The 142973-nt window shown below is 42.1% G+C and overlaps 5 protein-coding genes and 1 long non-coding RNA gene across 8 annotated transcripts in view; 2 read left to right on the forward strand and 4 right to left on the reverse strand.

The window, feature by feature from the left end:
• The first annotated feature begins 6220 nt into the window (after window positions 1–6220).
• Window positions 6221–48805, forward strand: Cep41 (centrosomal protein 41). 3 transcript variants are annotated; one of them, XM_058582836.1, is made up of 12 exons: window positions 6224–6362; window positions 19197–19305; window positions 20269–20332; window positions 30204–30251; window positions 34303–34364; window positions 35551–35620; window positions 41109–41253; window positions 43240–43391; window positions 43785–43852; window positions 44912–45026; window positions 45468–45683; window positions 46371–48805. In XM_058582836.1, the coding sequence occupies exons 4-12, from the start codon at window positions 30212–30214 to the stop codon at window positions 46517–46519; spliced, it is 1017 nt and encodes a 338-aa protein (XP_058438819.1). In that variant the 5' UTR covers window positions 6224–6362; window positions 19197–19305; window positions 20269–20332; window positions 30204–30211; the 3' UTR covers window positions 46520–48805. The 3 variants fall into 3 exon arrangements, with proteins under 3 accessions (XP_046311074.1, XP_058438819.1, XP_046311076.1); XM_046455118.2 differs by lacking the exon at window positions 19197–19305 and having other exon boundaries at window positions 6221–6362; XM_046455120.2 differs by lacking the exons at window positions 19197–19305; window positions 20269–20332 and having other exon boundaries at window positions 6241–6362.
• Window positions 48806–56045: 7240 nt separating this feature from the next.
• On the reverse strand, window positions 56046–62297 carry LOC124099874 (carboxypeptidase A1-like). Its single transcript, XM_046455126.2, has 10 exons — window positions 62165–62297; window positions 61625–61706; window positions 61039–61272; window positions 60711–60812; window positions 60112–60213; window positions 59822–59932; window positions 59327–59417; window positions 58678–58877; window positions 58148–58232; window positions 56046–56298 (listed from the first exon to the last, which is right to left on the reverse strand). The coding sequence occupies exons 1-10, from the start codon at window positions 62227–62229 to the stop codon at window positions 56111–56113; spliced, it is 1260 nt and encodes a 419-aa protein (XP_046311082.1). The 5' UTR covers window positions 62230–62297; the 3' UTR covers window positions 56046–56110.
• LOC124099876 (uncharacterized) lies at window positions 61558–73804 on the forward strand. The gene is made up of 2 exons (XR_006854117.2): window positions 61558–62107; window positions 73595–73804. It is a non-coding gene; the product is annotated as an uncharacterized LOC124099876 (long non-coding RNA).
• Window positions 70852–87954, reverse strand: LOC124099875 (carboxypeptidase A5-like). The gene is made up of 10 exons (XM_046455127.1): window positions 87917–87954; window positions 87598–87679; window positions 86451–86585; window positions 78841–78939; window positions 78088–78189; window positions 76299–76400; window positions 75821–75931; window positions 75368–75458; window positions 71971–72170; window positions 70852–71113 (listed from the first exon to the last, which is right to left on the reverse strand). Exons 1-10 carry the CDS (start codon window positions 87952–87954, stop codon window positions 70961–70963), a joined length of 1113 nt encoding a protein of 370 aa, XP_046311083.1. The 3' UTR covers window positions 70852–70960.
• Window positions 87955–109400: 21446 nt separating this feature from the next.
• Window positions 109401–130983, reverse strand: Cpa4 (carboxypeptidase A4). Its single transcript, XM_046455088.2, has 11 exons — window positions 130913–130983; window positions 126073–126154; window positions 125501–125635; window positions 123995–124093; window positions 121284–121385; window positions 119978–120079; window positions 119122–119232; window positions 117961–118051; window positions 116040–116239; window positions 114930–115014; window positions 109401–110812 (listed from the first exon to the last, which is right to left on the reverse strand). The coding sequence occupies exons 1-11, from the start codon at window positions 130978–130980 to the stop codon at window positions 110625–110627; spliced, it is 1263 nt and encodes a 420-aa protein (XP_046311044.1). The 5' UTR covers window positions 130981–130983; the 3' UTR covers window positions 109401–110624.
• Window positions 130984–134123: 3140 nt separating this feature from the next.
• Window positions 134124–142973, reverse strand: part of Cpa2 (carboxypeptidase A2) — a 19583-nt gene continuing 10733 nt past the window's right edge. Inside the window, exons 9-11 of the mRNA XM_046455128.2 lie at window positions 141489–141688; window positions 139147–139231; window positions 134124–134363 (exon numbers count right to left, since the gene is read on the reverse strand). Of these exons, the coding sequence (XP_046311084.1) occupies window positions 134176–134363; window positions 139147–139231; window positions 141489–141688 (473 nt within the window). The 3' untranslated portion in view covers window positions 134124–134175. The remainder of the gene's footprint in view (window positions 134364–139146; window positions 139232–141488; window positions 141689–142973) is intronic.

Raw genomic sequence — 142973 nt, forward strand, 5'->3', positions numbered from 1 at the left:
TTCCCGGATATGCCTGCTTGACTTCTGGCTTTCAAGCTCTGGAGGCTGAGGCAGGAGGATTGCAAGATCAAAGCCAGCCTCAGCAAAGGCGAAGCACTAAGCAACTCAGTGAGACCCTGTCTCTAAATAATGTACAAAATAGGGCTGGGTATGTGACTCAGTGGTTGAGTGCCCTTGAGTTCAACCCCTAGTACCCACGCCCCCAAAAGAGGTTTCCTTGACCACCAACCCCCAGCCCCATATGAAAACAGCTTTTGCTTCTATCTTCGTGCTGCTTTTCTTCCTTTCCTCAGATGTAGATGGATTTTGTTTCTATCCCTCCCCAGGGTCACCTCCCCTAATGGCCTAAGGTTTTATCAATTTAATAATAGGAGTGTCATAGGATATGGCACTATGGATTGAGCTTGCCCGAGCAGCAATCACTTCTTGCAAATCTATACCACTAAGGGAGCTTCTGACCTCCTGCCCTGCCCCCAATCTTTCTTTGAGGATTCAGGGACACTAATGGAGAAAATATTACAAGTGAACATAAACTCTTGTGTCTGGGGCTCTATATTGGTGGAAGTTCTAAGCCGTGTGTGTGTGTGTGTGTGTGTATGTGTGTGTAAATATCTATCGAGACTATGGAGGCTGGCAATTCCAAAGGCTAGGTGGGCAGGCTAGAGACCCAGGGAAGAGTGCTGGTAGAATTCTCTTTGCCCTGGGGGTGGTCAGTCTTTTTTTCCCTAAAGTCTTCAAATAATTGTATGAAGCCCACTCATGTTATAAAGGGTAATCTGCTTTGCTCAAAGTCAACTGATTTAAATGTTAATCTCATTTTAAATAGCCCCTTCATAGAAACATCTTCAAAAGTTTTGACCAAATATCTGGGTATTACGGCCTGGTCAAATTGATACATAAAATTAACCAGTATAGCCCCCCCTCCTTACTCCAAACTGATCTTCTAACCCAAACTCAGCCTCCAGGTGATGGTGAACATTTTAGCTGATTTCTCCTCTCCATTTCTTTTTCTCCAGTGTTCTACCAAATGTCAAAGTTGGGTGTGTCTCTTCTCTCCTCAGTGGGGCTTGTCACTTTTTTGAGTCAGGTTATGTGACTGAGTACCTTGTGACCTTAGCTCTCCGAAGGATTCAAGAAAATTTAGCATATGAATTTGGGGATTAAGTCGCCAACACATAAAACTTGGGGGATGGATTTTGCAAATTATTCATTTTTCCTATAATTAAGACGAGAGTGATGTTCCCTTGCAGCTTTTCATATTCCAAATGAAAGCAGAAATACCATTAATATGGCTTTTGCTTTGTTTTTAACCTGGGTGTGATCTTGATTATTTAAAAATCATGAAAAACAGGAATTATATTTGCAGAGTTTAGCACAAGTGGTTGTACATTAGTGGCCTGTAGATTTCACATAAAAACCTAAGTTTCTAAATTATTTTGAAAAATTGATGATCTGACATCTGACACGCTTCGTCCACGCTCGCTGGCCTTTTCCTAGGGCACCGGCTCTCCACTGTGTCCCCTCTGTCCACTGTGTCCAGAGTGTGACAGGTACCTCCCAACCTCATTCCTCCTCATGTCCTCAAGGAAGATCATCCTGAGACCCAGGTCGGTTCTTCAGAGACAAAATGGATCTAAGGCAGAATATTATTCTTGCAAAGCCCAGGCCAAAAGCTGGAATATGACATAGGACAACCAAATGCTCTGGGCTCCATCTCAGGTGGTCAGGGAGATCTTGGATCTCCAGAGAGAGGACACCAGGTATCCCTTCTACCATAGCCAGGCATTCCCTGTAGCCCACTGCTATGTTTGAATGCATCCCCCAAATTTTATGGGTTGGCGACTTAATCCCCAAATTCATATGCTAAAATTAGTTGGAGGAGGAACCTGTGTGAGGTAATTAGGCGATAAAGACTCTGTCCTTAAGAGTGGATCAATCCATTCAGAGATTAATGGGTTGATAGATTGATGGGTTATTAAGGAAATGACTTTGTTTTAAAAGTGACTTCTCTTGGCAAGATTGCTCTATCTTGCCATGTGATGCCCTCTGCCATGTTATGATCCAGCAAGAAGGTCCTCACCAGGAGCGAAGCAGATGATGACACTATGCTCCAGGACTTTCCAGCCTCCAGAACTCTGACCTAAATCTGCCTCAATTCTTTATAAATTACCTGATCTCAGGTATTTTGTTATAGCAACAGAAACAAATTAAGATGCCCGTAGAAGTAGCTGTAGAACTGCATGAGTAGGAATGCTGACCCCATAAAAAAAGCACCCATAATGTCAATTATTTCAATTTATTTGTTTCATTAGAAAATAATACCATTTGAGAGGTGGGTAATACTCCCCTGTGAGGAGATGAAGGGATGATTGAGGCCTTTGGGTCCAGACTCAGCACTTAAGCGTAAGCCGGAGGGAGGAAAGGCCCAGTCACCTACTCAGAGGTGGGTATGCTCATCCTTTGAACGCATCTCACCACCAGGAGAATGACACCAACTTGTTATCGCCGTCAGAGGGACTTCAAGACAGGATGAGCCTGCAGATCTTTGGGTTCACTTTCAGGCCTGCCTCAGCTGCAGTTTCATTTTGGGGGCCAAGGGAATGACCCTAGGGTTGGACTGGATGGAGCAGAATTGTCTCCTTAATCATCTGGAAGTACATGTCACTTAGGAAATAAGGGTAAATGAAGCCAAGAAAAGGAGCCAAGGCTCATATCCAACAAGTAACATCATGAGACAGGCCTGAGGGGAGGGTGCTGGGCTTTAGTCAGGAAACCACGCTTGACACCCAAGGGTGGAGGGATGGAGAGCTAACTGGGTGGAGATGATGAGACTGGACAAGCATAGGGATCCAAGACGGATGGTCCAGAGGATTTGAGGCATGGGAAACGTCCAGCCTGCTTGACACCAAAGTGCTCATTTAGTTCTAGGTAGGGGAGGCTAGGAATTGACCAGATCAGAAGCACCTAAAACACAAACTAGCCTTATACTGACCACTAAGACCTACCTGGGGCTCCTCCCAAGTTCTACAGAGACCAAAAGCTTTCAGGAATCCATACAGGGTTAAAAAGAAGACATCAAACAAATGGAAGTTCACAAGAGCACTTCTAACTTCAGGAAAAATAAGATTAATCAGTGGAAGTAGGAACTTTTAAAGAAAAGAATCAGAACTTCTTCTCTTACAAACAAAGCTTGAACCTCTTAGCAATCACGACTCTGATTGCAAGGATCTCGTTCAAGTGCCTGGAGAGTCTTTTACTGCCAAGAACTGCGGCACTTCACATAGAGGAATTACTCGGAATTCAGCTCTGGTCTAAATCAGCCCAGACAAAAGCCTTAGACAGTTTCCAGACTGAACTCTGCATCAGGTTTTTTTGTTTCTTAGAGGGAAAATGTGATTTTTAAAGTATAGACTGAATTCACAGTCACTGAAGAAAATCTGTGAAATACATAAAAGTATTAAAAATAAAATAAATACCCATATCCAAAACCTAGAGATGGTTTACATTTAAAAAATTTTTTTTCAATTTTTCCATGTGCATACCTATGCTTTTTCTGCTTGAAAATCCGGCATCATATTACATTTTTAAAAAGTTGCCCCATCCTCTTTCAGTTACTATACCAGGAACATATACTATACCATTCCTTAATTATGCCTTGAGACAAAAAACGTTTTCATGGGTCCGTAAGATCGTTTTTTATTTATATGCCATTTTAACCATTTTTACTAGATGATCAATTAGGTTGATTCAATTTTTTATCATTTCAAATCAGATTCCAATGAACATCTATGGGTATGATCCCTGAACATCAGTCTGATAATTTCCTTTGGAGAAATTCTTGGAATATTAAGAATTGAGAACTTTTTTTTTAAGACAAGAAATTGGTTTATTTGTTATGTTTGTGTTCCAGGTGCTCTATTAGGACTTGACAAGAATTGAGGACTTTTTAATACCCACTCTCAGATTGCTTTTCAAGATGGTCATATTCTTTATATTCACACTAATAGTGAACAAGTGTGTTTGTTTCATAAATCATTAGTGAACACTGAGCCTCACCATCAAAAAGAAGAGAGAAAAAAAAATATCCTTTGTTCATTTGTTAGTTGGAAAATAGATCTAGCATTTTTCTTTATATTTCTGTAATTATTAGACACTTTTTCATATGTTTATTTAATGTTTTTATTCTATGGATTATAATCTTCATCATGTACCTATTTTTTTTCCCTATTGAGGGTAATCACTTTAATATTGATCCAGTTTTGGCATGGAAGGATCCAAAAGGAATCATGATGTTAAAAGCCTTTAAACTTTCCAAAGATTTCTCTGAAATATAATGTGAAGGAAATAGGTGGCTCTTCTGGAGCAGAGTATTTCAATGCATGGCTGTTGAACCCTTTTGCAAAAGATTCAAAGGGTGGGAGCAGGGAACACGAATGTGAATTGCTATACCTTCACACACAGCACAGACTCAGGAACTCACATCCCCATTCTCTCTCCGTATGCTTCGTATGCAGCCCCAGTTTGACAACCATTATGACTGTTAAGGTCAATGAACCTGATATTCCCATACCCTCGGAACCAAAGAGGAACCCAAACACTTGTACAAAGGAGTGAGCCTAACAGTGAACAGAAGCTAAATGGGCTTTTTAGCCTCTTGACCATTGTCCTTTTACTTGATTATTGCATTACCATCCATTTACTCAGTCATCCTCGATACCTTCTTATTCCTTGTCCCCTTTGTTTTCTCATGTTTATTTGCCTACAAATATATTTTAAGTCTCTCCTTTTCTCTTTCTCATCACCCCTTAGTCACTTATTATCTTCTTTCTGCTTTTTCCTGTTTATTCTACTCATAATCTCCAAGCACCCCCAAAACATTCTAGGTAAGCAGTGTATTCTAAATAGTAATTTGTCTGGAAGCTTCTGTTTGCTATGATTCTAAATGAGTATCCTCCTCACCTCCCACCTTTCCAGTTTTTTTGCAACCCCAAATCCCTCCTTATTGTAGTGGAAGAATGAGAGACTGGAACTTTTAGAGATGCTAAAGGATCCAAAAGGAATTAGGGAAGTTAGATTAGAGAACATTAGGGAAGTTTGATTAAGTATGAAAGAGTGAACGCAGTTCAAGAAGCAGCTGTGACCATAGTTCAAGACCCTGGATATCAAACAGCTCTGAATGGCTATTCCATCGAAGGTATGGCCCTAAGAATGGGTTGCTGAAGGACCTGAGAGGACAGGGACATGCGAGACCACATTGTTGAATGGGTCATCTGCACAGACCCTGAAGTGGCTCATATGTATGCTATTATTCAGAGAACCAGTGAATATGAACAGCTCAGGGTAATCTTTCTCCATTCCTGGAAGAAACAACTTAGAGCAAAGGACAAAGGGTTACTGTGTTGTTCCTTCCACGTAAAAGGAAATAATAATTTTGATGGATTTGGTGGGACATTTAAGAGCCAAGTCAAACTGTGTGCGTAATTGTTTTGTAAAGGTGCTAGGACTTAATTTTCAGATCTGGAATGAGAACAGGTGGTGGCTGATGGCAGGAGTCACAATGGTTTCCATGACGACGGGATTGGGTTTTAGTCATCTTCCCATCCTCCACAAAACCTACTGCAGCTTTTCTCATAAGGTGCTTATTAAATACTTGTTAAATGAATGATGAGCCACTGAATGGTGTGTGTGCTTTGCAATTAAAGCTGCCGTTCTTTCGCTAGCGTAAAAGCTTTTAAAGCAACAATAATTATTGTATTTACTCATGATATTTTGCATAATTTGCATAATAACTTAACTGAAAACAATAAACTATATACTCTCATTCCTGCTTCATATCGTATTCTCTATTAGGGAGGGGTAGCCCAGATGTTTGATTAGAATGGCCTTAAGAGCGGGGAGTAGGCTCCAAGGAGGTGCGTCCCGTGCTGCATTCCTGCTCCCCCATCAGCTAAAACGCCCCTTCGGTCCCCACTATCGAAACCCTCCCCTCGCCTGGGCACTGCGCAGGCGCCAATCTGCTCCCTCCGGCCCCCGCCCGGAACCCCACTTCCCGCGCTAAGGCTGGAGCTCGCGGTCCAGCGCCCAAGCACAAAAGGCCGGGCTAGCTGGCGTCCCGCGTAGTCCTTAGCAACCATTGATCGGAGTCTCGTTCTCACACGACCCTGAACTGAGACAGTAAGCGGAGCAGCCATTGGCTGGCCTGGGAAGACAGGCCAATCGGAGAAGAGATTATAGGGAGGCGGCTGAGCGAGGTCGGGGTAGGGGTTGAAAGCTAGGGTTAGAGGCAACCCGTGAGGCTAGAACCCCGAGCGAGGTCGGTTGGAGCAAATATGTCTTTCCGGAGGCACATTGGGAATCCTGAGGTGAGGGCCAGGTCCGGACCTCAGAGCCGGACGGGGCGGGCGCACCGGAAAGGGCGCCACGTGGACAGGGACGACCAGACAGCTACTTCCGCCGCCCGGAAGGCGGGAAGCGGCCGGCGTGAGGAGGGGTCGGAGCTCAGGGCCGGGGGCGGGGGAAGGCCTGGGGATCCAGGCCACGTTTAGCGTCTGGTGGTGACAGTCCCCAAGTATGGACTGGACGTCCAAATATGGTTTGTCGCCGCGAGGCGCGAAGTACATAAAGTCACAGCCCCTACCTTCAAAGGGCTTACAGTCTAGGAGTGACAGTTGCAAAACTAGTGAAATACAAAGGAAGCTCTGAGCACTAGAGAAACCAGAGGAAAGGGAGCCATCATTTAATGGTGTTGGTACAGGAAGAGCAGAAACAAGCAGACCAACCCATTGGAAAAGGGGACAAAACAGGGAATTACTTTTACCCCCCACCCCCTTCCCTAGGACTTCTAACTTCTTCATCTATCTCACCCTAAGTGCTTTGCTGCATTCGTGTCCATCTAAGGTCAACAAATATTAGATGCCTACCATGCAGTAGGTGCTAGACTTAGAGAACAAGACGAGGCCTCCGCCCTTTAGGAAGTCAGTCTCAAGGAGACCTTTAAACAAGATTTTAATACACAAAGACCAAGGGAGGAAATGAGAGAAGGGTCCTGGGCATTTCAAGGCCATTCATTAGGCCGGTGAAAAAGCATCCCTGGTAGAAAAGCATGAGCAAACAGTTGAGTGTTGAGCTCTTATCAGTCCCTTGCAGGAGTCTATAGAGACTAAAGTTGGGAGGGGTCTTCTATATCTTGCTAAAGTTCTTAGCCTTTATCCCAAGGCGAGTTGCAATTCTTTCATCTCGGTGAATCCTTGGTACAGTGTTGAGAAAGGCTGAGTTCAGGCTGTGCAGAACACCATGATCAATTAGTAAAGCTAACTTAATCAATCTAAATACTGTATAATCTCACATGTGAAATCTAAAAAAATCCAACTCAAAAGCTGGGGTTGGGAGGTGGGGTGGGGAGATGTTGGTCAAAGGATACAAAGTTTCAGTTAGGAGGACTAAATTTTTGAGATGTATTGCACAACAGAATGTTGAATAGGTTAATTAGGTTGATTTAATGATTCCACTGTGTGTGTGTGTGTGTGTGTGTTGCCCATGCATCAAATTGTGCCCTATAAATACATACAATTATGGTTTGTCAAAAAAAAAAAATGTTAGTAAGAAATATCTCTGGGGAGTAAGGGGGTAGATTACCAGACTACTAGAGAGTAGAAGTTTGCCACATAATTAATTCTCTTACCTGCTGGTCAGAATTTGAAAAGTTTTAGTAAGGAGTGACATGGGTATTTACATGGTCAGATGACTGTAACCGCATGAAGGAGAATGGACTTGTGGAGGCCAGGACTAGAGATAGGGAGATTGGTGAGGTAGGTTATTTGTTACAGATCTAAACTGAGGCCACTGAAACTGGAGACAGAATTGGGGAGCAATATTTAAGGGGCATACTATGGTTTGTATCTGGAATGCCCCCAAAGTCTTATGTATTGAAGTCTTTGTCCCCAGTGAAGCCATGTTCGGAGGTCAGGTGTTTTGGGAATTGATTGAATTATGAAGGCTCTGATTTATTGGTGGATTAATCCATTGATAACTGAGTGGACTACTGGAAGGTGGTAGAAACTGTAGACAGGTGGGGCTTGGTTGGGAGCTTGTCCATGGAGACTGTATCTTGTCCCAAGCCCCTCCTCCCTGCTTTTGGCTGCAAGGAGCTTAGCAACTTTCTTCCACCACATCCTTCCACCATGTTTCAGCCTTGGAGCCATCTAAGGACTGAAACCTCTGCAACAGTGAGCCCAAAGAAAACTATTGACTATAGCAATGAAAAGCCTACTAACGGGGCGAAATCATGGAGACTCCTTGATTAGCTTTGGGAGAGTGATGGATGACCATCTAAATGAGGAACTCCCGTTTTCTCCATCCTTTGTCTTAAATTCATTATTCTGATATTGCACATATATTGCTGGTTCTTTAATTTTTATTCTTCACTTTTATTTCCTATTCTCCTTATATTTGTCTTTTTTGCTTTTTTTCAAGAGGTTGACTTTATCTACTAATCCTTTTATTGTTTTTAATTTCTGCCAATATGTTTTTAATTTTTAGGGATTCTGTTTTAGAAAATTTTGGTTGTTTTCAGTTTGGGGCTTTTAAAATAACTATACCAACATTGGGTGTAGTTCTTTTTCTGGGATAGACACCCAGGAGTACGATTGCTAGGTTGTAAGGTAAGCATATATTTAGTTTTATTAGAAATTGCCAAACTATTTTCCAGAGAGACTATATACTGTTTCTACCAACAGTGTATGAGATATCCACGTTTTGTAAAATCTTGGTTTTATAACGTTTGATGTTGTCAGTGTTGCTGGTGGTGGTGACTGTGTAAATATTATTTCAGAAATAATCATTGAGATTACTTGTCCTTTCTTATGTTTGTTTTTCCTAGAGTTTTTGCCTTTACTTTATTCTGTTTTTTATGACTAATATAAGAAATTTTTTTACATCACTATTTACAATGTTTCCATTTGCCCAGAGAAAGTTGGTGTGTATGTGTGTGTGTGTGTGTGTGTGTGTGTGTGTGTGTATAGAAAGAGTTTTATATTGTAATTTTGTTTTACATAAATGTTATAATATTATACATATGGTTATTTGACTTGGTTTTTTTTTCACTTAATATATCTTGGATATCTTTCCATGTTAGAAAACTATAGCTCAACTTAATTATTTTCTTTTAACTCTTACCTAAGTACTTGATATGGTCATATCATAGTATTAATCATTTGTTTGTTTGTTTGTTTTTGGTTATATTAAACCTAATTTGTGCAAATGGATTGATATTTAATTCTTCATAGTCTCCAGTTATAGCTAATTTTAGTTCTTATTATTTTTACCTTTCATTCTTCTCCGTTCACCATAGACATCTGCTCCCATACATTTAATGTGTATCTTTCCAATTTACAGGCTTTATTTTTCTTATATGGCATACATTATTTTCTGTGCTTAAACATAGTAAAAGTATTATGCTATTTATCTTTACAACTTTTATCATGCAAATTATGCTTGAGTTCCATCCATATAGATGGATATGTCTACTTTAAAACTTTTAACTGCCGTACAGTAATGTAGCATTTTATTTGTTCATTCCTCCATGGTGGTCTTTTAGGTTGTTTCTGACTTTTTGCTGTTATAAACACTGATGCAATGAACATTTTAAAAATATTTATATGTACATGACAGTAGAATGCATTTTAACACGTCATACTTAAATATTGAGTACAACTTCTCTTTCATCTGGTCATACAATGTAGAGTTACATAGGTCATTTAATCATATATGCACATAGGGTAAAATGTCCGATTCATTCTGCTATAATTTCTAACCCCATACCCCCTCCCCTCTCCTCACTCCCCTCGGTCTAGTCCAAGTTACCTCTGTTCTTCCCCCCACCAGTGAACATTTTTACTGTTGAGTTTTGAGAGCTCTTTTTATATTTGAGATACTAGTTCTATACTGGATATGTGCTTTGCAAATAATTCTTCCTGGTCTGTAGCTTAATGTTGTTTCTTTCCTTTTTTTTTTTTTTTTTGTGTGTGTGTGTTGTGTGTGTATGTTGGGGATTGAACCCAGGAGTGCTCTACCATCAAGCTATATCCTAAGTACTTTTTAATTTTTTATTCAAGATGGGATCTCACTAGTTGCCCAGGGTGGTCTCTATCTTCCAATTCTTCTGCCTCAACCTTGTGAGTCACTGAGATTACAAGCGTGTATCAGTGTACCTGGCTGTAGTTTTTTTTTTTTTTTTTTTAAGAGAGAGAGAGAGGAGAGAGAGAGAGAATTTTAATATTTGGGTTTTTTTTAGTTTTCGGTGGACACAACATCTTTGTTTGTATGTGGTGCTGAGGATCAAACCCGGGCCGCATGCATGCCTGGTGAGCGCGCTACCGCTTGAGCCACATCCCCAGCCCCTGTAGTTTTAAAAATCCTGTAGCAAGGCTGTTTTTGAAAGAAAAAGGGGTTAATATTTTTCTCTTTTTATTATTTAAATTTTATTTTTTTTGGGGGGGGGGTGGGTACCAAGGCACTTGACCCCACAGGAGCACTTGGCCACTGAGCCACATCCCCAGCCCTATTTTGTATTTTAGAGACAAGGTCTCACTGAGTTGCTTAGAGCCTCGCTAAAATTGCTGAGGCTGGCTTTGAACTCGTGATCCTCCTATCTCAGCACCCAGATTACAGTTTAATTTTTTATAGTAGTAGCTTTATAGAGATGTTAATTCACATAATTTAAATTTACTCCTTTTAATGATCTATAGAGATGTGCAGTCATCACTAGAGTTAATTTTAGAACATTGTTATCACCCCCAAAAGAAATACTGTAACCTCTAGCTGGCGTCAATCCTCCCATCACTCCTTCCCACCCAGTTGTGGAAATCACTAATCTATTTTCTAGTCTAGATATTTCATATAAAAGAAATCTGAAAAATGGTCCTTTGTAACTGCCTTCTTCCACTTAGCATGATATTTAAGATTTGTTCTTGTTATTTCATTCATCAGTACTTCATTCCATTTATTGCTGAGTAATATTGTATCACATAGATATACCTCATTTTGTTTATCTGTTCTTCTATTGATGGACATTTGGATTGTTTCCATTTGGGGGCTATGAATAATGCTACAGTGAATATTCATATATACATTTTTGTCTGGATATGCTGTTTTCATTTCTCTAATGATACATTATATGAATACACACACACACACACACACACACACACACATATATGCATTTCCCCTTTTGGGTGCTGAGATCCAGGAATAGGTCAACAAAGGATAGTATTAGATAGTATTGGTTAGGGTGTTTTTTGTTTTGTTTTGTTTTAGTTATAGTTGGACACAGTACCTTTATGTTATTTATTTATTTTTATGTGGTGCTGAGGATCGAACCCAGGGCCTCGCATGTGCTAGGCTAACGCTCTACCGCTGAGCCACAACCCCAGCCCTGGTTGGTTTGTTTTTGCAGTACTGGGATTGAGCCCAGAGGATCTCTACACTGGGCCACACCCCCAACCCTTTTATTTTCTTTTGAGTAGGGTCTCACTGAGTTGCCCAGGTTGACCTTGAACTTGCTGTTCACCAGCCTCAGCCTCCCAAGTTACTAGGATTTCAGGTGTGGGCCACTGTACCTTGCTCCAACTAATAATTCTTTTAAAAATGTTTTTCCCCTGTATAGTCTCTGTTTCCTCCAAATATCTGTTTTTCTTTTTGTTTTTGTATCAATCAGCTTAGACTGCCATAACAAAATACCATAGACTGGGTGGCTTAAGCAGCAGAAATTTATTTTTCATAGTTCTGGAGTCTAAAAGATCAAGATCAAGGTGCCCACTGAGTCCAGTTTCTGGTGAGGACTCTCTTCCTGGCTTGTAAATGTGCTCACAGTGAAGGTGAGGGGAGAGGGAGTTCATTGTTGTCTCTTCTTATAAGGACCCTAGTCCTATTAATTCTATTGGATAAGAGATAATGATCTCAGGCTTCTTTTAGTTCTCAGTTATTAATTTGTGTTTTTGAGTAGGAGATTTATTTTTTATTTTATTGGTGCATTATTCTTATACATAATAGTGAAATTTGTGGGCTGGGGATGTGGCTCAAGCGGTAGCGCGCTCGCCTGGCATGCGTGCCGCCTGGGTTCGATCCTCAGCACCACATACAAAGATGTTGTGTCCGCTGAAAACTAAAAAAAATAAATAAATATTAAAATTCTCAAAAAAAAAAAGAGGGAAAAAAAAGAAATTTGTTCTGTTCTCTTTATATATGGACAGAACATAATTTAATCAATCTTATTTCCTAATATCTTGCTATTCCCTCTGCTCCTTGCTCCCCCGATCTGTTTGCTCTTTGAGTAAAAGATTTTAAAAGGTGGTTGAGATCTTTGTATATTGGGGAGAGGCTTGCAAATGTTAAGCTTTATTATAGAACAATATCACTAAGCTGTGATTTAGGAACTCCCCCTTTCAACTCTGCACTCTCAGCCTTTCCTCTGTGCCTGGTCAAATTCTCCAGAAAATTCCTCTGGTCTCCTGAGAGTAAAAGCGTAGATGGATGCCTGGTGGGATTATACCTAGAGATTAAATCTCAACACTAATGTGCACCATTCACTTATTCCTCTCATTTTCAATAAAGATATCTCTGCCTTCTACTGTGTGGAAACCTCCCACTCCAGAAATCCTTTCCAGGAAATAAATCAATAGACGTCTGCTAGGATGGGCACGGGGCAGTCACTCAGTAGCACAGAGGAGAGAGGGATTTGGAGATCCAGCTGCTTCTCAAATAGGCTCCCACCAGTCCTTTCAGCCACTTCTTTTACTCCCCACTTCTGGAGGTGCCTGAGTCTGTCAACTCCTCAGCCTTTTAAGACTTGTTCTTGGCTTCTTTCCCTGTTCCTTCTTAGTCTTCGGTTATCTTGAGTACATCAAGCATTTTCACTTGTTGATCTGCTTTCTAGAGTTCAAGAATCTAGTGTTCTACTGCTGTCACTTCTCCCACTCTGTTTGATTTTGGGTGGGTGGGTATAATACTGAAAGGTAATAATACCCTTTCAGTGAAGGTTTTGGGTGGGAGTGAAATAAAATGCTTTAATTTAGTCTGCTCTCTTTGCCCAGTATAGGTCATCTGTAATTATTGTATTTACTAGTTTGCTTTCTGGCATACTTACAAGAACATAGGATAGGGACCTCATCTGCTGCATTGTCTCATTACCTGCACACAATAGTATTTCATAAATATTTGTCAAATAAGTGAATATGTATGATTGAGATAGATCTATCTATCTATCTATCTATCTCTGAAACTGAGAGAAGTCAAGGCTGAAAGTTCACAAATCAGAAATTAGATGCCTATAAATGGAAATAAGCCTAAGTGTTTGGCTCACAGAGAACCTATTGATTGAGAAGGTGGAATCCTGGGGAGCACAGTAATTAAGTGGCTGACAGAGAAATGATCTGTGTGTCATTAGAGAATCAGAGAATACCGCCAAAGCCAAGGGAGTGGAAACTGAAGAAAGTGGGGATATATGTCAGTGTCATGTGGTATAGAAAAATAAGTTACACTCTGAAGAGTATCCATTATATTCATCAAATAGGGGATCAGATGTTGGGTAGCTGTGGTAGAATCCTCAGTGAGCAGCACTATAATGGACTGAAGAGAAGGGCAGATATGCAATGTACATCATTATTCCTAAGAAGCTTAGCTAGAGAATAATCAGGGTGGAGTGATGTTCTAATTATATATTGATTTCTTTTGAACCATTTCCCTATTTTTAAAAAAAACCCATCATTTTACTATTATCCCTCATGGTTCTGAAAATTCACTGGGCTCAGCTAGGTGGTTCTCACTTGGAATCTCTCATGTGGTTTTGCAGACAGATGGGAACTGGAGCTAACTTACTTTGAAAACGTCTTCATTCACAAGTGTAGTGTTATTGTTGTCTATTGGCCACGCAATGGGCTTTTCTGTGTGGTGTGGCCTTTCCTATCACATGATCACTGAATTCCAAGAGCAAGTTTCCTGAGAGAACCAGGTAGAAGCGGTACTTCTTTTATGATCTAGCCTCAGAAGTCACATGATATCACTTCCATCACAGTCCCAGACCCACCCAAATTCTGCAGAGGAAACATAGATTTCACTACTCAATAGGAGGAAGGTAACATCACACTAGGATGGGAAATTTTCTTGTGGCCATCTTGAAAAATGCACTTGGAGTGCTTTTTCCATCCTTCTTCCCCATCTTTTTATCCACAGAAGTTCAACCCTGAAACACAGCTTCAGTGCCCACTCTTCTGTGAACTCTCTTCTCACTCTACAATGTATGAGCCATCTCCTTTCAGATTTCCAGAGCCCCTGATGACTGTGTACCTACATAGGCACCAGCATGCACACTGATGTTGTTCATGTCTTCATTTGGCAGGTACTTACTGCTCTTTCACTAGTACAAGGCTTTGTAGCAAGTACAGAGATGTACAAGATTGAGCCCCTGTTGGAAATGCAGGGAGTGAGATGTGTGAATGGCACAAAGAGAAGTAAAATCTAGGCAGGGAAGATATTTCCCTCTGACTGGGGCCTTTTAAAGGAGAATTCCTAGGAGACATGTTTGTGCTTGGTTTCAAGAGTCAGAAGAAGTGGAGAAGCTGGGTAAGGAAGGTACACAGGGAAGATATTACATATCATTTGACCCTCCCTAGAGATGTAGCCCTTACAGGGTCTTTGACATTTTCGGTTGTTCTCAAAGAACCTGCAATAATACCACAAACATCAACTTAACTTCCTGATTCTTCTTAATGAACTTCATTATGACTACCTATCTTAAATTTTTATTTTATTTTAAATATATCCAAAGCTTCCTCTTCTACCTGAACCTCTGCTCATTAACCTATAAACATTCTCAAATTAATTTCTCTCTCTTTCTGTCTTAAAGAAAACAACAACAAAGATTATCCCTTAGCTCTTGGACTGGGGAAAAAAACAAAAAGACCATCTGTCTACTTATCATCCTTTTCTTTCCTTCCTCCCCTCTCATACAGGGGACCTGCTGTTTTTGCATCTGCCCTTGTCAATTTACCATAACTGCTTTCACCAAGGCCATCTACAATGTCCTGTTTTGCTAAATCCAAATTCACCTTTCTGTTGTTCTTTACTTGACCCTCATTCTTGTTCACCTGTTCATGCTTGACCTCTTGTTCTCTGACGTGACAGCTTTGTTCCCTGTTGACCCCTCCCTTCTTTCTGCAGCTCTTCTTAAGTTTTCATGACCCACTTTCTTATGGCCTCTTCTGAGTCTCAGAAGTTGCCTCTTATCCACCTAACCTTCAATGTTGGGGTTTTTCTTCTCAGTTTATACTTTTTCTAGAGTGGGTTTTGGCCATTATCATGATTTCTTCAGTTGCCTATAGCTGATAACTCCCATATCTTTTTTTTCATAGACTACATCTATCTCCTGATTTCCAAATCCATATAGCCAACTAGACACTTCCATTTTAGATAACCTACAGATATCTTATACTGATCATGCCCTAAACTGCACATACCATGTTTTTCCATATATGCTTCCTCTTCAACTCCCTTGTTGGGGGCATGGTACCACTGTCCTTTTGTTACAACAGGCCATTGACCATTGTTTTGATTCAACATTTTAAATGTTTCTTGAAATGGTTTCTGTTCATCTCTACTGCCACTTTCTCAGGACCAGAGTTCCTTTTAGCACAATACCCTCCCACCTGATTTTCTTGACTGCTCCCTTCTTGACTACAAGCAAATTTTCCAAATTGCCGCCAGAGTGAGCTTGTTAAAAAAAAAATGGAAATATAATCTCATCACTGCTCCCTAAACTTTCAGTGATTCCCCATCATCTTCTCTTGGGTTTCTTAATTTTGGCATTATTGACATTTAGGCTATTTCTTTGTTATGAGGGCTGTTCTGTCCATTATTGAATATTCAGCAGTATCCTTGACCTTTACCCACAAGATAATAACAGCAACCCCCAACACCCAGTTGTGACAACCCAATGTGTCTCTAGACAAATGTTCCTGGGCAAAAGTGCACCTGTTTAAGACCCACTGATCCACAGGATAAAAATCCAAATTTGTTAGCCTGTATACAAGGCCCTTTGTGATCTGCTCCTGCCTGCCTCTCTAGCGTCATTCATCCTCACACTACCCCCAGTGTTCCAGGTCTACCAGTTGCCATTAGCTTTCTTAAAGCTGTCCATACCTTCTCTATCTCTTTACTTGCCCAGGCTTTTCTCTCTGCCAGGCCCTGTCTCCCACCCACTGCTCTGTGTACTTGAAAAACCTTGGGTCCTCAGAATTTAGCACAGAAGGCACCCTTTCAGGAAATGGTTCTTGACACTTAATCTGGATTAGGTACCATTTTTGTGCTCCCATCACACCCCTGCTTCCCTCTCCTTGTTCACCCCACTGTCTGACATAAGTGTATCCAGAAGTCAGTGACAGCTGAATGTGTCCTCAGCATAGGGGTCTGCTCCTGGTGGGCATTCAGTAAGTGAATGGCTGGTGCTCAATAAGTCTTTGTTGAAGGAATGAATAGTCTTCCTTGAAACAGCTGCTTTTCACAGCTCTTTCACTTTCCACCATTCCAGCCTGTTTATGTCATCGAAATAAAGCCAGTTGGTCAGTAGGTCAAGAAGCAGTCTCCCCGAAAGCAAGAATTTTAAAGAAGAAAGTATGGCCGTACCGTAAACACGCACTGTGCTGGCAGTGGAGCACAAATAGCTTTACGTTTTGTGGTTGGTACTAGAAAATCAGCAATAAAAAAAAGTTGGACTGAAATGGGAACATGGAAAAGAAACACTACATTTTTCTCCTGCAGCATATGGATTTCTCATTAGTCCATGTAAGGGAAAACTGGGGGCGGGAAGGGCTCAGTGGCTGCAGCTGTCCACACTCTCCCCTCATCATTCTGCCGCCACCACACCTGGTCCCCAGAGATACCCTCACTTCTTAGCTATTTTGGCTTAGGTATGGACAAATCCCCCTGGTTCGGCAGAGACTGGCCTGGAATTTTTCAAAAGAAGCTTTGCTAGGAAACTGGTGGGAAAAACAAAACAAAAGTAAAAACAGGAAATAAAGTATAGAAATGATAAAAATATAGCGTACCCCCCCAAAAAAAAGTCTCTTAACTTCAGATAACTGAAATCTAGGATTTGCTTTCTTTGACTCTGTACTGTTTGTTTCATTTTGCCATGAAATTGTCTCTCTTTGGGGAACTTGTCATAAATCTTCCTTTTCAGTCTTATGTTTATTTTCCTTCTATTACTTAAGAATCATCTCCATTTTCATTTAGGGAAAATGGAAAGGAATTGGAATTGACATTATAGTCACTTTATCCTATAGACAGCAGATCATAATGAGAAGTGATCAGTAACCTTTTTCTAAGGATGAAACAGATCAATGCTTGCAAAAAGAATCTGAGGACCAGTGCTAACTGTTCATAATAAAGATTTTACTTGCCAGGTGTGAAACAAAAAATGAAGACCATGTCATATGAGTTTTTTAATATTACTTAAGAACTGAACTTTAAAAAAAATTTTTGTAGTTATAGATGGACAGAATACCTTTATTTTATTTATTTTTTGTGATGCTAAGGATCGAACCCAGTGTCTCACACATGCTAGGCAAGTGCTCTACCACTGAGCTACAGCCCCAGCCCAGAACTTAACTTTTTACTCTAGGATTTTTTTTTCTTTTCAACCTTTTAGGCATTAAAATAGCAGATGGCAGGTCTGGATGTAGCTCTGTGGTACAGTCCTTGCCTAGCATGTGCAAGGCCCTGGGTTCGATCCCCAGCACTAGGGAAAAAAAATAGCAGATGGCTTATGTTTTTATGTATCAGCTAAAAATTAAATTAAAAATTTAAAAATAAACAATTCTAAAAAAATAAAATAAAATAACAGATGGTAGTTGTAAGGTTTTGCTTTGGTTTTGTTTTTTGTGTTCTTACTTGGCAAAATTAAAAGTTGATAACTCTCTGTAGGTACCCCCCACAAGTTTTTAAAAATTCTTTTGGTCTCTGAAATCCACAACTTTGACCAACAGATATTTTGTTCAGACATAGAAGTATCCTACCTTTTTTTTTTTTTTTTAATGCTTGTAGGTCATTTGAAAAGGTATCTCAGTATGCAATTTATTTTGCAATCCTCCCAATAGGATATGCTATAAATTGTTTTCAAAAGCAAGTGGTGTAATTTTTTTTTTAAGTTTTGATGTTCTCTCCTAAGGAACCAGATAGTTGGCTGTAATTCAGTCTTTATTCAGACACTCATTTATTGACTGAATATCAGTAAGTACACTTAGTATGTACTGGGTCCTGGGCAAATATAAACCTTTAAGGAAATCCTAGAGTAGGGAAGAAGTTCTAGTTGTAGCCAATAGGCAGGTATTGATACTCTGGGGGATAGGAGAAGAAAGTACCTAATTCCACTTTGGACAGCTTTACAGAGGAAATAAATTTTGTCCAAGGACAAGTTGAGGAAAGGCATTCTAGGCAGACATCTCCAAGACTGGAGATATTACGGGGACATTCCTGTCCATAGGCACATGTGCAGAAGATGAAGTTGGAAAGATATTACCCAGTTTTAATTTCATATTCCACAGCTACCTATGCTGAACATATGGATTTCATACTTATAGGCTAGAAAAAGACCTATAAAAAAGCCATATTTTGTAGTGTCCTTTTTCTTTATCCTTCCCTTCCTTAATGGCTTTTGCACTCACCACAGGAATTTAATATGGGTTAATGTCTTGTGCTTGGATTCAAAGTGTTAACTATCAAAACACAGCACAAGGGAGACCTGGCAGGCATTTTTGCTAACCATAAACTTATCCTGAGCCTGAGATGAGCCTCAGCTGCCACAAGAGCCAGTCTGTTGGCAGTGACACATGTGGAGCCCCAGACTTGGAGGAGCAGTGTCAGAGTTTGCCAGCACAAGCCCTGGCCAGACAGCATCTGGTCAGGTCTGAATCCCACCTGCTATATTTTAGATGATCTGTGGATAAAATCTACAGGGTGTCCCAAAGCCTTCATAAAAAGAGTAACATTAAAAAAGAGGGGCAGGATAGCTGCCTTTCATTATCTTAACAGGTTTTTTGAGGCAGGGGCAGATGATTCACTCTGTTACAACAGTGGATTAAAAAGAAATTGAAGGGAGATCAATTTTGGCTCAATATAAGTTTTTCTTTTCTTTTCTTTTCTTGTAGTATCAGGGATGAAACCCAGGGTTTCCCACATGCTGGGCAAGCACTGTGCCACTGAGCTACATCCCCAGCCCAAGATTATTTTTCTTTCTTTTTCCATATATTTTTATTGGTAAGTTATAGTTGTACATAATGGTGGGATTTGTTGTTGTTTACTCATATGGGCACACAATATAATTTGACCAATATCATTCCCCGGTATTTCTCCTTTTATTTTCCCCTCTTTCCTCCCTCTGGTCCTTCTTCTTTACTGATCTCCCTTTGATTTTCATGAGATCCCTCCCACCTTTTTCTTTTTCCTCTCTAGCTTCCACATATGAGAGAAAACATCCAATTCTTGACCTTCTAAATTTGGGTAATTTCACTTAACATAATGTTCTCAAGTTCCATCATTTTCCTGCAAATGACATAATTTCATTCTTTCTGGCTTAATAATATATACTCCTTAATAATATATACTCCTCTGTGTATATATATATATATATATATATATATATATATATATATATATACCACATTTTCTTCATTCGTTCACCCATTGAGGGACACCTAGGCTGGTTCCATAGTTTGGCTATTGGGAATTGTGTAGCTATAAACATCACTATAATGTGATGACTTTAATTCCAAGGTAATTTCTTTTTCCTTTTTTTTTAATATTTATTTATTTTTTAGTTGTAGTTGGACACAATACCTTTATTTATTTATTTTTATGTGGTGCTGAGGATTGAACCCAGGGCCTCACATATGCTAGGCGAGTGCTCTACTGCTGAGCCACAACCCTAGTCCCCCAGATAATTTCTAAGAGCTTTTTTTTAAATTCTTATCACATAGTGCTCTGAGATTATTTTGACAAAATGTGTTTTGACAGAAACAAGGTAACTGTCTTCACCTGAAGAAATGCCATAGCAAAGAGTTCTATATGGTAGGGATGGTTAGATCTCTAAAGTAGCTTTCATCCTTAAAGTCGATGAAATTTTATTATTTTTCCCCATTTTTAAGTATCTGATTCTTTCCTGAGTTTGCCACCTTTATCTTTACATTAACCCAATTAATTGTGGATTTTCTTATTTTGTAGTATTTGACTAAAAGGATACCACAGAACCCAAAATATCAGCATGTCAAGTCAAGACTGGACACTGGTGAGTAAAGATTAGAAAGTTAGAATTTTTTTTTAATACAATAGCTAATTTTTGACAGAAAGCAGCCCATCAAAACTGGTATAAATCACAGCTAAAAGTTTCTCACTATCTTGCCTGATGTCTTTTTGGGCTCAGGACTTATCTTTGAAAACTGTTTTTCAAATTATCAGTAAAAATTTGCAGTTACATAATTTAGCTCATTTTTCATTACCACATTAGAAATAATAGAAATTGAGAAAATGAAATCCCAGAAATGGAAACCATTGTTCAGTAAGTTATGGCGCTGATGCTAAGTAAATATCAGGAGGTCATCTTCTGTTTTGAAGTACCTTAAATATATTGCTTCAAGCTGGTGGTGATATCCACGTGCATGTTTGTTCTGTTTGGTGTTCACACAGAAGGTACAAGTGAAACTGTGGACTTTGGGTGATAGAAAGATGAGTGTGGATTGTGGTTTTTGCAATGAAAGAGCTTAGATTCAAGTGATGGCAGACAGCTTGAATGAGTAACTAAAATATCAGACAAAATTTAATTAGTCCTGCAGTTTAGGTGAAATATGGTTTACAAGTACCTTCCTATTTATTTCCTTGCTATTCACATCCATCAGTGTCGTGATGAGGACTGCTGTCCAGATCCTGGCGGATTTGCAGTCTTGTGAGGTTTGGGTTGTTTGTTTGTTTTTTTTCTACCCTTTAAATCCTGTTGTGGAAAATCTACCTGATTAAGATGGCTTTGCTAGGGGATTGAGGGACTCTCTACCTTTAGCAGTACTGAATTTTCCACCAGTACCTCAAGACAACTGAGGAAAGCAAAGGGGGGTGTTGTCCTTGTTTAAATGATCTCATTTATTTTGTCTTTCTCTTTCTGCAGTCTCCTTAAAAATCAATATCTTCCATTGCGTATGTTTCCTCAAATAACCTGGACTTCAATTAAATGTTTCAAATGCAGATACTATTTCTTTTTACCTTTCTTTCAAAAATCTCCTTGTCATACAGATATTTATCCTTGCAAATATCCTGTTTGATGGGCAGGTGAAAATATTATCACTGTTTTTAGAGGAGATGGAAATTGTGGCCTGGAGATTTTGTGGTTTACTCAGAGTTCAATATAGAAGCTAAAGCCAGGATTGTTGGCAGAGTGAGAAAGTCAATACTAGAGAGTAGGTGCCAAATCTAGTGTAGTGTCTCACCACCCTGTGTTTCCCCCAGCCTTGTTTCTTCTATCATTTGTACTCTGAGCTCCTTCACTTGTACCCACCTCCCCCTTAATTGCAATAGTGGCCCACCCTTCTGAAATAAGTGATATGGAGGTAAGCACCAGATATGGGAGAGTCCAGAAGTGATGTTAAAAGACTACTGTCCTTGAAATCTTTATAGCTTTGAAATTAAAATTTGTAAAAACTGAGATTTATCTAAGATACTTAGGTTCGTCTATGCCTTTGTAATTTTTTTTCTCTTGAAAATCAAACTGGGGTTGATGCTACCCCATTCTTTCTTTTCAGTTTCTTAATTTATAACTAAAATTTGATTCACTAATAGTGCCTGAAATTAATTTCAGTTTTTGTAATATTGAGATACTTATGTTGGTTTTTATAATATATATTAAATACCTATATCTAGTATATCTTGAGAGTTTTAAAGTACTTTTTAAAATTAGCTTTTTATTCTGAGATAATTGTAGAATCACATGCATTTTGTAAGAAATGATACAGAGAGATTTCATGTACCCTTTTCGCAGTTTCCTATATGGAAACATCTTTAAAAACTATATTGTCACATCCGTGATATTGACATTGACATGTCAGTCAAGGTACGCAACATTTCTATCACCCCAAGATTCCTTATGTTGTCCTTTCTACTCCCACTCAAATATTTAACCCCTGACAGGCACCAATATTTCTCTGTTTCAATCATTTTGTTTCACAAATAGTATATAAATGGGATCCTATAGTATGTAACCTTTGGATTGTCATTTTTTTCCTCAGCATAATTCTTAAGATTTGTCCAGGTTATTACATGTGTTGATAGTTTATTCCTTTGTATTACTGGCTGGTATTTACCTGTTGAAGACCATCTGCATTGTTACCACTTTAGGGCTGTTACAGATGAAAGTACTATAAACATTCATACAGATTTATTTATTTATTTACTGCAGTCGTGGGGATTGAATCCAGGGGTGCTGCACCACTGAGCTACATCCCCAGCTCTTTTTATTTTTTATTTCCACACAGAGTCTTGCTAAGTTGGTGAGGCTGGCCTCAAACTTATCATCCTCCTGCCTCAGCCTCCTTAGTAACTGGGATTACAGGTGTGCACCTCCTTGCCTGGCGTATGTACATATTTTGAGTGATCATAAGTCTTCATAATTGCCCAGGAGTACAATTGCTGAGTCACATGGTAGTTTATTTGTGTGGTATAAGAAATTGCTGAACTGTTTTCCAAAGTCACTGTACTATTTGATGTTCCCACCACATTGGTTAAGTGGTTCATTATCTCTGATAGCCATTCTGATAAATGTGTAGTAATGTATTGCAATTTTACTTTCCCTAATTGCTGATGATGAACATTGCATTTGCTTATTTGCCTTTTGTATATCTGGTAAGATGTCTGTTCATGTCTTTTGCCTGTACTAATTGAATTGTTGGGCTTTTTGCTGTTGAATTTTGAGAGTTTCTTATATATCTCAGTTACTTAGGAGGCTGGGATAGGAGCAGTATAAGTAACCCTTTTTATTTTTTCAGACAAGGTCTTTAGGTTGACAAGGCTGGCCTCAAACTTACATTGCTCCTATCCCAGCCTCCTAAGTAACTGGAATTGCAGGCATGAGCCACTGCATCCAGCAAAAGTTTTAAATTTTGATGAGGACCAATTTTTCAGTTTTTCCTTTTATGGATCATGATTCTGTTATCAACTGTAAGAACTCTTTGCCTATCCCAATGATTTTTTTCTAAAAACTCTCTAGTTTTAAATTTTACATTTAAGTCCATGATACATTTGAGGTGATTTTTATAGAAGGTGTGTGACTTAATCAAGATTAACTTTTTTTGCTTATGGGTATACAGTTGGTTCAGCATTGTTTGTTTAAACGGTTACTTATCCTCCATTGAATTACACGTTCATTTTTGTCAAAAGTCAGTTGGGCATAAATGTGTGGTTCTGTTGCTGGGTCTCTGTTCTGTTCCTTTGATCAGTGTGTTTGTCCCTCTACCATTATTGCCCAGTCTTGATTACTGTAACTACATGGTAAACTGGATTAATTAAAATTGGTTATGCTGATTATTTTTCTTTACAAAATTAGCTATTCTAATTTCTTTTCAGACAAATTTTGTGATAACCTTATTTAAAATTTGCTGTGATTTTGATAGGAGTTGTTCTTCAATTTGGAAAGAATTAACATCTTTACTTTGTTGAGTAACTGTTAACATGTTTTCTATATCCATGGACTTGTCTACTCTGAAAATTTCATAAAAATGAAATCATATAATAAATATATAGCCTTTGTGTCTGTCTTCTCTCACTTAGTATAGTGTTGTCAAGATTCATCTGTGCTATAGCAGGTGTCAATACTTCATTCCTTTTTATTGCCAAATAATATTCTGTTGTACATCTATTCTGTGTTTGTTTATCTACTCATTAGTTGATGGACATTTGGATTATTTACATTTTCTGGCCAAAGTGCTGCTTTGAACATCAATGTATACAAGTTTTTGTGTGAACATGTGTTTTCAATTCTCTTGGGTATATGCCTAGGTGCTGAATTGCTGGTCATATGGTACTCTATGTTTAATTTTTAGAGAAACTGCCAAACTATTTTTTCAAAGCAGCCACAGTTTACATTCCCATCAGCAATGCAGGAAGGCTCTGTTTTCTCCACATTCTCACTAATGCTTGTTATTGTCCATCATGTTGATTATAGCCATCGTTGTGGGTGTGAAGTAGTATCTCATTATGGTTTTAATTTGTATGTTCCTAATGACTAATGATGTTGAGCACCTTTTTTATGTGCTTGTTGGAATTTTTATATCTCCTGTGGAGAAATGTCTATTCAAATCATTTGCCTGTTTTAAAATTGGGTATTTTTCTTTGTATTACAAGAGTTCTTTTATTTATTCTGGATATTCGACTCTTACTCTGTTCTATTCCCTTGATCAGTATGTCTGTCCCTCTACCATTACCACCCAGTCTTGATCACTGTGGTTACATGGTAAATTAAATATTTAAATTGGAAAAGTAAACTGATTATTTTCAGTTTATTTTTATTTATAAAATATAATCATTGTATTTTCTCCTATTATTACTATTGATTATTATTATTTTCATTTTATTTTTCTTTATAGAAATATAATCATTGTGGATATTTTCTCCTATTCTGTGAGTTTTCTAGCATTTTTTGTTGTACTCAGCTGAAGGAGTAAAGTATATCTACCCATCTTCCTGGAAACAAGAGTCTCCCAAACTAGTTTCATAATAGTTTTTTGGAAGGGCCAAAGCATGCCTCAGTGCTTTAAAGCTCAAAATATTTTAAAGTTAGTGTGGGAGAGAAATCTTATTCTAGGACTTGATTGTGTGTATGTGTGTGTGTGTGTGTGTGTTTCAAATTTAGAATCTATTTTAAAGTCAACTTAGGGGAGAGATTTTATTGTAATGTTGGTATTCTGTTCTGTACATTTTTGTGACTGACTTCTCTGTTCAGAGGAGGTCTTCTACCTGGTGTGCAGCACCTGTGGTTATGTACCAAGACCCAGAACCCATCATCCTTTGAAGCCAGCAGGACCTGGGGCAGCCCAAACCCCAGCGTTTTGTCCAAATATTATCATTGCTATTTGTGGCGTGAGGTGGAAAAGATGAGGAGTCCTGGGTAAGAAAATACAGGAGAGACTTTAGAGCCCAAGTAAGAGTTAGGAGTTCTCATATACAGAATGTTTTTAAGCTCTGCAGTCAGAGGAAGTAGGCACAGGAATGAATGAGCATTTCCTATTTCAAGGCTAAATGGATGGGTCTTTAATCTTTTCTTACCAGTGAGCAATTCAGAGTTAATCACAAATCAAGAATTCTATCAAGAACCAAGTATCTCTGATCTTCACCCAAATCATCTGCTGAATTCTTCAGAAACTGATATTTTCCTTGTACATAAAGATTATTTTTTGTTCCTTTACTTCTGTCTCCTCATAGAAACCTGAACACTGATGTACAACCATGGCTAGAAAACTCAGAATTATTTTGAACTTCCAACATTTCTTTTATTCTGTAGGTGCCTGAGTGTATCTTCCCAGCTCCCCAGCACTGCCAAACCGTGCCATGAGTGGATTATGCTCCTGACGAAACCCCTGCCGGCATTTTGTTCAGCCAGCTCGGCAGGGCTCTTGTATGTTCTCAAGCACCCTCACAGGGTTTCTGTTCTGCAGTGCTGCAGACTGATTAAGAGACACTTCCCAAGCCACAGGGCTCTCCCTTTATTAGTCTCTTCTAACTCTTCTGCCAGATGCATTACCTCTTACTGCAGTCTATATTCAATCTCATTTCACATTTCTTTGCACTTTCCAAATTTTGCAAACTTTCTCCATTCAGTCTTTGCTTATTTTTATTTTTATAAAATTTTCCTTCCTTTATTTCTGCATAAACTAGAATATTTCATTTCCTTTATTCTTCTTTAGTTTTTACTTTTCCTGAATACTTGCTAATAGCCTTGATCTTAAGCATTCAAACTCACTATACACTGGGTGCTCTTCATTTTTATTTGGGATTTAATTCTGTCTCTTACGTCAAAGGAAGAGATGTATGTGAAAGGCTTTTACAAACCAGGGTGCACTATACACACGTAGAACTTATTGAGGTTAACAAAGGACCACTGTGCCTCTTTTCACGCTTTCTGCTAATTCTGAACCAAAAGAACTTCTCCTCAGAGGAGGGAAATATTGAAGAAAAATAAAGCCTTAGAGTTGTCTCTTAGCAACTGAGTTCATGCCTTATAAATCTTACCCACCTTAGACTACTGCTGCTCAGAATCACTGGCTTTTCTTACAGGCTTAGTACAAATAATGTTATTAAATTATAGAGCCGCAATGGAAAAAATGTCTAATGAATGAGTCACTCGGTTAATCAATTGTACTCTACCTTTGCACAGGACTATTGATAGAGTTGAATTGTTCCTTTCTCTTGATTCTAATTGTAAAACTTTTGTTACGTATCTTTCATTGCAACTTAAAGTTGTAAGAAGGCAGAAGCCAAATACCACTTTATGTACTTCTCAGTTGCCTGAGTCAATATCGGTCATATGAGTAGTCCAAACAAAACATAATTGTTTATATATCAAATTGTGCATAGTTTAAATAAAATCAGCTGTGCAAAAACTCAAGCCAGATTAGAACGTGATTATTTACATTATTAAACAACTTACTATTAGGATTTTTCAAAGGGTAGATCCTTATAGTATATTCCATTCAGCAAATATTTTTGAGCATCTCCTCCACTAGACAATGTGAGGTATAAAGGTTGTGAGTGTATGTGTTCATGTGCACAGATAAATAATCTTGGACTCTGCATTGAATAAAGTACATAAAACTAATCCAGTCCAGTGACAGATGCTTTGTGAGTGGTAAGCCAGTGCTTTAGGAGTTCAGAGGAGGGAGCGGGTTGCTTCCTGCTGGGTGAGCTAACAAGGTATTATGTTAGAGAACCTAAGGCTGACAGGAAGTTTGTCAAGTTTAATAATTAAGGCAACACTGAAGGAGGTGGGTAAGTTGGCATCTTCAGTAGTAGAGCAAGAAGTTTTAGACAGTGAGTAATGGAGAGCCTCTGTCTTTTTTCTTTTAAATTAGTCTTATCTAGCAAAATTTGGCAGTAATGTATAATTTCAAATATTTTTAAAAAATTAGCTCTCTGGTAGTTTTTAAGACTCCTTTTACATATTAAAATGTGTTTATAAATAAGTGAATTATGAAGTTGATTCTCTTCCAGTCTTTTTAAAAGGTAGTCAAAAACTATTTTCTGAGCTGGGGTTGTGGCTCAGGGGTAGAGTGTTTGCCTGGCACATCTGGGGCCCTGGGTTCAATCCTCAGCACCACATAAAAATAAATAAAGATTGTGTCAATCTACAACCAAAAATAAATATTTTTTAAAAAACTATTTTCTGATGCAATTAGATATAGTTGGATAAGGCACTTAGTTAACATATAAGTGTGTACAGTAGGATACAACGCCTCTGTTTATACTTTCTAAAATCACATTTAGGGATTTTGTGTTGATTTGGGGTCAGTCATCCTAATAGAAGCAATATGGAAACTCTCCCTTTCCTTTTCTCCTCCAAACTTTTCTCTTCCACACTTAGATGGAATGAATGTCTGTAATAAAAAGAGCTTCTTATTAATGGCCCTCTTGAATTTTTCATAAATTTGCCAAATATCTGCATAACTGCAAAAGATCTTGTCTGTCATCTCCTTTGGTAGGAAAACGAAAGGTAGGCGGCACAGCTTACCTCAGAGCCTCGCGGGAGGGTCTGCTGATGCAAGATGGAGTGCTGTATAAATATACTGAAAATGTTGATAATTAATAAGGAAATTAATTTTAGACACTTCGTTAGTAGAAACCACTGTCATTTGGAAATGAACTCTTTTAATAATAAAGACAGTATAAATGAGGTTGGCTGCTATTTTCCATCCCTCAGGGAATTAACATCAGATGGTCCTCACCTCTTTTGGTCTAGGAAGTGGCACTTCCTACAAGTTTACCTCACAATGAATTGTGTTTTTAAAACACAAGAGCTGGGGACGTGGCTCAATGGTAGGGTTCAATTTCTTTTTTGGGGGGGTGGAGACAGGGAGGGGGTTCAATTTGTAATACTGCAAAAATGAGTAAATACTAATAAAACAACAGAGCTAGAAAAGCCAGGTGTTTTGTGAGCCGTATTAGAAACCGGGAGATTGGGAATGGACCTGGCTTAGTTACTGTCTTGCTGTGTCACTGGAGAAATTTATTTCCAAATTTCTGACTGGACTGCCTGAAGCTTCCCTAGCCAAAGGCACCAACCACCACATCAACACTGTGCAGCTGTTGGGGAGTCAGGGACATACAACCAAAAGCTCCTCTGAAATAGTTTAAGAATAAGGTGGTGGGAAGCTGAACAGCATACTGATTTGCTGGAGTCTTCTCTCATTCCATTGATCAGGTAACTCCATGCCCAAGTTTAGAAGTTTAGAGTTGCAGTGGGGAGGAGGGATGTGTAAGTCCAGGAAAAATTTATGTTTTTTTTTTCCTCTGGAGTTCTGATCACTTCTTAGGTCAATTGTAGGCTGAAGAACCTAGAAAAGATCATATTTGGTTTTAATCAGTTCTTTGGTGGTTATTGTGCCTCTTCTGACCATACATCTCTTTTGAGAAGCCTCAGGCCTTCTGAGTAGTCCTAACTGACTTCATCTCTCTCTCAGCTTCTGGAAGAACACAGTGTGGGTCTAGGACTACACTGAATCTTTGTTTCTAGTCCTGATAAAGAGTGTATGTCTTGCCAGGAGCAGTGGCACATGCCTGTAATCCCAGCAGCTGAGGCAGGAGGATTGCAAGTTCAAAGCCAGCCTCGGCAACGGTGAGGTGCTAAGCAAGTCAATGAGACCCTAAGCAACTCAGTGAGACCCTGTCTCTAAATAAAATACATAAAAGGGCTGGGGATATGGCTCAGTGGTTGAGTGCCCCTGAATTCAATCTCCAGTACCAAAAAAAAAAAAAAAAAGAGTGTATGTCTTAAAATGAAAAATAAAACAGTAGATTTTTATTCCATAATGAATTTGTGATAGAAAATTTATAACAACAAATGAAGTAAGTTGTGTTTTGACAATGTATTTGGGTTTTCAGAGCAAGGTTTTTCTCTCATTGCTCTGACCCAAACATGAAGAAAAGTTTAAAATAGTCCTTGAAAACATCAATCCATGTCATTAATTGGAAGCATTTCTTTGATCAGAACTTGGGATCTAGTTAGATTTAGCCTAGTAAGATTTAGCCCTCTCAAGACTTAATGTTAAGAGCACAATTTTAGAAATTGAAATTATTTTGAATGTTTTTCTTTTGCCATACTTTTAGGTGCCAGATAGAGCTTGCTGTGCTGAATTGAATCAAATTGTAGCATGCCCAGTAAAAAATAATAGTCCCTGGCTTGAGAGCTAGAATTTAATTCATTTGAAAACCAGAATGATTCTGGCCCAGTTTTAAAGTATGAAAACTCTCCAAACCACCTTGGCTAGAACCTAGTATTATAGAACCAGACCATAAAACATGAGGGCTGGGGACTCTCCATAGTGGTGGGAACCTGCTGTTATTTCTCAGCAAATCAAGCCTATGGTGAATACTAGCATCCAAACTGTGTGGTCTAGTTCAGGCTGCAACATCAGCATGAATAGTGAAGACCAAGTTCAGGAAAGAGGAGGAGACCACAAAGACAAAGCAGAGAGGAAAGGGTTGCTTGGGTAGCCACAAGGGCACACTTCAGACATTCAAAGAAAATTGCTTCTTTTTTTGGTGGTCCTCTATGTATCTTCCCCACAAACAGACAAGGGGGTATAGGGAGGTAGAGAGCTTTCACTCAAAAAGGGGAAAAAATGGATATAAATAATCATTAGTATTTTCTGAGACTGCTAAATGTTTTTCCGGGGATAAACCCTAGCTTAAATGCATTTAACCAAAACATTTTCCTCAGTTCCAGAACTTTTAATGATGCTGTGTAATCCAAAAGGCTGTTTACTGTGTATGGCCCATTGGCCCACTGTCCAAAATCCCATAGGAACAGGCCACGGATGCTCAGGAAGTACTTGTTTTCCATTCTGTTTTCACAGTGTTACTCATTTTCTTCCATTTATAGCATATCTAAAATTCTTCCTTCTTTTTAGGTAACAGTATGACGAAATACATTGAGAAGCTAGAAGAGATCAAAAAAAGTGAGTAACACTATTGATGACTTGGAAAAATGGAGCTCCATAATGTTCTGTAAGCTGGTTATCAGCTAACCACCATACTCTACAGCTGACATGTGTGGAGAGCTGTGAGAGTCAGGTGAGCCTGGCAGCTGCCTAGAAGTATGTGGGAATCACTGGGTACCCTCCTGGCCAGCTGCTAAGATGGTGGCCTATGAATCTCAGTTCTGCCCAACTTGCATCCTTTAGGGGATATCATCATTGGAATGCAGAGTGGGGTCTGGTGGAGTGAGCTCTGCTTAAGTGGTTCATACCCGAGTTTCTAGGTACATTGTGCTGCAGCCTTCGTGGCTTTTTACAAAGTACTTAATCTTTTTGCTCCTCTTATTTGGTCTGTACCTGAGACAGGATAATAATCTCTCTCTTCATAACATTCTTATGAGTATAAATTAAAGAGTATTCATGGAAGACTTAAAGGTGTGAGAAAGAGTGAGCTTATTCACAGTGTTCAGCATTATCCATTCACTGCAGTCTGTTTTCTCTTAATTAAAAATCATATTTCATGCACATCCTTTTTTAAAAACTAATCTACTACAAAGATATCTTACTAAGTCACAGAGTATATTGCCCTTGCAAAAAATCATGATTTTTCAATCTGTGTTCAAAACTGATGTAAAATATACATGCCTTGGCCAGAATTAAAGAACTAGAAACATCTGTTTCCTAAGATGGATCTGCTTGTATCTTAAGTAGGAGAACCCAGTGCTAGGAGTATTTAGCTAATGGTAGTGACGTGTCCTATGGTCACAGTCCAGCATTTGACTCTGGTAAAATATATCTTCTTGGAAGAGAAAATTACAAATCTAGAATGCATGAGAATTTTTTTTTTTTTATACAACAGACCTTTTAATTTAAAATGATAATGTTCCTTTTGAATTGCTGCAGTGCAGGGAAATCCTGTACTATAGATGTGGACTTGGGAGCAGCTTTGTACTGACTGCCTTTATGTACCATGTTCAGTTAGAAGAGATTGTGCTATAAACACTTTTTAAAAATGTGTAATATTACAGGATCCTCCCCTTTTCCTTTTATACATTTTGTGTTATTATTTAAGTATATACATATGTGTCCATAGAAAACATATATGAAATATATTGAATTTCCAAACCATGAAAAAAATCTTGTTTACTCACCTACATTTCATTGTTGTCATCCTCAATTCAGCCAGAGCAGGCGACATCCAGCCAGCCTGCTTCTATTTGAGTTTGTGGTCTCTTTTGACTCTCTTTCCATTTGTAGCTGAGTGTAAGCTCACATGTTCTCACCAGAAATTGTCCCATAAAAATGTCCCATTCTACTCAAATTGGTAGAACCTTGCTTAAAACATTTCTTTAGAGTACAGTGTGATATCTTGAATATCTAAACCCTTAGTGTAGGTTCTCTAAAAAGAAATACTCTTGCAATAGCATCCTTGAAAATGTTCACTCACCTTCCGCCCTTAGAAGTTGGGGGCTTCCTTTTAATAAGGCCAGAGTTTCCACTTAACTTGATCACTTGCTTTGTGCTCATTTCGACAGAATTGCCTTAGTTCTGGTTTGGTAGAATCTATTTCCTTCCCTCCTCCCTTGTTCTGTTCTTTGGTGGAGAGGGAGGTAGTTGCAAGATACTCTAGCTAGACCCATCACTGCCCACATTACCTCAGATGCCACGTCTGTCTGTGAAATCAGACCTTGTCCTGGTACTTCCTTTGATTTGTCTTCCACTGTGAGCCCAACTTCCCTTTTATTTGCTAATAACACATTTTAACAGATGCCTGCAAACGCAGAAATCCTTTGTAATCTGAACATTCTTTCAACTCTACCTGGGGAAAACAGACACTGTGACTATTGACTGTTTACAAAGCCTATTCTTGGTGCCTGGTAGTTAAATGACACTAGTTGGATCCAATGTGAAACATCCTAGATAGTCAGGTCTCTGTCCTTCCAGTAACTCGAGAGAGGCAGACTCAGATCCTAGGCTCACTGGAGAAGCAAACCTTGATAGCACATCTGAGCTGGAATTTTCTAGTCCCCTACCAGCATCTGAGAGAAGCCTCAGTAGCAGAAGCTCCATTCTTAAAGCTGTTTGCTTTTGCAAGGAAGGCTGACAGAGCCTTCCAAGCCTTCCTTTTGATAGAGTTTAAAACTTACTATAAGACGTCTAATTTGATCTTTTATCTCAAAGTAATAATGTCAGAAAGTTCTACTGATGGCTCTTCTTCTAAACCAGAACCAGGTACGTGGCATTCAGGCTCCAGGGTGCAGTGCAGGGGGCTTTGTACAGAGGACGATAGGAATGCCAGTCCTTAGAATGCAGCAAAGCCTGGTGTTTGTCTAATGTAATCTCTGTTTAGTTAAATGGGATTTTAATGTTTAATGCTTTATGCTTAAAAGTCTTTGAAACTATGTAACCATACTAAAAGAATTTCAGTGGATAAATGTACAAATGACTTGAAAGTTATCGACTTTTTCCATGACTGATTTATTGCTGTTTTGATTTACGGAGGTGACTTTTGGTGTGAAGTTGGTGGCAATGGAGGGGAATGCTGTAGTTACTCACTTCACTTTTTGAAGCTTCTGCTCAGCCTGTTCAGATGTTCATCCTGGCAGATTTTGGAAGCTCTGTTGAGCCTTATTACCTTACTATATGCTGAAGAAGCTGCTCTAAGAATTTTCTATAAGTGATAGTTTATTTGCCAAATTTTTCTCCTCAAGACATTTTAGATCAGAAGTTTTAATTCCCTGCAAGAAAGAGTCTTGAAATATTTACAGAAGACTAGTTTTTAAAGTAGTGTCATCTCCTGACTCTGAATATCAAGGTATTTGTTCAACCAAGCTTACATTATCCTCCAAAGTAACCATCCGGTCTATGCTGGGTTTTTTGAGAATTCGTGGAACTGATTAGCAACACCAAGTAAATAATCTTAAATACCTTTAATCCTTTCCCTTGTTGCTAGGAGTCTTGGTTTATGAGACATTTATGCTGTGAAGGCCATAGCAATTATCCAGCTAACCTTCAGTAATTCTGAAATAATGAGGCAGTATTTAAGGAGTCTTGGACACAAACACAAAAATCTAGAAGAGGAGGGAAGGATAAGGGTGGGCAGAGTTCAACACTGAAAATGCTTCAGAATTGACAGTCATCTTCAGAAGTTTAAGGAAACTAACTTCTAACAGATATCTACAGGTTAGATACTTGATAAAGTGACATTGGCTCAGTTTTTAGTAACTGTTTAATGTGATATGAAAACTATTAACACAAATATAAAGTACCCCCCATTTGAGTTATAATAAAAACTATAAAGATAGCACTGAATAAATGTCAGTGTTTTAGGTTGGCTTTTACTTTTTTGTTTAATTGTGATAAAAACACAAAATATAAAATTTGCCATCTGAACCATTTTAAGTGTACAGTTTAATAGTGTTAAGTATATTCTCATTGTTATGGAACAGATCTTCAGAACTTTTTTGTCTTACAAAACTCATTTTTTAAGAGAAACTGATATTATCAGAACCAGTCACAACTTCATGCCCAGCATGCATTCGTGCATGCACACACGTTGTCCCAATGTCTCTAGCATAGTTTCAACCACAGGAAAAGGATTGCTCTCTTTTGAAGCCAAAGTCAGAATAGTAGGGTGTAAACATTGTACTAGCCATTTGGCCTGGGGTAACTCAGCTTCTCTGGATCTCTGTCCTCCTTTGTAAAATGTAGACATTTATTCCATGTTTGTCCTGAAAAGGATTTGAGGCAGCTTACAAAAGTGCATGCCATACAACATGACCACAGTAGAGACAGCTTAGTAAAAGGAAAATGGCAGACTGTGCTCTTGATGACCAAAACCAAGGGGGAAATGAAGAGATGGTAGCACTAAATGCCTGCCTGGTTCTGAGCATATCATGAAGATCAAATGAAATAATACATGTAAAAGCATAAATGACTAGAAAGATATAACATATGACTTGATGACTAGAAAGTCTTAATCTCTAAGAAAGCAAAATAGACCCAAATAAACATGTCTTATTCTGCTTTTCAGATTATAGATACAAAAAAGATGAGCTTTTCAAGAGACTAAAAGTTACCACTTTTGCCCAGCTGGTAAGTTTAATGATCTTTCTATTGGAGTTAAAACCAACTTGTGCTGCTTTATGTGAACATTTCTAAATTCAGCTCTAGGGATTGTGCAGAAGAATTGTTTCTGATTCTTCAAATTTCACCTGTGGGAGGATTAATTGGTATGCGGTCTGAATGTTTACATAAAGATGGTGTGAAATTTTTCTCTTTTCTTCAGTAAGAATTCTGTAAAGTAAGTAAATGTGCATTCTTTTTTTTTAATTTTTTTTTAAAGAGAGAGGTTTTTTTAAATATTTATTTTTTGGCGGACACAACATCTTTATTTTGTATGTGGTGCTGAGGATCGAACCCGGGCTGCACGCATGCCAGGCGAGCGCGCTACCGCTTGAGCCACATCCCCAGCCCCAGTAAATGTGCATTCTGCTTTAAATTCTTAAAATTTATGGCTTAGGTTTTATTTTACCTTCTACGTTTAACTCGATATTTAGAATCTAGAATTCTAGATTCAGAATTTTTTTGAATATTGTCCCCTGTGGAACCCAAGTGATTTTCCTTCTTCTATGACTGAGGTCTTTTCAGTTCCATTGTAATTTATTTTGTTATTTTGGGCAAGTCATTTTCTTCTTTCATTTTTAAATGTATGGATAAGCTACCTCTCTAGCCCCCAAACAAGAGTTACATTGGCATAACTCAAGTTGGATTTTGGGCCTTATAAGCTAAGTTATGAGAAAAGCTTGAAAAATGAATACTGTATTTAGGTATAAAGTACTGTAACTTATTATATAATAAGTATATTCATAATTACATTTATTTCCTCATTACATGAGCATTGTCAATACTGTATACGTTTTTGTAGGTTAGTATTGCAGTTTTAAGAAATACTGTGTCATGTTGAGACCACAATATGTTGAGAACAGATGTAGTTTTAAGCTCTTATTCATGTTTCTTGTCCTAAGTTATCCTTTTGGTCTTTTAAGTTTGTCATGTAATATTTTACATGAATCTCTTCTTCTGGAATGATCATCTGCAATATAATTACCACCCTGAAAGTAGAAAAGCCTGAGACTTAGTCTATAGTTCAAGACACTGACAGCTGCTTAAAACAAGAGATCTTTGATCTTTGATGTTTCCTGGTCTTTTGTAAAAGACAGAATTGTCTCTGCTTAAACAAATATACACACATTTACACATTTTGTTCTTTTTCTCTCAGGTCATCCAAGTTGCTTCTCTATCTGATCAAACACTGGAAGTGACAACTGAGGAGATCCAAAGGCTAGAAGGTAATGAGAATCCAGGACGTGGGGAAAATAGAAGATTGACCACTTTATTGTACTCATTCTACATTTGCTGGTGTGTTTATAAGGACTCAGGACTTTGATATAACTATTTTAATCCTATTGTTACTCCTAGAAATGCTGCCTGGTGCTTAAATTGTTAATTCTTATTTCTTTAAAAAAAGCCATCTGGTTTTCTGGGTCTAACACATGTAGAGCATGTCTAACACATCTAACATTGTAGATTTGTTTCATATACTATTTACTTTTTTTCAAAATATTTTTAGTGCTTTCTCTATATATACAGGTCACAGAATTCAGGGCTATGTAGTCGAACCAAACAATTCTGCTTATGTGGAATTTGTAGTCACCATGTGCACACATGCATACCAGTACATGTGATGGGTGAAGAGAATAAACAGTACAATAGAATTACTAATGCAGCAGGATCTAATAATGGAAAAATGAAAGGCAACCATCATTTGTTGAGTATATGTTGCTAAGTACTTCATTTTACTTTTCTTAATCTTCTCAAGAACTCTGGAAGGAGCATACACTTTATAGATAAGAAGACTAAGTCTTAGAAGTTAAATCTCTTGCTCAGGGTGATACAGCTAGCAAGGAATGGACCTGGGACACTAATCCAAGTGTCTCCTATGTAACCAGTGTCTTCTCATACCTCATGAAAGGATTCTGGAAAATTTCTTGAGAAAGATGCAGGTTACTAGGGGAGATACAAGGAAGGAAAAGTTCTTTCCACTTGGAAGACTGAAGCAGGATTCTTCAAGGCATTCCATAGGGGCCTTGTGGGAGTGCAAGGTTAAGATAAGAATTTTACAAGTTGAGGAATAGCCTGAGAAAGGCATAGAGAGGAAAGGACACCAGGCATGTTTAGGGAATCAATTCATCCAGTCTGACTGTGGACTAAAGGAGGAGTAGGCACTGGATAGGAGATAAGTCTAGAAAGATAAGCAGGCTCCAGATTTCCTTTCTTAAATACAGAGTGGAAAATAAAACCTCTGTAGTTGTACGCTCATGAAAAGAATACATAGACTTCAGGTCTTGATTTTATCCTGAAGTACCCCGCAATCAATGTGTGGCTGTTTACTGAAAGAGAATGTGTTTGTTAAGGTTGATGTAGGTCAGGAATTTGACTTCTGAATTCAAGACAAGTTTCTCAGGAAGTCTGAACACTGGTTTTGTGCAACTCAACTGTCATTTCCCTGGGCTGGTTTTTGTTAGAGAGAATAAAGAGAATCTGAAAACGACAGGAATTTATCTTTGACAGATGCCTCTCACACGGCAGAGAAATAAGGGCTCTTTGTAACAGAGATAATTGAGTCTCCTCATACAAGTACTCCCAATTTTAACTGGGTTATATAAGAACCTAGATTTGGTCCTTTAATTCATTGTTGAGATTGCAGCACCAGAACATATGGGCACATGCAATTTTCTCTTCTGAGATAAATTTGCGCAGCAAAATAGGCTCTTGTAAAGTAGGACACCATAATGTGTGAGTAATATTAGTGTTTTTCTAGTGCTCTACACAGATAATAACTCACTCAGGAGTGCCTGTAGAACAGATCCTATCTGAATGTGTACTGGTCATCTTTGAAGAATTCTGAAATCTCCTTTTACAATGTTTATTACTTTTTTTCTAACTTAAAAGTATTTTCCTAGTAAATTATAAAACTAAAAACTATAAAGAAGAAAAAATAAACAATAATCATTGTTAACATTTTGGTCCATTTCCTCCTGCATCTTATACCTCACCCCAATCAAATCCATATTCTTTGTGTATAGTTTTGTATTATACTGCTTTTAATTAACATTTTTCATGCATACTTTCCTATGTTGTTAAATAGACTTCAAAAGAATGATTGGAAAGGTTGTGTAGTCGTAGGTTTATCCTAGGGATATACCATAATTTAATTATCCTCCTATTGTTGGGCATTGCATTCTTTTCTGATTTTTCACTTTAATAAAATGCTGCTGCAGTATATATATATATATATATATATATATATATATATATGCATGCTATGACTCTCCTCATTCTCTGAAGATAAATTGCTGCAGATGGTCAAAGGGTAGAACCATTATGACTCCATGCTGACTGCCACTTTCCAGCATGGCTGTACCTAGATGCACCCCATTGGGAGTGATGGGAAGACTTGATTCTCCCATCCTATCCAGTGCTGAATAATTATCATTTTTAAATATATTTGCCAATTCAATGGATGAAAAATGGTATCTAGTAGTTTTATTTTTTACTTCTTTGATAATGACTTTGAGGGGTGTATGTGTATATGCATGCACACATTTATTTATTGGTTAGTTATACATACTTCTTTTTTTAAGCTCTGAGCCATTTTCTTTTCTTTTTTAATAGGAATAAAAAAAATTCTTTTTTTTCTTATTGATTTGTAAGAGCTCTGAATAATTGATATCTTTATATAATGGAAATAAATACAACCTTGAAAATAAATGAGAAAAATCTTTACTTGATTATTTGGAACAATTTCCAAGGTATATTATTAAGTGAAAATAAAACAACACCAAAATAAAAACCCAAAGTATAGAACAGTATGAATGAAATTATCCTGGCTATGTATAAGGGAGAAGAAGTAAAATACATACACAGGTTTGTAGTTGTTTTATTTCTGGAAGGAGGGTCTGGGAGGGCTTTCTATCCATAGCAACAGTTTCATCTGGCTTGCAGTTTCACCCTGTGCACATGATCTTTATTCAATTAAAGAGCTAATTTTTAAAAGCTATAAATTAAGCATATACATCTTTGTTACAAATACTTTTCCTAATTTGTTATTCATCTTTTAATTTTCTTTGTGTTAGTTTTTGAAATATATGAAATTTGCATTTTTATATAATCAAACCTATTAGCCTTTATTTTTGTGTTTTCTTTTATTGCTTTAGACTAATAATCTCCAAAATAAGATAAAGTGTTTGCCTGTATCTTCTTCTATTGGGTGTTTGTGTGTGTGTGTGTGTTTTCTATATTTAAACTATCTGTTATATATTTTGGTATATGATGTAAGGTGATTATCTAAATTAGACTCTTTTCAGATAGTTGAGAAATACTTCCAGCACCCATTTAGTAGTTTTCACTTTACCCACTGATTTGAGCTGTGCATCTTTAACTTTTTATGTATGTTCTAGGATTTGTTTCCAAGTTCTGTGTTATATTCCATTGTTATAGTTCTGTACTATTTTGATCATTTATGTTACTATTTATTTGATAAGGCAGTTTGTTGAAATTATCCTTAATTTTATTTATATATGTGTGTGTGTGTGTGTGTGTGTGTGTTCATCTTTAATTTTTTTTTTTTTTTTTTAGGGCTGGGATATGGCTTAGTGGTAGAGCACTTGTCTAGATTGAATTCAATCCCCAGCACCACTTACAAAATCTATTGTGATTAGTATTACAAGATGAAAATTAAGTTTGAAAAGGATTAACACCATTTCACCTTTAGACAACCACTCAGAAATATGCAAGGTGTGGCACTTTCTTTATTGAGGTTTCCTTTAAGACCCCTAAGTAAAATTTGTCTTAAGTCCTATAAGTTTTATAAATCCTTTACAGTTGTTTTGGTTTATTTCTGAGAGTATTTCACAGCTGCAGGTACTGTGTGATTTTTTTCATGTTCAAATAAATACCTAGGAAAAATATTTATTAGCATTTAAAAAATCTTAACCACATGTTTAGTGTCTGTATTCTCTTGAAGTTTCTAGGTATATGATCATATAATAGGCATATTAAATTTTCATATCCTTTTTTAAGTGAGGCCTCTTATTTCTGTTTCCTTTCTTCTTGTATTGGTTAAACTGCAAATTCCCAAACATTTCTATCTCAGTGTCCTTCTTCATTCTTAAAAATTATCGAGGACCTCAAAGAACCTTGGTTTATATAGATTATTTCTATTAATATTTAGTGTGCTAACTTTTTAAACTGACAACTTAAACAATATTTATTATTTCAGTTAAAAATAACAATATTAAACCCATTACAAACACAAAAACTTAGTGTGTATGTTACTGTGGTTTGAACCTAGGGCCTCATGTGTGCCAAGCACGTGTTCTTCCACTGAGCCACATCCCGAGCCCATAAAAATGCATTTTAATGAAAAATAACTATATTTCTAAAACAAAATTTTACAGAGAGGGTGGCATTGTTTTACATATTTTGTAAATCTCTTTCATGTCTGGTTTAATAGAAGGCAGCTGATTCTGACATCTGCTTCTACACTCAATCTGTTGAAATGTACTATTTGGGTTGAAGTATACGAAGAAATCTTGCCTCACATGGACCTGTAGTTGGAAGAGGAAGAGTATTTTAATAGCCTTTTCAGATAACTCTAGATATTTTTCATTGATACTACACTAAAACTTGACAACTTGTCATTTCTTAAAGGCTAGCTGTAAAGTAGAATCTAAATCAATGAACCATTCACACTTGGTTACATTGAAATCCATTGGTCTGTTTTGCACGTTCAATGAATCTTTTACCCATGCATGATTTTATATCTTGCAGTGGTCATTTGGAAAATATCATTTCACTGAGTTATGGTGATCTTATATTGACATATTTCTTTACACACTATCAAAAAAAATCACATTTTTAATCTCACCATTTATTTTCCCAGAAACATCTATAAGTATGGGGAAGCAGTTCCTCATACTTTAGTGCCCGATGGCAAATACAGTTTCTAAAATCCTGGGTTTTGCTCAAAATTTAATCATTGACAACAAATACCATCCGTTGTTTTCCTTGAATTGACAGGCTCACTTAATACATTTTTGAGGCAATGTCTACAAAATACACAAGTGTAAATAACAAGAGCTTTCCTGTCAGTTTTCCTTCTAAGCAAAAAAGGTGTCCACTGCAAAAACAGCTGGCTCAGCTGCCGCTCAGCAGTCACTCTGATACTTTTTCTTGAGATAACCACGGCAGTGACATATGTAGCATACTTGACTTATGTGGACTCCCCATTTCATCACACAGAACATTAAAAAGATGTGTACTCACTTTAAAGTGAGATTTAATAAAATTATTAATTATTATTGTTTATCAGGGACATTTTTTATGTGACTGCTGTACTTATTTTCTGTAAGTGCACACATGAGAGTGAAAATGGGATTGCTAGTAAAGTTTGGTACCATTGCCTTTATTCTCGCTAGAGCTAGTGTTTTATCCACTAATTCTTTTGCACCATTAGTACAAATATCAACCCAGTAAAAAAGATAAAATAGCATCTTATAAAAATAGTTTTCACTTTGCAGACCTGCCCCGCCACTGAAAGGGTTTTGGGGACTCCTGGGGTCTTCTGCATTTTGAGAACCTGTGCATTACAACTTCTAGAAAAATTTAATAATGGTGATAAGATTTTCTTTTCTTGACTTCATTTCTGTGGAGCTACTTAATATAAGTAAGTACAAATTCTGAGGTTAAATTTAATTGTCTCATTTGCAATTTTAGACAATGATTCTGCAACTTCAGACCCCGATGCTGAAATTGCTGCCAGGACCAATGGAAAAGGGAACCCGGGTGAGCAGTCACCCAGCCCAGTTGAGTTCATCAACAGTGCAGGAGCAGGGGACTCTAGTCGCTCCACTCTTCAGAGGTACTCTCATCCAAGTCACATTTTACCTTCAGATTAATCTAAACACCAATTTCGGTGATTTAATTACCTTAGAAACAGAGCTGGCAGTAGTGAGGTCCTATATTTTAATTCTGGCCCTTCTACTTTTTCTTTATTTAAATGCCATCTCCTGAATCTTTTTCACCACAGTCTTACTGAATTAATATAAGAATATATTAGCCAGGCACAATGGCATGCACCTATAATCCCAGCTACTCAGGAGGCTGAGGCAGGAGGATCACAAATTGGAGGCAAATTTTTGATCCTGTCTCAAAATAAAAGATAAAAAAGAATGGGAAATATAGTTCACTGGTAGAACACTCCTGGGTTCTCAGTCCCCAGTAATGACTATATTAATACAAGAGTACTCATTTTCCCTCCTAAGTTCCATTCTCAGCCCTTTTGTAGTAAGTTTATTATTAATACTTAGCTTTATAAGTACTGTTTTTTCATTCAGAGTAGGATTTTTACCCCCTTTTCTGCCTACTGCTGCTTATAATTGCTTTGTCTAAAATCAGAAAAATAAAGCCCAGAGTACAGCAAAGGAGAGTGAAAGCAGCAATTTGTGTTGATTCTTAAATTGCACGTGACTGGTTTTTCTTATTCCTTGGGCTCTATTTCATGTAGCACTTTCTCACAAATATTAACCACTGATTATAGAACTGGAGATGATTTTTAGCATATATTCATCCCTCCTACTGGTAAAACGATTCTACTAGAGAAACTAGGTTCTACTAGAAAAAGATGGCCATCATTAGTATCTCTACTGCGAAAGACTCTAAAAATGCACTCAAGAAAAGATAGCCTAAAGGACTTCTACTGAGGATGCAGTTCTGTATGAAAGAGAGTTTCTTCATCTTTGGTTCAACAAAATATACACTATATAGGATACAGTCATAGTGTTTATTAGATTTAAATGCAGAATTTGATGTGCTGTGATGGAAGAGGAAATACACCACATACTAAACTGTGGCTTAGCATATGTGTCTTAATATTCCTAGGAAAGTAACCATCTTCTCAGTCCACTGCAGATATGCTCACCACTTGCCATTTTGTTCATAACACCTCATCATCTTAGTCCTTTGATTCATGTTTTCACCACATTTCCTCTCTAATATTAAGATGGCAACTAATTTTAGTAGTTAGATGACCTTAGAAATAGAACTGTCAGTAATGAATCTCTCAGTTTAATCCCAGCTCTTCCTGTCTCATTTATATGAATGCCACTAAATATAAAAACCTCTTCAGCTTCAACATTGTAATGTGTCAAATGGACATAAGTGCAGATAACTAACTGTTCAAAGTTTTAAGGTTCAGTATCTTGTGTAAGTACATTCACATGTCACTTAATGATGGAACATTATGACAAACATGTAGTTAGGTGATTTTGTCATGGTGGGAACATCATAGAGTGTACTTACACAGTGACCAAACTAAAATGGCAACAATATGACTAGGCAATATAATCTTATGGGATTACCGTTGCATATGCCGTCCTTTATTGATCAGAATGTCATTATGTGGTGTTTGGCTATATAGGAAATATATAAAATATTATTGCCACTTTATATTTATATGTAATACGCACAGAAACACCTTTAGTTTTTTCCTGTCCTTATCAGTCTTTGTTCTGCTTTCTTATACTCCTCAAAATCCTTTGGAATTAACTATTCCCCTCTTTCTTTCTCTGTATGCTGCCCTACACTTTATACCCCCTTGGCCATGTCATCACCAGGCATTGTCTGGCGGTAATTATGGATACATGGATCCCCTCTTGGGGTCCAGGATGATAGAATAGGAATCCAGAGGATCCTGCATTCAGAAGCCGAATACTGTACTCATTTACCTTCTCCTTTGAAGTGCCTTTTGAAAAGACATTGAGCACTCATCTCACTGTTCTAAATGCATTTGACCTTTAAGCCACCAAACCCTGACTGTTTTCTCCTGACCTATTTTTCCCCCTTACAGCGTCATCAGTGGTGTCGGGGAACTGGATCTAGACAAAGGGCTAGTGAAGAAAGCAGAGCCTAACACCAAAGACAAACCTTATTCTGACTGCCCCTTCCTGCTGCTGGATGTTCGTGATAGAGATTCTTACCAGCAGTGCCACATCATCGGAGGTAAGAGAGAAAGGGTTTTATAGTACCTCACTCCCAGGAACAGAGCCTGTTCTTGAGTCCAGGCAGGCTGAACCAAAACCAGCATTGACAGGGAGTCTGTGTGTGTACTAGATCCATTATGGAAACCTCTCAGGTTGGCTCCACCATGAGCTCTAAGAGAGGCTGCTGATGGTTCTCAAATGGCTCAGGGCTCAACAGTACTAAATGTGAACAGTGAAGTGAAGCTTCATTCTTTGTTCATAATGTCCTGTTTCTTTTTATTCCCCAGTGTATTTAGGTTTATGGCTCATGATTTTGAAAATGTATTTACCTCTTAAATTTTAAACCAGCTGGGAACTGGGGCCAAGTTGTACTGAGAGCTACAGACTTCTAAACATTTTCTTCTCTTCACAGCTTACAGTTACCCAATTGCAACTCTGTCTAGAACGATGAACCCCTATTCAAATGATATTCTTGAATATGTATCCTTTGTTGTATTTTAAGAAGTTGGATAGGATGAGGATTACAAGAATCAAACGTACCATGAAGGAATGTTCCCGGTGAGAAGGCTGTCAGGTTAGCATATTTGAGAATTTGGATTCCTAACTGTTGCTTAGAATCTTGATGATGAAGGCAGATGCTTTCAAACCATGTTGCGCTGGGTCAAAAAAACATTAGGTGAAAGGTTATGATCTGTTGAAAGGTAGTCCTAAAATATTTTCCCACCAGAAAGCTTACCCAAGTAGAACTTAAGACATAAATATTTTTCTATTTTAATTTTTTCTCCTTTAAAATTTTTGATTTTAAAAAAATTTTCCATTCACAAAAATTGTATAAGTAGAAAATAATTAAAATACTGAAAAATATAAAAAAGAAAATGGAAATCTCCCATAATCACACAGTTGGAGCATTTGCTCCTGTTATATTATTGGTATATTTTATTCTGGACTGTCTTGTGTGTGTGTGTGTGTGTGTGTGTGTGTGTGTGTGTGTGTTACAAAGTTGAAACCATACTTGTATGTATAGTGTCTTGCTTTTTTTCCGCTTCTTATTATAGCATGTCTCCCCATCCTAACATAAGCTCTTTGTAAACTCCATTTTTGATACTGTATATTATCTCATCTTCAGATTTACTATAATTTATTAAATCATTCCTTTATTTTGGACTTTTGGGTGGTTCCACCTTTTTACTATTATAAGGAAGACTTTAGTGAATACATTGGATATAGAAGTTTTCTCGATTCTTTGTTTGTAAAATGGATACTAGAGTGTATAGTATTTACTTCCTGGGATGAAAAAAACCAAAGGGTGTAAATAAAGTATGTAACTAGTACTGTCTCAGACTATGGTAATACTAGTTCACAAAAGAAAAGAAAACTAGCTCATGTGGTTTCCATGACAGGAAATATCCAGTAACTGCTGGTGTGATGTGTAAGAACGGACTCCTCTGACATTTCCTGAACTCAGAAGGAAGAACCCTGGGGGTTTCTTAGAATCTAGGAGCATTAGCTCAGTGCCTGGATCCTTAACTTATCTTTTAGAAAAATGCTCACGGCAAGATCATCATTCTGTATGACGACGACGAAAGACTGGCCAGCCAGGCGGCCACCACCATGTGTGAGCGGGGGTTTGAAAACCTCTTCATGCTTTCTGGAGGTGAGCAAGGCCACCTTCTCCTTGGGACTTAAAAGATAGATCTGTGGACTCACAGTCCTTCAACCCACCCCATCACCTTTTCTTCTCAGTATATGTTCTCAAAGGAACTAGGAGTTATGTGAATTGTCCTTTAGCTCTATTGCACATGTTTTTAATTCCTAAAATAACAGTGTTGCTTCAGGGCTCTGGAAGAATGCTGAAGATTTGAGCAAAAGGATTTCTTTTGGAATTCTCAGAACATTCCCGTGTAACATTTTCTGGTGTCATTTGCTTAATGGTGAAACCGTTAGGAAAGATTTCATGTCCTTGTGTTGGCTTCAACTTGGTGACCAGAGATTAGGAGACATGCAGCTTTTTTCCCCAGGGTTTGATGTGGCCTTACCATGTTAATCCTGTTTTTGTTTTGATTGTTTATTTATTTTGATGCTCTTCTATGTCTAGGTCTAAAAGTCTTAGCTCAGAAATTCCCAGAAGGACTGATTACTGGTTCCCTGCCAGCATCTTGCCAGCAGGCCCCACCTCCTGGTTCTGCCCGGAAACGATCCAGCCCCAAAGTGCCACCCCCGCCAGCTGAGAACAAATGGAGATTTACCCCAGAAGACTTAAAAAAGATAGGATATTATCTGGAAGAGGATCAGGGTCCCACAGACAATCCTAGTAAGATATTTTGACCTTTGTTTTCTGTGAAACTTGAGATTTGTAGCTTGAAATATTCCCTCATCATATGAAAAACTTCACTTTCCTATTCAGATTCTTAAACTATCTGAAAATATGGCTGATCCAGGTATGAGGTAGGGGTGACCCCTGATAGTGGTAAGAATTAGACATAGAGAAGAGTTTATCAGTCAAAGGGTGCATCTCAGGCAGGGTTGAGCGCAGCATAAGGCATTCAGATTTCTTCTCAGGAAGTTTTCTTTTCCTTCCATTGCTTCTGGGCACATTTAAGCCACCACCCAGCACTTTCTGGTTTGTCCTCTTGTCTTACCTTTGCCCCTCTTTCCTTCTTCTAATCACCCCTCATCCTGCACCCCTTTCTACCAAAGGAAAAATGAGAGACTAGGTTTGTTGGGGATAACAGTGAGGAAGCAAAAAAGCTATCTGAGCTTCACTCCATCCCTTCCCCCTTCCCCAACTGCAAGTGGATCTCAAGGATGAGGAATAGGTCATCATTGGCCCAAAGTACATGCTGCACCAGGCTTCATTAGCTTAAAAGTGGTGGTAGACTAGGACTTCATTAGCTTAAAAGTGGTGGTAGACTAGGACTTCATTAGCTTAAAAGTATACTTGGCGGATTGTTCCTGGAATCATTCTTGTTGCTCAGCTCCTCTTTCTTGCTCCCTCCAGGCCGGCTGAACCAAACTAACTCCTCTGGAAGAGACTCCAAGGTGCCTAGTGCCCGCAGTAGTCAGAACCTGCCCACTGGGATCCCTGCTGGCCACTCAAACCCCCGAGCACTTGGCAGTGGCCACCTGCAAGGCAAACCCTGGAAGTAAAGACTTTATCTCACTTAGTCAAATAAATGTTTCCCCTCCTTTCAGAATCCCTGTGCAGTTCCCAAGTTGGTCATTTTCAGAACCGCTGTAGAGAAAAGCCCATGCCATGTCGGGTAGGCCATCTTCCCTCTCCCTGTCTCTCCCTCCTCTCCTTGCAGCCAGCTGGGGAAGGATTTTGACAGATAACCACAAAAACCAGAGGCATGACAGGCTCTAGTGTCCTCCCTATTGTTTACAGAATATTTAAGTCTTTTGAAACTGAATAGGAAAAAAAGGACCTCTCTCTCTTTTAAATAAGGTCCAGCTTGTTTGGTCTATATCCAGTGTTGTTTTGTAAATACTTCAGTCACATCTGCTGGTATGTTATTCCCAACCAGTTTTTTTGTTGTTCATTATTGATTTCATGAAGGCTTCTCCAGGTGGGCTTGGCGTGGGCAGCAGTCCCCAGGATGTGTATGAGCCTTGGTTCTAGCCACCCACAGGCCCACACCAGGTGTGAGTGGCTTTCTAAAGAGCTCTGCCCAACATGCTGTGGCTCTGTTGGGAGTTCAGAATCTGGTACCTGTGAGCATGGCTTAATTTAAGATTTTGTAGAGAAGCACTACTTTTCTTTAGCACTCCCCCTCGCTAAATGGTTTCCTGGGGCCAGAAAGGTGTGTACTCTCCTATCTTCACATTGGGAAGAGGGATCACCTTGGCCATTGTACAGGCCTATGTTGGGAACCCCTAGAAGCCACCAGAATGGTCCCTCACTTGTAGTCTGTATATCAGTTGTAAATTTCCATTGCCTGATGGAGTTCATCTGTGTTAGATGAGTAGAAATTATGACCACTTGAAAACACGAGTTTCACTCAGGCAACAGGAACACACAAGGTGAGGAGGACTCTGAAGTCCTTTGTCAGGCTGACAACCCTTAAGCCCTTGCTTTAAAAGACAGTATTAGTCTAATTGAGTAATTAGTGCAATTTCCTGCTTACTTTTCATTCTCACGACTGAGCTGTGATTAGGAGGTTGTGATTATAGATTCTGGTTTTGGCCGGAATTTTGAATCAGCATTAATTGAATTGCTAGATGACTGACATTCATTCTATTTAATTGGGTGAACAAAAGACCTCAGGTAAGGATGAGGAGCTCTGAAATCATACAGAAAAGGAAAAGAGCCTTGTTAATTTTTATGGTCTGTGATCGTAGCTGTGATAAGGGACTAAGGAATAAATTGTGTTCTTTGTCATGGCAACCAGCTTCTGAAAGCCAACTGAAAATTGCCTATCCTTAGGTGGTTACTGCTGCTGGGTAAGATTTGCCTTAAAAGTACTATTTCTCACCACCAAAAAAAAAAAAACCAAAAAAATCTCCGCAGTATTTCTAACGTGGGGGCTATGTTTGTAAGAGAAATAAACGTAATAAATATTTCATGCAGACATATGGAAAAATAAGTCAGATGCAGCCCAGTTCTGTTTTAGAGTGTGTTTATTCTTCTCTACTTGATTTCCAAAGTGCAACATTTTCCGATGCTTTAGAAATCAAACAAACCAGGGACATTGTTCAGATGTCAAGCCGTGCCCAATTTTCCACAAGATTCAAGAATCTTGTATAAAATTCAGCCAATGTACACATAGCTTTAATGAGAAGCCCGTCATGTTTCCCCATAAATTTATTGCCTGAGAACTTAGTTCAGCCTTTTGCTAATGCCAGAATGCTCTGGCTTTTTATTTTCTTTAAGGCATAGATAGAAAAATGCAGATTTTTCCACACTCAACTTTCCCCTAGCGTGGACAAGATTTTCAGCCATCTTTAACACATATACATTTTTAAGGAAAAATATTTTTCTCTGTAACAAAGTTCTGGTTATGCCATTTTAAAGTTGGCTAGTCAGGAGACTAGACTACCCCACCCGATTCTATTTTGAAAGTAAAGGATAGTTTCCCCTGTTGCTGTTCTGCAGTTGCAGCTTCATATGTTAGAAACACTACGTATATATTGGAAGTCAGAATTGCTGTGTGTTCAGCAGAGAGACGGAGCAGGTTGAATATATTTGTGTGTGTTTATCTATAGTGTTTTGCCCTATTGGTAAGGACTTAAAATTTTCAGAAGACCTGTCAAGATTTTGCACTTTGAGTGTTAAATGTTATTATCAGACATTTTTTTATAAGCTCAAGCAATTGCTTTTAACATTGTACGTTACTCCTTTCTTCATTAGATTGTTTGACATGTATTATTTAAATGATCAGTGATACTTTGTGCAATTATGAATGTTGAAGATTAAAGAACATAGTTACATAGTTACTAATTTGTCGTTTGCTATTAATGTGCTGAAATCTGCCAACTTCTCTCTTCCTCCCTGTCAGGATGATTGGGGGAGCCCCAGGAGACTGGAGTGATTGGAAAGAGTACCTTTTTTTTTTTCCTGCATCTCTTAGAAAAGCATATATTCTTTGTATAAATGAATCAGGAAATCATTCCAATTAGAGTCAGAGACATGCTCTCTGGTCAGAAGGCCTGGGTTTCCTGTCATGCTCAGGCAGGGACTGATGGCCAGATCATGTCACAGCTTCCTTGTCAGTGTTCTGGGCATTCATTCCCTGCCCTTGCCTGAGACCCCTGAGAAGGAGGACGCTTTACCAACGTGCAGTAACTGCTCTACTGTGCGTCAGTGATGGTCAAATTTTAATAATATGTTAGATGCCTCAAAGAGATGAGTATGTCAGAATGAGAAGAGTGGAGGAAGGAAGGAAGCAAGAAACAAAGAGGGAAGGGGGAGAAGAGAGGCAGAAAAGGAGGGGGAAGAAAGCTGCAGGACTCATTCAAAAACTGAGAACTTCCTGGGCTGTAATAATGTCAGGTTCAGTCTGTTGAAAACTATAGAATGATTCAAATGACCTAAAAGTAATTTTCATTTTTTACCTACAGTAGGAAGCCAGAACCAACACAATCATATTGGACCTGGTATAAATCAGGATTAAAAGAGAACACATAATGTTCATTAGTCACTCAGGGACTTTTCCTGGGGTGCTGTTTAGATTCTACAAAAATTCTTAAGACTTTAAGCTACTAACCAGGAAAACAGAACAAAACAAAAACCTTTTCTTCTGTAATTCCCTCGTGGAATATAAGTGAAGCCAGAGTCCTAGGCTGGAAGAAATATGTAGGTGATTTTTCTTGTGTTGGTTTTAGTTTCTGTCATGTTGTTTATTGGTTGTAGAGTCTGTCTTTTATTTTATTTGACTTTTTTAGGGGGATAACTAATTTCTGTCTACCTGGATTCAAATCCATGATTACCTTCTGGCTCTACTCTGAAGATAATCATTAAGATCCTTTCTTTCTCCAGTTCCAAAACTGAATGTTCTCAGTGTCTTTGATGTGAGTTTATTTTCTTCACATTTCTTTCAAAGATGTCTCATAATACTTTCCTTTTCCAAAACCTAAGAAACATGTGGATTATAATTTATAAGTTTAATTACCTTGGGCATGTTAAATGCATGCAGTCCAATTTTTTGATTAGCAAATATATTTTTCATATAAAAGCAAAAATAAGACACACTGTGCTTTAAAAAGTGTTCAGAATACATTTGGCTAGTAATACTTCCCTAGATTTGTAGTGATTATTGGAATTAATGTGATGGCATTCTTAAATTGGTATCCAGGTCAGTTATCACATAAAGAAATGTAATGGTAGAAATTTGTCCATCTCAAAATTCTGACAGAACAGGGTACATGATATTGTTGTGTTGACAAAACTGTATTTGTCACAGTATGATCTCCTCATGGTGTCACTTTCTGGTACTGATCATTGTTGTTCTGAATGCAAAAGCAAATTCTCTTTGTGTAACATCCTGAGGCACCTAGTGAAATGTGTGGCCCACAAGATATCGATTATTAAATGCTATTGACTCATGAACTACATTCTGTTAAAGGAGATCACTGTGTCTTCCCTTTGAAGTCACTTAGACCTTAATAATCTCCTAGAGGGTGCAGATCACCAACTCTGTGACAGTGGCCCTTAAGTAAGTGTTCTTTAATACATAAATCAAGACTGAAGTCCATTATGGTGGCCATTCGATGCCACTGTATGTTCTGGAGGCTTAGGAAGCTTGTTTTGTCCCCTTATGCATCTAGTTTTTGGATCTTCCTCTGTAGAAGGTGCTCAGAGGGGCTAATTGGGTAGTTAGTTGTTCCCTGGCTGACTGCCACCTGCCAGGTCTGTTTTCACTGTCTTCTCAGTAGCCTTCTAAGTTGCTGCCATCCCCATCAGAGAGATTTTTTCCAAATCTTGAAGCTTTCCAGATACTATCAGACACTTATAGAGCACCTACTATGTGTTAGGTAGCACTTTCAGATACTCCATTTTGTGTGTGTGTGTGTGTGTGTGTGTGTACATATTTAGTTGTAGATTGACACAATACCTTTATTTTATTTATTTATATGTGTATGGAGGAGCAAACGCAGTGCCTCACACGTTCCCATAGTCCTTCCAATGTGTTTTGACTGGTTTAATTCTCAAGCAGTCCTGTGAGGCTGGCGTCTACCTTTTCAGCTGAGGAGGCTAAAGTTTGGGTGGAATGAAGCAGCTCACCCTGAATCATTGAGTAGTTGCTGGGAAGCTAGGACCCAGCCTGAGGACGACGGAGCATGTTCTCATAGGCACTCTACCCTGAGCTTCCCACTCTGGGTAGGCACAGCCAGGTTTGGTCCCCCTTGGCAGTACCTCTATTTCCCAGTGAAAATGTAGCCTGCCCTTGGCTTCCCTTCCCTCCTCATCACTGAGATTCCTCAGGAAGGCTTCCTCCTGCCACCTGCACAAAAGGCAGTGGAAAATTACGAACTAAAAACACCTGTGCCCTGGAATATAGTTTTTTTCCACTGAATATGTCAGTGTACAGGGTCCTATCTTAAAAGAAAATTGATCCAGGGTTTCTGAGGTTTATTTTGTCAGTGGACACCCATGTCTTCTACTTAAAGAATGAGAGTTACAAACTTTTAACTAGATTGGGGGGTGGGGGATTAGGCTGTTTTCCAGATAGATTGAACTATTCATTTAATAAACCATCTTGATGTGCTTTGTGTCTATCTCTTCTTTCCTTTGTCATGATGTTTCTAATTCAGGCTGAAACATAAATTGTGAAAATCGACCCATGACCACAGGCCTGAGTTTCTTGGGGAAACAGAGGCAAACCTGCAGCCCATGTCAGCAAAGCCCTTATTTCCACTGCACTGTTCTAAAAATGTAGCTGACACCACAGCTGTGGTTAAGCAGAGACTTTTAATTTTCTCCTTTTACTTTGGCAATAAACACTTGGCAGTCTTGGTCTCTGGGGTTGTTAGATGTTGCTCGCAGTTTGAGTTGCCAAATTAATGCGGATCCTGAAAGCTTTGGGGAAGAATTCATTACCCTTTGACAGTTTTTCAGATATAATGTGTGCTCTGTACTTTTCTCAGAGACCTTCCTTGGCCTGACCACTCTGAATGTATGGGTTGGTCATACCAGTTTCCTCTAAAAGTAGCATCTGGATCTTAGTGTGTTCAGGGAATGATGTTCCCATAGTCCTTCCAACCAGAGCCCCTGTGCATCCTCAGATCCACCTAGTCCCACTTGCCCTTGCAGAACAATCGCCAGGATGATGAATAGCTCTGCACTGGATGAGGGATCAGTGAGGTCATATCTGGATCTTATTCAATGATTTTTCAATTTTAACTTCAGGCCAAAGCCAGAGAACTAGAGGTGCATATCTGAGTGTTAATTCGGAGACTACCTGGAAGATTCTTGTGGACCACCAACCACCCCCAGGCGACATTTGAGAACCATCTGTAGTGGTGTAAGGAAGAAATAAAATGACTTCACTTAAAGATCTTTGAGGAGCCCTGGAGAATAGGCGTTGGCATAATCAATTCCCAAGATTGTGATGGGAGCTGAATGTGAGCAGAAAGGGCTCTTGGGAATTTCCACTGGGACTACAGCAGAGTGCTTAGGGAAGGGCTTAGGGGACCTCAGTAATCCCTGTTCCGATATTAACACTGCTGCTTCCAGCTATATCTGGAGTGTAAATTTTTCTGAAGATAAGATAAACTGCAGTGTTCTGGGAAAGATGGTGAAATAAGAGGCCAGAACAGAAGAAGTGAGATTAGACAAATTCTAAAAAAGAATCTGAGCAAAGACTAAGATGCCCATTCAGATGTTTGATATTGAAAAGAAGTGGATGTTAGGGTAGCTTTGTGCACAGATTCATTATCTGGTGTGTTTTGGGGATAAACATCCCCAAATAAACATTAATTATTAAAGCTCATTGTAAGAAATTCTGAAAATCATAAAGAGCAAATCTACTAGCACTACCCAAGTTAGACATAGTTATTATTGGGGGATATGTCCTGAGTATCACCTGTTTGTGTGTTTTAAACAAAAATGGGATTCATATTCAACAGTCAAATTATTTTTTTCCATATTTTTGTTAGTACATTATAGTTGTACATAGTGGTGGCATCTGTTGCATATGCATATATAAACACAATGTAATTGGCCCGATATTCCCCAGTATTTCCCTTTTGCTTCCCATCCTGTCTCCCCCTGGTCCCTTGCCTTTATGGATCTCCCTTTAATTTTCATGTGGTTTCCTGCTCCCTGCAACTTTCTTTTCCTTTTTCCTTTCTAGCTTCTGCACATGAGAGAAAACATATGACCTAGACCTCTTGAGTTTGGCTCATTTCACTTAACATAATGCTCTCAAGTTCCATCCATTTTCCTGCAAATGACATATTTTCTTTATGGCTGAATAAAACTCCATTGTGTGTATATATACCACATTTTTTTTTTTAGTCAGTTCATCCCTTGAGAGACACTGAGGTTGGTTCCATAGTTTGGCTATTGTGAATTGTTCATCTATAAATATGTAGTATGATGACTTTATTTTCTTAGGATAAATACCTAGGAGTGGTTTAGCTGGGTCATATGGTGTTCCATGCCTCGTCTTTTGAGGATCCTCCATATTGATTTCCATAGTGCTTATACTAATTTACAATCCCATCAAGAGTATAAAGGTGTTCCTTTTTTTCCACATCCTCTCCAACATTTATTATTGTTTGTATTCCTAATTTGACCAAATTATTTTTTTTAAAAAACTCACTCTAATTATTAAAGTCCAAATCACATGCTGTCAAATTCACCCATTTTAAGTATGCAAGGATTTTTTAATACATTTACAGAATTGCACAGCCATCACAATCCAGTTTTGGAATACTTCCACCTGTAGCCAGCTTCTTTCTCTTAAAGTGCTGTGAACATTTTGTCCATGTCAACACAGATCTTATTGCTTCGAGATGTTATTCCGTCATGGGCGTGTGTCATATTACTATCAATACTGATTGTTCTTTACATTCTTTTCCCTTTTTGTTTGACTTTTTACTATTCCAATCTTGTGCCTACATATTTTTTAACTTGTCCACATGTTTTTATAAAATAAATTCTTCCATGTGGATTTTCTGGGTCAAAGAAGCAATATATTTAAATGTCTTATATTGCCAAATTTGCCCTCCAGAAAGGTGGCACAAATTTATCTTCCCACCGACAGTATGTGACTGTCCTTACTCCTTCCTGCCGTTGATAACACTGAGTCATCAGTCTTTTATTCTAAGCCAAGCCAATGAGAGAAAAATGACAACTTTGTTTTTCTTTGATGTGCAAGGAATCACTGAGGATCAGTATCTTTCTTACAATTACTTTTTCTGTTTCTGCTTTTGGGAATTGCTTATTTATCTTTCGAACTGTTAGTCTTTTCCTTAAACCTCCCTTTACTTACTTGTACTTTCAACCCCCTCAAGATCATTAATATTTTCATATAAGTTATGATATTTTCTAAATGCATTATTTTATGTTTTTATTCATAATTTTTACATTTGATAAAAATGTTTGCAAACAAAATGTAAAGCTCTTCCCACAGTTGAAAAAATTTTTAAGTATTCATAACTTCCATGTCTCCATTTAATAAGCATTTATTATGATTGATATTAATTGTATTATTACTAAAGTCATCTTACTAAATTTTCTTTTCTTACCAGGCTTTATTAAATAAAAGGTGATTGTCTTTCTACTTGGCCAAACTAAGCAGTAAAAATAGGTTGAGCTGATCTATGATCTTTTTTTGTTTTGTTTAATTTTTTCTTTTTTAGTTGTAGATGGACCCAATACTTTTATTTTATTTATATTTATTTATTTTAATTTTTATGTGGTGCTGAGAATGGAACCCAGAGCCTCCCATGTGCTAGAAAGTGCTCTACTACTAAGCCACAAACCCAGCCCTGATCTACAATATTATTGTATGGGTGGAGGAGGATGTTTCTCAAAACATAACACAAAGGGAATATTTTCAAATCTTTAGGTTATCCTTCTATAGATACCCAAACACCTCACCTTGTCTCATAAACTTATGTATGCAGTTTATATATACTGTATGTATAGTCAGCTTTGTTCTTGTTTTTCAGAATGTTTGGTAGCAAAAGCACTATTAAAATAGAACTCCAAGATGAAAACTCCCTCATATCCCTTATAAAATGACAAAAAAAAAAAAAAAGTTGACTTTCAGACCACCTTTTGTGAAAAAGACAAGATTCAAGTCAGTAGAGCTGGAGGCAGCTTGAGATCTGAGCTGGCCAATTCAGGGAGATGTCCCCATCCTCACCCAGACCCTAGTCCAGGCCCCAGTGACTTCTGTGTAGTGACCCCAGCTCCACATTTACATCTTAAGAAATATGGAGAAAGAAGCAAAAAAGTAGAGTCTTATTTTTTAAAAAGCTGGGATACTCTGTGTGCCATGGTACTAGTCACTAGTATACTGCCACAGTCCTCAGGATTCCCAAGCCCAGGGAGGGATGCCAACTTCAAGCCATGTAGGGAATATGGGCAGGAGAACAGAAAGGCAGGGGGTGGGAACTGGAGGGAGCACAGGTGATGTGCAGGGGATGCTGAAAAAGATGTTGCAAATGAAAAATTAACCACACCTCTACCCTTAAAGGCAGAACCTTTGGGCTATATTACAATTAATGAAAATGTCCCTGGATTGCCAATTCATTCTTTATCTTCAGCGAATGATTTCATTTCACCCAATTATTTTCTTCCAATGTAATTAAGGAGTGGGAGGCCATATCTTGCTTTATAGTAATCTGTTTGACTTGACTGCAACATCTGCAGTCACCAGTATTATTCTCTCTCACATTCCAGGTTATTGCTTTTGTAGACGATGGCTACAACCAGCTGAATTCCTTGTCACCATGGGGTTCTGGGCATTTGCTTTGCAGCTGTGGCAGCTGCCTGCTTCCAAGATATGCACAAATCGCCCCTGACGAGATGAGCTCAGGGTGATCTAATTAAAATAGATACCACTTGGATACAGGATCCTGGAATACAGGGGAGTTAGGGGTCCTTTAGCCTAACCACCCACATGTTTCCAATGAGGTCTGCAGGAACTAAATCACTTCTGCCCCAACTTTCAGAGGTGGATGTGCCCCATGCACTCCACATACAAGCCCCAAGATTCTGCACTTTGTATTCTCAAACTTTATTTGGATGGGGCCAGAGAGGAGGGAGAAGGGTGCCAAAGGGCCAGTTCAGTAGGGGTGATTCAGGGTGTGCTCCATGATGGTCATAAGCGCCAGCCATGTCTCCTGAGCCGTAGGGACGATCTGAGAGGCTGGCAGCAAGAAGCCATAGCGCCCACTGTCCCGGAGCTCGAAAGTAAAGGAGTACTTGATGCCCTGGTTGTAGGTCCAGTCAACAGTGCTTCCACTGGCTTGATCTGGGGCCAGAGTGAAAAAAGAGGAAGGGTCAGTCATCTTGGAAACATTTACATAGGCCAGGTTAGCAACCCAAAGCACCAAGCCTTGTGCAATGCCAAGCAGAGTCTGTGTCTAGCAAGGTCTGCTGTTGACTAAGCAGCCTGGCTTCTAAGAAATTCCTGCTGGGCCTAAGCCCAAAAAGCCCAAAGAGGAGGCCAGCATTGGTTGCCCCATTCATTGGGGAACACAGTTGCAAAAGCCTGTCTGAAAAGTGTCTCCATCCAATAGTCACCTCAAGGACACCTCGAAATATACCAGAATTAAAAAAAAAAAATATATATATATATATATATATATATATATATATATATATATATATATATATATATACCAGAATTCTCCATTTAGAAGAGGAGGTTTAATTCTCTGGGGGCTCTGGTCTGCAGGTAAAAGTGCAAAGATTCAGAGTCAAAGTGAAAGCCCTGGGTCTGTCTTTTAGGGAGAAAGTTTTCCAGGTTTGCAGTGAACTGTGGGTAATGAAGTCACTTTCAAATTGAGCTGGGGGAGAGAGAGGCAGGCTGCATATCAGAATTTAACTTGACTGCTGAGCATCATGGCGCATGCCTGTAATCCCAGTGGCTTGGGAGCCTAAGGCAGGAAAATCATGAGTTCAAATCCAGCCTCAGCAACTTAGCAAGACCCTGTCTCTAAATAAAATATTTTAAAAAAAATGGCTGGGGATGTCACTCAGTGGTTAAGTGCCCCTGGGTTTAATCCTCAGTTTAAAAAAAATAAGAAAGAATTTAACTTGATGATGTCAAATGCAAAAAACTCCTTTAGAATCGGAACAGTTTCTAAAGAAGGTCTGGGATCAAAAATGAAGTTATCCCTGGGTAAGACTGTGATCCACTCACCCCCTAAAACCTGGGCACATGGGCCAGGAAGTACATGAGGTGGGTGAGCAGTCCACCCCTCTGTTCCCTGTACCCCACTTCTGACTTCCAGTACTCCAATTCAGTTTCCTGGCTATTCCCAAAACACACCAGGCCAGAACACATAGTAAAGCCTTTACCCAGAAAGTTCTTCTGCCTGGAAGGCCCTTTCCTAAATAGATATCCTCTTGGTTTCCTGCTCATTTCCTTCAACACTGGCCCAAATTCCACCTGCCTCCAGCCACTTGCCTCTAACCCTCAGTTTTTAACCTCCACACTGTGCTGCCCGATTCTCCTCACCCAGCTCTGGTGCCAGTTTTTCTCCCCAGCATTTTTTTGCCTAACCTGAATTGTTTACTTAAGATGGTTATCAGTCTCCTCTCCTAGAGCATACGTTTTCTGATCTTTGCTTATTTTATTCATAGTTATATCCCAAGCACACAAAACAGGGCCTGGTGCAGAATGGGTGCTCACTAAGCATTTGCTGACTGAATTCCATTTCCGTATAGTAATGCTTCTCCCACGGGCATCGCATGTACAGTATAAGCAAGTGGGGAAAAGATCAAGTATATTCCTTAATTAAAGGGTGGTGGAGAAGTGTTTTCTTTAATTGAATTTCCTGGGGCTCTGTGAGTTCCAGCAGAGCTCTCCACCCCATCCATGCATGAGTCCTGACAAGCTAAAGTGACAAGCGTGCTCAAAGGAACCCACAATTGAAAGCGTCAAAGAAGACAAGTTCATGCCAGAAAAAGGTTCTGTGCACTTCTCCAAATGACCAAACCAGAAGTTGTCAGGCATAAGGGACCTGGGTGCACACCCATGCTCCCAGGTCCAGGTGCCTTTGGCTGCTTCCTTCCATGAGGGATGCTCCCTTGGGCAGGAAGAGCCAGCTGATGTTGGTCTGGGGACTACCTAGAGAGATTGTACAGCCACTTACAGATTGTTGTGATGATGCTGCCATACTTGTATTTGGTCCCGTACAGAGAGGACAGAGCTGTCACAGCAGACTTGGCCAGTTTATCCTGTAAAACACACAAGCAAGGCCACTATCATGGACAGAGTAGTCCAGCTGGCAGGGTGGTCCCAGAGCAGCACCTGCAGAAGGGGGCCTGAGGGAGAGAACACAGAGCCTGTTCTGCCCTGCAGGTGATCAACAACGCCATGGTCCTTTGTTCCTGCAATATGGATGGCTGTCCCTTCCCCTCCCTTTAGTTACAGTGCAGCTCTGAGTGTAGTGCTGTAAGTTGAAAGTCCAGCCCTGCCCCTTGCTCAACCACTCTGTGCCTCAGTTTCCTGGAAAGAAAGAAAGGCTAGTCCAGTAGCTGGTCTTTCCAAATCATCGGGGGTACAAGGGAAGAAGGGGGTGCTGAGCACACTGGCTCTCAGCCATCAGGCAGCTCTGTTGGGTGAAAGCCCAGGCCTGCCCAAAGCTGCCCTTGGGATGAAGGGCAAACAGGCAGCACCTACCAGCTCTTCCTTGTCAGGGGCTGGTTCTGATGTGTAGCCATAGGGGTAAAGGAGGAGCTGGGAGTAGCTGTGGATGGAGATGAAGGCCTTGATGTTCCCGTGGTGGTTCACAAAGTTCACAATGGACTGGACCTCCACTTCTGAGTTGGGGAACTTGCCTCGGTACTGTTCGGAGCAGGGATTGCTGCTGGAGCCAGCATCTGTGGGAGGGCAGAGGGCAGAGCTGGCATTTCCTAACCCAAGTGGTATGGCTTATAGGGCTTCCACAGTTCCCAGTTCTTTATATGGAGTTGGGAGAGGTGGGATCCAGGCCCTCGTTTAGGAAAGACCAAAGCCTTCTTATAATCTGGGGACCTGCCTCCCTTACCAGCCAGATTTGGCCTAAGCTGAGGCCAGTTCTTCCAGTGATGTGGCAGAGACAGGAAAGAGTTGAGGTTAGGATAGAAAAGCCTGAGATGAACTTTCAGAACTTAGTTCCATCTAGAAGGAACTTCCTTTTACAGACAAGGACCTCCAACTCTGAAAGCCCAGGTACAGGGCTAACACCCCACTCGCTACCTTTTCCTCACTGCTTGTGCAACTAGCCAGGAGGGTAAGAAGCTATTCTGGGTGGTCCCATGCCTGCCCCCTAAATCACACTGGGCCTTACTCCCAAAGCCAGCGTCCCAGTTCCTGTTGGGGTCCACACCAACACAGAGGGAGTTTGATGTGAGGGATCGAGTTTTGCGCCACATGCGATTCTGAGGAAAGAAAAGGGATCAGCCAGCCCACTGCACTCTGCATCAGAAACTGTATTTGTGTTAAAAATAAAAGTAGGACCGGGAAGCAAGGTCTGGGGTGGTGTGCCTCAACTGGGGACAATTTTGTCCATCATTTTGCAGTGTCTGAAGATACTCTGGGTTTTTCCAACTGGAGGGAAGTGGGAGGTGCTACTGCATCTAGTGGGTAGGAGGAGATGCACAGGTTGGCCCCCCACAACAAAGAACCACCTGACCAAAATGTCCATAGTGTCAGGCTGAGAATCCTGTCCAGGAGGGCAGTTCTGCTCCCCCTCCCACAACTTAGGGGGCTTGGAGAGGGTGAGTCACTTGTGGGGCTAAGGCCAGAGTACATCCCACTTTCCTTGAGAACAGAAAGATTGTACCTTGCTGTGGGTGAAAGCAAAACCGTCAGGGTTGGTAACAATCTCCAGGAAGATGTCCATATTATTAAGAATGTTAGTTAAAGCGGGGTCCTGGCCATAGTCTTGAGTGATCTGGTGGGAGGAGGCAAGAGAGGGAGAGGGCAGAGTGCTCCAATCAGGCATCTGCCATGCTGAGCAATGAACACCTCTGGGGCCACTGCTTCTGGAAGGGAAAGGGGATGCCAGGGTTTCTGTGGGCCTTGGTACCAGTCCCCACCAGGCGAGAGCTCTCCTCACCTCCCCAGCCTTACCTTCTTTGCAAACCAGACTCCGCTGGCCTGAGTGACCCACTCCCGGGAATGGATGCCTGTGTCAATCCAGATGGCAGGACGGTTGTTCCCTCCAGTGCTGAACTAGGGAAGAGGCAGGGAAATGGGCAAGGGGAAGGTGGATTCCCCAAAGGGAAATCCACCCAGGCCAGAGGCCACCTGTTCTCTGGTATCTCAGGTTGAAGCTTTGTTTGTGGGACCACCACTCAGGTGGGTTGAACAGAGATCCCACAGAGCTTGACCTCCTGCCCCCAGCCCCAGCTTGGAGCCAATATGGCTCAACCTGACTTCCAGGCCCCTGCTCTGTACAGTTCTCTGTGGGAGGTCACCAACAAAACTCTTGCCTGTGCTACCCAGAATACTTTCCATACTGTGACATTTGGTTGAAAACACTTGGGTCACCGAAAAGTTTAAATTGTGTGTGTACTTGTATATACACACCTAACATACCCAGGCCAGCCAGGAAGCTCAGACCTTCCCAAATGTCTACACAGGGAATCTGTACAACAGTGTGAGACCTATGCCCATATACAGATGCCCATGGTGGGGGCCATGAACATCTACATGTGGGCACCCTTTACCTTCAGCACATAAATGGGTCGATCTTCATAGGTTTTGCCAATCTGGATCTTGCTGACAAGCTGTGGGTGCTCAGCCACCAGCAGGTCCAAGAAGTTATAGATCTGAGATGGGAAAGAAGGGAGGAAGGACCTTGGTGGCTTCTGGGTGCCCAGACACCTCCCTCAACAGTCCTGCAATGTGATGGAGCCATGACCTGGATCACACCAGCCACATATACACAGAGCAGGTGCCTCCCACCCCCAGGTTGACCCTGACTCAGGCCCACGCTCTGCCCGCTGTGAGGAAGAGAGTGGTGCCTGAGGGGAGTGGCCAAAGGGCTGCCCTCACCTCCTCCAGGGTGTGGTAGGTGGCGTAGTTAAAGGTGTTGGTAGATTGGACCTGGGCCCGGAAGGCGAACATCTGCTCCTGTTCCTCATCCAGTAGTGACTGCAGGTCCTTGATCATGATCTCGTACCTGATGTCTTGGGCCTCCAGGAAGATTTTGACAGCCTGGAGACTGTGAAAGGGCACTCGGATGTCGATGGGCGAGCCAGGCCAGGTAGGGCCTTTCCAGAAGTCCAGCTGGGGAGGACAGAAGCCGGCACTGTTTGAGTGGGCTAGAGACATCAGCCAGGAGAGCAGCCTGGGACAGGACAAGCTTGGGAGAGGGTGTTGGTGCCAGAAGCCTCAGTATAGAGGGGGATGGAGCATGGGAGTTAGGGGCAGAGATAAGGAAATGGAAAGAGGGTTCTGGCACTTTGTTAGATGCTCCAGGGCAGCAAGATCTGAAACTGCGGGGTTGAAGTCACTTCCTAACCGGGCCCATTCAGTCCAGTGACTCTTTCTGGGAGGTACCAGTGACTAAAGTCGGGGAGTAGGGAGCCCAGCTGGCCTGGGAGGTACCGTGGGGTCTCTGGGTCTCCCTGCCTCTGACCTGCAGGTGCTGCAGGTCCTCCAGCTCCTTCACCTTCTGCACCTGGGCTTCGTCAGCTGCAAAGATTCGGAGCACCTGGTGCCTGGGCAAAGTGGGATGAAAACTGAGCACCCCAGCCAGTTCCTACCCTGGCTGCCAACACTCCCCAGAGCAGGAAAGAGGCAGCCTGGGATCCCCAGTGTGGGCCTGGGTCCTCTGGCCTGGAGTAGGAAGAGGCACCAAAGTCTCTGCCATGGGAAGCCAGGCTCTCCCCATCTTGGAAAATTCTAGACTTATTGCTGTCCCCATCTATTTAGATTATTTTTCTCTCTCCCAAACTGGCCAGGCCTCCTCTCTCTTCCTCTACTGCAAATTCCTCCTCATCTCCAAGGCTCAGACTGTCCTGAGAGACCTGGACCTCCGCCAGCCTGCCGCCCCAGGGTGGTGCTGGCCGTGCTCTCTGGCTGGTTCCTGCATGTCTGTCTCCTCCAGACACTGGCTAGGGTGAGTCCTCCCCGTCTCCCCTCTGGGCTCTCGTCCTCCTCCTCTCCACACTCCTACCCCACAAAGTCCTCATGGCCAAAGACAGTTCCCAGCAGCACACTCAAAACCAGCAGCCCCCTCATGCTGCAGCCGTAAAGGTCAGACTGAGGTTGACACTGAGATCTGGGCCTTTTAAACCCAGGGCAGCGTTCTCCTGGCTGTGCCCAAGGGCTGTGCTCCTCTTGCACCTGGACCAGGTCTCACAGGAAGGGGGGGTGGGGGTTCCAAGCTCTGGCACCTTCTCACCCTCCCTGATATGATAAAGTGGTAGGGAATGGGGCAGCTGGAAAGATAAGCCAGGCCCCCCCTTGGCCATGAGGATCAGCTGGGCCTGAGGTCTCCCAGCTGGGACTCACCTGTGGCCCACAGCCCCAGGCACCTGCAGCTGGGCTGTGGTCCGGTTTGCTTAGGGTCCAGTGGAAAAGGAGCCAGGACTTCCAGAGGCAACAAAAACTGGGGCCTTGTGTGAGGTATCTCCTTCTCCCATACCCCTGAGTACCAGCTCTGTTCTTAGAATAGAGTTGGGGTCCCCTGCCTCATCCAGCTCCTGCATCTGCTCGGCTCCATGCCTTCCTGGTTTTGTGCAGCCCTGTGCAGGGAACATCCCCTCTGGGGTCTAGGCCATTGAAAGGGACTTCCCAGCCCCACTCCTGGCCAAGGTGCTCTTGTAGGAGTCAGCCTGTAGCAGCAGCAACTGAATCAGAAACCCAGTTCTAGCCAGCATTGCCCCCCACCCCACCACCATGGGTCCCCAGGGTCTGTGGTGCCCTTGGTTGAAACTAGAACCAGAGATCATCTGAATAGAAAGGGCTGTGGGAGCAGGGCCAGACCCAGGCTGGGATCGCACAGTGGACAGGAGAGCTGGGAACTCACCAAGGGAATTTGCTTGGCTCTGGTTGCTGATCTCATTGCAGAGATGTGTAACCCAAATCCACCCTAATCCACAGGGCCTCCAGGGGTTCACCAGCACCACCTGGGGCCCTGCTCTGTATCAGGGGCTTGGCCGGTAATGACGGCACAGGAGGTCCTTTTCTGGTTTCAATCTGTTCCCTCGGCCTCCTCACCACACCCGCTTCTCAGTCAGCCCTGCTAGGCCAAGGCACGGTGGCCCATTGTATATGCACACAACTCTGTCTGGAGCCTAGGAAGACCATAAACTTGGATATCCCCTCAGCAGACTTGAATTCCCCCCCCCCCCCGCCCCGCTGCACTTGCCCTGCCTGAGCTCCAGCCCCAGGCAGGGCTCACTGCAGACCCAGGGCAAGAGGATACTCACAGCGAGCCAAATCTGCTCCTTCTTGGAAGGACCACTCCTTTGTTCGTTCACCTTCTGGCCCAGCCACTGAGCTCCACCCTGCCGCAATGCCCAGTCAGACCGCCTTGACCTTGGGGAGCTCAGGGTCTAGCAGAGCAGAAGGAACCGGCTAACTGGGGCCTTGTGTGAGGTGTCTCCTTCTCCCATACCCCTGAGGACCAGCTCTGTTCTTATTCTTAGAATAGAGTTGGGGTCCCCTGCCTTATCCAGCTCCTGCATCTGCTTGGCTCCATGCCTTCCTGGTTTTGTGCAGCCCTGTGCAGGGAACATCCCCTCTGGGGTCTAGGCCATTGAAAGGGACTTCCCAGCCCCACTCCTGGCCAAGGTGCTCTTGTAGGAGTCAGACTCTGAGAAGCTGGTCTCTGAGAAGCTGGCGACGACACAGACTTAGACCTCCAGGGACTCACTGGGGCTGCTGTCCTCACTACAAGAGACCCTAACTGCACATTTTCTGTGATGCTATATGAAAAGTTTCATGAGGGCTCAGAGATACATTGTGGGCACTCAAGGAGAGAGTTCATCAAGGGGTAGCCTTTGACCTGGATCCCAATGGGAGGGAGGGAAAGGGGAACTGATACTTGAACGCAGAATTCACATTTATTTCTCCTTCATTGTTCCTGGGGTGTTATTCTTGTCTCCTTAAGGATACTGTAAACTTCCTCAGGCCAGGAACCTAGTCCTACCCATTGCTCAGGGGTGTCCCTCATCCTGCAGTACTGTGACCTCAAGCGTTTCTTCTGTTTCACACTAGGAAAGGATCTCAAGTTTGAGGTTAGCCTGGGAAATTAGTGAGACCCTGTCTCAAAATAAAAAGGGTTGGGGGATGTGGCTCAGTGGGGTCCATACCTAGTACCACACACAAAAATAGAGTGCCTCATTCTGCCTCCAACCAGCCATCAAAGATGCCCCAAAATCATACAATGTATATGAAGCGGGAAAAGATGAGTTCAATGCTATAAACTGAAATTACTGGATAGGAGGCTGGCAGCATACTAGTAGAGGACAGACTCAGGGAGAAGCTAAGCCTGGGTCCCTCCAGAGCACCTCAGGAAACTACAAGTTATCTCTTGCTAAATAATAAATTCTAGAATGTAGCTGAGGGGTGAGGCCACAGCTCTGCCTGCCCATGCCATGGATTGTTTCATGTTGGTCCAAAGCAAGGGCAAAGTTGGGGACCTTAGGCCCAAAGCTGGGGGACAGGCAGAGCATCAAGGCTCATGACCCAGAAAGAAACCACCAGGCTGGGATCTATACTCAAGAGGAAGTCACTGGCAAGGGCTGGATAAAATTTGATTTGTTTTGCAGAAAAAAAAAAAAAATCAAATGTCCTAGAATCATGCAGTGTCACAGCTGGACAGTTTTTCAGTAAATGTCAAGAGAAAGCCCAGATCTCAGAATGGAGGCCTGCAGCAGAGAGGAGCTAAGCCAGGACAAGCCACCATGTACAAGGACAAATAGGGAGGGTGCTTCTGCTGAGCCTGAGAGGAGAGTTGGGAGCATCCTGTGGGGAGGAGCACTAGGCAATGTCGGAGCCAACAGAAGGTCAAGGAAGGCAAAGACCTATTGGGATTAACCCGTGAAAGGACAGGAAACACCAATTCTAACACCAGAGATATCCAGTGTCCAACTTAAGTGGTTCTTTTTTTTTTTTTTCTTTTTCTTGTAATGTATTTTCTTTCTTCATCCCAAGGACAAGTTTATAAAATGCTCCCCCATGGTGTCTTAGCTATGGTTTGGGGAATTGGGGGAGGAGCGCTGAGCAGGTAGGGAAGTGGAAGGAGAGCCACAGAGCTTGGCGAAGGTGGTTAGGAGAGAGCAAGAGGCCGTTGCAGACCCCAGAGCAAGAGGATACCCACGGGGCAAGCCAAATGGAATGGCTTTGCAAGCATGTTATTATTTCCAGGGAATGTTCCAAATACTCAGGGAAGAAACTTGGAAGACCAAACAGGCTAGAGTTGTTCTTCAAAACACCAAGAAGAACATTTTTTGCCCCCAAGCTTGAGATGGAAGGCATCATGTCCCACTCAGGCAGGCCACTCTTGGGGACAAGGCGGAGGAGCCTGGCAGCCTAGCTGCCACATCAGCAGCCCACATCAAGTGGAGACAGTCAGTAGAACCCACAGCTGCAGGCAAAGAAATGGACTTGTTGCCGGGGAACAGTTGGCAGAGCCCACCCCAGCCTCCGTCCCAACATACTCATGACTGTGTCTGGAAAGGGCAGCAGCTAGGCCTGGCTCTCAGACATCAACAAAGTGACAAGCAGTGTTCCTCTGAGGAGGTTGGAAGGACAAATCCAGGCAGCCAGATCAGCCTTCGAGGTTCTCAGATGAGAAAATCCTTGGGAATGGTAACAAGTTCCACAGATCCATCCTATTGGGCCTGCCCTTGGCTGACCTCCTGCCCTGGTCTGCAGCAGGCCTTCTCACTCCCTCCTACGCATCATGTCGGTCTACTGACCAGCTCTGAAGCACTTACACACCCACGTTCCCTGGATTCTCTCACAGCCTGTACCAGCTGACTGCCTGGGCTTTCTTGTTTTTCTAAAGAAGAATTTTATATTTTAATTTTTTTTTTGTAAAGTCATTTTCTTTCTGGCCCATCGTCTTTCTGAAGTGATCAGAGGGGAGATGGAGGAGGATGGGGGAAGTGGATGGCACCTTACTGGCCTCTTGGATAGCGGCCATTGGCCCATCACCCTCAGCCTCTGCCGCTGGCTGGCCTCACACAGGACTCTCACATTCCAAACTGCCTGGTTGGTTTGTTTTCTTAAGAAAGCAATAACCGCAGCACATTTGCTGTGGTTCTTTATGGGTTTCCATATGTATAATCGCTCTTTCTCTCTTTAGATTTTCCAGTGTTTTTTTTCTTTTAAATAAATGCTCATAAATTTTACCAGTGAAAAGGATGAAAAAACATACCTAAAAAGAGTGGTTGTTGGGAGGAAAAAAAAAACACCATACTGAATGTAGAAAAACTGAGCTCCTATTTAGCATTATATACTTAAGAAAATAAAAAAAAAAAACACCAAAATTTCAGGTTTTATAAAACATAGAAAAATTCTTCTATAATTTTTCTAACTCTTAACATGCCTAAGTCTTGAGGTTTAGTTTCATACACTTAAACTCCCAGGCATTATTATCTCCTTTGGTTTGCAGAGGAGATAACATATAGGCTACTGTGTGGCCCCTCAGTCCTGGGGGAAGCAGCAATGAGCCAGAACTGGGCATGAACCTGGCTCTACTCCTCTCTCAGCCATTACAGTCACACGGGCCTTGTGCAAATTTCATTAACCAGAAGCTCCAATCTTTATAACTGCAAAATTAGAAGATTGGTCTACAACATCTGCAAAGTTCTATGGCTTCATGATTACCTACAGCAAGAGGCCCTTCAGATTCTCCCTGCCCCTCAGAAAAGATGTCTCAGGCTCTGTTGACTGCCTTCCCAACATCTGTTCTCCCCTTCCTCCTTAACAATGGGACTCCACTTTTATTTGGGGGCAGCAATTTGCCCAGCTGTACAGCAATTTCTCAGCCTCCCTTGGAGCTGGGTGTGGCCACATGACACAGTTCAACCAAAAACATATACATTGAAGTCTTTGGACCAGCCTAGTCAGCTGGCTCGTGTTCTCCCCCTTGCTCTTCCTGCTTGGAATTCAGTCTTACGATGACGGTACAGCAGCCATCTTGCAACCTGTCAAAATACAAGAAATGTGCTGCACAGTGACGTTGAGGCCAACCACCAATGACAGGGGTCCCATAAGATTATAATGAGCTGAAAATTTTTCTTTTGCTTAGTGACATGTAGCCATTGTAATGTGGCTGTGGTATACCGCATTGCTCCTGGGTTTGCACTGATGTAACAAACCTACCAGCTGCCAGACCTGTACAAGTAGAGCACAGACAATTATGTGGAGTAATAATACTGATCAAGACAGTCAATGACTATGCTAATGGTTTCTGTATTTACTACACTCTACTTCTGATTATTATTTTAGAACATACTCCTACTTTAAAAAAAAAAGTTTACTGTAAAACAGTGTGACTTTTATACCAGGAGCAGCTGTTCCTGAATCTCTGGATTGCATCATTTTCTTTTGTGCCTGACTTAATCTCTTGTTGTGTTCATTACTGCCCTAGGAGTTGATAGGCTACTGCGCATGCATACACACACACACACACACACACACACACGCAGTAGCGTATGTGTGTAAAAGTCACCTAGGTTTGTTTAAATACACTCTAGGATGTTTGCACATGATAACATCACTTAATGACACCTTTCTCAGGACTTGACCCCATTGTTAAGGTTTATGTGACATTGCTAGACACATGTATAGGAGAAGGCAAAGCAGAATAATTTAGAAAGGTTTGGGTCCCCGTGCATGAAGGAATCACCAAGCCAGTCCACTGCGGAGGACTTCTTGCTACATGACAAAAATAAAACCCCTAATGGGTTAAGCCATAGTGAGGCGGATTTCTGTCACATAGAGAAAAACTTATATGAGACTGAGGAGGAGAAACGGTCCTTCAACAAACATTGAGTCTCTTCTGTGTGCCTGGGGCTACTAGGATGTCTGCTCCCAGTGGGTGGTCCTAGGACTTGAAGGGGAAGAATGGGAGAAAGAAGGTTCCAGATGAGGAGCAGCAGCACAGGCCCAGGCCTGGGGCTGGGAAGCAGCTTTGGCGCTGAAGGAAGCAGGGAGGATGCTACTGGGGTTGGAGCTGGTGAGCAAGTTATTGAGACAAGGGGGGAGAGGAAGACGGGGGGTCCTGCAGCTCCTTGGAGGGGTTTCATTTCAAGCCATGGGGGGATTTCAAAGATGCTGTTGCCTTATAAAAAGACCTCTGTCTGAAAAGCAGCGTCAGCTCCAACTTTTGTGTGCTCATCGTCTGCCTAGAGATCTAGCCAACCGGGCTGCAAAATCCAGTTCCCAGTAGTCCTGAGGGGCCTTGGGGAGAGTCAGCTTCAGGGTCTGGAGGCAGGTGGGGAACCATGTGCCCTTCATCTGCCAAGCTCTTGGGGGCCTGTGCTTCTGCTTAGAAAATAGAGACATTCATAGTCCCCTCTTACAGCTAAGAGAAGGCCCTGTACAGAATCGCATAATGTCGTGAGAACCATGTTGGGACACAGTAGGTGTTGGAAAAGAAATTACCATGTCCATGGCTCTAAGGAAGACCATCAGAGCCCAAATACTCCTGCCTCTAAGCTAGGGCTTCCCCAACTCGGCAAGAGAGTCACCGGGCCCCACCTCAGACAACCTGTGTCATCTGGGGGATAGAACCCAAATACCACCACGTTAAACAGCTTTCCATGCTCTCTGCTGCAGGCAGACCACAGGCCACATGTGGACAAACAGTGACATTGTGGTTTTGGAGTTAGAAAAATCCAAGTTCAAATTGTCCTCAACTTTCTATCTGTATGACCTTTAAAACTTCTTCACATCTTGCTTTTCTTATCTCAAAAAATGAGCTTATTAATACCTGTAATACCCCACCTCCATGAGGATACAATACAAATATTTGTGTAAGCTGGCTGTGGTGGCTAATGCCTATAATCCCAGCAGCTCAGGAGGCTGTGGCTGGAGGATCATGAGTTCAAAGCCAGCCTTAGCAACTTAGTGAGGCCTTAAGCAACTCAGAGAGATCCTGTCTCTAAATAAAAATATAAAAAAGGGATCGGGGTGTGGCTTAATGGTAAAACACCCTCCCCCCGCCCCCCGGGGTTCAATCAATCCTTTAGATATATAGATATATATATAGATATATATAGATAGATAGATATCTATGTATGTGTGTGTGTGTGTGTATATATATATGTATATATATATATATATATATATATATATATAAAATTTGTATAGAGGTCATAAAAGAAGTTATAATCTCACACTCCAGTGTGTAAAGATAGAATTCAACTTTATCTATATTTTGTATTAATTTTTCTCAAGACGGCAGAAAACTTCAGGTTGGAAAATCCATCTTACTTCCAGCTTTAAAAACAAAACCAAAACAAAACCCTTGGTCTCCCTCAGCCTTGTGGAAGATTTTAACCAGAATCAGGATTTTCCCCTCCTCTGTGGCTGGCTTTTCCCCTGCAGATTGTCCAGGTTCTTCAGGGACTAAGTCCCCTGCCTTCTTTGGGGCTTCCCCACAGCAGAGCCCGTCCTGGGCATTCAGATGCCTAGCCAGTGCCCATTGTGTCATCGTGGCAGCTGGCTGCGTGGCCCTTGGACTTGGCCTTCTTGCCTCTTACCATAGGCCTCCCCACCTGAGACCCGAGTTCTTTGCTCAGAGCTCCTAACAGCCGCACCACTGTGGTGCACTCAGCCCATATGCCTCTAACGTTTGTGCAGCCCCTCCCTCAGTCGCTTATTGATCTGCTGCTCAGACGCCATCATGGATATGGGCCTTGCCTGAGGTTTGATCATCTCAGACTGCCTCCTCCTGCCAACCAGCCCAACTGCTTCTCCTTTTACAGGCTAGGGAAAGGGCGGGGGCACTTCTTAATTCTTTCTGCTTTTGTCCCTGTTCTCCAAGGACTGGTTCATGACCATCCACAGTTCTTTTCTCTCACCTGTGTGCATACACACATACACAGAGAGCCTGGTTCTTGCAAATGGAGGTCTTACTCTCAAGACTAGAGTTTCTATCTCAAGATACTCTCAACCCCATTCAGCTCTTCATTTTCTTGCTTCTGGGGAGTCTCTGCCTCCCCTAGTAGCAGAGCAGGGAGACCCACTATCCCAGTTCCCCCATGGTAAGGGAAGGTCAAGGTAGAAGGAAAGCTGGGGATGGGTGAAGGCACCCCATCAGGTTCTCATGAACCTTTAATTTTCTTGTAGAAATGTGCCTTCACACATGACTTGGCCTGGAGTAATTGTTCCATGGTCACAAACCAGCGACTTGTTCATATTGGGCTATGTGGTTAGTGGGATCCTCTGAGTGGGCACCTCTGAAATACGCACCTGCCTTCTCTTCTTTATGGGGAATGAAGCAGGCGGAGGATGCCTGTCTGGACCCACTTCTTCCTCAAGGGCCCAGAAATGCCATCTTTATAGATCCTCTCCTTTAGATCAAACATTTTCCCTCCACATCATGTTAAAATGTTAATACTGCTGAGACAATGTGTATTTTAGCAGCTTCCCAGGGGTGAGGTCACAATTTTGGGCTCTGAGAACACTCCAAAATAAGAAATGATGCAACCTGCAAGTCCCTCGTGTTCCTGAAGGTAGCAGTGGCGTGAAGAAGTGTCCCTAGGCATAAGCAACTCTCTGTCCCCTATTTAATGCTGAACCCAAAAGGGTAGCAACCAATACTAGAGACAGGGAAGCCTGTTTAAACTTGCATTTATTTCCTAGGGATCTGGGAGAGGGTGCAGGGAGGGGATATATATAACTTGGGTTTCAGGAGTCCCAGGCCTTGGGGAGGAGGGCGAACCCCACCTGCTCTGGCTCCAGTAGTGCTGCTAGTAGGGGTGATGCAGGGCATGCTTCATGATGGTCAGTATTGCCATCCACGTCTCCTGGGCTGTGGGGACGATCTGTGTGGCTGGCAGCAGAAAACCATAGCGCCCTGTGTCCCGGAGCTCGAAACTGAAGGCATACTTAATGCCATTGTCGTAGGCCCAGTCCACAGTGATCCCACTGGCCACGTCTGCAAACCAAAGGGCCAACAAGTGCCCCCAAAAGGAAGGAGAGAGTATGGTCACAGGGGACAAAAGAGTCCTGAGTTGAAAGTGGGCCCTGGGAACCAATTCCCCAGCCAGCCCAGACCACACTAAGCTTCTAGGCCCAGGCCTCCTCCTGGGCCACACCCTGCCTACCCAGCCCATCTCTCCCCCTGCAAAAGGAAAGCCCCCAGAGGCCAGCAGACCATCTTTCCCCTGAGGGAACTTTGCTGTAAGCCAGGCACTGAGAGCTGTGCATTGCTGCTGCAGCTGCCTGGGCACCATGGTCCACCCTTCTCTCCCGATGTGGAAGGCAGCTCTGAGCGGCCCAGCTAGCTCTAACAGTACTACCCTGTGGCTGACCAGATCTGCCAGGCAGCCCAGAGCCTGCACCTGCCTGATCCCCAGGTGGATGTGGCATCTAGGGCAGTAGCCAGGGAGGCTCACTCACAGAGGGTGGCGCTGATGCTGCCAAAAATGTACTGGATCCCGTGCACCTGGTACAGGGCCTTCACTGCATCCTGTGCAAGACTGTGCTGCAAGATGGCGGCCAGAGGGTGAGAGGCTAGGGCTCAGAGTGGCTCCCCACACACCCCAGCACCCTCAGCAGTGGTGAGAAGCATGGATTGAGGAGTCCCAGAAGTCGATCATGCAGATAGCTCTTGTGAGAAGGTAGCACAGCACCTCCAGCTTTGAACTTGAATGAGAACAAGCTCCCCCTCCTCCCTACCACAGGGTACATTGATCCAGACTGTTGTTTCAGGAGAGCCAGTACCCCTGGGAATATGCCAGATATGGATTTTCCTGGAGGAGGGACCTCTTCCTCCCCCAAGCTCAATCTTACCAGCTCCTTCTCATTTGAAACAGACTCCATAGAGTGGCCATAAGGGTACATGAGCATCTGAGAGTAACTGTGGATGGAGATCAGAACTTTGAAGTTCCCATGTTTTGTGATAAAGTTCACAATGGCGGCCACCTCTGGCTCTGACTGTGGTGAGGGCCCATGATAAGTCTCTGAGCAGGGGTTGCTGTTAGAACCATTTCCTGGAAGTAAAATAAAATCATCCAAAGGGTTGGTATTCCCGGTTGTGGCAGAGACAGTTCTCACAAAACACCCACATGCTCCCTCATATCTCCCAGTTTCCTCTGCAGTTTGGTTGAGGTCATGTGACTACTTCTGAACAACGAAAACTTGAGCAAAAATGATGTGTCACTTCTGGTTAGGAGCAAAACATTCTAGAAAGAAGCAGCATCCTGTGTCCCTCTGTTACCACTGAATGAAAACTGCTAATGGAAATCATCTGCCTACATTAGACTTTGTGCTCATGCAAAACAAACTCTTACTTCAGAGTAAGCTACTAAGATTTGAAGGGGTGTTTGTTATTGCTGCATACTCTGGTCTCATACATCAGAGCATGTAGCCACATCGTGACCCAGCAACTCTATAAACTGAAGGAGCCCCCTTGGCTTGTCCTTTAGGTAAGACCTGACTGTGGTTCCATTGGAAAGGCAGGCCTGCCTCAGAAGATGCATCTAGGAGAAACTCTGGGTTTCTGCCCCAATCTCAGCTTCACCTTCAGCTGCTCTTTCTTGGCTTCACTGGTGTTGAGGGCTCAGACCTAGTGTCTGCTCAAGCTTTGCCCCAGACATGGCCCCAGGAGCTCCATGGACTTGGGGGGCCAGGAAAAGAAAGCAGATTCCCATATTTGCCTGAATCTGAACTGGGAAGCACAGATGCAAGAAGTCTTTGGGAATTCTTCTTGGGGACCTACTTAGGGGAGATGACAAAGAGGAGCTGTACCCTCCCCTCCCCCCCCCATATATTTTTTGACAGTTTTAATTTGTTCCCATCTCCTCCTAGATTCTTTGCTCCCTCATCCTTCCTTCCTCTTCCACTCCTCTGTGCTCCTCACCAAAAGCCACATTGTGGAGGGCTGAACCAGGCTGGTCAAGATTTGTGGGTTACAGTCTCATGGACAAGGAGCCATCCCAGGTCCCCTATCCTTTTTCTTCCCGAAAATAGCTGCCTTCAAGCCTGGTTCAGAGGCTAGGGATCCCCCCAACTTCTGAAGCCTCATGAAGATGCCAGAGCGCCCCTCTTGCCCCCAGGGCCAGCGCGGTGGCCCAAGGACCAGTTCAAATGAGGATCTAGGAATGCAACAAATTGATCCTCTCCAAAAGTGCACAGTCTCCAGACAACCCATGATGCAGCAATTAAATTAAGGCAATAATAAAGCCATAAACAAAATCTTCCCACCTGAGTCACCAACTCAGAAACTTGCTAATTCTGGTCACAGGCAGCCCAGAGACCGTTCTGTCACTGGGGAGCCCATCACCTCTTGGTTGGCTGGTCCTGGCCTGGGATAGGGGACCTCAGGTAGAAAGGGACATATCTGCAGAGAGCAAGGGGGTGTGAGGCAGCCCCCAGGCTGGCTAACAGTGGCCCTGTTTGTTGTGTCTGCCTGCAGCTTCTGCACCTGCTCCACTTGACGAATGACAAATACCAACAGATGAGCCGAGCGGGACGGGCTGAGAGCTTTGTCTGTGTTTGCAGCCCACGCAGGGAAAGCAGTTCCCCTGCCAACGACCAGGTGGCTTTGCCCAAATATGGAGAAACACTTCAGGCCATTAGTTCTGGTTCGAGCTAAGCAGAATAAACTAATCTTCCCCTGACCAAATGGGAATTAGCTGCCTGCCTCTCTGACGTTCACAGTCAAGGTCCTCTGAGCCTTCCTGTTTCACAAGTACCTGCTAATGGATTCATTAGCTATTTATTTTTCCTTCTCTAAAATGTAATTTGTAGCAAGGGGAAATCTCTGGAAGGACATGGTAAATTATTAAAAGCAGTAATCTTTGGGTAGTGGGATTATGGGAGCTTTTTGGCCCCTCTGGGTTTCTTTCTCCCTAATTGTTTTTTTTACATTGTATATATACAGATTTTTTTTCCTATAAGAGAAACCCACAAAAGTTATTTTCTTTAAGAGGTAATTTGTCTTTCTACTAGCTGGGCTACCCCAGGATCTGCGGGCATTGATCCTGGGGTAGCCCAACTAGTAGTTCAGAGGGGCTCCCATGGATGTCCATCCAGGGCAAGCATCTGGTCATTTGGAGAAGGAAACATCTAATTTTACATGGTTGTGTTCCTTTACAGCAGTGGTTACATGCAGAGCTCAGACCCCCCAGGCAACATCTACCAGGAGAGTTAGAGGCCTCACTCCCAGTGCTTCAGAACTACCTTAATTTTCAATGAGAACAGACCCCTAAGAAGCTAGATTTTCAGGACAATGGACATCCAGATCTAAAATGGTCTACATCATTGGTTTGGCCACCAGCCTAGAGATCTGCTTATCAATAGTAATAGAACTGTCCCCTGTGGAGCCAAACCCACCCTGCACAATAGTGGAATGTGGACACCGTATCTGGGGACTAAGGACTGTGTATGTGCTGGAGGCTGTCCCGGCTGTCCCCAGCATCCCACCCATCATTCTGCTGCATTTCCGGGGTCCATGTACTGTCTCTTGGCTTTCTGGAGAACCCAGTTTCCTCATCTAGTCCATGCGCTCATGGCATGGTGAGAGAGAGACAGTCAAGGAAGAAAACCATGAAACTTGGGAGAAAGTTGCCCACCCAGCAGTGGGTCCACACAGCCTGCAGGTAGGCACCAGCCCACCAGCCTGCCAGCAGAGTCACAAAATAATGGCTCAAGAATAAAAACTAGGCTTAAAAAAGAAAAGAAAACTAGGCTTGAGTAGGCAAGGATGATAAGGACTTGGTTCATTCTATATTGAACTACTTCTCTGATCTCCCCAAGGGGTGAGTCTCAGCTCTTGGACAATGGGTTCAGAAGCATGACTTTGTGCTGTGTTCCCTCTAGAGAGAAGCCAGGGACACTTGGGGAACACTGTAAACTCTGGATTTTGAACAACGGATGAAACCTCCTTAGGTTATTTTCTGCCATGTTAGGACTTGACCTTGCAGTTCATCCTCCTTTAGGAGATAGAGGCTCCTTTCAATGTCCCCATGAAAGCTTGGCCTAGGTATTCATTTGACACACATGTACAACTTCTTCCCCATTCCATGGTCAATCTTAGGTATGTCCTTGCCTGTCCCTGACCGTGACTGATGCACATTAGCAAATTCCAATAGCCCTGCCCCTCAAGTTATGAGTCAACACAATCTGACTGTGTGGGAGACCAACAACTCCTTCCTCCAGCCCTGCCCAGGACCACAGATCTCCATACCTCCAAAACCTGACTTCCAGTTCCTGTTGAGATCCACGCCGTTGCAGAAGATGCCAGGTCTGCTGGACTTGTTCTTCCGCCACAAGCGGTTCTGAGAAAGCCCAGATCAGGTGACCCCATTCACTGGGCCCACTCCCAGGGATGGGTGTGCTGACATTCTGGCCCATGAAGGGCAGTCTGGTGGGGCAGGAAGGAGCAAAGGGAAGAACTCCAGAACAAGGTGGGGCTGGCCTGGGGCTGGGCCAAGACTGCAGACGAGGATGCGTGCTTGAAATCAGGTTTGGGGAAAGGACTGATCACAGGTCACCAGTGGTGACCTTTCTTGGTCAGGAGGTTGAAGGGCAAGAAGTCAGAGCTATGGTACCCTGAAGAGGCCGCCTCCAGAGGCCGCAGTGACTTTTCCCTGCTTCCTCCAGGGCTGACCCCTCCTCCACACTCCCCAGGTGCCCTCACCATGCTATGAGTAAAAGCAAACCCATCAGGGTTGGTGACAAGCTCTATGAAGATGTCCATGGCTTTCAGTATGTTTGTCAGGAGGCCATTTTTGCCAAATTCAATGACAATCTGCAAGAAAGGGTGAGGGATGGGAGGCCCTGCTGGGCTCTCCTCAGAGGCAGAACAGGACATCTGTCCAGCCAGCAGCTGCAAGTGGAGATGGCATCAGGTCATCAAGCACATCCTCACACAGAACCAGTCTTAAATTTGAAACAACTGGAAGACAGAGTAGAGATGGGCTCTGTGTTCCAAGAGGCCAGAGCACATACTAGGTATTTCAAAGGGGATGGGGATAGAGCACTGGAATTCAAAGTGACTGAGTCTACTTTTTCAACTAGAGGGACCGTCAAAGCTCCCCCAGCCCCAACCCCCATCTCCACCTTGCTCCAGCTCCACCCCAGCTCCAGCTCCACTTTGGCTGCAGGTCCCTGCTGACCTTCTTGGCAGTCCAGATGCCAGTGGCATGGGTGATCCACTCCCTGGAGTGAATCCCAGTGTCAATCCAGATGGCAGGGCGCCGAGAACTTCCAGTGCTGAACTGGGATAAAGAACCAGGCCCCAAACGAGGTTTAAGGAGGTTTGACCAAAGACAAGTACGGTGTCATCTTGGGGCTTCCTGGAAGGAGGCCCCTGATATAACTTCACTGCCGGGGATGGTGCCATATGCCAGCCTGGGCAGGAGTTGGGGTGCACCCACCTGAGCGTGTGCCCATGGAGCCCATGGCCTATGAAGTGCGCATGTATGGGGGTCTTTGGCTACACAGTGGGCCTCTTGGAGGGCAAAGTGATCCAGAAGCATAGAATTTCCCTGAATTGAGGGAAGAAGACTAATGCTTAAGACTAATGCTTCTCAAACTTTAATGGGCACATGTATCCCCCAGGGTGGTATCAGAAACTGAGAGCAGTGGGCTGTAGCTCAGTTGGTAGGGTGCTTGCCTTGTATGTACAAGGCCCTAGGTTCAATCCCCAGGACCACCAAAAAAAAAAAAAAAAAGAGAGAGAGAGGAAAAAAAATGATAGTGGCAATTTCAGTGGAAGCCACTGTCTGTGTGTTTGTGGAGGGGTGGGGGCAGAGAGGGGTGGTGAAGGGATGGCAGATAAAATGGGTAAGGGAAAGAAGGGGACATGATATGCTTAGATTTTAGATACATATGTGCATCTGTGGTGCCTGTGGGATGCCTGAGGGGCGTGTTCAGTGACCCAGTCTCTAGGAGTCTGTAGGATTGGGAGAGGGGCCAGAGTTGGAGACATGGGCAATAAACTCATTGTGGTTGGCCTATGGGCCCGGGTGGGCTCGCCTAAGTGGCTCACCAGGGGAGAAGAGCAGGAAGTGAAGGTTAGAGACAGGGAAAACTCAAATGAGGATTCTGATTCCATAGGTCTGGGGAGGGTCTGAGGGTCAGCATTTACAAAATGCAGTCTTCCAGGTGATGTGGACGCTGCTGTGCAAGGACCACACTTTGAAAAGCAAGGTCTCAGACCACATTACAGAGTCTGGGGCAGCGCCAGGTCAGGGGTGGAAGCAGAAACAGGTGAAGTCTAGGGCCAGGTGAGACGAGGCCACATTGCTGTTCAGAAATGTCCAGCAGAACATTGTTGAGAGCAGTAGCTCTTGTCCTTCCTGACCACTGACATCAAGTGCCCTGCATGGCCCGTGCATCTGGTGCCCTTGGGGATATGCCCTAAGAACTATTTTCCACTGGACTCTGCACTCACCTATGCTGCTTCCTTCATGATCAAAGGGACTGCAGTTGCCAAATTTGCTCAAGCACTGTTCCAGTGGCCCCTGTGAAGGGCTGGGAGGCTTCCCCAGAGACTCAGACCTGTTCATGGAGCTATCTGAGCCAGATGACTTTGATCATTGTCAGATGAGCCCTTACTGTATCTCTTTTCCCTCTTAACAGATAAAGCAACTGAAGCAACAGGAAGAACACTGACTCGCCCACACTCCCACCCCAAGTCCAGGTGACAATGGCCACTCTGCAGCTCCATCTCCTTAGCAACCCTCCCACTACTTCCTGATAAGGTCACTGCACTGTCACCTGCCCATACCTACAAGGGTGGATCCCTGAATACCACATCTCAAAGCTTATGAGTCACCCAAAGACAGGAACATGCACATCTTTCCTGTCCCCAAAACTCCCATCCAGTCACTACCTACACAGGCTCGATCTTATGCTAGAGGCTGTCACTGAAGAGTCCACTAGTTGACACAGAACTTTTACCTTCAGAACAAGAATGGACCGATTTTCAAAACTGTTGCCAATGTGAATTTTGGAGACGATATTTGAATTCTCGGCTACGAAGTTATCAATCCAGCTATAGATCTGAAAGGAACGAAGTCTCAGACTGTCAGTTAACTTAAGAGAAGGGCGAACCCCAAGATGTCTCTGAATAGTCTCCTCCCCCCATCCCACCACCCTTTTCCATTGTCCACCTCTTTTGAGAGTCTAAAAGGATCCAGATTAAAAACTGGAATTGAAGATGCTCTAAGAATTAAGGACAGTCACACTTGCTGTAGCTGGCTGTCACTGTAATTATGAATTTTCTCCAAGGTGACTCTGTTTGATTCTACAAGTATGACTGGCTTCTTGCTCCTTATACCCTCAATTACCCATACCCACAGTGCCCCTGAACACCAGGACTGCTCATGGAAAGGTAGAGATCCCTGATCCCTAGCCAGAGAAAAGGGTCTGGAGGCACCCTCCACCGACCTTAGTGTTCTGCCCAGTATAGACCCTTTTACTCTGCTCTGTGCCTGCTTCGGATCATCCTATTGAACTGTAGTCCCCTCTAACTGGCTTCTGGATCCCATTTAAGCTGACTGCCCAACAGATGTTCACCTAATATCTACTCTTCACTCCCCAAGTTCACAGTTTTTCATAGACTCCAGCACCTTCATTGGTCTCTGCCTGAGTCTGGAGAATCCAAGGAGCCCAGAGGCAAGAGAGAGCCCAGAGCTGGACCCGCAGGCCTACCTCCTCCAGCGTGTGATAAGAGGAGTAGCTGAAGCTACTGGTGCTGCGCTGCAGCCGGCGCGATCTCGCCATGGCTTCTCTCTCCTCGTTCAGCAGCACCTGAGAGATGAGAGATACACTGGAGGGCAGAGAAGGTCCTTGTGCCTCTCCTGAGTCCAGCCTGGACCGGCCATACAGAAAGACAGCATCAACACAGGGAAATGAGCCACTGTGAGCGGGCACCTTGCAGCAGGTGGTGAGGAGGAGGCTGGGGACTCGGGTACCGCCATCCACCCTGCTACTTCCCAATGAGCACGGGGCAAGGTGTCTGGGGAGCTGGGTTTTAAGCCTGCCTCTGCCACCAGCTCACTGTGGAACTTGCTGGCTTTAGTTTTTCTAACCTTGAAAATTAGGACAGCAATGTATGCCTTGTTACCTTGCAGAATAAAATGTAATAATGGATAGGAAGGAGTTTTAGAAAAGATGCTCATCATCTACTCTTTCCCTTTATAAATATTTTGTTGAATCAGAACCCAAGCTGAACCCTGAGGAACCCTAGGGGGAGCAGACCCCCAACATTGACTCTACCCCCAGGAAGTAGCGTGGATGACTGGTATCCAAATCATTTGGAAAGTCGGGTATGACAAGGCCAGTCCAAATCACCACTAAAGTGTCAACGGTCTTTCATTCACCATGTTGACCGTCTCTTAAATAAACACAAGCATAGGTGAGAAAAAAATCAACATCCTGCATACCAGTTTAGAGGTGGCACTCAACCTTCATGTGGCACTTCCCACTGACCACTGGGAGGACATTCAGGTGAGTTGACTATTCACTGCTCAGATCACCTATATCATCCCGGGACACTTTTCCACCTTGGGTCACAGTGAGATGGGCAGGTGCCCTTCATCCAAACTCATACCCTTATCTTGGTACCCAGGGACTAAGTCACCCCAGGATTCAGAACTGACTGACGTGCCTATGGGAAGTGCCTGCCACAGACGGTGTTGATCACATCCTCATCAACCCAGAGGTGCCCCTGGTTTGCAGCTCTGGATCACAAATGAGTCTTGACAATGCCTAGATTTGGACCAGAGCCTTTTGGTTTACCAAGCATCTTTATTCCCATGATCTCACTTGACCAGATGCCAGGGCAGGTATTAACTCTGTATGTTTCAGAGATAAAGCAGACTGAAGAGGTGTCAAGACTTAATGGCAAAGCTAACAAGTGGCAGAGGTGAGTAAAGAATGAGCTATTCTATTTCCTAGCCTCAGGTTCCTTAGGCTAGCTAGCCAAACTAAAGGGCAACAATAACTTATATACATATGTGTGCACCTGTGTGTGTGTGTGTGTGTGTGTATGAATACAGAAAGAGAGGAGAGAGAACACAAATGGGCAAAATGTTAATAACAGCTGAAAACTGCATCACACTATTCTTACAATTAAAAAGTGTTTTGTTTTGTTTTGTTTTAATGATGAAAAATGAAGTAACCCCAAGTACAGGAAAATAAGACACTTAAAAAAAAAATCCACCAGAATATTAACAATGCCTGTTAGAAGAAGAAATTAGGATTTCAAGCAATTTGTTTTCTCTTCTCTATTTTTTTACATTTTGGCCATGTGCTTATATTAGATTAATAAGTAAGAATTATTAAATGAATAAATAATATCCAAATCCAAAGCTCTAATGGTTAATATGAGGTAACAGCAGCAAAGTCTTCACTGGGCTGAGAGACAGGGTCCCCTCCTCCCCTGCTACAGATGAGCTGCTATCCAATGACGCACTCAGCTCTGAGGGTCCTGTCCACTTGCTCATGGCTCTCTCAAGTTCAGAGATTTCAAAAGGACCTGGGAATTGGTGCCTGGAGATCATGTTACTTTATGTTTGAGCACTGACCACATGCTAGGCAACGTAATTGCTGTTTTCTATAGCTGAGCTGGCTTGTCTGGGGTTCCCAGTTGGGCAAAACTGGGATTACTGGTTAAATTAGACATGGCTGGAGGAGCTCTCAATGGCTACTCAGGAGCACCACCCTGGGAAGCTCTAACAAAGAGACTGTGTCTTCTTCCCAGAAAATCCACCCATCTCTGGGCAGGCCCACCGTGACGGATGTGTGCCCACCATTATGGACTGGTGCTACCAGCTGGGTGAGCAGCTGCAAGGGGGACAGCAGCTGGGCCAGGGCAGCCTGGTCCCCACTCTGGCCTCATGGGAATGAAGTTGTGGGGCCTGGAGGTCTAATCTCCAAGGGCCTGGTGGAGTGCATGAAGGGGTGGGTGAGGGATATGGAAGGCAGGAGAAGAAACTAGGAGGAAAGGAGCAGAGGGCCCAGTTTGCAGCCAGGAACATACACAGCTCCCAGGAGGTCATCCTTTGTTCCACAAAACAGCTTGGAGGCAAATGGAAATCGGCACCAAACTGCAAATAGCTTTCTAAACACCCTCCCAGGCTTGTGAATGGATGTGACACCCTCTTAGGAGTTGGGAATGTTCAGGTCCTGGCAGCTGGGCCCCAATTCCAGGGACATTAATCTACCCTGGCCTGAAAACTGCACAGATGTTTGCTCCCTTCCTAGGGCCCAGGGAAGGGGATGAGACAGAGGAGAGCTAAGAATGTGGCCTTACCACAGGCTCAGGATGCCTGTTAAAACCCTGTCAGACTCCTTAGGAAAAAAAGAAGAAGAAACTCAGCAGATTAGCAGTTTGCCTCCCTGGAAGCCATAACCAGACAGGGGCAGTAATACCTTGGTGTTAGCTAACTTATGACAAGGAAAGGGAGGATGGGGGCACTAGGCAAAGAACAGCACCCCCCAAGATGGGGGAGAGGAAGAGACTGAGGCAGACCGCGGTCACAGAGCTCCGACCCCAGACGTAAATGGCTGCAGCTCATGGGACCTGGTGGGGAGCTCCACACTGACTGTTCCTGACTTTCTCAATTAGGCCTGTATTTGTTACATGGCCAACATCCTGAACAGTCCACAGGCAACATACATGGGGAGGGGCTCCTGATCTGATGTTTTTAAAAGGGACCCCACAACTTCATTGATCACAAAGTTTAAACACCTCATTACTGCCGAGGAAGCCAACTGCAGGGGCAGAGTACAGGTCCCAGATCCAGGCTGCCTCAGATTAGACCCTGACACTATTGCTAACTTTGGCAAATTATTAACTTTTTGTGCCTCAGTTTCCCCTCATGAAACAAGAATCATGTTATTGCATATGTTAGCACATGCTTTAAAGTTGTTCTCATGAGGATTAGAAGGATTACTATATGTTGCTAGGCATGTAGCCAATGCCAGCAAATGCTGGCTATGATGAAGATGCCGAGGACGATAACAAAGACAATAATTATTCCTGGGGTCATGGATCGTTATAAGGCATGGCTAAGTGGGTGCATGCCTGTAATCCCAGCTACTCGGAAGACTAAAGCAGGAGGATCACAAATTTGAGGCTAGCCTCAAAAACTTAGCAAGACCCTGTCTCAAAATAAAAATAAAAATGCTGGGGTATAGCTCAGTGGTAGAGCACCCCTACATCAATCTTTAGTGCCAAAAAAAAAAAGGACTAGAAAATCTGGATTCCAGAGGAAATATGGCATCTGTCAGGTTTGGATGGCATATAGTCCCACTATTGGTCATTTGGGTGAGTTAGCACCAACAGCACAGCCTGGGTCCTCTTGTGAACCTGCCCCCTTGACATAGTCAGACTCTGATTCTCCCTCTGAGTCTTGCCCATGATTGTCCCTTCTTCCCTGCCTTCTGTAATCCTCCCTACTGTCACCCTCTCCTTTTTTAGAGTGCCACCCACCCCCACACCAACCAACAGCATTTTCCCATTTGAAACCCTTCCTTCCAGCAAACATGTTTTTGTTGATCATATCCTATGTGCTAGGCACTAAAGACATGGCAGCCAACAAAGAAAACCATCTGCCTCATAAAGCTTCCAGTCTAGCAAGGAATGCAGGACACCAATGAGATAAAGACGTCAATTATAGACAACGAGATGCAGTGTTCAATGCCAAGGAAAGGAGTGGAGCAGGGGGAGGAGATAGGGAGTTGGGAAAGGGGGTGAGAAGAAGGGGAACTTTTGAAGTAAGACTTGGTTCTTTTCTCACACCCCACATCCAATCCACCACAATTAACAGTGACTAAGTTTCTTGCCTGAGTGACTGGAAGAATGATAACATTGTTTCCTGAGCTGAGGACAGCTGTGGAGGAGCAGGTGGGGCTGGGGGTGCTTGGTTTGGACCTGAGATGCTCATGGGGCACCAAATGGACATGGTGAGCAGGGGAGTTCAGGAAGAGGCACTGGCTGAAACGTAATAAGGGAGGAGGTTGAAGGGATGTGATGCCATGATCCTGGATGAGGGAATGGAGGGGAAGTCCAAGGACAGAGCTGGAAACAGGACAACTGTGGACAAAGGAACAACCAGGGAGCCAGGACAGAGCAGTGTTCTGGAAGCCCAGAGAAGAGGCCTGATGCAGGGAACAGCTGGACCAGATATGCCTGTCGTGATGAATCCTGAGAGCTGACAACTGAGCTGAACCTAGTGTTCTGGGCGCCATTATGGGAGGCATCTTTGGTGTATAAGGGGGAACAATCCGGGTGGGGATGAGGAGGCCGGACAAGTATAAAAAGTCAACATTTCTGGAAGTTTTACCCTACGGAGAAGCAGAGAATTGGGGTGATGGCTGGAGGGGCAAGGGATGGGATCAAGAGAGGATTTTTAAAGATGGGATAAATAACTCTCCATTTGTATGCTAATGGAAATGATCCAGGAGAGAGGAGGAAATTGGTGAGGCAATATTTACACTAAATTGTATTCCCATCTAGATGGTCAGAGCATGGGTGATTTTTGTTTTCTTCTTATGCTTTTCCCCTATTTTTCAAATTATCTAACATGAATATTTATTAATTTTGTAATCAGAAAAAAGCCATTAAAATCCACAGAGCTGATTGCTCAAGTGAAGCTTTTCCATGGTGACTCATCCTAAGGAAAAAAAAAAACACCAAGGGCTGAAAGGAACGAGGAGGTGAAGAAAAATTAAATGCAAATAGAGCTCACTCGGAATCAGATAATTTCTTGCCTGGCCCACTGCAATTTCCTCACCACCCTCCTGCCTGTCAGTCTCTCCCTGGCCCTGTCCCCGACTCAACACTGTCACTGTCAGAGTGGTTTTTCTGAAATGCAAATCTGATGGTGTCAAAGCCCCTCTGAAGTCTCCCCCACCATTTTTCCGGGGGGGAAAAAATCCTGACCTCTGCACAGGGCGGAGGATGGGGTCCGGCCTCAGCCGCAATCAGGGTGGGGGCTCCCTTCTCCCCAGCCCCCCTTCCCTTCTCTTGAGCCACACAGTAATTACCGCCTTCTCAGCACCGCGACGTGCAGTGCCTCTTGTATTTGCTCCCATGGCAACCTGCTCTCACTCCAGCGCTCCCAACCACTCCATTGTAATCACCGCTTACTCCCTCCCTCCCATCCCCCACGCTCTCCAGCTCCCCTGGAAACAGTGCTGGATTTTTAAATCTCCGTATTTCCAGCACCTTGCCCAATACTCAGCACACAGTAGGCATCTCTTTGTCTCTGGGTGGAGTGAACAGGCCCACCTCATCCTTCCCAAGCAGAGCCAGGGGAAGGGGAGAATTTTCCTTCCTCAAAAATCTCCTGAGCCTCTAGCCTAAGCCTGCAGCAAGGACTTTGACGCTCCCTCTCAGCCTGGCCCTGGCCACCCAACACACCTTCTCCTTTTTCCTTTCCTCCTCACATCCATTAATTCAACTAACATTGATTGAAGCCCCAACTAAGTGGTGGTGGGGGGGAGGGGGGAAAGATGCATGCGACTGAACCCAGAGGAGTACGAGGGGAGGGGGCCAGGGAGACAAAAGACAATGTGTCAATAAGGACCCTCTGCCCAAGCCGGTCCTGAACCTGCCAACAGAGTAATTCATTCTGCAGACAATTACCGAGGGCTCACTATGTAGGGGACCCTATGCCAAGTGCTGGGGCTGAGATGATCCACAGAACAGACAGAAAAATCAGGCTTTTGTGTCATTATCTGAAATAAATCTGGTGGCCAACAACCTGAATGGTGCAAAGCCCTTGCGGTCCTGTCAGCACCTCTGAGCCGTCCTCTCCTGGATCCCTCCCCACAAATCACCATCATCACCACAAATCAACCAGCCTCTCCCCACCCCCAGCACCCTCTAAGCCACAGAGTGACCTCAAGGATGGCATTGGGAGAGTGATGCTTTGCAGAGAGTGAGTTGGTGAATGAAAATCCTGCCAGGCTGGGTAGGGTGGAGAGAGATGGGGTGAGGGGACATTTTCCTGGGAATGTAAAGCCCCAGGGGGATAGGGCTTGGGGCAGAGAAGAATACAGAGGACCAGCTCCAGAGGGGGGCAATGGGGAGACTCGGAGGTGACTCTGGGACTGTCCCTGATGTACAAAAATCAACAGAAAAATTTTCAAGCCTCTGCGTATCTGTTTGCCAAATGCCGCGGGGTTCCCAGGGCGAGGCAGAAGCAGGGAAACACGAACTTCAAAATAGAGGCATGAGCTAAAAATGGGAATTAAGTTCTATTTCTTTTGATGTGGTAGCCTCTTTTGTCTGTGCAAGTTTCCCCTATTTTGTTTGTGGGGGATTTAATTAGAGAAACATCCCACCCCCACATGTTGAGCGGGAAACAGATGTGCCTGAGGAGGGATAAAGGACTTTGAATGGACCCAAGTGCCCCAGCCCTGTGCTCGCATGGGAAAGGAATGCCGCTTAATGCGTTTATCCCTTGGCATGCGGTGTCAAGTGTGTGCGCTCTGGGAGGCTCCGTGTTCCCACACTCAGGGTCCTCGAGAAGATCCGTGCAGAACAACATGGCTGGGAATGAATGTGTGGATACAATTCCGCAGGTACGCAGTCAGTAAAACACGGGCAGAAGGGTGCAGCTCAGAGGCTTAGCGAAATCCTTGAAGACAGAACAGTTGAAATAGAATTTCCTGCAAGTTCAGAAGAGTGGCTAAAAGGTTCGGCACCAAGTGGGGTCGGGGAGTTTGAGGGCTGCCCGGGATGAGGGCTCCTTTTGCCCTATCCTAGGTCTGGCCTGCATCCATTCACCCAGAGCTGTTCCTTTGGGAGAATCCTGCCTGGGAGAGAAGCCCACACAGACAGCCCTGCACAGAGATGCAGCCGGCGGGGATGAATGGCAGGGCTCACAGTGCTCCTCTGGAGTAAAGGAATCCCCCCTGGTATTGCATGGCTAAGACACAATGAGGACAGTGGGGGACAGTCAGAAAAACAAACGAAGCCATCAGAGGCGCTTAGGAAAAGACCTAAGCTGTTTCCTGTGGTCTCCATTTTTTGCTGTTAGCTGCCAATTCTTCCCTAAGAGGACTCATCCACAGCATCCTTACCCACTATGGGAACTCCCCACCCAGGGAACTCTGTCCAAGGTTTACATTTTCCCTGAGAAATGTGCAATTTAATTCCTTCCATGGCATGTTCACAAACACGCAGATGGAGATCCGGAAGCAAAATGTCAGCTTTCAGCCTGAACGTTTTTCCTCTGTGATGGGCCCCAACCAGAAACCCATGGGGAAGGTAAGACCTTGGCCTCAGTGCCAGGGTGGGACCTCACCTGGATGTCCTTTATCATGACGCTGTAAGCAAGGCCATGAGACTCCAGATAAGCTTTGATGTCATTCAGTTCAGAGAAAGGAATTCTCATATCCACGGGGAGGCTGGGTCTGGCTGGGCCACGCCAGAAGTCCACCTTGTTCACAATGGAAATGAAAACAGGTGTGTTTGTTGCCTGTCTTTACACAATCCTGTAGGTGCCCTGAAAGCCAAATGGTTTTCTCTAATATTTCAAAGGACTCCAGTTCCATAAGGAAAACCCAGGTGACCAGAAAGACCAGAACCAATAAACAAAATCCCCACATTGCTAAGTTTCTTTCCCTACCTCCAAGCACCTCTGTATCCCAGCCTCTCTCACCCATTGCAACTTTGCTTGGATTCACAGAGCCCCACCGAATTCCTAAGCATGAGACAGTAACATGGACAAGAACCCAGGTCAGAAGAGGGAGGCCTCGTGCTCCCTACTCCTGATCCCTGGAGAAGCAGGAGAGGTTTAATCTGGAGCCCCATGTCCTACATCTGGTTTTCAATTTGTAAAATGTAGGGACTTATATAAAGTGTTATAAGTCCTCATTGAGGGGGACACTCATACAAATATAAGAGCAAGGGCTTTGGGCCACTTCCAGAACTATGATTGCTTCAACAGCCCTCAACAAAAACCCTTCTATTATAATTGACAAAGAAAATGTTTCCCATCTTGAAAACTTGTAGAGGGCAAATGTTCTCAGAAACAAATGCTCGGCCTGACGAGGATGAACCCAAATAAAATCAGGTTTGTTAAGCTAAGCCATTTCAGTCGAGAAGCAGATGTGTCCACACTTGATGCTGAATGGCATCCCACCGGGGACATCTGTGCCTCCCATGTGCCTTTAGGACATTCCGGCTGTCTTTGGGAATCTGCTCAGCAGTCGTCGTCCCCCCTCCCCCCCATCCAGGACAGAGGAAAAGAAAGCTACAGTCTTTAGGCCACCCAACCTCGTGGGCAAGTGTCCCCAACCTTTCCTGAAGAGGAGCCACATTTGATTTTTCCAGTTTTGTGATCACTGGTGGAGACCTCAGGAGGGCAGGTATGGAAGGGGGAGGAGGACAGGTAGCCTAGCTGCAAGCTGCTCAGGTGGGGGTGTTCCTGAGTCCAGGGCAGTCCTCACCTTCTGGGGCTTCAGGCCCTCCAGATCCCTGAGGAGTGAAAGCTGCTCCTCATCTTTGGCCAGAACTCGAAGAACCTGGTCTCTGGAAAACACAGAGGGGTAGAGAAGGCTACAGAGTGGCCTGCCCCCCTGGAACAGGAGAGGGGGAGGTGGAAGCCCGATATAGGTTCTGGATGGAAACCAAAGTCCTGATGTTTCTGCCTTGATCCCGTCCCAACAGGACAGCCCCTCCACCAGCACACAAACACACATTGGGACTGACACCTGGGTGCCCTGGCTCACAGTCAGCCCTTCCTCCTGCCAAGGAGCAGCCACTTACCCTGTGAAATTCATTTGGCCCCAAGCTGCTGCCAGCATAAAGCTGAAGACCAGGAGTATCTGCCTGCCAGTCCCTCCTCTGGGGACACCCAGCATGCTTCTTCCTCCAGGGAGCTTCAGGGACTTTCTTCACACCCAGGCACTGCCCAGGCCTCAGGAGAGCACAGCACCTAATGCCAGCGGCTGCGGCCCAAGAATGAGCATTAGACCCTGGGGAACCCAGCATGTGGCTCCCACATGGGGAGAGCCAGGCCGATTCCCCAGCCTCCTCTCCCTAGGCAAATCATCTCCTGGGAAGGGCAGAGAGAGAAGGAAGAAGACAAGGCCCTCAGCTTTTCCTTCCTCTCAGGGAGAAGGGAGTTTGGGGCCAGCCTCTTAGAGACCATCGAATCCGTCATGTCCAGGGAAAGAGGACAGAGAACCCGGTGCTCAGGTCCCTTCTAAAAGATATAGGGCTACTAAGCTAGTCTCTCCAATCTCAATTAACTACCTCCTCAGTCAGATGGGGTTAATAATAGGTCCCCTACCTACTCACGGGGCTTTGGGGGATATTAGATGAGACAGCCCCGGTGAAGTGGCCTGGCGAAGCCTGCGCAAGGTGATGAATTATTTCGAGGGCATTAACTCTTAGTCGCAGCCGTGTTTTGGATCCGTACTCTGGTTGCAACGGGGAGAGGGAAAGAGAAGAGAATGGAGAGGGGAGCAAAGGAAATATATATACTGCGTGAGAAGAAATTCAGTCAAGGTCCCTCGTCTCTATCTTCAGGTAGTCACCATTCTGCTAGGACAAGTAGAGCTTTTTGTGCTGAACGTGAGATCCACTGCAGTCATTATTACAGTTCTCCACGTATGGTAGAGTCTGTTTCTCAGTCCTGCCGAAGCTCCACACGATCCCCTTTATGGTCTGGGAGTCGAAGGAATAAAGCAGAGGCCGGCACACAAGGCAATCATATTGGAAGGACAAAGCAGAGATTCTGCCTGAATGGCAAATGATGAATCGAACAGAAAATCCACAGGAAAGACAGAGACAGAGAGTTGTTCCACAGAGGGCAGACAAAAGGCCACTTAACTGTCACTGGAGATTCTCAGAAGCACCCCCCTCCCCATCCATACTTTCCCAGAATGGCCAATTAACTGGCCATGTGTGCAGAGAGGGGAGGTTGTCTATTGATAGAAGGCCCTGCTCCCCACCCCTCTTGCCCTACTCCATTATTTCATGGGTCAGCTCTTCAGACGGGCCAAACTCTCCTAGAACCCTGGCTTTGGGAACTCTCCAGACAGTAACATTAGCAAAGGGTTTAAGGACCTAGAAAAGAAAGCAATTATTCTTCCCACCCAAGTAACATGCAGCTTTAGTGGCAATGGGAATAAAAGAACGTACTGGTAAAGAATAGCTCAGGGATTTGAAAGAAGAGTGGGTATGGTACTAGTCACCGAAAGCACCCAGCATCTTCTTGTTCAAAAGCATCATTTTAAGTCACTAACAATGAAACAACTATCCCTGTACTTGGTTTAGGGATGGGGGAGAGAGAGAGAAAGAGAGAGAAGCAGTTAAGAATTCTTGAGAATTCTATGGCACATGTAATGGAACTTTCTATGACAATGGAAATGTTCTACACCAACAGTATCTAAGAGCATAGCCACTAGCCACTTGACACGTGGCTAGTGTGACTGAGGAAATGAATTTTTACTTTTAATTAATTCTGGTACATTTTAAATAGCCACAGTTGGTGAATGGCTACCAGATTGGACAACAGAGTTCAATGGAAATTCACCAACCCTAAAAGCACCACGTTCAGTGGCTAAATTTGAAGCAGAGACCCACTGCTGTGCTTGACCTAGTACCTTATATTGGCTTCTAGCTCATAATTACTCACTAATCATTTATGCAATAAATGTCTACTGAACACCTACTATGTGCCAGACACTTGCTGAGGTCTGGGAGTAAAACAGAGAGTAACACAGCTCTGGCCCTTATATTTCTAATGGGGTAAGTAGACAATTAATTTAAACAGCTTACAGGCAAAGGTAAACATAGAGCTGGTATATGTGCTTATGAGAGGAAGGCATGTTATACTCTGAGGATGGGAAAGATGGACACCAGGTCAACTGGTTTATTCGAAAGGAACTTTTTTTTTTTTCTTTCAGTACTGGGGATTGGACCTAGGGCACATAACCACTGAGCTACATCCCCAGCCTTTTTTATTTTTTTATTTTCAGACAGGGTCTCACTAAGTTGCCCTGCTACTCTAAAGAAATCTTGTCAGAAGACTTACTTGTATTTCCTGCAGGTGGGCAGATGAAATACCTAAACAATCCTGTCCAAATGAAACAACTCAAATGCAGGATAAAATATAAAATAACAACTTATTAAGTTCATCACTGCTTTGGCGCAAAAATTAAGTATTTAAAGATCCCAGAAAGTTGTCAAAGCCAGGCAGACACCTGAGAGGTAAGCAAACCTTCCCCGGAGGATTCCTCAGAACACTGGCATTCTCCATCTTCCCCCTGTGAGGTGTACCACATCGAGGATTGTGTTCCCATCTGCTTCAAGTCTATTTTATAAAATTTTCCTTGAGCAAAATTCTCTGTTTTTATTTATTTGGAAATTCTTTATTTTGCTCTCATTCTTGGAAGAGTTTCAGTGGGTATAATTTCTTGGTTGATTATTGTTTTTCTCAAAACACGTTGAAAATATTATTCCACAGTCTTCTGGCTTCCATTTTTTCTATTTAATCAGTTAGTCCACTTTGGGTTTTTTAGGAGATCTTTTTCCATTTCCAGTTGCTTTGAAGATCTCTTTGCCTTTGATGTTCTAAAGTTTTATTATCATGTATTCTTCAGATACATAATATATCTAGGTACAGATTTCTTTTGTTCTCTCCAGCTTCAGGATCATTTAGTTTCATTTGGGTATTGCTCTCTTTCTCCTATTTCCAAAATTTCTCAACCATTATATTGTCTCTCTCCATTACCTTCCTCTGAAACTTTTGATTAGATAGATATCTGGCCTTCTCATGTTGTCCTCCATGACTTTGAACCATCCAGTTGTATTTCTATTTCACTGTCTCTCTGGGCTGCATTCTGGAAAATTTATTTGTATCAAATATTTGTTTCTTTTTTTTTTATTGGTTGTTTAAAACATTACAAAGCTCTTGACATATCATATTTCATACATTAGATTCAAGTGGGTTATGGTCATCAGCTGGATTTACTCTGCAATTTAATCGATCTGCTAATTTTTAAATTTCAATGGCTACAGTTCATTGATCCTGAAACTTTTTTTTTTCACTTTAACATCTCTGAAATCAGGATGTATCATACAAGCAGTGACATCTTCTAATGCTAAGTGGCAGTATTTTTGATGACACATAAAAATGATGGTCCTTCTTATAATCAATTCTGTTTTGTACTCAATACAACATGGTATTTATTTTTCATTTTTAGAAGTTCTCTTTGATTCTTGTTCAAGTCCAAAACACCCAAATCTCTTTTCTATTTTAGAATTCTTTTTTGTTTCTTTCAATTTTTAAAACAGTTATTTTATATTCCATGTCAAGCAATTTCAATACCTGAAGACCTTGTGAGTCTTTTTTTTTTTTCTGTGTATTGTTTCTGCTTGTTCTCTCTCGTGGTACATTTTTCCTTCTTCGTGCTATTTATCTGTGAGCATGTCATTTCCTTTGAATATTTATGTGTGGAAATCCTTTGAGACCTGGGTTGAGTTGAGTTCCTCCAGAGATGACTTGTATTTATTTCTCTGAGTTGCCTAAGGGTCACTGCCAACCTGGGACCACTCCAAATTAAATTATTTGTTTAATTTTCTTGGAATGCATAGTTTAGTTAACATAAATTTAGTTCTTAAACTCACATGGGTCTTACTTGTGATTATGAATTCTCAGGGAATATTATCCCCAGAATTATGTAACAACAATATTTTAAGTCCTGGACAACAATAGCATATCATTTGCAAGTAGGTAATAAGAGTTAAAGTGTTTTAAGATCCTGGAGACTCTGGGAGAAAGAATAGGTATTGGTAATTTTTTTAGACTTTGGTAAGCATACATAGAGTAACAAAAAAATTTTAAAAGTTTTTTTAGAAAAATTATAAAATTTTATTAATTTTATGTTAATAAATTTATTAATAAATAATAAATGTTAATAAAATTCATGTTCCAAAAAACATAAATACACAAAGACATATATGTATACTACATTTATCAATATAAGATTTAGTCTAGGTTATTTTTTAAAGTATTTTGAAGGCTAAAACACCATGAATATCTGAAGAAGAACCTAGATTGGGTCTGGTCTATTAATTATTAAGCTATAATTATTATAAAGTTGTTCTGATTAAAATGGTATGATGCTGGTGCAGAAGTAGAAATTACATCAAGTATAAAATTACTTTGATGTAACAGCAACCTCCTACCACAGTATGGCTTAGACATTTCATTTTGCATGAAACCACAGAGGTTTACAAAATAAGTTAGCATGCTTAAATCACAGAGTTTTTGAAAAACTTAAAAACGTTCTTTTTTTTTTTTCTTTTTGGTGCTAAAGATTAATCCCACGACATGGTTCATACTAAGCACACACTCTACCACACTCCCTCCCAGCAAAAAAAAAAAAAAAAAGGAATTTCAAAAAGTGGAACAAATTGAAAGGACATAAAAAGAAGAAAGTTATGTAGATACATATTTGCAATAGTACTAAATTTGAGTGAATCTAACTCTCCAGGAAAAGATAAAAATAATCAGAATTTTTTGTTGATGTTAAACCTAATTAAGTGTATTCACAAGACACACTCTTGAAATAGACAAAGAAGAAACTGAAAAGATAGGAAAAATATGCTCCAGGTAAATTCTAATAAAAGAAAACTTTTACATGTAATGTTATTAATATAGATGAACTTTAAGGCATTATTGGAAACAAGAGAATCAATTTCCTAAGAATATTTAACATATAAAAATACCCATGGAAAAAAAAATACCCAGGAATAATCCTAACAAATAATGTGCAATCCTTCCTGAAGACAATTATAAAATGTTATTGAGAAACTAAAGTTCTAAACAAATCTAAAGATGTTCTGCATTTGTAGATAAGAAAAGCCAATGTCATAAAATTATTTATTCCCTAAAGTAAAGAATTCCAACCAAAAACCTAACAGTTCCACAAAACTTCACAAGAGTCAAGTCAATTCTGAAAAGAAGGTGAGAGAACTTTCTATACAAACATTAAAAGGTATTATTAAAGCTAAAATTATGTAGTAGTGTAGAGAGACAAGTAGATCGAAGCACAGAAACAATCCCAAGAATATTTCATCTTTTCAGACTTGGCACAGCAGATCAACAGAACCAATAGGGTTAGGCTATATAATGCATGTTGCTGTGACAAGTATAGATCTGTATAGGAAAATTAAATTATTTTCACACCACAAAAAAAGTTCATTCCAAGTAAATTAAAATTCTTTTCTTTTCTTTAATTTGGTAGCAGGGATTGAACTCAGGGGTGCTTAACACTGAGCCACATCCCCAACTCTTTTTTATATTTTATTTAGAGACAGGATCTTGCTGAGTTACTTAGGGCCTCGCTAAGTTGCTGAGGCTGGGTTTGAACTAGCAATCCTCCTGCCTCGGCCTCCTGAGCCACTAAGATTGCAGGTATGCGCCACCGCAACCAGCAAAATTCTTGAATGTAAAAGGCAAAGAAGACAACCTAGAGGATGTTTTATGATCGTGAGAATAGTTTTATAAACAAGACTCAAAAGGAAAAAAATTAAAATTAAAATGATTCTCACAAAGAAAAAGATGGATAAAAATCAAGCCTATTAAAATTAAGAATTTTTATCTGGCCATGTCTGTAATCCCAGTACTTGGGATTTGAGGAAAGAAATCGAGCCTAGGAATTTGAGGTCAGGCTAGTGAGACCCTGTTTGTTGAAAAAATAATAATAATTAATTAAATTTAATGAAGAATTCCTTGATTGGGAGTAGAAAGCAGACCTCAAATTGAGAGGTCTTATTATGAGAGTTTTCATATTCCATTTACCTGGAATATATTTGCAACATATAAAACTGTAAAGAATTAATGTCCAAGATATATAAAGAACATCCGTAAATCAATTTTTTAATGCACAAAAAATTGAAAATCTATTTCAAAGAAGAGGCCTCACAAATGATCAATCATGTACCAAAATTCATACTCTGGGAAAAGCAAATTAAAACCACAATGAAATGAACAAATCACATCACCAAATTGGCAGAAATTTAAAAATCAGTCAATACTAAGCAAGAATGTGGGGCAATGGGATCTCTCAGCTACGGCTGGTAGATCAATTGGTGGAACTGTTTCAGAAAATTGAGTTGAAGATGTACTGCACATCCTGCTCCCTAACAATTCTACCCCATGCACATGCTTAAAGAAACTCTTACACACATGCACCAAATCTGCACATAAGCAAATCTGCAATATGTGAAAGATTCCATAAATAAGTGAAGATGAATACCACAGGATACAGCAAAGTTGAGGAAATAAATCAACTACAGGCCCATGCACCCATGTGGACGCATCTCAGAAGTGTAACGAACGTTCAATGAAAGAAGCCAAGTCAGAGGGCACATTGTAGGTGTCTATTTACATACGCCCACAAAACAATATATTGTTTAGGAATATGTACATATGTGATAATTATGAGGAAATTAACAGCTTAGATTAGTAGTTCTGCCCAGGGAAGGAAATGGAGCACATTGGCATTTAACGGTTATTCAGGGAATATATTTTCATTCTGAAGCTGGGTGGTGGATAAGAGCATTCATTTCATTTTTGACATACCATAAAAGTTTGATGCAGGCTTTTGTGTATGTGATATTCTTCAAAATAAGACATTTTAAAGAAACTACAGGAAAATTAAATTCTTATTTGTCTGTAGTGAAAAATCAATAGAAAATGCCTAAAGCTGAAAAATCAAGAAAGGAGCAGTGCAAGCACTTGATCTAGGTTTATGAATGTGAACACCAGGGCTGAGAGGAGTCGGCATGGTTGCTGCTAGAGAGCAAGACCTGGGGAGTGGGACTCTGCAGTCTTTCAGGACAAGTCTTGTAAAACAATTTGACGCTTCAAACAGCATGCTATGTAACTGATCGAAATAAAAGCAAAGTTTAAAAAGTGGCATTGGATACCTTAAGTGGGCATGTTCATAGAGACAGAAAACAGAATAGCAGGCCAGGGAGGCAGCAGGGCCTGGGGAGTTGTTGTTTAGTGGATAGAGTTTCACTTTGGGGAAATGAAAAAGTCCTGGAGATGGCTGGCGGTGACAGTTGCAGGATACTGTGAATATACTTCAAACCGCCAAGCTGTACACTTACAATTAAAATGGCAAACTCCATGTTGTGCGTATTTTACCACACAAAAAAAAATACAGACAAAGAACCCCCACAAATAAACAGCGACATTTGAGCTATTAAGTAATATGGAAGGAGTTAACTAACCAAGGCAGGGTGGGAAACTTGATTCTGCCCTGAATCCCTTTCTCATTAGAGGTATTAATTCCCACTTCTGGCACAGACCACCCTGAGGGTCTCCAGAGATCCATGAGGTGCTCCAACATTCACAAATAAAACTCCCAAACTAAATTATGTCTAATCTCTGAAAGTCCCCTTTGGGTGCTTTATGGAAATAAATATATCAAATGTAATCTTTAAAACAACAGAAAAACAGGAGCATCGTCGTTCATATTGGATTCTTTGATTAACAAGAGGATTTACCACTGGTTTAGAAAATAGCAGTTCCCCCAGGACACTTGAAATGTGATTTAATTAACTAAAAAACAGGCTTAGCCCACCTTTCAGAAATATGCCAAAGAAGTGCTTTTAGAGGAAATTGAGTATTGAAAACCCAAGAAAACAATGATCCATCAAAAGGTGGTTAATGTTACTCCAGATTAGGGATTCCTCATCAAAAGCCCCACACCGTTTCCCACCCTCTGGGGGAAACCAAAGTCACTGACTGTAGCTCTCCAATTTAGCTCTTCATGACTCGGGGCCTAATATCATCATGTACCACAGACTCATTCTTTCCAGGTATCTGATAATGTGACACAAAACAAATTTCTCATGGACCCCAGGAAACTTGTATGTGGCCCAGGGTTAGTTGATTTGTCAATTCACTCTTTCAAATGATCCCCAAAGCTCAGAGGAAAACTGAGGCCTTTGCCCTGGCCTGTTCCACTCAGCTCTGCATCCATTAGCTCAGAGTTCCCAAATCTTTGCTGTCTTGCTCCCCATTTTCAGTCACCGGACCCCACTCCCACCTTCTATAGCCCAGAGCCCTCACCTGTGATCATCCTTAAGAGCAGTCCTCCGGGGCTGGGGCTGGGGCTCGGTGGCAAATGCTTGCCTCACAAGTATGAGGCCCTGGATTCGTTCCTCAGCACCACATAAAAATAAATAAAAGAGATTGTATTGTGTCCATCTACAACTAAATATATATAAATAAATATAGATAGATAGATCGATTTATATATATTTAGTTGTAGATGGCCACCAGCTGGCTTCTCTCAACTATAACTACATCCACCCCACTTCCTGCTGGTCCAGTCACCGACGAAGTGATTCCCCAATTCAAGCCTGCCTTCACCCAGTCTTTGGGCAGAGGAATTGCCCAGTGACACGCTCCCAGCCCAACAGCTCTCCCGCTCTGTGGCTGGGAATCTGTCTACCCAGGATTCAGCGAAGGACCACCATGAGGTACCTAAGACCACAGGCCAAGAGCACACTCCCGGTAAGACAGCCCTCCCGGAGAAACCACTTTCTGTTCTGAGGAGGAAGGGTGCCTGAAAGCCAAGGGGTGCAGCTGCAGCCAGGGCCAGCCCCTGCAACTCCCAGAGCCACCTGCATACCCTGTGAGGGCCTTGCAAAGTTCCTGCGGTGTGAAGGCTAGGCAAAGGGGACCCATACACTTTCCCTGTCCAGGGGCCAGCAAACTTTTTATGGAAAGGACCAAAAAGTTAACATTTTAGGCCTTGTGGAGGCTATGAGATAAGAGTGAGTAACCATTCTCACCAAAGAACCTTTTTCTCAGGAGACTGAAGCAGGAGGATCGCAAGTTTGAGGTCAGCCTAAGCAACTTACTGAGACTATGTCTCAAAGTAAAACTTAACGTAGGGAGAATAGCTCAGTGGTAGAGTTCTTGCCCACCATATGTGAGGTCCTGGGTTCAATTCCTAGTACTACAAAAGGAAAATAAAAATAAGAACCATTCTTAGTTTTCAGGCTATACAAAAACAAGTAAAGGGTACATGTAGTGTACCTAACCCTTATGTAGACAAAGAACAGGCATTCAATTACCAGATTATTTGAAACCATCACAGAGCTCAAAATGAATCAGAGACAAGAGTTAGAAGCACCCTTCAACTCAGTGATCTCCAAAGTGAGGCATTCAGTCCTACTGGAGATAAAGCAAAAGATGATAAGACTTCTATATTTTTTATTTCATCCTATTTTAACTTTTGTTTATGTTTACAAAATACAAGTATAACAGTATTTGTGCAGAATTTGTAAGTAACATAATTACATAGGTTGGAAGTGACGTGCTAATTTTTTAATTGTAGGGGCACAGAATGAAAAAATTCTGAAGAATCTTAACCTAATCTTACATCAATTAATTCTGAAAAGCTCCCCACTGTCATGGCTTTGTTTCTTATAAACATCTCTTATCTCACATAGCAGTTTGGGTGGCAATACTGATTTTTTTAGCCAAAGTTTATTTAAATCAATGTTGATATATATTGGAGAATTTCACGGTCCTTGAAGTCAATGTATTTAAAAAAACATTATAATGAGATTGATCAAATTATGTGCAAATTATAAACATGGCATTATGAATCTCACTGTTACATATAATTATAATGCTCCAATAAAATTTTTTTTTAACATTATAGAGCACTGCTCTAAGCAAGGTTTTACCTTTGGGACCTGGTATCTTGTTCTGAATCTTTGCTATTCTTTGTTCTCACATAAAATCAGAGCCATCTTCCCCCAAGTCAGGCCTTTGGGATCAATAATTTTGAAGCTACTGCTGGGGCCATGTTGACTTCAGGCTGGGCTTGACTTTCATAAATTACATTGCAATACTTCCTGTAAATGCTGAATTCAGTCTATTGTACAAAGCCACTTTAGCGCAGAGATAGAAGGATAACAAATGGAACCCAAAGAGCAGCCTGCCTGTTCAGCTCCTTATCTTCCTTGTCTTTATCTAATCAGCAGTGTCTGTTCCAGGTTTGTAAAAAAGATTGGAGAATGGAAAAACTGAAATTATTAGTGCTAGTGATGAGTTGAGAGAAACTGAGATAAAGATAGAAATAAGCATACTAGAAGCAACTTATTAACATTACTTCGACATTCATTGTATTAACCTAGGTAGCTGGGTATTGATTTGGATAGGGAAAATAAAGTATTAAAAATGTAGTCCAGAACTGTGAAGAGTTTGCAGATTTTACCCTCCTTATAAGCTACCGAGTTCGTCTGCCAGCTTCATGGATACCAGGAAAAGACACACAAATCCCGGATCAGAGACAAAGAACTTTATCATTCATGGCAAATCAGCATTTGTGCCTGTTCTCTGAGCTCCATTTTTCACAGAACACAAAGAGGATCAGCTGACATCCGCAAATGCAGTGGGTTGAATTATAGGAGAGGGATCTTGAACTTAGAGAACCTAAAATCTTTCGTGATTTCTATTCTTTTAAATTTGCTAATATTTTCATGGTGCAGAATGCAGTCCATCTCAAGTGAGTGTTCCGCAGGAGCCTGAGAGGAATGTGTATCCTATGTGGTTGGATGGATTATTCCATAAATGTCAATTAGATAAAGCTGATTGATGGTGCTCTTCAGGTCAACTATATTCTTACTGATTTTCCGCCTGCTTCACCTATAAATTACTGAAGGAAGAGTTTTGAAGTCTCCAACTATAATAATGGATTTGTTTTTTCCTCCTTATAGTTCTATCAAGTTTTTTGCCTCCTGTACCATGGTACTCTTAACCTCATAGTTGCAATAGAGTTTGAAATACACTTTTAACTAATCTAAGTCCACCTTCAAGTATCACTATACTACTCCACATGAAGTCCAGGTTGCTAGTGTAGTCTTAATTCCTCTTTTCTGTCCCTTATGACATTGCTGGAATTTATTTTACTTACTCATATACTATAACCATTCTACCACATTGCCACTATTATTACTATAAACAAATAGTTATCTTTCAGATCAATTAAGAATAAGAAAAATAAGATATTTTATTTTATCTTAATTTATTCCTTTCTCTTTCCCTTTCTGAATTTGTAACATATCATTTTCCTGCTCCCTGAAGAACCTGTTTTAATATGGCTTCCAGGGCAATCTCCTGTTTCAGTTTTTGCTCATCTGAGAAAGTTGACTTTTACTTTTTTTTTTTTTTTTTGTACCAGGGATTAAACTCAGGGGCATTCAACCACTGAGCCACATCCCCAGCCTTATGTTGTATTTTATTAAGAGACACGGTCACACTGAGTTGCTTAGGGCCTCACTAAGTTGCCCAGGCTGGCTTTAAACTAGCAATCCTCCTACCTCAGCCTCGCAAGCCACTGAGATTACAGGCATGTGCCACTTGACCTTTACTCTTAAGGGATAATATCACTGAATATAGAATTCCAGGTGGTGGATTTTAATTCTAACACCATAAATATTTCACTACACTCTCTTCTTGCTTGCATAGTTTCTGACAAGAAGTCCTCAGTAATTCTTATTCTTGCTTCTGTATAGGTAAGGTGTATAGGTAAGCCTTCTTTCAAGACTTTGTTTTTCTGTGGTCTGATTATGATATGTCTAGGTATTATTTTTTGGCATCTATTCTGCTTGGTGTTTTCTGAGATTCCTAGAGATGTGGTTCTGTGTCAATTTATTCTGGAAAAATCTCAGTGATATTATTATTTCCAATATTTCTTCTGTTTTTTTCTTTCTTCTCCTTTTGTTATTTCAATTACGTGTATGTATATTATACCTTTTGAAATTGTCCCACAGTTCTTGGGTGTTCTATTCCGTTTTTTTTTTTTCCTACATTCTTTTTTCACTTGGAGTATTTTCTATTGAACATAACTTCAGTCTCACTAATTCTTTCCCTGGTCATGTCCAGATCACTAATAATGAGCCCAACGAAGGCATTTTTATTGTTTCTGGTTCCTAGTACTTCCTTTTGATTCTTTCTTAGTTTCCATCTTCCTCTTACTTACATTCTCTTACCCATCTGCTCTTGCATGTTGCCTAATTTTTCCGTCAGAGCCCTTAACATACTATAATTGTTATTCTAAATTCCTTGTGTGTCACATGACCAGTGTAACTCCACATCATGTACAACCCCAAGAATGGGATCCCAATTACAATAAGTTATGCTCTGTGTATGTATAATATGTCAAGAAATACACTCTACTGTCATGTATATCTAAAAGCAACAAATAAAATCAATAAAAATAAAGTCCTTGTGTGATAATTGCCAAATCTACATTATATCTCATTTTGGTGCTGATGCTCACTTTGTCTCTTCAGTGTGTTTCTTTCCTTTCAGCATGCCTTGCGGGTTTTTGTTGAAAGATGGACATGATGTATTGAGTAGTAGGAACTGAAGTAAATAGGGCTTTGGTATGAGGTTTTATATTAATCTTGCCAGGAACTGGGTTGTTTAATGTTTATTGTAAGTATGGGTGCCAGAGGCTTCAAATTCCTCAACTGACCTTGCTTTGATCTTCCCTGTTGTCTTTAGAGCTTTCCTAAGTATCATCCTCTTGAGAAAGTCAGGATCTTGCAGCTCTTTCAGTTTTAATCCACAGCGATCATCCTAGTCTTGTTGGTGTAGTGGTAAGGGATGGAGAAAATACAATGACTACATATCAGTCTGCTGATGGTTCCCTGGACTGTAAATTTCACAAGTGTTTCTTAGCTTGATCCCTAGAGGGAGAGCGAAAGACTAAAAGGAGTTGGATTTGGATAATTTTCCTTCCCTCAAGTCAGATATGGCTCTGATATTCTTCTCCCAGCAGAGTAGGCCTTAAAAAAAAAAAAAAACTGACACACAATCACTGTATTTATTCATAGCATAGAGTTGGATATTTTGATATATGTATATAATATGCAATGATCAAATCTGGGAATTAGCATATCCATCACCTCAAACATTTATCATTTCTTTGTGTTGGAGGCATTCAAAATCCTCTTCTACAGAGTAGGCCTTTGTTGTGGAGAACACTGGGCATATTTCAAAATGGTTACCTTTCTCCTCTCTCTAGCAGAGATACTGGAGAATTTTATTAGTTCTTCACCAGAAAAATCAGGTGGGATTCCTAGAAGTAACAACTCACAAAAGTAGGAGGGAGAAGCCTAAGACTGTAGGCCCCCTGGAATCTCTCACCTCATACAAGTCCATACTCAGTCTCCAATTTCATCAAAATCCCTATGTAAGTCTTCCTATCTGCTATGGCTCCAGCAGCTTCTGCCCCAGGTAAATAGATCACTGCTGTGACGCTCTGTATTTGCTGTCTCTCTCGATTTCAGGGCACCAGTTTGCCCCGTGACCTCAATTTTCTGGTAGGTCCAAGGAAAGTCATTGATTTTCAGTTGGTTCAGCTTTTTGCTTGTTGAAAAAGCAGGAGTGACAAGTTTCCAAGAGTTTCTAAGCCCTTTACATGTCAGAGCTGAAACCAGAAGTCCCTGAACTTTTATAATAGGCAGTGAACCTAACCGCCCTCTGCTCCAGAGGAGACATTATTTTTATTATACTGGACAGTAAATAAATCTGCCTTTCACTCCAGAGGGAAACATTATCTACATCTTCCAAGGCTGTTTATTGTTGTAACATCCTTGAAAAGATAATCTGATGTGCAGAAATGTAAAAAACCCATGGAGAACTGTCTCTCAACTGATGTATAAGATGTTGGGGAAACTGCACTGGAAATTGGACTTAAAGCAGTAGTCCTCTACCTTGGCTGTCCAGCAGCATCACCTGGACAGATTTTTAAATAACTAATGTCCAGAGGTTCTGTTTGCATGGGGTAGATAAAGCCCCAAGCATCAGTAGTTCGAAAAACACCCAGGTGACTCTAATGTAAAGCCTAAATGGAGACCACCTGTCTAAAATATAAGGAGATGAAATAAAATTAGCAATAATTATTTTTTTAGCTCAGTGCTTCCCAAACTTAACTATACTTTTTTTTTTTTTGGTACCAGGTATTGAACCCCAAGGCACTTAACCACTGAGCAACATTCCTAGCCCTTTTAATATTTTATTCTGAGACAGGTCTCTCTAAGTTGCTCAGGGCTGGCTTTGAACTCCCGATCCTCCTGCCTCAGCCTCCTGAGGCTCTGGGAATACAGACATATGCCACTGTGCCCGGCTTTATCATTGCATTTAAATTACCTGGGAATTGTGAAGGACAGATTTTGATTCCATGGGTCTGAAATGGAGCCAGAGTTTCTGTTTCTGACAAGCTTCCTGGTGTTACTTGATGATGTGAGTCCACTCTGAGCACAGGTTTGGGCTCACTGGGAATGCTTCTCGTTATAATCTGTGTGTCTACTTCTAGACTTCCTTGTTTTTTACTTTATATACATGCTTACGAATTTATTGGGTATGAGAGGAGAAGGTAATCTGATTAGAAGATGGTTCTTGCAATAAAAGTGAGGCTTATCCTTTGCCAGGACCACAGAAATACTCTGCATGTTGAGATATGAGAAATTTGAAATATACTTCAGAATGTTGGAAAACGAAGATTTGGAACACAGGGCCATTAAGTCCCAAGCAACCACTTTTCTGAACCTTACATTGCTTAAATATTGATGGTAGCACCTGGAGAAGGATCTACAAATTTGGATCCAAGTGTCAAAGAAATAAAAAGGAAAATCTTGGTATTGCTGAAGTCAAAGCTCCATGAGGCACGAACAGCCCCTCAAAAGAATATTGATCAACTTGTTTTTATTTCTCCTATTGGGACTAGGGGAAATCATCTCTGAAACTCCTTCACCCAATCTCCAGGTTTAATTTCCAAAGGTCATGATACACTGGTCTCCATGAGAGCAGAGTGGGCACCTGGACCCTTCGACTGAAGCTGTGAGTCGGGCGGAAACACCCATTTCCAGGACCCTTGCGGCTCATTACCAGGAGGCCTCTCCCTAGCAATCTGTCCCCATTCCAGCTTGAACAGACATCTTTCTGGCTACACAAGTCCTTCATTTGTTTTCCAGAGTAAACCGAAGACTCCTAGACAGGAGCCAGGTGCCAGGGAGCCCCAAGGACATACAGAGACACGCCTGTTAAATATTGATCCTGTCAATGTCCCTGGGGCGGGAGGGAGGGAAGAAGACGTGGTGCCTTCTTCTCTGACAAGCCTCCTTAACCAAGTTAATACCTGTCCACCCATCAGTTGCCTCTGGGAGCATTTTAGAAATAACACACAATGGTGAGATAGGTCATCATTTCCCAGCAAGCCTGGTTTCTCTGAGTTTTCTAATAAAGGTAAGCTGAAATTGAGACATAAGGTCTTTGCTTTCCCTGACCTCTGTTTTTCTCACATCCATCAGAAAAGATCAATGCCATGGTGAGGTCCTCAGAGCTGAGGAAGGAAGGTTGCCACAGCCAGTTAGCTAGGTGCAGAGAAGATCCTGGGCCTCTTTTGCATCCCATGCGGAACGGACCCTGCTGCAGGTGCTCCTTCAATCCATCTTTGTGATGTGCCATTATGTGCTTAGGTGCTGGAAATCCAAATCAAATAAAGCCTTGGCTCTGTCATGGAGTGCTTATAAGCCCCAAACCTGGGTTAATGGTTTTCTAAGTCTACGCCAAAATGTTTAAATATTTAAACAGAATACATGTATTTGCTTTTGAGAGAAGTGGCCATTTTGTTGCCCAAGGTTGGGAGAGGCTAATAGTTAAAGATGGGGGGTAAGTGGTTCTATAGGCTGTCCAATCTCTATGGAAAGACATAATACCCATAAAGCATGGGAAGAGTCATGAGCCCATCACAGATGTTTCATATGAAAATATTACCCATAATTCTCCCTGAACGGCAATCCTGAACCATGGCCCAAGGTAGGTGAAGGACCTAAAGGAACAAGATGATACCCATTGATCAGTGGTATTTCTTCAGCTAGCCATGGAAGCCAGCAAGGGAGGCCTGACTCCTGTTTCCTCCCAAAATTCCTTCTCAAGATTGCAGCACTGAGGGCTGGGGTTATAGCTCAGTGTAGAATGCTTACCTAGTACATGTGAGGCACTGGGTTCCATCCTCAGCACCACATAAAAATAGATAAATAAAATAAAGCTGGTGTTGTGTTCATCTACAACTAAAAATAATAAAAAATAAAATTTTTTTAAAAGATTGCAAAACTGAAAATCCAAAGGTTTCAAGAGCCAAGCTGATGATATAGGGCTGTGAGATCAGAGAGACTGCAGGAACAATGCTCATTTTAAAGGTATTCAAATTCAAAAACAAAGCCAAGGACATACTGCCTTCCTCTTTGCTTTGTCAGCAATAATATGGGATTGGTCTAAAGACAGGGTTTCGTTCTTCTCATCCATGTAAGTAGGGCACATCACGATGCCTCTTTAAGACTTCATCGCCTCAACAGTTAAAATAGGCATAATAATGCCCAGCTTGCATAGAGCACCAGGTGGTTGTGATAATTTAATTATCCAATATCTATAAAGCATTTTAAAACTATAAATCATGACAAAATTGAAAGCCACTTAACCAATATCAAGCCTTCCTTATCTCTGAATGTTTAATTTATGCTCTGCTCTCTTAGAACTGAGGGACATGCATTCCAATCCATTTTCCAGACTTCCACTTATCATATTTGCTGGAAAAAGTACTCTTTTCCTGTTGCCCTAACTTGTTGAGAGTATGGTTTACGTGATTGTTAACTGGCTGCCTAAGGCAAATCAAATCTACAAATATTTACTAGCTGTTGAGCTTGGCCTTGTAGGAGATAAAAAAAAAAAAAGCATAAGATTCACTTTCTGCATTAAAAGAGCAAATTGCCCAGCTGCACCACACTGCCTATATATTCTAAAGGAGGGAAAAACAGCCTGTGCTCCCTAGATGCCCCCAATACACCTGGAGCTTTACTTCAAATACAAGAAACAGCTGGTGTTCATGATTTAAGGCTCAATACAAATAGCAGAAAGAATTTATTTTACAAGCTGCCTGGTTTGGCAAAATTCCAGAATTCATCAAACAGAAAGATAAGGATGATGATGATAATGATAAAAGTGATTCTGCATAGTTGGCCGTTATATAGAACATAAAAGAAGTGCAATCTACATATGACATTCCAGAGTTGGAATATACCCCCAACTTCATCCAAAATAGATTTATAGCAAGGCCTTCCCAGGACCTGTGAAATTCAGAGATGACCCCATATGCTTGACAGGCTCTGCTTGGAAGGACCTATGAAGGTTTCAGGCAGTGTCCTTTGTTTTACTCTAATATGGGCATGTGACATAGGAAAGCCTCCAAAGAACCTAATGTTTCAAAATGCAAATCACAGTAAAAAGAACTTAACTTCCAATCTGAGTTTTTGGATAAACTATTGAGATCTTTGTTATAAGTCTCCCACTTAGAAAAATTACAGTGATCTGATTCATAAATGAATACCCACCACTCAGAGGGAAGAAAAAGTCTAACATCCTCAGCACTTTCTTTTTAAAAAAATATTTTTTTAGTTGTAGATGGACACAATATATTTATTTTATTCATTCATTTATATGTGGTGCTGAGGATCAAACCCAGTGCCTCACATGTGCTAGACCAGTGCTCTATCACTAAACCATAACCACAACCCCCTCAGCACTTCTATTGCCAGAAGTGGTACTGAGTACTTTTATATAGTAGCTCACTTAATTCTCTTGATAAATCATGACAGTATTATTCTCATTGCAAACATAGGAAAGGCTGGGGTTATAACTCAGGGGTAGAGCGCTTGGCCTTGAATTCCATTCCTAGAACCACACACACAAACACACACACACACACACACACACACAGAGGGGAAACTAAGGCTCCCGAAGATAACATCATAGCACAAGCTAAATGAAAGGATCGAGTCATTTTGCTACGCCCCACCATCTGTAACACTGAGGACAGAAGTGGGTGTACCCAAGGAAATTGAGTGGGTCTGCTTGTTAGTGCCTTGGTGGCTGCAGTTCAGTAAATGCCTCTGATTTCAAGTAGGCATTGCATGAATGGCAGCTAATCCCATCCACACCACAGTCTGTTTCCTCTCCCTGTCAAAGTCTTCACAAAGGACTTTTTTTGGTCTCCAACAAGACCAGGAATAAGAATTGGCTTAGAGAACCTCTTCCCTAGTGCTACAAAAAAAAAAATTTCCTATTATTGATGAATTATCCCTTTTCCATTCTCATTGGTGGAAAATCCCATGGAGACTGATTTGTTCAGATACGGAGAAGCATTTCAGACTTAAATATGTTTCAGAAGTTGAAGTTGTGTCTGTGAAGGTTTATAGCTCAGATTTTCTCTTTGTCAGTGGGGTCTTCGTGTACAGAATAGAGCATATTAATTATTCATTTGAGGGAAAAAAATCATGTTGCTCTAGAGATTTTTCCATCCATAAAATGTGGATAATAAAAGCTATCCCACCTTGTTCATATGGTTTGGGGAATTATACAAAGAATACAAAGAATAAAGTTGAGAATAATTTATAATACATTGGCAAATGCCATCTCCTCTAGTTTTTTCAGTCTAAAAAGACCCAGCACCCCCTTCGGTCTCCTTACAGTAGCCTATCTTCTCTTATTTTTATAGCAGCTCTCATTTACCCAAATTGACTTTTTCACTTGGTTGTTTATTTGAGGGTTTCCTGTCTCTCCAACTACAATGAGATTCCGTACAAGAAGGGATTTTTGTCTTTTTTTGGGGGGAGGGGTACTGGGGATTGAACTTAGGGATGCTTAACCACTGAGACACATCCTCAGCCCTTTTAAATATTTTATTTAAATAAAAACTCGCTGAGTTGCTAAGTGCTTTGCCAAATTGCTGAGGCTGGCTTTGAACTTGCAATCCTCCTGCCTTGGTCTACCTGACTCACAAAGATCACAGGGATGTGCCACCACACCCAGCAATTTTTGTCCTTTTTGCCATTGCAATGCCAGCATCTCAAACTGTCCCCAGCGCATAGTGGGTACTCAATAAATTCATGTTGAATAGTAAAACTTTTGTGTTACATTATATAACTTTATCCAAATTTTGAAAATTGGATTCAAGTTCAAAAAAATTGATTAATCATAACCTTTGTTTTGTGGCACACTCATCTTTGATTCATATATGGCCCTCTTATAATTATTTACCTATTAGTTTTTTTCAAAAATTATATAATAAACATCTGAAAAAAATAGAACCTAAAACAAAATCTAGGGTCCTTCATTGGACCACAGGGCCCTGTATCTTGGGAATTCCAGGTGCTTTGTTCCCTGTTGTCTTTAGTCTTCTCCCCAGAAGTAGAGCCTCAAGTGAGACACTTGTGCAAGTGATATGCTGAGAGGGTGGTCTCAGGAGAGGGGAGCCAGAGAAACAGGGTGAGACAGGAAGAAAATGTAAAGCACAGACAATTTGCCTGGATCAGCTGGTACCCAAGTGCTGACCCCATCTCAGGGCAAAAAACTAGCCATCTGAACCCTTGAGTCAGCTAGTCAAAGGCTGACATTGGGGAGGTAGGATATGGGAAAACAGGTACATAGCCTTCTAAGTAGGGCAGCCCCCATTTGGCCAAGAGCAGTTCTGTAGAAAGGGATGCAGCCTTGGACGGTTGGCAGCCAACTCACAGTACCTGGGAATCAGTGCACTGGACCAGAAGAGGCAGCCTGGGCATGTCCATGTTGTCTCGCCCACCCTTTTATATAGTTTAATCAAAATATGTATTTAGTCTTAAAACTCTCTGTGTGTGTATGTGTGTGTGTTTATGTGTGTGTTCAATTGTTTGGAATTTTCTAGAAAGGAAATCCATTACATTTTGTTTTGACTGACATATAATATTTAATAGATGAATATACCACACTTTATTCACCCATTCTCCCATGGATGGTCTTCTGAATTATTTCTGGGTCTTCACTATGATGAACAGTGTTTCTTGGGTTTATTTCTGTGGTGGAAATAGCCAGATCATAAGGTATAAACTTTAGAAGATGGTGTTATACTAATTCACATGCCCACTGATAATACGTCCTTTCCAACTTTTTAATTCTTATAAATTAAATGAGTATAAAATGGCATCTCACTGTAGTCTTAAATTCTTCATGTCTTCAACCGCTAATCATACATTCCTATGTTCATCACATGCATCTGCGAGATAATTTTTTTAATATTTATTTTTTTTTTAGTTTTCGGCAGACAAAACTAAAAAAAATGTACGTGGTGCTGAGGATCGAACCCAGGCGACACCCATGCCAGGCGAGCGCGCTACCACTTGAGCCACATCCCCAGCCCTATTTTACCCCCCCTTTTTTATTGGGTTATTTGTGCTTTCCTTATTGATTTTTTAGTTTGTCATTCACTCTTTGCTGTGTGTATTCTGAAAATTGTGGATATCTTCTCGCACATTTTAACTTGTATTTTCACCTTGGGTTCCGTGTCTTTTACTCACCTTGATTATATTATAGTCACACATATTATTCCTTTTCTTTTTATGGCTTTTTATGTCTTATTTAAGAAGTATTTCCTTTAAATATTCTGAAGGACAATCTCAATCTAAGGGCGGAGGGTCACAAATGGAACCGGGTTATAGGCAGATTACAGAAGCAAGCACTTTCGTGCCTCCCAAGACACCGTCCCATTTGAAAGAGCCCTGACTAGCAAGCACAAGTGACCAGCTGGCTGGCTGGCAGGTGTGTTCTGGTTATAGAATTAGATATATCATGCTATTAGAGCTGGATGCCATTAAAAATTCTAATCATAGACTGTAATTAACTTTCCTTGCTCTGACGCCCGCTCACTAAGCAACCTTCTGATTATCATTTGGCTTCCCATGTATCTTGCCTACAGGGAGAGAATGTACTGAGAATGTACTGTTCAGGCCGACGTGAGGATCCAATCCATTAAACAGTTACATGCCATGATGTAAATTAATAAATTCGTATTCTGATTTTATCATCTGCCTCATCTGGGCTCCGAAGGCGTGAGTCAGCATCCCCGGGTCTAATCAACACAGACACTGAGAATATCAAGCTTCTGGGCTGAAAAACTAAGAACTAGCCCCAGACCTGAGTGAAATCACCAAGGTAACATTGCCCTGGAGGCCCCTCGGCCTGATGAAGGAGGCTTTCCTACATGTCATGCGATACGGACAGGGATTAAAATTGACGTTTGACATTATAAAGGGCTGCATATTCAAAACTGTGGCTCGGTTCCATTCAGGTGAAGGCAAAGAATAGGGGATGATCATGAGACTCATATTGAATATTTATTGGCTTATGAGCACACACCAGATGCTGCACAAATCCTAGGCAGAAGGTTGAGATTTACAGACATGTTTGAAAATAGCAAAAACATAAACAAAACAAAACAAAAAAAAGGACAGATGGTACGTGCTGAGGAGATGGAACAAGAGGCATCTGACTGATAAATTCTTGTTCCACGTAGGTACTTGTGGTCTAGCATCCACAACAGAAGAAGGCAACTTTAAAGCCTCAAAGTAAAAGAAAACAGGAGAAAGAAACACAGGGTACACCAGAGCACAAACAGGAATACACTGAGGCCGTGAGATGATCCAGACCAGAGGAATGATTTAGGACGTGAGGGCTGAGGGCAAGATCTTTGAAGTAAGTTCAAAAGGCAAAGTGGAGATGAGTCCGTTAGGACAGATGGGGATAATTGAGCAATCCTGCAATTTAGTCTGCCACTTTATCCATAATCCTGGGTGAGTGGCACCTACAGTGACACTGATCCCCTTCTGGGATCCCAGTTACACTGAGTAATAAAGGGAAGAAAGTGATAAGAACTGCAGTATCTGGAAATTCTTAGCCTAGTGACGGGAAGAGAGTCTCTGCTTTGTATTCTGGCCAAATAAGGGGGAGGGGTCAAACCCACAGGATTTGTTGCTCAAAGAAAGATACGTTCCTAAGCTGGGCTTGGTGGTGAGTCCCAGTTACTCATGAGGCTAAGGCAGGACAATCATTTGTGCCTAGAAGCTTAAGGCCAGCCTAGGCAACATAGCAAAACTTTATCTCAAAAATAAAGAAGAAGAAGAAGAAGAGAATGTTCTAGAAGGAGTGAGAGAAATTCAAGGAAGCTATATGTAAACAAGCATTATTTCCTGCAGCACTCCTGTGGGACACCCACCAGAGTCAGGTCCTGGTTTAGGGATGTTCTTTGGCTCTAAAAATGAGGTAGAGATATGCTATCCTGTGTGTGACCTGATCAATCTGCAGTGTGGAAGGAAGGTACACCAAAGGCTCAACCAAACAGCAGGCCCATGCACAGCAGGTTCGTGGAAGTGCTTCTCACAGGTGCACCGCCAGGATGCGTGAATTCCAGGGAGCGGGGCTGCAGAGGGCTGGCCTGTGTTCTCTACCAAGCCAGAGCGCTCTGACTCACGCATGAAGGAATGAGCTCTTTAAGAGTGGCCTCAGTTGGTGTGCTTATGGGACAAATAAATGTAGACAGAGGGGGCTCCTTGTCTAGTAGAGGTTGTCCCGCACGTGCTCCATGATGGTCTTCAGCCCCAGCCAGGTCTCCTCTGCGGTGGGGATGATCTGGTTGGCCGGAAGAAGGAAGCCATAATGTCCTGTATCTCTCAACTCAAATGTGAATGCATACTTGATGCCATTGTCATATGCCCAGTCGATGCTGCTCCCACTAGCTGGATCTGTAAGTCCAAAGAACAAACACTAGTGAAACCCAGTTTCCTTTAGGATTCCAGAGGAGAGGGCCAGGAGTTCTGCCTGCCTAGAGTTCTTTAGGGACCCAGAGTTCTTTCTGCAAGTCATCAGGCCTCTGACACATAAACTCTGGCTCCATCCATAGATCTTAGGATGTCCTGTATCATGAGGTTCTACAATGATTTCAAATCAAGAGATAGGAAATCCTTACACCCACCCTGTCACTAACTCACTGTGTCCAGCACTGCAGGTCACTCAAAACCAGTCCTTACAGAGATGGGTGGAGTCAGCAGCATCCAAGGGAGCCCTAACAACCCTGGTCTCCTAGAATTGTGTCCTCTCTCCTACACAGAATAGGGCTGGCTTCACTTGTGTCACTAACAGGATATTGCAAAAACAAAGCTGTCATGAAAGATACTGCAGCTTGTCCTTGTCCTCTCTTGGGTCCCTTTCTCTGGGGGAAGCCAGAGCTATAATGTAACAAGCCTGATCAAGAGCTTACTGTGGTAAAGAACTGCAAACTCCTAGCAATACTCAGCACTAACTCACCAGGCACCCAAGTGAATCACCCTATAAGCAGATCCTCCAGCCTTATCAAGACTAGTTAACTGCTGCCCAGGAAGATATCTTGACCCATCTAAGACCCTGAGCCAGAACCACCCAGCTAAGCTATTCTTGAATTCCTGACCCATAGAAACAGTGTAAGAAAATAAATGTTTATTGTGTTAAGCTGCTAAGTTTTATGGTTTTTTTTAATACAGCAAGAGATAACTGATATGCAAAGAGGAAGCACATTCCTTAGGGTTTCCCTTTGCCAAAAGGCTTGAGAGAGACAGGAGGCCTATTTTTCTGCTTCTTCCCAAACTGTACCAGAGCAGAAATCAGCTAAAAGTCCAAAAGAGAAATGATCTTGAATAATAAAATAATGATGTCAATAGCAGCTATTATCTATTCAGCATGAGCCAGTCATTATGTTGGAAACTTGACAGTTATGATCTTGCAATCTTCCAAAACCAGTGAGGTAGGTATTACTGTCCTTGTTTTACAGATGAGGGAATCCAGACTCAGGGTAATTCATCTAAGAAAGTACAGATGCAAAATGGCAGCTCTGGAATTTAAGCCCAGGTCCATCTGATGATAAAGCCCATGCTTTCTTCAACCTACTTGAGGTTCATCTGCTTTATTAACACGTCTGATAAATGAAAATATGGGCTGGGCTTGGTGGCGCACACCTGTAATCCTAGCAGCTTTGGAGGCTGAGGCAGGAGAATCACAAGTTCAGAGACAGCCTCAGCAAAAGCAAGGTACTAAACAACTTAGTGATACCCTGTATCTAAATAAAATACAAAAAAGGGGTGGGGATGTGGCTCAGGGGTCAAGTGCCCCTGAATTCAATCCCTAGTACCGGAAAAAAAAAAAGAAACAGAAAGAAAATATGGTTCTTTTACCTTCCTGTTATTTCTGTGAGTTGTTTCTCATGGTGGTATGGTATGTGCAATGTTTCTAGAGACACTGCCCGCACTGACAAGACACGTTCCCTAAGGGTATGAACAGGCTCCGCTCTGCTCTCAGAAATCCTTCCGTGTTTCCCATGGATTTTCTACCCTGAGAAAATGCTTCAGCAAAAATAGATGATGGTACCAGAAGCTTCTAAGGGTTCTTTATATGGAAAGCTCAAGTATTTCATAGCACATTTAAGACTTTGGAAGGAGGCAGAACAGCATGGGCTCAGAGGTCAAAGTGATCAAATTCACAAGCTTCACTTTATTCCCTGCTCAACATTCAGCTAATCTCTCATTTTTTTCCTGACACACACGGGAACCTACTATTAACATTGCAGTTTTCAATTAATAATTAAAGATTATTCCCTAATAACACACATAGAGCCATTTAAGGCAGCATAGTATTTCATCATATGGATATACCAAATGTGTTTTTAATCCAGCATGCTCCTGATGGACATTTGAGATGTTTTCTAGCAATTTGTGATAGTAAGTAATGCTGTCATAAACATCCTTAACACCTATGAATTTCCCATGAATCAGATGAACCCAAAAAACTTGTTTTTAAGCCCTTAGTAGATCAGAAGAAGTGAAGAAAAGGACTGTTGGAGGCAGTTGGCCAGAAAGCAGTGCAAGCCAGAGAGGAGGAAGGAGACTAAAAACTCTAAAAAGCACAGGCAAGAATTAGACAAGCCAGGCTGGGGCTGTAGCTCAGAGGCAGAGCGCTTTCCTAGCATGTGTGAGGCACTAGGTTCAATCCTTAGCATCACATGAAAAACTAAACAAATAAAGGCATGCTGTCCATCTACAACTATGAAAAAAAGAAAGAAAGAATTAGGCAAGCCAAACAGGCAGGGGCAAACTATCGAGGGATTCTACATCCCAATATGGCACATTAGATCATAAGAACTAATGTTCAGGAAACCATTCAATCATGAAGAAAGGGGCTTAGGTCTCTTCCACATGCTTAGTTTAAGTAGGCAGGAAAGTATGAAGTCGATTTTAGAATTATTTTTATTTAAAATGGTTAATCTAAGAAAAGGTCTGGCACTTGAAGAAATTAACACCAACTGTTTATGTAGTACATGCTAGAACCCTTGGGGTTAGAGTGTTATTATACAAAAATTGATTGCTTTTTGGAAAGCAAGGAGGGCAGAGAAAGCCCACGAAGAACACAGAAGATGGGCTCTTGAAAGAGGTAGGAAATGTTACGGCTCCTGGAGATGCTCAGGAGAACCTTCCTCCTCTTCTGTTGGAGGCATCTGGTAAATCTCCCTAGGCCCGGGCACTGCTCAAGCTGGGGAAAAGTTTGTGTTTGATGTGGGAGGACAAGGCCATAATTTAAAACGGTGTCTGACTCAAAAACCAGAACCCTGTTGACCTACGAAGCTCTTTTGAGAAGACCTCTTCAGCAGGCTGCTAGCAAATCTCCTGTAAGTCTCTTTAGTCCCTGGCTCAGTTCTGACTAATTAAGCAGAGGGTGAAGAAAGTCTCCCAGATGTGTACTCTGAAGAGTTCCCATTTAACAACACTAATAACAATAAACCATGAATAATTAATGGATTGTTGCTGCAATTAGCAACATAAATACCAGCCTCCTGCTAACTGCTTCATGCTGCTTGTGGCATATGAAATAGAGACTAGGGTGCTTAGATGGCAGTCCAGAGGAGGGCCTGGGGGAAGGATGGAGCACTTCGCAGAAAAGGAGTTCCGAAGGGAAGCCAGGCGAGTGGATTGGGTAAGGTGGAACAGTGAATTCCACACCCAAAGAGGAAAACAAATATACCAGCAAGTGTTTAGGTGCTCTGAAGGGCACCAACGGTTAGAACACTATATACAGAGAAGGCACTAGAGGGAACTAAGGGGACACTACCTTCGAAGGGATTAGAGTTGTGCTTCCCCTATTTATGTTCACATTTATGTTTTCCATTTGCAGCTGGGATCTTAGACTATGATTTTTTTTCAACAGGAACATTTGAAAACAGACTCACAGAAAAAGGGAACAGGTAGATTCTCAACAGGAGTTGTTGAATGTATTGCCCACAGGAAACATTTTAACAGAAACCAGACAAGGGTATTTCTTCAAAATGAGGCTGTAGATAATGAACCTCAACACCAGGTTTGGGGCCTCAATAGGTTTTTCTGTTGTTGTTGTTGCTGTTTATTTGTTTGTTTTATTTTGTTTTGGCTAGATGCTAAGCATTGTTGGGAGGACCACCTATAGATCATTTCAAATAAGGTGAGGGGGTCTCCCCCACACCACTATCAGGACCACCATCAGTCTGCCCACGTAAAGGTGGGTTTCATTTGAAAATGGACAGATGGACTTGAAGAATTTTTGGCCAACTGTGTGAAGATGAGGAATGCAGATTCTATCAGCCAACAGGACCTAACTCATCAAGGGCACATGATAAAAATAGCTGAGCATGTTGAAGGCAACTGCCCACAACCACCATCACACGGGCTTGACAGCAAGTCATTCTATCTCTAACCACAAAAACAGTCGGCCACACAGGCAGGCCCACTGGCAGCTCCCGCCACTCCATTCCCAGTTCCTCTCAGAGCACTTTCGGAACAACTCATCCACACAGCCAGTACTCACACACGGTGGTGCAGGTTGGGCCCACTTGGTACTTAGTGCCCGAAAGGGAAGCCAGAGCTGCAGCGGCATGCCTCGCCACGTCGTCCTGGGAAAGGAATCAGCAAAGTGAAGAAGAGTGAATCCTGAGGCCCACGATTGCCCAGCTGTCCTGCACTGGATGGTCTGGAAGAGTCTCGGCCCTCCCCCAATCTCCCATTCCGGTCTCTTCTTTGTAACTTAACTAGACCCAAGATTGGACCATCAACTGAGGGAAGAGACCGGATTCCCCCAATCCTTCTCCACCACATCCCCAATTCTTCCATCCAGTCTGGGAAAGGAGGTAAAGAAAGATGGAGGTGGAAGAAGATCAGTAATAACTCTAAAAGCGTGGAAAACTGGAAAGCTGCATTCAGGCTCTCCAGAGGCCTGGCAAGCTGCTCAGCCCCTGTTAGAAACCAGTAAAGGTACTGAGGAACAAGAATGCCAAGCGTGCTTCAAGAGAAAATCCCTGAAGAACTGGATGCTCTAGAGTGGAAGTGGAGACAGGGCTGCCATATATAAAGAGGACCTGGGATAATTCATGCCTGACCATGAGCCTGGGTCCTCAGCCTGGAGGCTAGTGAGCTGGCTATGACCTGGGCAGAGGGGTGTGCTCAATCAGACCAGCCCAAAGGCTGTGTGGCCCTGCTCCTCCACTCCATCCCAAAATGTCCTCCCCCATTCTAGGGTGAATCACTGGGGGGCACAGAGCACCACTAGCTGTGATCTACACCCTCCTTCACTTCTTCATTAACTACAGTGAGGGGCCTCTCCCCCCTTGCACACCATAGTGGCAACCACAGTGCATGGCAGGCAGTGGGTATGACACCCTCCAGTCAGAAAAACAAGTGAGAAGGTAAGGCAGACTCCGGCGCAGTTCTTGGAGCTCACAGCAGGCCTAGAAGTAAGAGGCACGTTCTCCTGTCCCCAGTAGGTCTGATGGTACACTCCACAGGGCAGGAGAGAAGTCTAAGCTCTTAATGAAACCACCCAGGCTCCTGGACTTTCCTCTGAAGCTGTAGATCAGACACCTTGGCAGCACCCAAAGGGTCAAGCAGGCCCAGGGCTGGGTGGAAAGCCGCTGTCACTCACCAGCTCCTCAGCATCTGGGGCCTTCTTGACAGTGTATCCATAGGGATACATCAGCAGCTGTGAGTAGCTGTGCAGGTCGATGAAGCATCTGAAATTTCCATGCTTTTGAATGAAATCTACCACCGATTTCACCTCCACTTCAGAATTGGCATGGGGGCCGTGGTACACTTCAGAGCAAGGGTTATCACTGGCTCCCTCTCCTGTTGGGGGACATCCAACCAGAAATAGTAATCCATAGGCCACGAAAATAGAAATGAGGGCACTAAAACCCCAAGGAGGGGTGGGAGGTATTGGCAATGGGCAGCCAGATGCCCTAAAGAACCAGTCCATAGTATGTGCAGACTGCAAGGAGGAGGCCAGGGAGGGCAGTGGGGGGTATTAGATCTCCACGGCTGAGGAAAATTGTTGGGACTTCTTTAAATGGATACAGTTGACCTTATATTGTGCCAATAGCAGTTGTCATAAATAATTAATATCATGCTTGAGAATGAGTTGTAATTAATAAGTATTCTAGATAATTAATATGAATACCAATAAATAATGAAAATGACTCCATTTATTTTGGTGTCAACTTATTCTCTTGCTTCAGATCTTAATAGCCAACTGCTGCCAAAAATAATCTATTGTTGTGGCTAAAATCTCTTGGTTATTTGACAGGTACTTAGAAATATTGCCTTCTGTATTGCTTCCCAAGACAGCTCCCTGAAGTATTTGGTGATTGTGCATGCGTATGAGCGCGTGTGTGTGTGTAACCACCCCAGTTATGGGAATATCTGGCTTAACTTTGATGCCTTCAGTTCCCACATTGGTATCAGCTCCTTTCACTTTTCCCTAGTGATTTTTGTGGTTATTTCTGTGCAAGTAAATGAAGTCCATTAAAAACAAAACATCAGGACTGGAGTTGTACCTCAGTGGTAGAGCACTTGCCTAGCATGTATGAGGCACTGGGTTTGATCTTCAGCACCACATAAAAATTTTAAAAGTAAAATAAAGATATTGTATCCATCTACAACTAAAAAATATTTTTAAAAATCAGTGTAGCTGTGAAATAGTATAAGATAACTAATTGGATTTGGAATTGGAAGGTGAGCTTAGATCCCAAGTTGTACATGGACATAATGCCTTTATTTTGTTATGTGGTGCTAAAGATCGAATGCAGGGCCTCACACAGGCTAGGTAAGCGCTCTGCCACTGAGTTACAGCCCTAAGATCCTAATTTTTATCAGCCATACAATCTATAGATTATCTCTGAGTTTCCACTGTCTTATTTCAGATAATAAAGTCTACCCACTAAGTTAAAAACAAGATATATTCGAGAGTACTTGGCACATATTTGATATTTTGTAGAGGATGGTTTTTAAAAATCTGGAACTCAGAACCCAGGTTACCTAATTCCCCTTTTCTCTCTCAACAGCATGCTGCTGAGGTTCATATTACATGTTAAGAATAACTGCTGGAATTTAATTTTCACAACATGATCTTGCCTATTAGGGTAATAGTGCTAATTGCTCCCTTGGATTCATACATCTAATATGAGAGTAGTTTTAAAATATCAGAATGTCAGTGTAGGGCCTGGAGTTGTAGCTGGTGGTAAAGCACTGCTTACCATATACAGGCCCTGCACACGAAAAAATTAAAAAAAAATTGGCATAATTATAATAACAATGCAAAGATACTCTGTCCCACTGTCCTCCCAGGAAGACAAAATGTATTCAATCATTCCTTTTCAAAATTACAATAAAATCTTTAAAACAAAACAAATAGAATATATCCACCTAGAGACCCTCAAAGAGGCTGCTAAGTCTGTCAGTGAATGGAACAATGGAACCAGAGTGGAATAGGCTCCCTCAACACCAGCTCAGAATCCCCGTGAACAGGCTCATCCCGTGGCAGTGGGATCTGAAACTGTTCCCCCACCTACCTGCAAAACTCGCATTCCAGTTTCGATTTGGATCAGTGCCAACACAGCGGCTTCCAGGATTCAGGGACCGTGTCTTCCTCCATAATCGGTTCTGAAAAAGCCACCCAACACCCAGAGGTAGGTCAATCAACAGAAGCAGTGAAAGGCTTCTGGGAGACTAATATGGAGATGACCACAGTAGATGGGATGAGCTGCTTGCAGCTGGGCCTGAGGGAGCTCCAGTCCTCGCTATGGGGCAGTTTGCTCTCATCCCCTCCGACAGGAGGAGTTTGTACTTCTGGCTTTAAGAAAGGAATGGCCCTCAAAATCCCCTGATAAGAATTTTATATGCAAGAACCAAGTTGATGCCATCTGAATGCCCTGAATAATTATTGGCTTCAGTAGACATGGGACGCTCGGCCGTTACATGCCTTGATGATCACCTATGCCTATTTTATTTTTGCTTTAAGAATCCACTGAATCTAGTCAAGCTCTGGGTTGGGGAATAAGGGAGTAAATTAAATGGCACAACAAAGAAGCCATCAGCCAAATTCAGAATGTGAGACATTATACAGGAAATTACTTAGTTTCTCCAACAAATGAATGACATTTTAAAAGGATGAGTGGGGGTGCTGATGTAGTATAAAAGGAACTGCAGAGACATGTAGATGCAACGTGCAGACCTTGTTGGATTCTGACTTCAACAAATTGACTCCTAAGAGACACTTTAAAGATAATTGGGGGTGTTAGATGATATTAAGGAACTTCCATTAATTTTTTAAAGGTGACAGTGGTGTAGTGGGTTTGGGGCTTTTTATTATTATTATCATCATCACCTAGAGATGCACACTAAAGTAGTTTTGGGTAAAATAACATGATATCTGAGATTTGCTTCAAATTACATCAAGAAAAAAATTGTGTGGGAGAAAAAAAGATGAATAAAAGATTGAGAAAATGTTGATAATAGATCAAGGCTCATAATAGGGAGTTCCTTAAACTATTCTCTCTATAAAAAATATATATTCCCTGGTGATTCTCGGCTCCGAGAATGACTAGAAGATGAATTCCCAAGGAAGCTCATAATACGCGCATTAGTAGAAGTGCTCTCTAAGGGTACTGGCAAAGCTAGGAACTCATTTCACTAAGTTTCACTCCAAGTTCAGCCCATTCAGGGTTACTCACTTGAGTGTGTGTGTACACATATCCATCAGGATTGGCCACAGGCAACAAGAAAATATCCACTTTCTCCAAGATGGAGGTCACAGCTGGATCCTCCCCATAATCAGACACAATCTAAGCAGAGACAAGGTGTTTGTCAGCTACACCTCAGCAGGCTGGATTACTAAGGTCCAATAGGGTATGTTCCTTAGAGGCCCAGTGCCCACCAAGAATGGATGCTTCTAGAACAGTGTCCACCCTCGAGGCTTCTTTGGTGTCTCCATGGGCATGGCTGTCTGTAAAAGCCCTCCGAGCTCCTCAAGACCTGGGGACATGGCTGCATGACAACATCAACTGCAGTGAATCCTGGGGTGCTCGCTTTGTTCATTCCCTCTGAGAGTGAGGGGGGGTCACACCATATCTTAAGAATTTGAGCCCCCATCGAAGGAGTAGGGAAGATATGACCTTCACATCCAGGCTTAAAACACTGTTGCCTACCAACACAAGCTTAAAACAGACTTCCTGGATGGATCTGGAGGCAGCTTGAAGTCCCTCCTAAGGGCTGTGCGACTTGGAGGGGCCGAAGGCAAAGTTCATTTGACTAGTGCTGAGTGTTTCTCTGCTCCCCTTGCAGGGCTGCAGAGGGTCAGAATCCCAGGCATACTCGTGGCTTATCGGCTTGCTCCCCACCATTTTGTCACTTAGCCAAACTGGGCCGATAAAGTGGTTTTAACCATTTACTTCTCCAATCTGAAAAGTCCCCAGCCTACTGGGGTGTACAGAGCACCTTCCTATCTCATCCCCAGGGCCCAGCTATGTGAGATGCTGCAGGGGCCCCTGGGGCCCACCAGAATCCTTGGCTAATACCAGGCGACATGACCTTCCTCGCCGTCCAGATGGCAGTGGCCTGTGAGATCCACTCACGGGAATGGATGCCTGCATTGAGCCAAATGGCCGGTCGCTGCTCGCCTCCTGTGCTGAACTGCAGAAGGGAAAAGAGGCCAGAAAATGACCCGCCTGCCCACGTCTCCACTCACCTCTCCTCTCCCCAGCTCGCTCCTATTCATTTAATTCATTTAAGATAATTCAGAGACCAAATGTTCCTGAGGGCACCGTCTATTTATTGGGCTTATCCGTGACCAGGGAGCTTAATTGGTTGGCTGCAGCTCCGGGCAGCCTGAACCTCTCCAGTGTTGGGAGCAAATGGAAAAGAGAAACAATTGTTATTGTGGATTAGAATGCTGGTGCGATTAGAGATAATAGTATGTCTCTTGAAAGACCTCAAATGGTATCCCAACAGAGAGAGACACAAGGGTGCATGAACCAGGCTGTTTTGCTGATGCAATAAATGAATTCGGTTTTAAATTAGGAAGAAGAGGGCTTCACTATGGCTCTTTGTAAATGGCAGTAATGAATTCTGGCTCCTGCCTTTGCCATAGTGTTGGGGCCCTGTGGGTCGGAGCTTGGTGCTAACGAAGCCAGGGTCTCCATCAGACCAGGCAAATAATCTAATTGTAATTATCTTAAAGAAACCAGCTCAGTGGCAGGTCTCCCTTCCCACTGATAGATAGCTTGCTAAAAACCTGGGTTCTTTGGGCTTATATGAAGCTAAGCGTTTGGCAAATTCTGAGCACCATCAGTTGTTCCATGGTTTATATGCCCAAATTCCTTTTTATTCATTCAATTGGATTATTTCTGTAATTTATGTCATTGTCATAATGCTCTACCTCCTTTGCCAATACAGACCTGTATCTGTTAGAAATATCTGGAAACTAGGCTTCGTGCAGCCAAGGATCAGAGCCTGGACTTAAAATTATACCCACCCTAAAATTAGCTTCCTAGGTTGCTTTTCCAATAAGTAGCCCTAAAAGCAGACTAGAACTCGTAGGTCCAAACCAACTTATCTTGCTGTTTACAGAAGGTGGGATTGAAGGCAAAGCTGCAGCCCTTCTGGGAGCTTTCTGGAATGCTAACCTCTCCCCTTTGATTCTTTCAGTCAAAACTTGGAACTTGAGCCCCCATCGAAGGAGTAGGGAAGATATGACCTCCATATCCAGGCTTAAAACACTGGATGTGCTCTTTCTACCTAGCCCACATTAGACAAAAACGTGTGACTCTGTCAGATCAAATTTTAGCCAGAGCAATCTCCCAGCCTCACTGTCCTTTGAAGGGCACAAGGGCCTCACCTTCAGGACATACATCGGCCGGTTTTCAAATGACTGTCCAATCTTCACCCTGCTTGCCAGGTCAGGGAAATCTGTGGCAATGTTGTCCATCTCTTGGTAAATCTGCAGTGTAGAAAAAGTGCACCCAAGGGCATTTTTAGAATTTGTTTAGCTGTCAGAGAACAAATCTGTCAACTTTATCTTATCAGTCTTCATGATTTTTTCTGAGCTCCTAACCTTGGGGTTGACCATATTATCCACCGGGAATGCTTATAGAGAGAACTGCCCAAAGAGTCGCTTTCTACAATTTTCTAGAGAATAACACATTTCATTTGTCCATGAAATTGTAGTTCACCCAACTAGAGTGGAGAGGCTTATATTAATAGCTCCTGCTGCAAAGTGTGGTACTCTGTGCCATCTTGGTCTGGAACGTCAGAGCAGCCCTGCCTGGTCAAAGTTATTCACAGCAGACCTCCCCAAACACGCGATCACTTTATCTACCAACAACAACAACAAAAATCAATTTAGCATGCACCATTTCCATATATGTACCAGCATAGAAATACATTACATGCATTATTTTTTTTTTAAGTCACAGAGGTTGTAATAATTTCTCCTTCATCCCAATGGGCCATCTTGCTTACTATACCCCACTTTGGATCTCTAAAGATTTAAAGATTTTCTAAAGATTTCACCAGAGTAAGTGATAGAGAGCTGTAAATAGTGGCTAAGAATACTCCCATATGCCTTCAGGGGAGAAAAAAATATTTGTTTTAAATAGAGTTGATCCATTTTATTTTCTTGAATCATTTGAAGGCCGAAAGAAGGAAATATACAAATGTGTTTAGTCAATAAGATTGGAAGAAGGAGATATACATAGGAGGAAAATGTTCAATCAACATTGAATCAAAACAAGCTTACAGGGTTTATGGAGTGGCAGTCAATATACTAAATTGTGCAGAAGCAAGAAACCACCCTCGAAACACACAGGCAAGCTAGAAAGTACAGTGAAGGTGATTCACAGCCAGTTGAAACGCTCACAAAGGTGAAATTGTACATGCCAGAAATGAAGAGGGAATTAAATACCAAGGTGGAGGAGAGGAGAGGAGGCTTCAGGTGCTGGGGGATCACAGCCAATGAGGAAGAGAAGCAGAGGGCTTAGGACCCAGCATGGGGCAAGGAGCTAGGACTTCAAGCTGGAGATTGGCATATCTGATCACATAAAGGGCTTGGAAACTCTTCCCCCAGAGAGCAGAAGAAAAGCAGGGTGGCCGTCCTAGGCATGAGAGGAAAGAGATTTATCCAAGAAAAGTTACGACAATAAGATGTGTCCAGATGTGGGGTCCAAATTCATGCAGCCAACCACTGCCACGACATACACACAGGATCTGGAACCAGAAAGCCTGACAGAGACAAAAGTGAAATTCCACCAGAGACCTAAGAAAGCCTAAGTGGTTGTAGGATGTGAGCTTTGCAAAGATGTTTTTTGAAAGAATTGAAACAGGAAGGCTATGGCAAACCTATCCGAAGCAAAAGGCCTCCCAGGGAGCGAACAATAGCTGAAAGTCAGACTGCAGGGCACCTAAAGCTAGAGAAACCAGAGGCAAAGTGGTTTGAGAAAGTGGAGCCTAGGCCTCCAGCAAGTGAGGGGATGGCCCCTCTGGATCCTTGGATGACATTTGCAACTGGTTAACGGGGCTAGAGAGGGCCCCACGTTAATGAGGCTAACGTCATGGGTTTGATCCCTGTGTGGGCCCTGAGCTCCACTTTTGTCCATGGCCTGAGACTGAACTCCTAACTTTATCCAGCTGTTTTGCAGATGTATGTCATTGGTCACAAGAGGGATCAAGGGGCAGTGTAGTTGGAATATACACAATAAACAAAGCTACTGACAATCATGGGAAAGAAGTGGAAATAGCTGGTCAACCTTTGAAATAATCCCTCATCTAGAAGAAAAACAACTTAAAGTATTTGTCTCGTGGAAAGCATGCAGGAACACCAGGTTTGCACATAAAGAATGACCCTTATTAGGGTGGATGAGGGAAAATACCGGTTTAGATTTGGGGTGTGTTCCTGGCAGAGTTTGCAGACTAATGAAGGAGATACCAGGGGACATAAAAGAACTACACCGTTCATTCAGTTCCATTCCATAGTCCCTCTTGATTTCTCAGGTTCCAATATCATATGAAATTATCTTGCTCCAAATTTTTCATTTGAAAGTTTGGCTTACCTTGAAAGTCAGACATCTATATAAAGTGGTTTCTAACTAAACACAGCACCAAAATGCATTATGGAACAAATATACATTATAAGTAGTCATGATGAATGAGTGGAAATATTTGGTTAACCTTGGAAATAACCACTTGTCTACTTGACTGGAATAAGTAACATTTTATTCTGGGTGAGGGATTATGGTGGGGGAGTAGGAGGTTGAATTACAAGGACTGGAAATGATTGCAATTATTTCATAGTTTTCTATAAGCGGTTGCTTAAGAAAAGAAGGATGTATGTGGAAAATAAGGTCCACTTTGTATTTCACCATTTTCTTCAGTGTTGGTAGGAGTTAAACAGCCCAAAGATTGGAAAGAAATTAAAGTATACAAGGACTGGAAATGAAAGCCCCCTCCGTGAAGTGATATTGTGATGAAGACTAATACCTACTGGAAATTAGAAAAGTTACAAAATTCAGGCAACAGAAGATCTTGGCCTTAAACCTGCTCTGAAATACTTACAGCTTCCAGAGTATGGTAAGCCCCATAGTTGAAGGTATTATTGCTCCGCTCTTGCCCTTCGTTATATTGCATTTCTTCATCTTCATTATCTAAAAGGGCCTGAAAACAGACACAGCAAAATGGTGAAGTCATCCATGGGAGACAGATCGTGTTTTTCCTACCATATCTTGGTACAGAGGCTGGCCAAGTTGATGGCTCCTTCCACACATCAAGCAGCACAAATGTCAAGGTTTAAAAGGGGATCGCATAGCTTAAATTATACAAAGTAAGGATTAAAGCACAGGGAAGTGTAAGTTCAAGCTGCCTACTTCTTAAAGAACTTGCATTCCTCATCACTACATAACGTGGTAATGCCAAATTTCTAAGGAGTTTAAATAAATTCTGAGAAAGTAGGACAACAGAATGACCAGTGTTCATTTTCACCTAAGATCTTCATTCTCTAATGTTCTTGGTTCATTTGATATACAAAAATACCGCAACATCAATGCCAGGAGAAAAGCCATCAGCGTGTGTACACTGGTCATCGTGATGAGTGTGGTATGATTTTGAAAAATGAACTATCATGCCCTTTAACCAAAAGTAAAAAAAGTGTGGGGGGGTCAGATTTCTTTCAAATATCTATAAAACTTTACTTCTCGGTGTCCAATTTAAGTCACCCCATTGAAAACCCACTTACTCCCTGGAAGCAACATATGTGCTACTGGGTTATTCTCTAGTATGAAATCTCTAGACATCAGCCTGCATCTGGTATCCAGTGCCTCTGAAATGCACAGCTTGGGAAACCATTCAGAAACAAAGAAATTCTTATAACCACTCATACTTTGAAGGTTCCTGGCAGATGTCTGTGACATGTGAGGATGATTAATAAGCTCACAGCTGCTCACGCCATCAGGAAACTCCCGGGCCAAATCACCAATTAGTCCATAACCCACCTCGGTGAAGGAGAGAGCATGAGCCAGACACAGTCCTGCTGTTCAACACAGGTCGTGGGGCTGCATGGTGATGTTCCCCCCACTGGGGACTACTGGGGACATTCTTGCCTTCTCACAAGGGCACTTCTTATGACTGGTCTCCAATATCCCCCACACCCACCTTGGCTCCTAACTTCAAATAAGAAAAGGGAGAGGGGCTTATTACTTACTGTGATGTGCCAGATACTGTCAGACACTCTGCATACATTTAACTAAAGAATCTTCCCAATAAACTACATGAAGTTAAGCGTCATTATTACCATTTTACTGATGAGGAAATGGAGGCTTGAGAGCATAAAAACTTGTTCAAAGACACAGCACTAGCAAAATTGGAATCTGGGGCCAGATCTCTCTGTTTCCCCGTCTACCACAATGCTATTCCTCTAACAAGTCACTGCGATTTACTTCCATTTATCTCAGTTTCATCATCTTTGAAATGATAAAGGATGACACAAGACCTTGAAATCTCTCAGATCCATTCTGGACTGGCCGTTTGGTCCTATGCAAGACCAGTGAGAGGCCATGGCCTACCCACCTGCAGGTCATCAATTGTCACTGAGTACTCCAAGCCTTGGGACTTCAGGAAGGATTTGACTGGCTGTAGACTGATAGACGGAACCAGGACATCCACAGGCCGGCCCAAGGTAGAGGGAGAACTCCAAAAGTTGAGCTGAAGAGAACAGAAATAAAACCAGATTCAAGGACAATTCAAGTAAAACACACAGTAAGTTCATTCTTCTAGAACCAGTAGAAGGTAATCCCCGAGGAGCAGAGTTCTGCCCAAAGGCAAACATCACCCACATCACAACTGTATCAAATCAGACCACTCAGCGAACAGTACCTGGCAGAGTCCAAGAGATGGTAAGTCAATGGCAGCAAGGAGGAGGGAGCCCAAGACTCAGGCCTCCTATTTTCCGGGACCACCCTGCTCTCACCTATAGCTCTTCTTACCCATCAGCTTTCTTGATTGTCTAAATGGCCTGTCTACTAATACAAGGTTATACACGGAGAATCTTCCAGAATAAAAATAACATTGCCAGTAGTACAAGATTCCTCTCCCACCAAAGTTAAAACACTCACTCAAGGGGACTAAGAAGCAGCACATACCTTAAAGTTGTCCGAATTCACTAGTTGAGTCAGTTTGCTGACCTCGTCTCCATTTCTGACATTAATCCTAAAAACTTGGTCCCTGGAGAAAGAGGGGGGAAAAAAAGCCAAAGATAATGGGGAGCTTTCAACTGGCAAATAAACCCCAGCCCACTATCCCAGACAGAACTGGGCTGAACGAGAGGAAATGGTCTAGTCTTTGGTTATAATGTATAGCCATTAAAAATAAGACTACGTGGCAGATATAAAAAAGTGCTCATGGTATAACTTGAAGGGAAATATTAAGTGAAAGAGCAGGACACAAAATTGTATGTATGCCATGATTACAAGTATGGAAAAAGCAGATGCACTGGAAGAAAAACAGACAACGGAAATATCCCAAATGCTGACAGCGCTCAAGTTCGGGTCGTGGGATTATGGATGACTTACTTTTTTTCCCTAGTATCTGTTTTCTGTAATGTGGTCATATTACTTTATAATGAAAAACATATATATTTTTACAGAAAGGAATGTTCCTGAGTTACATGCAAAGCTAACTCAAGACATAAAGAAGCACTTCTTCACTGTCAGGGTGAGGGCTGAAACCCTGGTGGAACCTCCAGACTGGGAAGAGCTGGACGAGGGAGCAGAACCTCCATCCTGGGAGGCTGGGCTGTTGTCCTCTTAGAGAAGAGGGGGGAGGCTGGGTGCTCGGCCTTCCCCTCAGTCCCAGAGTCCAACACACACATGCTTCACAACGGAGCTGAATAGAGCTCAAGGTGTGAGGCTGAACTTGGGACTACTGCTGCCCACAGGGTCGGAGAGGGTCTAAAAGGGCCTGCCAGTCACAGCCCCCTTTGTCATTTGTCCTGCACTTATTTCGTATAGGTTATTTAGCTTCCGCAGCAGGGGCGGGAGAAGAGGCCCCAAAGTCCTGCGTGGGAGGGAGAAGGCTGGGGCTGAAAAGCTGCCTTTGTGTTCTCGGCCTGCTCAGGGAGCCAGGGGAGCCATTAGGCCGTTGCTAGGTGACGGACCAAATGAGTCCACACTCGACGCTGTCACATGCGTCATCCCTTTGACACGAGTGAATGCGGGAAGAGCGGCTGGAGAGGGCTGTGGGCTGAAGGACCTGTTGACAGAGTAAATGGCTCTGTCACGGGGAGCTAAACGTGCAGCCTCACGTGGCCACCCCTCACCAGAAAACCAGTTCAGTCCGGATGGACCCTCAGGGTTTTGCATGGTTCTAGAAAGTTCCGGGGGCTCTTCGAGGGGGTCTTGGCCAGGCCCAAGGAGTCAAGACCCACTGCAGGTAGCTAGTTTGGAGAAGATGTCAGTGCCCGGGGTTTTTTTGTTTTCTCTCCCACCCTAGCCAGTCCCCACAGGGTCTTGGAGGTGGGCAGCTAACTGCTGCTGAGGGCCCTGGTAGAGAAGCCCTGGCTGGGCAGCTGTGTCTGAAGCCGCTAAGGCTTGGATATGGCTCAAGGGTGCAAGTGCTCAAAAACTGGTCCCAATTACAGTCCTGTGGTTGGGTGGTAGGAGCTAGCTTTAAGAGGTGGGGCTTACTGGGTACCCCAAAGGGATTAATGCTGATCTTACAGAGTTAGTCCCCAAGACAGTAAATTACTATACAATGAGTGGCCTGGCCTCTAACTCTGGCTTCTTGTCTTGTCATGTGACCTCCCTCTCACACATGCTCCAACTATGATGCCATCCACCATGCTATGATGCAGACAGGGGGACCCTACCAGAGACTGAATGAATAAGGTCACCCAATCTGGGATGTTCAGCCTCCAACACTGTGAGCCAAATAAACCTCTTTTCTTTACCCATTACCTAGCTTTGAGTATTTTGTTATAGCAACAGAAAATGGACTAATACAGAACCCATCAGGTTTGCTAAGAGTTGGACTACAGCCCTGGGAAGATGGCGAGTCAGACCAGCATTTCTCTGACACAGGCAAGAAACTTTGAAGGGGAAAAGGGGAAACAGGTTTAAATCAGAAGGGACTAAGATTAATCTGCTGAACTCATATTCTTTCATAACCTACCTCCAACACTCCAGAAAAAGTGGTATCTTAAAAGTGAGTATTCTAGAAAGAGCCTGTACATTGACCAAAATCTAGGCATTTATAAAACAACACTGGCTAGAGCAATCACAAAGAAGGAGGGGACAGAGAAGGAATGAGAAGAGAAAACAGAGAGAGACGTAAGAACAAGAACCAAGTCCACATCCCATTCCATCATCATCTCCTCCACCTGTCACTCTCGCCTTAGTATGCCTTTGCACACATTACTCCTTCTGCCCACAATCACAGTCCGTTTCCTATCTTTCTGGAAATCTCCTGCCTAGTCTTTAAGAGCAGCTCATATTATCCATGAAGCTTTCCCTAACCAGAGGAGGCAAAGTTAGGTATAGTCTTCAGACAGTGCTAGAAATTGGCAGTAATATTAGGATTTAACATTATCTTTATGAACATCAGTGCATCGATACCTAAAATCAGAGTGTGTGCCGTACAAAGGACAGTCATTCTTGCTCTCATTATCCTGTCTATGGACAAAGATAATGTTCACTCCAGGTCATGAGAATGCAGATGGTTGAATCCTCCATTACCTGGACGTTCATTCAACCTTGACTGCGAGCTCTTTCTGGAGATGGAAGATTTGCCTGGGAGAGGGGACATGTTGGAGTTTGCAGGTTGCTGGGTCCACTCCTCCTCCATACTGGTGCTCTGATCCCTCTTACAATACCCAGGACCATCCAGCTGCTACCAACACCAGATTGAGGATGCCCTGCCACTTACCCTCACACTTGTCCCAAGTTCAGGACAGTCAATACAGGCAGTCGAGTGGCTTATTCTTTGTGTATCTCTCATCAATGTCCCTAGCCAGGCTTAGCAGCCACCATGAACAATATAGACATGATTTCCCAAAACTCTCAAGAGGACTGTGAGCTACTGCTGAAACTACAACCAGTTCTGCAACTACTTCCTGTTCTGTCCCTGCCCACACCTCCCAGCCGCCTGGCCATTGTCCCAAACTTAAGATGACCAAAGACCAGGACAGAAGGTACCAGCAGTGCAAGAGAGACTGGTGGGTAGGAGAACCAAGTGAAAGGGAAGAAGATGGGTGGTGGGGAGAAACCATCATCCTCATCCCTAGCAGGCAGTCTCCGTCCTGGCTTCTAATTACAAATGCTTGGAGACCAGCTTGCCTATGCTCTAAATGTTCATTGAGCTGGATGACCAGGACATGTCAATGGACCCTAGGAAGGACTGCTGCTCCTTTTCTGGATTACTTACTATGGAGTGAGACTTTGGCGTTTTAACCAATAGATAACACAATAGTTAAAACCATCTGCAATCAGCTATTGGTTAAAACCATCTGCAATCAGCTCAGGTACACAGCTCTCTCTGTGCAAAACTCCTGCTGTGAGCAGTCTAGGCCCCGCTGTCTTAGCCCGGGTGCTCACTGCACCATAAGAAGGAATATATCCTGAGAAATAGAGATTTTCCAGCCACACGAATAGCTGCAGTGGGAACCTGACAGCTCCATGCGTCAGCCCACACAGCAGCAGGTGTAGTAATGACACATCTACTGCTGAGCTGCCTGTGGAAAAATCGCCTTCCCTGGCCACCTGCTACGCCTAACCCCCAAGCTATTTAGCAGTAGAGACACAGGTATCAACAGAGTCATAAAAATTACTCAATCTCATATAAGTAATTGCTTCAATAAACAACCCCAAAGTCTCTTTAACCAGGTAGTATAATAGAAAGTAAACTAATAGTTATAGATAGACCAGTGAGATAGAGGATTCTATTTGGAGATTAACTTATGTTATAGGAAAAAGGGTATGGGTTTTGCATGCCGAGTTCCAGCTCCCCTGCTTACCAGCTAAGTGGCCTTGGGCGGGTTCCTTAACCTTTCTAAGGCTGAGGTTTTTCATGTTTAAATGGAGGAAAATAACACCCCTGCCTGGCAGAGTTGTTGCATGATCCAAAAGATAATGTACATGAAAGCTCTTTGGAAATGGCAAAGCTTTTTGCAGTAATGAGTTATTATAAGGCAATCTTCTAGCAGGGCCCCACGGCATCTCTTTCATCTCTCCTACCTCCCAAATCTCCTCTCTGCAAACCTCCAAGCGTTGTGTGTGGAGCATGTTGAGCATATGTGCACACAAAAACTCACACACATCGTACAGGTGTGGGTCCCTGCATGTCAATTTCCATAGCTGTGCCAGGAGCACCGGCTCTACAAAGTCTTCACTGTAAACAGAGAAGTGAGACCAAAAAGACTAAGACCCAGGTTTCCTCTTTAAGTGTGGTGGAAATCAGAAACAAACAATTTCTGGTCATTCTTTGTAATTAATAGTGTAGGAATGCTGGGTGCGGCGGCTCACACCTGTAATCCAGTAGCTCAGGAGGCTGAAGCAGGAGGATTGTGAGTTCAAAACTAGCCTCAGCAACTTAGTTCCTGGCTAAGGAACTTAGCCAGACTCTGCCTCAAAATAAAAAAAAAATAAAAGGGCTGGGGATGTTGCTCAGTGGTTAAGCCCCTCTGGTTCAGTTCCTATACCAGAATGATAAAAATACTAATAACAACAACAATAATGGTGTAGGAATAAGAAAATAGGGGATGCCTGAAACTGACCTTACAAATAAGAAGCAGAAAGAAAAGGAATTATCAGATTAGGGAGCTGGAGAGGGACTGTGGAGCCCAGTAGTTCTGATTTCAGAAGAAATCAGGCCTCAGATTGTCCTAATCCCCTTCCTCTTGAGGTAAATGACAAGCTATTCCTTTTCAATTCCATTTGGCCCTCATATTGCTGAAAAAAAAATATAATAAGAAGTCCAAAAGGAACTTACCCAAAAAATTTTTCTCGGCCACACATGCTTGACCCAATAAGGGTCACAAAGAACAGTATCCACCTCATGTCCCAAAGTGACAGTCACATAGTAGTTGAGTCAGGCTGTATTTATAAGGAACCCAGGGCAGACTCACATCCTCAAAAATGCTAATGTGATTCCCAAGCACCCCTGCAACTCTGACTGTGTGGCAGGCGGGTTCCTACCAATGCCTCCTCCATTCCTTTCGAGTGATAAAGGGCAGAGCCTCTTCATTTACAAGGTCAGAAACTTGCTCCACGGGCTGGAAAAGTCTGGGCCAAGGGTGCCATATTGCTCATCGCTTGGCATCTAAAGAGCATTTTTGAGTAAATAGAAAAGTCCCACGGAAGTGGTTAGAATTTATACTGACAAGAGAGTCCAGATGTCAACCTGGATGGAATTGCCTCTAGAGTTAAAAAGTGAAGAAAATCAAGTGACCCAGGCCAGTTCTGAGACCACACTTGACAAGTCCTTTCAGAAAATGTTCACCAGAGAATGTCATAATGAGAAGAGTTCATGGCCTCTTTTATAGACCTGAGGCTGAATTCTTGTGAGTCTCCTGAGAAAATAGAAAGATATACGGTCAATGCTATAGAAAGGAAGTATTAATCTGAATAAATTATCATTTTCCCTTGGGATCTGAACAACAGGTAAGGTTTGATAAAATTATTAATAATAAAACTTTCTTGGGCTGGGGATCTGGCTCAAGCAGTAGCGCACTCACCTGGCATGCACGGCGCTGGGTTCGATCCTCAGCACCACATAAAAATAAAATAAAAAGATGTTGTGTCCACCGAAAACTAAAAAAAATAAAATATTAAAAAATTCTCTCTCTCTCTCTCTCTCTCTCAAAATAAAATAAAATAAAATAAAACTTTCTTAGGTTTTGCTAGTCTTTGACTCTGGTATCCTTTCTTTCAAGTCTCAATGGAATAAACGGAAGGCACTCATCATCTGAATGACTTCTTCATGGGCTCCGGGGCCTTTGGGTCTGTACCTACATTCCTAATTTCCCAAAGCCTTCCCAATCCCACCATCCCCATGGGCTAGATTCTTTCTGCATCTGCCCAAAGGTAGTGGATATAACCAAGAGTCATGGTTGGGAAATTATTCTGACCCTTGTTAAAAAGGTAAAGAAAGCTTTATTCAAGATTTTTGCTGTGGAGATCATGAATATTGCAATAGGAAAGTCTAACTGTGCTTAAGTCCAAAGACAGCGGAATGAAGGGATCAGCAGATGGGAAATCACTAAGAGGAAACATCAAGTCAGGGGGATTCTTTCGAAAGTGGCCTAACAAGAGTCATGCTAAAGGCGCCTAGGCCACAGACTTATACATCAATAGTGCGGGATGAATAACTTGATCAGATATCAAAGTGAGGGGATGACTTAGCAAGGTCTTTGCTAAGACTGGCTCTGACAGGGCCCAAGAACAAACCTAGTCAAAAAAGAGGACATCAAGAGTTGGGGTTGGGGTTCAGTGGTAAAGTGCTTGTCTAGCACATGTGAGGCACTGAGTTCAATCCTCAGCACCACATAAAAATAAATAAATAAAATAAAGGTACTGTGTCCATCTACAACTAAAAATATTTTTTTAAAAAGACATCAATTCTAAAGCATAGTCCAAGAGAGAGCCTCCATCAGGAGTTGTGGAACTGAGGGCTTCTATCTTCTTTACCTATCTCAGGGCTGTTGTGTCCTCCTAACACCTAATTAAATTCCCTAACCCACTGAGTCCACAACAGAGGCTGGGCTGTACTTCACCAAGGTAGATTTCAGCTTTGAAGTTAGTAACAAGAGAAACTGAGGGATTGGGGCTGTAGCTCAGTGGCAGAGTGTTTGCCTAGCATGTATGAGGCACTGGGTTCCATCCTTAGCATCACATATAAATGAATGAATGAATAAATAAATAAATAAAAGTCTTCTGTCCATCTACAATTGAAAAAAAAAAAATTTTAACCAGGCAAGCTGAAATTTATTTCCCACTTTTGTCTCCCAGGGAAAACCATCAGTATGAAGAAACTCTAAAACCCTAATGGAAGTGAATATCTGAAAAGAAATTGTGTGGAAGTTGAGACCCAAACTTGATGGGGCAATGGGAAAGAAGGAAAGGAGTGTCATGGCTTTGGGTCCCATCGGTTTTTATAAAACAGCATGCCAGAAATGGGAATGTACATGCACCTAGCACGATGCCTGGCATTTTGTAGTTGCTTAATTAGTATTTGTTGAAAAACTGAGCTCTAAAGTCTGCTGCTAGCTCTGAAATGAGGGGTTGATGCATGCTAAGACACAGATGAACCTTAAAAACTTAGTGTTAAGTGAAATAAGACAGACACATGAGGAAAAATACTGTGATTTGTCCTTACAAACTGAATGTGAGGAGATTCCTAGAATAGACAAATTTATAAAGACAGAAAGTAAAATAATGGTCATGAAGGGCTGAAGAGAGAGGCTAACGGGGAGCCACCGTTTAAGGAGAACAGAGCTTCAGTCTGGGATAATAAAAAATTTCTGGAGATGGATGGCAGTGACAGTGGAATAATATTGTAAATGTACTTAGTGCCACAGAATTGTACCCTTAAAAATAATCAAAACTTGGGGCTGGGGCTCAGCAGTAGAGCACTTATCTTGCATGTGTGAGGCCCTGGGTTCGATTCTCAGTACCACATAAATAAAATTAAAAGGTACTGTGTCCACCTACAACTAAAAAAAATATTTAAAAAAAAATAATAATCAGGGGCTGGGGTTGTGACTCAGTGGTAGAGTGCTTGGCTAGCATGTGTGAGGCACTGGGTTCGATTTTCAGCACTACATAAAACAAAGAACTAAATAATGGTCCATCAATAACTAATAAAAACATTTAAATAATAATAATAACAACTACTAAATTTTATGTTATATATAACTAATTAAAAAAACTTCAAGGATGTTTGGAAGATTTCTCTTAGGACAAATTAAAGAAAAAGACAAAGGCAAGGTGCTTACAGTGTAGTGGATTGCTATGTTTTAGGGCAGAGAAAACTGAAGAAATGGGTACTGAGGATGTGGCCACTGGTACAGCACTTGCCTAGCATGTGCAAGGCCCTGGGTTTGACCCCCAGGCCTGCAAAAAAGAAAAGAAAAAAGAAAGAAAGAAATTGAAGAAATGAAGCACCTACATTAGTATTAGAAAAAGGAATGGTCACAACCCAATTTTGCTTTAAACCAAAGAGATTTTAATGGTGTTTGTCTATTCCACAATTCCCTAATATGGGTGGTCTCGCACGTGCTCCATGATTGTCTTCAAGCCAAGCCAGGTCTCTTCAGCTGTGGGCAAGATCTGCTTGGCCGGCAGGAGGAAACCATAGCGGCCTGTGTCTCTCAGTTCAAAGGCAAATGAGTATTTGATGCCAGAGTCATAGGACCAGTCAATGCTTCCACCACTGGCTTGGTCTAAAGGGCAAATAAGAATAAGAACTAGTTATGCTATTCCCACTGACCTCTACATAACCTCTATATTCAGTTCCACCATGATCAAAGGTAAATCAGACCCCCATATGCATGGGTTGCAGGAGCAGGCATAGTGCAGCAGAGGCTCATGCCCACAGAATACACAAGAATACTTTGAAAAGCAAAAGGTGTTATTCCAATGAACACAGTACTTAGTCTTCCTCTGGTGTTCTTAGGAGCCTCTGGCTTTACCCACCCATTTGGAATCTTGCCTGATGCCCTAATTGGCATCTTCCCCAGGTTAGGGAGGCCACACCACTTCCTTCTTTAGAAGGTACAGGCATTGTTTCCTGTAGTGGTAGAGCAGGAGTTATGGAGTAAGAGATTTGGTCCCCGTCCTTACGAGACTCTCAGCATAAGGAGGGAGCAGGCTCTGCTACAGTGTGAAATCATATGTGCAGCCTCCCTGCTGATGGGCTAAGTCAGTACAGTCATGTGCACCTGAGACATGTGTGGCCACTGACATGACAGATGATGAAGGCGGATGGCATGAGCCTAGGAAGATTCAAGGCAATCAGACTCGGTAGAACTAAGCAATGGGCTGGTCCTGAGGCCCTGCCCAGGGAGGGCAAGTAGAGGACAAATGGAGGATATGGTTGTGGCAGAGATGAAGGAAGCCACCCAGCCCTAAAACAGGACTGGGAACATCAAGGAAATTGTACCAGGAAAGAGTAGGACTAGAGGTTAATATTGTGAATTGCCAAGTTGAACATCCCTTATCCAAAATGCTTGGGATCAGAAGTGTTTTAGATTTTGGATTTTGGAATATTTCATATATGTAATGAGGTTATCTTGGAGATGAGGCCCAAGTCTAAACACAAAATTCACTTGTTGCATATATATCTCACACATGTATCTTAACGGTCATTTTATATAATGTTTTTAGTGCACCTGCCTTTTGACTAGGATCTGCCACATGAGGTCAGGTGTGGAATTTTCCACTTGTAGCATCAGGTTAATGTTCAAAAAGTTTTTGATTTGGGGACATTCCAGATTTTGGATTTTCAGATTAGGGATGTTCAACCTGTAATTCTGAGAAATTCTTGTGCACTTGTCAGCCACAACAGCTAGTATAGTGCCTGATGAATAACAAATACTTAATGGTTGCTGACTTGGACTGATTCTTCCCAGGGTACCAAAATTACTAATCTATACCTCTGATGTGGCTATATGATACAATCATCCCATAAGGGGTCCATAGAAGATAGAGTATTAGTTTCAGATTGAATACTAACCCTCAATTATTAGCTGGTGACCTAAGGCCAAGATGCTTCATCTGTCAAATAAGGATGATATACCATGTATTTCACAGGGCAGTAAGAATTAAATGTAATAATGTAATGGCTATGATTACAACACTGAGTGCTCACTAAATGTGTTAGGGTGTTAAATTATCTTATTTAATCTATACCTTAGTCCTGAAGTAGTTACTAGCATTGTACCTATTGTACAGATGAGGAAATTGAGGTTCAGATGAGTTATAATGTAGGTAGAATAGGCATCCAATAAATGTCAGTCATAACAAGCATTATCAATAAATGACTAGGATCTTGTCAACTTAGACCACATTAAGGATCAAAGGCATCTGGAGGATAGTAGGTGGCTGCTTTAGAGTTGGTGAACACTTAATTCTATATATTATCTTTTGAGTCTCTTGACAATCCATTTCACAGATTAAAAAGCCCAGGAAGGGTGAGTGACTAGCCCAAGGTGACTTGGTTCCAAAGTGGCAGTTTTAGCTCAGATCCAGGCTTCTTCTGGCTGTGCTTTCCCCACTACATCTCCCTGGGAAATAACTCAAGGATACCTTCTCCTGGACCAAGCACTCATCACAGCACAAAGCCCTTTCCAGGTGGGAAGCTACCCAGGAACTTTCTCACCCAGAACACACATGAAGTCACCTCCTAGATGGAGAGAAGCAGATGTTTCAGGTCAGAAGTGAACCTAGGCAGGAGGCAAGAAGAACCTAACTGGGACTGGTTCTTAGAGGCAGGGCTTGTCCAAGGTATGAAGAAGCAGGATAATACAGTCAGTTCTGGACAAATTTGCAGCTAGAACTTGCATTAATGATGATCCAGTCTTCAAAGATCACACAGCAAATCTACATTTGTCTGATATTTGCTTATCAGAAATGTCTTCAATATCTGTGTCCTCACCAAGAAAGAAAGTACACTAAACCTCAGCCTTCCAAATTCTACATTATTTGTAAATACTTCCAGACAAAGTATATTCCTTATAATAAAATGGCTAAGATTCAGGAGGAGGTTTCAGGGGTACACAATGTCCTTCTTCTGACATTCCAAACTTCAGCCTCCATTCATTCAGAGGCTGCCAACCAGACGAAGGTATGTGCTCCTCAGCCTTAAGCTGCCATCATCATCTCAAGCTAGGTCCACTTCTCTGTGCCCACTGCCACCACTCAGAGGGCTCTCCTCCTTGGAGATGGCTCTGATAAAGGTTGGGACAAGCCCACATGGTTAAAAGAGGTCTCAGCAAGTCAGGCATGGTGGTATGCGGCTATAGTCTTAGCTACTTGGAAGGCTGAGGCAGAAGGGTCACTGAGCCAGGAGATGGAGATCAGTCAGCGCAACGTAATGAGATCCTGTCTCCAGAAAAAGGTATCAGCAACTTTTGCAAATCAGTCTTCTCAGAACACAGCCTAATACACTCTCTCTCTCTCTCTCTCTCTCTCTCTCTCTCTCTCTCTCACACACACACACACACACACACACACACACACACACTCCAAAGCTTTTCATTCTGTTTGATTTGATAATCTTGCTTCAGGAATGTCCCCAAAAGATCATCTAATAACAAAAGGAATTTAAAAAAAAAAACAGGTTCATGGTAACACTATTTGACAAAATATTAAAACAATTCAAGGGCCCAGTAGCCAGGATTTAGCCATATAGTGGAATAAGAAATATCTAGAATGCAAATACATAAAATTCTATAGGAAATGATACTAACTTTAAATAGCTGAACACAAAATACAGCAGACATGGATTCTAACTAGATAAATACATTTGATTGACAAAAAAAAGATCATTAAGTTTATTAAATGTATCATAAATTACAAAGAAAAAATTTCAAAATACTCAAAAAAGAAAAGCTTTCACCGGGCATGGTGGCACATGCCTGTAATCCCAGGGACTCAGTAGACTAAAGTAAGAAGACTGCAAATTCAAAGCCAACCTCGACAACTTAGCAAGGTCCTAAGCAACTTAGCAAGACCCTGTCTCAAAATAAAACATATAAAGGGCTGGGCATATAGTTCAGTGGTAAACCACTGCTGGATTCCATCCCTAGTACCAAAAAAGAGAGAAGCTTTCATGGCATGTAATATTATCAGATCATTAGTTTCTGCATTTCCATGAAGGGCTCTGAATATAGTAAATATCACTCTTTTGCTCTCCAAAACTCCCACTGAAAGCACCATGATTAGACTAAAGATGTATTTCCAGTGTTGAAAAAAATTAAAAACTCACAAGTAGCAAGTGAGCCTTCCTGCAGATCCCCACCCCATCCTATGACTGTAGCTGTTCCTCTTGCTCCAGCCTGATGGACCACCTGGGCTGCCTCTGATTACCCCTTCTTACCCCTCCTCTGCAATCACTCTGCATAAGTCATTTCTCCTCCCTCCTGTGTCTTCCACCTTTCCTTCTCTATTGGTTCTTTCCCCACAGTCAATAAATATATTTCTTGTCTGAGGGGGAAAAAAATAAAGCCTTCCAAAGCCTTCCATTCTTCTCTCTCTCTCTCTCTCTCTCTCTCTCTCTCTGTCTCTCTCTCTCTCTCTCTCCCCCCCCCACCCCTTCTCATCCATTCTTCGGAGACTGCTCTGGTTAAGGTCACCAATAAACTAGTGATGAAAATTCAATGGAAAATGTTCTGTCCTCATCTAAATTGACCTTTTCATGGCCTTTTTCATTTTAACCACTGCCTCCTCTGCTTGCTCCTTCCCTAGTTTCTGAAATCTAGGATTCTCAGCCTCTCTGCCTGGACTTCCTGCTGCCTCAAACCTTGCTCCCCCTCTCCTCTCAGCTCTCTTTCCACTCCAACTATCTCTGTTTTCCTCTTCTAACCATGCTTTCTATGCCGACCCGTCCCAAATCAATCTCTCTCTCTCTCTCTCTCTCATCACAGGGCCATGTTATCCAGGATTGTTCCACCTGAATCCCCTACAACTATGTCAAGCTCGACATGTCGACAATTGAATAATGTAATCTTTCTAGCCCCACCCCACCCCCTTTCACCCTCTTGGGTACCATTCAATAACCTTTAGTGAGAAACCCTCCACATCCAATAAGCAACAAGAGTTGCTTTACTTCCCAAATCCTGTCCATCCTCAGTAGATGGCTCTAGTTTGGGAACTCTTCCTGTTCCCCTGGGGCAGATGTCCCTACTTCCTGTTCACCATCACTCCGGTCTCTACATTGCTGCTGTGTTCTGCCTAATTCTGCATGAGAGTGAGCTATAAGGAACTGGACAGTGTAGGAGGGTGCAAAAAAACTCAGATGCTTAGAAAGTTCTTCATTCTAGATATTACATAGTAAGTATCTCATGGAGGAGACCAGACTTACTGAAGGAAACTGGGTAAGGTTCGGTTCTATGCATGAAGTCCTATCCCTTTCACATCTAGGCATTTAAGAGCTTTGACCCAAGCTCACGTGGTGTCTGCCATCTTAGTGACTTCTTACTAACTTCCAGCACAACAGATACTTACAGATGACTGAGCAAATTGGTCCCACTTTATACTTGGTGCCATGCAGGCTTGTCACAGACTGGGCAGCCTTTTGGGCCAGTTCATCCTGTATATTGATAAAACCAAATAAAGGTGACTGGATAACACTTGCAACCTTGGAAATTGGTTGCCCAATAGCAGAATATAGACCAGGGAGTTCTTTTTTGTTTCAACCATTTTTCATTGAGAAGTGAGCACAAGAATACTTCTATTGGCTTTGAAATACAACATGAAGACCTTCATTGTTTACTTGGTCATCCAGGTTTTTGCAATATTCCAGGGTTCATTATTTTGCCACTATTCACCCTGTTCAGAAGTGTGGATGGAAACAGGGTACATGTAAGGGGACTAAATAAAATGTATACTGACCCCAGAATGTACCCAGAAAGTTGGTTTTTTTTTTTTCTTACTGGATCTCTACATTGGCTTATTTCCCTGTGATTGTCTCTTTTTCCAAGAAGTAGAGCTCAGCAAAATATTTTCCGTTACTTGAGGGTTCCAATTTTGACTGATTGAGGCTTTACTGTCCTTGCTAAGGATAAATGTAAGGTCTTGAACTTGGGTCCAGGAAAACAACTGTACAATTACCAGATGGGGGAAACCTGGCTCAGCTGAAGCCTGGGAGAGCCTGGGGGTTTCAGCTGTCAATGAGCCCAACATGAGTCAACTGCACGGTGTTACTGCCAAAAAACTAATGTGACCCTCAACTGTATTAGCAGAGTGCATGGTCCAGATGACGGCAGTTCCGGCCATGCTCTGCTCTGCACTGGTTAACCTGCAACATGAGTTCACATTCATTTCTAGGAGCTACCTTGAAGAACACAGACAAACCAAAGGATGTTAAGAAAACTGTAATAAGAATGGTGAGAGAACCTGGGCCCATATTGTGAGTGCTTAATGGAACTGATATTATTTTGGAGGTTATCCCTATCTTAAAGACCTAAGAGAAGAAGGTCAGTGGTCTTGAAGTAATTAATGCATTCACATTCCAAAGAGAAATAAACTCGCTCAATAAAGCCAAATGATAAACCAGGGCTGGTAAGGGGTAAAACAGAGGAAGAAGGTTTTCCTTCCCTACGAGGAAGAACTTTAACTATCAAACCTGCTTGCAACATGGAATCAGCCCCCTTAGAGGCAGGAAGTCATCTAAGTGTAGACTAGATGACTATCTGGTAGACATTTGAGGACCAGGTTTGGATAATTTAAGGTTATCTCGGTCGATTAAAAGTTCATCCTAGATTCCTTCCAACCTTGACACTCTTTTTTCCTGATTTGACTTTGAATGGTAAGAGTCACCATCAAAACCCTGACAGAGCCAAAATCCAACTAATGAGATGAAATATATGAGATATATCTGATGAATATAATGAGATATATCTAAATTGAAATAATCTATCCCATTTCTGTCTGGGGCTGCTGACAATAATCTATTTGAAGGTAATTTGTCCAAAAGGTCCCAATTCTGGACTTATCCCTAACATATGGGTTTCAAAAACCAAGTCTGAAAGCCAAATTGGAAATATCTGCACATTCTCTTCAGCATGGGATAGCTGTTGCTCAATTGCAAACAGTCTCCTGAGATGTCGCCATCTGACCTAAGGCTGCCGCCAATTTGCTTATTCCTGAAACAGGAAATATGACAGAAGGAATCAAGTTAGGGAATGAATGTTTTAAACTCAGTGCATCATCATAACAGGTCATAAAGTCAAAGGTCCCAGAAAAGTATTAGGAGAGTTTTGGGGAGCAAGGTTGCTTAGTATAGAGCATCTGTTCACCACTTCAAGAGCCTCAGATCTAAATTCAAGTGGGTTTTGGCCAGGTACAACTCAGGAGCCTGAGGCAGGAGGATCACAAGTTCAAAACCAGCCTCAGCAACTTAGCAAGACCTTCAGCAACTTATGAAACCCTGTTTCAAGATTTTTAAAAAATAAAATAAAAAGGACTGGGGATGTAGCTCAGTGGTAAAGCACCCCTGGGGGTTCAATGTCCAGTACTAAAATAAATAAATAAATAATAACTCCAAGTGTTTTTTGTCCGTAGGCAACAGAAAAGCACATCCTTATAACCCACGGTCAAATGAGGCTCCTGCTCATCTGGATTAAGGCAACAACATTTTCATGAATTCTATTTTCCAAGGAAACTTAGTTTAGGAAACTAAACCTTTGGTTGATCACAATCTTCTTAATTCCTGGACTTAACATCTATCATTTCCTTAACCTGTCATTAGTACACCTCCACCTCAGTGCCTAACTTCATGATTGACACTTATTTGTCCATACAACTGATGCTGTAGCTGAGCTAAAATGAAGTTGAAAAAAACTCACCAGTTCATCAAAGTTATCTGACTTGGTACATTTGTACCCATAAGGGTACATGAGCAGCTGCGAATAGCTATGGAGGGTAATGAAGGCTTTGAATTCCCCATGACTCTTAATGAAGTCCACTATGGATTTCACTTCAACTTCAGAGTTGGCCCTGGGTCCATGGTATGAATCGGAGCAAGGACTGCTACTGGCTCCAGGTCCTGGTGGGATGCAGGAGAAGCCCAGTGAGGACAATAAGCTTTATGAAAACACCACAGGAAGGAAGGGACCACGCACATCACTAAGTTTCTCCTCTGGAAACCAGAATCATTATGTTTGATCAAGACGTTTCCTAAGGGCATAGACAGGAAGCCCAACTGGGGAGATTCTGCACACATCTCTTCTTTAAAAAATATGGTTCCTCTATATGGCAGAAAGAGCTATCAAATTAGATCATCTCCTCTCTGTGGGAGTTGTTGGAAGAAAAGCTCGATTTAATATTATAGATGGAATTCCTGCATTGGGTGGGAGTTTTAGCAAGTTCTTTTTCTGGGATCTTTTCCAATTTGTAGAATCCAAGAGCAAAAGATTCTATGCATCTGTACTTCCAAGTCACAAAGCCACAAAGGCAAAAAAGCCTCTGACACCCTTTCTGCCATGAGGAAATCATAACTACACTTGACCACAAGGCCACCTTTGGCCTTGACTCCCTCAGCAACCAGAGTTGCTCAAGAACACTGAGGTGGGGTTATGGCAGGCATGGCAGGGGCTCTGAATGCTAAAGAATCTCTTAGAGAGCAGGTAAGGGTTGAGATTCCCCAGACTAAGTGACATGGGTGAAATGTAAACAAGCCTCTGTCATCTTGAGTTTAAATTATTTAATAAGAATAACATTTTAGGGAGGAAAAACACTGGCATTGAAATGCTGGGAACTGTTCAATATTTTGGGTCTGGTGCTTTGATTATTTTCCCCCCATGCAAAAAAAAATGAATAAATAAATTGCAAAAGCGATGAATGAAGTTGCAACTCATCCATATGCTGTCACAATCCCCTAGCGGGTCCTGTCTCTATTCCATGACTCTCATTAATTCATTTGTTTTACAAATATTTAACGATTGCCTTCCATGTGGCAAATTCTGTGCTAGGTGTTAGGAATACTAGTGAGAAAAAGACAGAGCTCCTAACCGCACTGTTATTGTGGGCTCCTGAGGAGAAACCAAACAAATTTCAGTTCTGTGATTACAAAAGCATAAGGAGATTTAACCAGTACCTAAAAGCATAAAGGAGCCCCAAACAGCCTGCCACTGAACTCCAAAACATAAGAGCTGCAAGCCAGCAACAAGCTAATATTTTACTTTGAATCTATTTCGAAAATCAATGTCTTAATCCTATTTGTACTTATTTTTAAGTTTTCCTTCTCGAAGCATCTATAGATGATGTAATGCTTCTCCTCGGAATAGATCCTAACCCCCTCTAGTGGCTGGTTCAGGGCTTCCTGAGCTCCC

The sequence above is a fragment of the Marmota monax genome, unplaced genomic scaffold (genome assembly GCF_021218885.2).
Source record: "Marmota monax isolate L192 unplaced genomic scaffold, Marmota_monax_Labrador192_F-V1.1 WCK01_AAM20220418_F8-fsc00131, whole genome shotgun sequence".
NCBI lineage: Eukaryota > Metazoa > Chordata > Mammalia > Rodentia > Sciuridae > Marmota > Marmota monax.

What these genes read in the sequence shown, in the direction of transcription:
- Cpa4 (XM_046455088.2), bottom strand. Translation starts at nt 130,980, where the DNA reads ATGAGGTGGATACTGTTCTTTGTGACCCTTATTGGGTCAAGCATGTGT. An exon ending in GGCCGATGTATGTCCTGAAG is followed by an intron (nt 120,080 to 121,283) that starts GTGAGGCCCTTG and finishes TCCCTTCTGCAG; the next exon opens with TTCAGCACAGGAGGCGAGCA. An exon ending in ATGTGTACACACACACTCAA is followed by an intron (nt 118,052 to 119,121) that starts GTGAGTAACCCT and finishes TGGCTTTTTCAG; the next exon opens with AACCGATTATGGAGGAAGAC.
- LOC124099874 (XM_046455126.2), bottom strand. Translation starts at nt 62,229, where the DNA reads ATGAGGGGGCTGCTGGTTTTGAGTGTGCTGCTGGGAACTGTCTTTGGC. An exon ending in GGCCATGAGGACTTTGTGGG is followed by an intron (nt 61,707 to 62,164) that starts GTAGGAGTGTGG and finishes CACTTTGCCCAG; the next exon opens with GCACCAGGTGCTCCGAATCT. An exon ending in CCCCTGACAAGGAAGAGCTG is followed by an intron (nt 58,233 to 58,677) that starts GTAGGTGCTGCC and finishes TGTGTTTTACAG; the next exon opens with GATAAACTGGCCAAGTCTGC.
- Cep41 (XM_046455118.2), top strand. Translation starts at nt 6,330, where the DNA reads ATGTCTTTCCGGAGGCACATTGGGAATCCTGAG. An exon ending in GGCACATTGGGAATCCTGAG is followed by an intron (nt 6,363 to 20,268) that starts GTGAGGGCCAGG and finishes CTTATTTTGTAG; the next exon opens with TATTTGACTAAAAGGATACC. An exon ending in CAAGTCAAGACTGGACACTG is followed by an intron (nt 20,333 to 30,203) that starts GTGAGTAAAGAT and finishes CCTTCTTTTTAG; the next exon opens with GTAACAGTATGACGAAATAC.
- LOC124099875 (XM_046455127.1), bottom strand. Translation starts at nt 87,954, where the DNA reads ATGCTGGCAGCAGCTTGGGGCCAAATGAATTTCACAGG. An exon ending in TCATGATAAAGGACATCCAG is followed by an intron (nt 78,940 to 86,450) that starts GTGAGGTCCCAC and finishes CTCATCTCTCAG; the next exon opens with GTGCTGCTGAACGAGGAGAG. An exon ending in GGTCCATTCTTGTTCTGAAG is followed by an intron (nt 76,401 to 78,087) that starts GTAAAAGTTCTG and finishes TCTTTATCCCAG; the next exon opens with TTCAGCACTGGAAGTTCTCG.